The sequence below is a fragment of the Mirounga leonina genome, unplaced genomic scaffold (genome assembly GCF_011800145.1).
Source record: "Mirounga leonina isolate KUSES-001 unplaced genomic scaffold, KU_Mleo_1.0 Mir_179, whole genome shotgun sequence".
Classification (NCBI taxonomy): Eukaryota; Metazoa; Chordata; class Mammalia; order Carnivora; family Phocidae; genus Mirounga; species Mirounga leonina.
In genome coordinates this window covers 5,287,017-5,431,172 of record NW_023270466.1, presented here as the reverse complement: position 1 = coordinate 5,431,172, position 144,156 = coordinate 5,287,017, and the positions used below count along the sequence as shown (strand labels likewise).

At 44.3% G+C, this 144,156-nt stretch overlaps 2 protein-coding genes and 1 pseudogene across 2 annotated transcripts; all 3 read left to right on the top strand.

The window, feature by feature from the left end:
• Positions 1–37,751: 37,751 nt before the first annotated feature.
• Positions 37,752–62,453, top strand: FBP1 (fructose-bisphosphatase 1). Its single transcript, XM_035024440.1, has 7 exons — positions 37,752–38,166; positions 47,373–47,535; positions 49,614–49,706; positions 55,545–55,685; positions 58,995–59,132; positions 60,207–60,326; positions 62,032–62,453. The coding sequence occupies exons 1-7, from the start codon at positions 37,997–37,999 to the stop codon at positions 62,221–62,223; spliced, it is 1,017 nt and encodes a 338-aa protein (XP_034880331.1). The 5' UTR covers positions 37,752–37,996; the 3' UTR covers positions 62,224–62,453.
• Positions 62,454–71,969: 9,516 nt separating this feature from the next.
• FBP2 (fructose-bisphosphatase 2) lies at positions 71,970–102,428 on the top strand. Its single transcript, XM_035024439.1, has 7 exons — positions 71,970–72,249; positions 76,825–76,987; positions 79,044–79,136; positions 90,195–90,335; positions 92,474–92,611; positions 98,788–98,907; positions 102,008–102,428. Exons 1-7 carry the CDS (start codon positions 72,080–72,082, stop codon positions 102,200–102,202), a joined length of 1,020 nt encoding a protein of 339 aa, XP_034880330.1. The 5' UTR covers positions 71,970–72,079; the 3' UTR covers positions 102,203–102,428.
• Positions 102,429–141,039: 38,611 nt separating this feature from the next.
• Positions 141,040–141,949, top strand: LOC118023369 (annotated as a pseudogene).
• Positions 141,950–144,156: the final 2,207 nt, after the last annotated feature.

Sequence of the window (144,156 nt, the reverse complement as noted above, 5' to 3'; positions counted from 1 at the left end):
GGGGGGGGGGGGGGGGGGGGGGGGGGGGGGGGGGGGGGGTAAGGGCAGGGGCTCATGAGAGTTGAGGTTATAGAACTCCAGCCAGTTCAAATATATAGGTCTGCTGAGGCTGATGCCCCGCTTCGGACAGACAAGTTCATGTGGCCACAGCCGCTTGCTGATCCAATATCCACTCTTGGTGAACTAGGGCTTCATTTTTAAGCTATGGATTGTGACCTCATGATATCATTTTAATGGATCTTGAGTAACATTGAAAACATTTTTGTTTTGGAGGTCCCTGGGGGGCTCAGTCAGTTGGGTGTCCAAATCTTGGTTTCGGCTCAGGTCATGATCTCAGGGTCGTGAGATCAAGCCCCAAGTCCAGCTGAGCTTGGAGTCTGCTTGAGATTCTTTCCCCTTCCTTCTCCCTCACCCTCTGCTCCTCCCCCTGCTTGTCCTCTCTCTCTCTAAAATAAATATATAAAATCTTTAAAAAAACAATAATAAAAAATAAAACATGTTTGCTTTGAACTAATTAGACATGCACAAGAAATTGCAAAGATAGTTCAGAGAGGTACCCATCACCCAGCTTCAGCCAGTGGAAGCATCTTCCCTGACGAAAGCACCTTATCAAAACCAGGCAACTGACGCTGACACAATGCATTTAAGTACTACAGACTAGTGACCTGACTCAGATTTCAAATTATTACGTGCATGCCTTTCTGTGTGTGTGTATAATTGAGTCATACGTATATATCTGTATGACCACTACCACCATAATCAAGATACAGAACTCTCCCTCACCACGCAAGTCAGTGTTACCTTTTTATAATCATCTGTCTTCCTCCCAGTCATCCTGTTCATAACCCCTGAAAACCACGACCTATTTTCCATTTGAGCAACATTTTGAAATGAAATAGAATAGAGCAGAATGGAAAATAAGAGAAGAGAAAATATCTGAGTGCATTTTTTTTAAAAGATTTTATTTATTTATTTATTTATTTGAGAGAGAGAGAGAGAGCGAGCGTGTGCATGAGCAGTGGGGAGAGGGAAAAGCAGGCTCCCCGCTGAGGAGGGAGCCAGACGTGGGGCTCAATCCCAGGACCCCGGGATCATGACCTGAGCCAAAGACAAATGCTTACCGCTTACCTGACTGAGCCACCCAGATGTCCCTATCGGAGTGTATTTCAAAGGGGAAGGGAAAACACTGATCTGGGAAACTTTTGTTTCCATTATATATATATCTAATATATTTATATATATAAATATATATTAATATGTTATGTATTATGTGCATGCCTTTATAAATATATATTTCTTACCGAGATATATAGGCAAAAAAATTGAGAAACGCCATGATATTAGACAGCCTGCAACATCAGCAAAACCTTCCTGCCTTCCAGGCGCTGGAAGTCACTGTGTAGAGACCTTTTCCATCAGCCAATAGTTGCTATTGTTCTCCAGGCCTTTAATTAAGGACTGTCTCTTCATATCTGGAAGGAAATTCACCATCTGGACACTAAGTGTTTGGATATCCCTGCTCAGACCTGCAGACCAGGAGACAAAGGGAACAGAAGCAGGTAAAGTGATCACAAGTGGCTCAGGGACTATGACTTCACATCCCCCCTGCCTGGCGTCCCCTGGGGCTTAGAAGCTAACAGAAGCCAGGAGACAAGCCCTCAATCCCACTGACTCTCCAGAGGCTGTTCACAAAAGCAGCTAAGGATGTTCTTGGAACATTTTTTCATTTATGAGCTGTTTAATGATGTGCAGTGCGTACTCAGGCAATTTCAGGAAAACTTAAAAGATTCATCACGATTTTAAATAAAAACATTTGTTTAAAAAAACAAACATTTGTTTAATATTTTAAATAACATATTTCATGTTAGTGACAAGGATATTTTTATAATATTTCACCAAAATATGTATCTGGCTAGAAAGTAAATGGATTGGTGCATAGATGGGACTCCCCATTCGTTATTTTCTTATTCCTTATTTTGAGAACATCCTACCTCGAAGGCAGAGGTCATTGTGAATGGCGAGTATGTGGTGACCTTGCCAAATAGTTTCTCTAAGGAGAGATTTCTCCTTAGGACACCTCTTAGCACCCTGCAGTTGCGGTATTGATGGGCTTGTCCTGCTTGAAAGCTGAATGGTGGAATTTTCTTCTTGGAGGTAGTCCTGAATGCATGGGTGTCTAATCCATTCTTGGGTTGCATATATTCCTGGAAATAATTTCTTCATGTTCTGTTGCAAATTTTGGGCTTGAGTTTTTAAGTATGCCTAACAGCATGCCATCAGTCTATTCCACCAATGAGCGAAGGAAATCACCTACAGTTGAGAAGAGTCCAGCTCTCAGGGACTAAGCTGTTTGCAATAGAGCTTGGTCATCTTCACCAAGTTTGGATAGCCTATTCTCAATGCTAAGGATTTTTCTAGTTTGGGCCTGAAGTGATTGATGCAGGTCTTTCAAGAGACTGAAAATTTTGCTACCAGATGTCCCTTTAACAATCTTCATGAAATCACAGAAACGATCTTTACTGAAATTATCATTCTTCATTTCAAAACCCCATGTGAGCGTTCTTTACTTCGACAGCTGTCATAATTCATTTTGGAAAAGCAATGTCTTGTATTTGTTGTTCGTTTCTCACCACCATGAAAATTGCACCTGTAATCCAAATGCAGGTACGGAAAAAAAAAAAAAGTACAGGCATTTGGATTACAGGTGCAATTTTCTCCATTTTAAATACTGATTCAAGATCAGGAACATGCTATCGACCACCGGCTATTCTCTGGGGATAACAATGAGTGTGGGTTGACATTCAGATGTGGCCTCTTTATTTTATTTTATTATTTTTTTCATCATGGTAAGTGTGATCTTTTCCCCCATCACCTATTTCACCCATCCCCCCGCCCACCTCTCCTCTGATAACCAGCAGTTTTTTCTCTGTAATTAAGAGTCTGTTTCTTGGTTTGTCTCTCTCTTTTTTCCTTTGCTCATTTGTTTTCTTTCTAAAATTCTACATGTGATTATATGGTATTTGTCTTTCTCTGACTGACTTACTTCACTAAGCATCATACTCTCTACCTCCATCCATGTTGTTGCAAATGGCAAGATTTCATTCTTTTTCCTGGCCGAGTAATATTCCATTATGTATATATACCACCTCTTCTTTATCCATTCATCTACCGACGGACACTTAGGCTGCTTCCATATCTTGGCTATTGTGAATAATGCTGCAATTAACACACAGGTGCATGTCCCTTTGAATTGGTGTTTTTGTATTTTGGGGGTAAATACCCAGTAGGGCAATTCTTGGATTGTAAGGTAGTTCTAGTTTTAATTTTTTGAGGAACCTCCATACTGTGTTTCCCAGTGGCTACACCAGTTTGCATTCCCACCAACACTGCATGAAGGTTCCTTTTTCTCTGCATCCTTGCCAGCACTTGTTTCTTGTGTTTTTCATTTTAGCCATTCTGATAGGGTGTGAGGTGATATCCCATTGTGGTTTTGATTTGCATTTCCCTGATGACTAGTGACACTTAGCATCTTTTCATGGGTCTCTTGGCCATCTGGATGTCTTCTGTGGAAAAAGGTTCATGTCTTCTGCCCATTTTTAATTTGGTTATTTGGGTTTTTTGTGTTGAGTTTCATAAATTCTCAGATATGTCATTTGCAAATATCGTCTCCCATTCCATAAGTTGCCTTTCAGTTTTGTTGATTGTTTCCTTCACTGTGCAGAAGCTTTTTATTTTGATGTAGTCCCAATAGTTTATTTTTGCTTTTATTTTCCTTGCCTCAGGAGACATATCTAGAAAAATGTTATGGCCAATGTCAGAGAAATTACTGCTTGTGCTCTCTTCAAGGATTTTTATGATTTCAGGTCTCACTTTAGGTCCTTAATCCATTTTGAGTTTATTTTTGTGTATGTTGAAAGAAAATAGTCCAGTTTCATTCTTTGGCATGTGGCTGTCCAGTTTTCCCAACACCATTTGTTGGTCTTTTCCCCATTGGATATTCATTCCTTCTTTGTTGAAGATTAATTGATCATAGAATTGTGGGTTTGTTTCTGGGTTTTCTATTCTGTTCCATTGACCTGTCTATTTTTATGCCAGAACCATACTCTTTTAATTACTAGTGCTTTGTAATTTAACTTGAAGTCTGGAATTATAATGCCTCCAGTTTTGTTTTTCTTTTTTTTTTTTAGATTTTATTTATTTATTTGAGACAGAGAGAATGAGAGAGAGAGAGAGCATGAGAGGGAGGAGGGTCAGAGGGAGAAGCAGACTCCCTGCCGAGCAGGGAGCCCGATGCGGGACTCGATCCTGGGACTCCAGGATCATGACCTGAGCCGAAGGCAGTCGCTTAACCAACTGAGCCACCCAGGCGCCCCGCAGTTTTGTTTTTCTTTTTCAAGATTGCTTTGGCTATTCAGGGTCTTTTGTGGCTCCATACAAATTTTAGAATTGTTTGTTCTAGGTCTGTGAAAAATGCGGTTGGGTTCTTTATCATGAATGGATGTTGTACTTTGTCAAATGCTTTTTCTGCATCTACTGATACAATCATATGGTTTTTATCCTTTCTCTCTTTGATATGATGTATCACATTGATTGTTTTGTGAATATTAAATCACCCTTGTGTCCTGGGAATAAATCCCACTTGATCATGGTGTATGGTTTTTAAAATGTATTGTTGGATTTGGTTTGCTAATATTTTGTTGAGGATTTTTGCATCTGTGTTCATCAGAGATATTGGCCTGTGGTTCACTTTTTTTGTGGTGTCTTCATCTGGCTTTAGGATCAGGGTGATACTGGCCTCATAGAATGAATTTGAAAGTTTTCCTTCCTCTTTTGTGTTTTTGGAATAGTTTGAGAAGAATAGGTATTAACTCTTCTTTAAATGTTTGGTAGAATTCACCTGTGAAGCCATCCGATCCTGGATTTACGTTTGTTGGGAGTTTTTTGATTACTGATTCAATTTCATGCTGATAATCGGTCTGTTCAAATAATGTATTTCTTCTTGTTTCAGTTTTGGGAAGTTATATGTTCCTAGGAATTTATCCATTTCTCTTTTCTTTACCTAGCAATGCCCCCTCTTGTGGACAAAAGCTCACGCTCCATCAGTATTGATCACATGACTGCTCTTCCAGGTCACATGATGTTGCTCAGGTTATTGAATCAAACACACACACACACACACCATTTTCCTGTAACATGGGTTCTCCTTGGTAATTAGCAGTGACAAAGTCATTAATTCTTCTCCCTCCCACAAGTACAATGGCAGGGACAGTGTTATGATGTCCCCACATTGTTTCCTCCCAGCATTTCCCATGGTGTCACTTCCAGGCCAATGTATTTAAGAGCCGATGTGCCTTTGCCAACTCTTTCCGTGCTGCAATGAACTTGGAAGACCCTTGTTCTATATGGCCCGGGTACAATATAGGAGGGGCTGACCCAGCTGCATCAGACTTTATAAAGGCGTGGTTTCAGGGTTTATTTGTTGCGCTATGTAGGCCAGCCTAACTTGTCTTGTATATAGGCCAAAAGTTGATTCATACTTTGGACATGAGCATTTTTCTCCAGCTATAAAGAAAATACCTGCTCATACACATATGATAGTAATGGCTTTTCCACATTTTATGCCATTGAATTTTATGTGTTGTCCACAGAGATGTTTTATACAGGAATTTTGTGAATAAATTTTTCTGCTTTTTTCTCCTGGCATAACATTTGTGAATTTGGGACTGGTTTTATAAGAATCTTGGCAGCAAAGTAAACTACTTGTTTTTACTAAAAGGAGTGGGAGTTCCAATGATGTCTCTATGGTTTTTGTCTCCTCTTAGGCCTTAGCAACAAAATTGCATACTGGAAAGCATTGTCTTGTAGTCATCCTAGAAAAACTCAGTTGTTCTGCTAGAGAGCTCAGAGTGTTTTATGTGAGAATAAAGCAAAAGTTTGACAAAGCCTCAAGGAAGACAATACGTATTCAACTTGACTTTTATTTTTCTCTTATGTGAAGTAATCACTTGGTTGATCCACAGAGACTTATATTCCATATTCACAAGAGAATCCTACCCACTGCTTATATTGGGAATGCTTTTTCTGTATTATAGTTTATGTTACTGTGTTCATTTTTCTTTCCATGTCTCAGTGAACCATTTTAAAACAATAACTTAATTTTGTAAATTGGGAATAGAACATAACTGTCTTAGCCCAGGTCCTCAAGAAAGTGGAAGCTGAGGCAAGGATTGAGGTGCTGAGATCTTATTTGTGAGGTGAAAACCTAGGGCAGTGGAGGTAAGGAAGAGGGGGCTGTGAGGCAAGAGAAGACGTGATGGCGTCACAGTGACCCATGAAGAGAACCAGCAGACTGTACGGCAGGCATGTGTAGAGGAAGGTGGAATCTATCCACTGCCCACCTCCTTCCTGCCTCCCATATCTCGGTGGTCACTGTACACCCCCAGATGGCCAAATGCCCGTTACTTCTGGGCTGTGGCTTCTAGCTCTTTGGTGGTTTCTGGGTCTCATTTCTGTCCTCTGGTCAGATGAAGATTATACAACCTCTTTATGCGGTTTTGTGAGGCTTAAACAGGATAATGCACTTAAAACCTTAGCAATTGCAGGTATTCAAATAAATGATTGCTAAAGGAAAAGGTGATGGGGACTCTTAAGTGCTCAGCCATTGACCAGAAAATCCTATTCATCTATGAAATGATGAGGAACTTGCGATTAGCTGGTCACAAGGAGACAGGGGACACAGCTGGGTGTGGTGACAGACTTGGAACCTGGTCCAACAGTGATGTGTAGCTATTTTGACTATATCATGAGAATGGAGGGAAAGGATGGGATCCAAAAATATTTCTACAGAATAATAATAAGCAAAAGTTGAATAATTTTGGATGGAAAAGACCCACTCTCTAGTGGCCAAATAATTATTTCAGGAATCCAGAGAATGTTGAAAATCTTTATTCCACCTGTTTCTACCTTTTTTTTTTTTTAATATTATGTAGACCAAGAGCAAGAGTTTGCATCTCCATCTGTTGTCTGACTGGGCAGAGATGTTCCTTTAAATCTGGGAGGTAAGAAAATCAAAGTTCCCAGAGCTGGCTCTTGACATGTGGGGGGCACATGGTATTCACTTATTTTGAATGGTTACAAGTTTCACTACAGAGTGGTAACCCACTGTATTTTAGCCAAGAAACTCACATTTAAGAAACAATATTCCAAGCCCTGATGAAAACAGATCCAGTGTTAACACAGCCAAATTAAACCCTGAAGCCAAGACATTTAAAAATCGGTATTCTCATGTTCCTTGTTACTCCTTTACATGGCATATAACTCAATATCTTAATTCTCTGTTGAGTCCGTTAGGAAGAGAACTTCTCATTCAGCAAATACTCCTTGAGATTTGGGTTGGGGCTATGGACATTAATATGCAAGCACTGCATGAGCTTCTTACAATTTAGTTGCAGATATGTGACAACTAATACAATTGTGAAAAGGATGTTATAAGGCAGTTTGAGAGTCTGGACTAATGAGTGATAAAGATAGCTAAGCACTCCAAATTTAAGAGAGAGAGCTCCCACAGGCTGGACAAATCAATGGAGGTATAGAATAGAGAGATTTGGAAAGGATGGAAGGGGCTTAAGTGGAGAGAAGGGGCTGAAGGGAGCTAATATTCTAGGCTAGAGGGCAGTGAGGAGTAAAGGCGAAGAGGGGTAATGTGCATGCCATGGTCAAGGGGCAGAGTGGGAAATAATAATAGTGTTTATTGGGTACCTACTGTCCACTTGATTGTGCTAAGCCCTTCAACATTATTCTCATTTAATGCTCTCAATAACCCCACATATAGGCATTCTCATCATCATTTAGAGATGATGATGATCATCATCATCATTTAGAGAGGTAGAAACTGCCTTTGAAAAGGCTGAATGACTGTCCAAGGTCAAGGTATTAGCCACAGGCAGAGATTTGAATTCAGGATGAGGGCTCAGGTGAGACTGGGAGAAGCATGCTAGGCCTGTGTGGGGTGATGGGTGAGGCAGAAAGAATACAAGGAGGGGTGAGCATCATTCCTCAGACTCACAATCTAATTGGAAGAAAGACAAGATGGCCAATCAATAGAATGGTGGTATGCAGGATGGACTGGAGCAGGCAATGCAGGCCAGCCATGGGATTAGAAATGCCAGTTCTCAGGCTGTACCCCAGACCTGCTGAATCAGAAACTCCGGGGATGGGGCCCAGCAATCTGTGTTTTAACAGGCCTTCTAGATAATGATGGAACCTGAGAGCCATCTAGCAGTGGAAGTGGGCATGGAGGGGGCCACCTCGTGAAATGTTATGAAGGAAGAATTAGCAGAAGAGCCTTATCAGTACTAAACTTTCCAGTAGCTCAGTCCTTGGCTTACATAGCCTGCACCTTGGTGACTGACTAGCTGTGGAGGAATAGAAGAAATGGAAGACACAATGTTTCCTCAGAGGCTTGGACCTTTTAGACCTGGGTTTGAGTTCTGGCTCTGCCACATCCTTCACCTCTTTGAGTCTCAAGACTCAAATGTGTGTGTAAAATGGAAAATAGCAGTAAGAGCAACCTCACAAAGGTCTTGTGGGAGTGAAATGAGCTTGCGTGAGAGTACCTACTAAACTTCCATCAAAGTGGAAATATAAGCTGTTGATAGTGACAGAGAGAGGGAAGGGAAGCTCTGTTCACCACGTGGTTTTATGAAGTATGAACTATCTGTGTGGATAAAGGAAGTGACAAAAGAATAGCTAACTGTGAATGCTCCTGTGGGGAGTTGAAGACCCCAAGGTCAGGGATAGAAACACAGATTTAGGAATCCTGGCAGAGAGATGAGCAAGTGCAGTGTTGCTCTTTGTCAGAAGGAGGGTTACAAATAGAGAGTTTATATTTATATAAAATACTACAATCCACAAATCTCATGGCACATGGCATCAACAAAGTGCTTTTGGCATGGTCTAGGGGACCCCAGAGATGGAGATGGATGGGGAGACCATGCTCAACACACAAACCTTGGGGATGCACAGTGCTGCTAAGACCACTGAGAGAGCAAATTTAAAAATTAAAATAGGGGATGTCTCAAATAGTTGTAGCAAGTATGGTATTCAGGCTACAAAGTCAAGTCTGCAAGAAATAGAACATAATTAATTAATAATTTTTTGCTTTTGTGCTTTATTTACTATTAGTGCTTAATGTGAGAAACATTTTTGGAAGAATAATTGAAATATGATTCACATACAATAAAATTCACTCTCTTAAAGTGTACAATTCAGAAGTTTTTAATACATTCACAAAGTTGTACAACTATTACCACTATTTAATTCCTGAACATTTTTATCACCCCAAAGAAAAATCTCATACTCATTAGGAGTCACTCCATTTTGTCTAGCACCTGGCAACTATTAATCGTTTTCTGTCTCTATGGATTTGCCTATTCTGGACATTTCATTTAAATAGAATCACACAATATGTGACCTTTAGTGACTGGCTTCTTTCACTTAGCAGAGTTTCCAAGCATTCTCCATATTGTTGCATAATCAGTACTTCATTCCTTTTTATTGCTAAATAGTATTTTATTACATAGATACATCACATTTATTTATCCATTCATCAATTCACAGACATTTGGATTGTTTGTACTCTTAACTAGTTAAAATAATGCTGCAATGAGCATTTGTGTACAAGCTTTTAAGTGGATATATGTTTTCAATTCTTTTGGATATATAGAGTGGAATTACTGGGTCATATGGTAACTCTGTTTAACTTTCTGAGTAGCTGTCATACTGTTTTCCAAAGTGGCTATACCATTTTTCATACCCCCCAGTAATGTATGAAGGTTTGTTTCTCCACGACCTTGCTAACACTTACTATTGTGAGTCTTTTTTTGTTATTATAATTATTGTGATTTGTGTAAAGTGGTATCTCATTGTGGTTTTAAGTTGCCATTTCCCTAGTGACTAATGATGTTGAGTATCTTTTCTTGTACTTATTGGCCATTTGTATGTCTTTGGTGAAATGTTTTTCAAATCCTTTGCCTATTTGTGTGTGACGGGTATTTAACTTGTTACTTTTGAGTTGTAGGAATTTTTTAGATACTCTTGATACCAGGCCCTTATCAAATATATGATTTGAAAATATTTTCTCCTATTCTATGCATTATATTTTTACTTTTTTAAAATAGTGTCCTTTATAGCAAAAGAGCATTAAAATTTTGATGAAGTCGAACTTGTCATTTTTAAAAAACGTGCCTATGTCTTGGTGTAATAGCTCAGGAACCATTGCCTAATTTAAAATCATGAAGATTTACACTTACGTTTTCTAAGAGTTTTATAGTTTAACTCTTGTATTTGGGTCTTGCATCCATTTTGAATTAGTTTTCATATGTGGTGTGAGGTAGTGAGTGGTCCAACTTCATTCTTTTGCATGTGGATATCTGGTTGTCCCAGCAACATTTGTTGAAAAAATTATCCTTTCCTTATTGAATTTAATTGTCATTTGTTGGAAACCAGTTAGACATAGATGCGTGGTTTATTTCTGGATTCTCAATTCTATTATATTGATCTATGTATCTATCCTGTGCCGGTATTATATTGCATTGATTGTTGTAGCTTCATAGTGGAGCTGTGAGTTCCTCCACTTTGTTCTTTTTCAGGCTTGTTTTGGCTATCTTGGATCTCCTGCATTTCTACATAAATTTTAAGATCAACTTTTCACTTTCTGCAAAAAGGGAAGCTGAGGTTTGGATAGGAATTGTGTTGAATCTGTAGAACACTTTGAAAAAAATAGCCATTTTAACAATATCAAGTCTTCTGATCTATGAAAATAGGATGTCTTTCTATTTATTTAGGTCTGCTTTAATTTTTGTAACAATATTTTATAGTTTTCAGTATACAAGTCTTACACTTCTTTTGTTAAATTTATTCCTAAATGTCTTACTCTTTGTGGTACTGCTATAAATGGACTTGTTTTCTTAATTTAATTTTTGGATAGTTCATTACTAGTATTTAGAAATACAATTGATTTTTGTATATTGATCCTGCATCCTGCAAACTTGATGTTCTTGTTTATTAGTTCTACTAGGTTGTGTGTGTGTGTGTTCCTTAGGATTTTCTATATACAAAATCATGTAATCTGTGAATACAGATGGTTTTGTTTCTTCTTTACCAATGGATATGTCTTTTATTTATTTTTCTTGTTTAATTGGCTTGGATTTTCTCTCTCTCTCTCTCTCTCTTTCTTTCTTAATTAGAGAGAGAGAGAGCACACGTGGGCCAGGAGGGGCAGAAAGAGAGAGAGAGAGGGTTCAATCTCACGACCCTGAGATCATGACCTGAGCTGAAATCAAGAGTCAGGCGTCTAACCGACTGAGCCACCCAGGAGCCCCTGGATTTACTTTATTTTTAAATAATAATTTCCTCTTAAGTTTCTATTTTGCCAAGCCATGGAATCATAATTATCAATTTGGATCTGCCCTACATTTTCTGGACTTGTGTCTAATTTCTTAGGCGGCTCATACAGAATCAAGTTATCAATAAGGGAGAGCAGCGGCTGGTCTCAGTGCCATCTTCATTCTTGTTTTCATCGAATGTTTAGCCCTTGATTCATGCAGATCACTGCTATGTTCTTCCTGGTCCAAGCTGCTGGACTTCTCAGATCCCTAGCTCTCTGCATTGCCTTGTTATAGCCCTTGGGTACTCACAAAGCATTCAGTAGCTCCCAAGTTTCTCTGGGTTGCAGGAAACTGTTGAGTCTGTCTTAGATCTGTCTGCCTAAACATAACATCGATTCCCTGCCCTGATAGGCAACAGGAGAACATGTACCCTGGGCTCTTCTGGGCACCGGGAGTGTGAATCGCTTCTGTTTGGAATCCCCAATCAACATAGAGCTTTGGTAATTTGACCCTGCACCCCAGGATTCGGTCACAGGTTAGGACCATCTATGGAACCCATCTCATAATATACTGTCACTACTGAGGGCTTGGGAAGTATGAAAAGTACAAAGAAACAAACAAAACCACAGTCACTCAGGTTTACACAGTAGCATGTTTTCTTCCTGCCTTTTTTCTCTGTATGTCTTAATTTACCAGTTCGTAGCCTGATTTTCTTTTTACTCAAACATCATGGCTTAAGCCTTTTTTATGCCACTAAAATCTAAACAAAACAGTAAAGGCTACACAATATTCTATATATAGATGTGCCATATTTTACACACCTGTATCTAGAATGCTGGGCATTTAGGTTGTTTCTAATTTCTTTGTCATTAGATACAAAGCTGCCATAAACATTCCTTTTTTTTTTTTAAATTTTTTATTTATTTTTTGACAGAGAGAGACACAGCGAGGGAGGGAACACAAGCAGGGGAAGTGGGAGAGGGAGAAGCAGGCTTCCCGCCGAGCAGGGAGCCCGATGCAGGGCTCGATCCCAGGACCCTGGGATCATGACCTGAGCCGAAGGCAGACGCTTAACGACTGAGCCACCCAGGCGCCCATGCCCTAAACAGTCTTTTTTTTTTTTTTTAATTAACATATAATGTATTATTTGTTTCAGGGGTACAGGTCCGCACTTCATCAGTCTCACACAACTCACAGCGCTCACCATAGCACATACGCTCCCCAATGTCCATCACCCAGCCACCCCATCCCTCCCACCCCCCACCTCTCCAGCAACCCTCAGTTTGTTTCCTGACAGTAAGAGTCTCTTATGGTTTGTCTCCCTCTCTGGTTTCATCTTGTTTCATTTTTTCCCTCCCTTCCCCTATAATCCTCGGTCTTGTTTCTCAAATTCCTCATATCAGTGAGATCATATGATACTTGTCTTTCTCTGATTGACTTATTTTGCTCAGCGTAATACCCTCTAGTTCCATCCACGTCGTTGCAGCCACTCTAGAAAACAGTATGGAGGTTCCTCAAAAAGTTGAAAATAGAGCTACCCTACGACCCAGCAATTGCACTAGTGGGTATTTACCCCAAAGATACAAATGTAGGGTCCTGAAGGGGTACGTGCACCCCGATGTTTATAGCAGCAATGTCCACAATAGCCAACCTATGGAAAGAGCCTAGATGTCCATTAACAGATGAATGGATAAAGAAGATGTGGTATATACACACACACACACACACACACACACACACAATGGAATATTATGCAGCCATAAACCTTTTTTTTTTTTTAAGATTTTATTTATTTATTTGACAGAGAGAGAGAGAGACAGGGAGAGAGGGAACGCAAGCAGGAGGAGTGGGGGAGGGAGAAGCAGGCTTACCGTGGAGCAGGGAACCCAATGCGGGGCTCGATCCTGGGACTCCGGGATCATGACCTGAGCAGAAGGCAGACACTTAACCCACTGATCCACCCAAGCGCCCCAGCCATAAATATTCTTAATGTTTGCCTCCTTTTTGATTATTTGCTCAATTTCTTCTTTTTTGTCACTTTTTTCTGTTTTTTTTGCCATAATTTACTATGCCAAGCAGTTCTATAAATTCACAGGGTACCACTTTAGTATAAAAATTGTCAAGCTTTTATAATTCTCTATCTCATACTATTCATTATTCCTCCTTATCCTTCAAGAGTGACTGGCAGACTTTCCATGCTATGAAAATGAGAGAAGCAATTCTGAATAGTGTCTTCCTTCCTTCCTTTTTAAGATTTTATTTATTTATTTATTCGAGAGAGATAGAAAGTGCATGGGGGAGGGGGATGGGCAGAAGGAGAGGAAAAGTATCTCAAGCAGACTCTGTGCTGAGTGCGGAGCTTGACACGGGGCTCTATCTCAAGACCCTGAGATCATGACTTGAGCTGAAATCAAGAGTCAGAAGCTCAACCAACTGAGCCACCCAGACACCCCTAGTGTCTTTCTTTATACCTGAGAGAAGACAGGGACCACGATGAAGCAGGATTGAGGCAATGATGCCAATAATGATGAGGAAACTGGGCACCTGGGTGGCTCAGTTGGTTAAGCGACTGCCTTCGGCTCAGGTCATGATCCCAGGGTCCTGGGATCGAGCCCCGCATCGGGCTCCCTGCTTGGCGGGAAGCCTGCTTCTCCCTCTCCCACTCCCCCTGCTTGTGTTCCCTCTCTCGCTGTCTCTCTCTCTGTCAATTAATAAAATAAAATCTTAAAAAAAAAATAATGATGAGGAAACAACATTCAAAGCTCCTAGTAATATACCAAGTGCTCTTGGCATGCAGTATCTCTTTTATTCCTCCGACCAGGCCTATAGATAGATATTTCTATCCCCATTTTATAGATGAGGAAACTGAGGCCCAAACTCAGAAAGCTAGCTTCAGAAGAAAGGGTGGGCAAGGAAATAAGGATGATATAGGAAGGGGAGAAACTGTGTTGACCAGACCCCTAGGGATATGTGTCTCTGAGCAACACGTTGTATGGTGTTTATGCCAGGATCGGTACTTAATATTTAGTGGGGAAAAAAAATCCCTCAAACACTTATCTTCAGGGTTCTTCACATAATCCTCAATTTATGATTTTCTGTCACAGATATTTGCATTTAACTCAACCCATTTGGGGTGCAGCTGGGTGGGAGTGTGGTGTGGGCAAATGCAGACCTTCTACCCCAAGCGTGGTCTACCAAGTTTGTGATACATGCGGAATCTCAGACCCCTCCTCAGACCCACCGACTCAGGATCTGCGTTTTCACACAGACCCTGGGGCTCTGCATACACATCAAAGTCTGAGGAGCACTGCTCTGAGAGTCTCTTCAGAAGGGATTTTCTCAGGCTGTGCATAAGCCCAATGCAGCACCCCCGGGCATGAAACGGGTCTTCCAGCTCAGTTCTGTTCACAGAAGTGACTCGAGGAATATTGGCTGATGGTAGAGGCTCTCTAGGGGCTCTCGGAAATTCAGATGTGGGATCAGAGAACTTCAGCTCTGTCACCTTTTTTCCCCTGCTCTGTTCCTACTTCTAACTACACCCAACTCCACTGTATGGAGTGGGCTGTGTTGGAAGGCTTCTAGAGGAAACAGAAAACAGCTCAGCTCCAGCTGCCACTATCTGCTTCCAAGAAAGGATGAGAACCGCAAAGACAAACCAATGCTACATTTGGGAAGTAAGGGCAGGAGGATGGTGACAGGAGATGGTCTCTCCTCGTCCTTTTGATCGAAGTGCATTTTTATTTCAAGAACTGACAGGTTTCTTAGAAAGGGTGTAGTCCAACCTCTTTGTTTTGCCCGTGAAGGAACCAAGAGCTTTCACGGCAGTTAAGAGTCGGTGATCCCATTCGGCTCTTCAGCGTCCAGGCCCAGTCCCGCGCCACACCACGTGTGATGCCAGGGTGGTTTTACTCCCATCACTTCCATCTCCTCCTACGGTGCGTTCCTGCACCTCCTTCAGAAGTAAGAAAGCTCCTTTCCAGACTCGCACAGTTGGGTTCTGGATATGCTTTGGGTTACTTTGATTTAGATGTGCTCCCAAGATGTCGGTGGGCGGGAGTTAGCACAAAGCACGTTTCTGCTCTTTCTGCTGGCAAACTGGGGGACGGAGGTGAGACTGTCTGCAGCACCGCCACCCGGAGTCAGGGGGCATGAAAGGACACTCGTTTTTGCCAGTGCGGATGTAGGACGAGGGATGTGGTTCTGTGGGAACAGTTGAGACCACGAGGCTTTCTGATCCCTGACCTGCATGGAAGGTACCCCAGAAGGCAAGCGCTCCTGGGCAGCTTCTCGAGTCCCCAGCTTTCTTTTTTTTTTTTCTTTTATTTTGTTACGTTAATCACCTTACATTACATCATTAGTTTTAGATGAAGTGTTCCATGATTCATTGTTTGTGCATAACACCCACTGCTCCATGCAGAACGTGCCCTCCTCAATACCCACCACCAGGCTAACCCATCCCCCCACCCCCCTCCCCTCTAGAACCCTCATTGATTCCCCAACTTTCTGATGGCAGGGCCGCAAACAGCTCCCGGAGGGCAATCCCTCCAACCTTTCTGATGACTTGGTAAGCACATAACTCACATACTATTAAATCCTTTTGTGCTTTAAGTGTCTAGGCACTTCTATTTTATGCTGCTGACTGATACATTTCACTCTCCTAAGTGCGAGGCATAAATTTACAATTAATCATGTTCAGGAGGAGCTCTGCGAAGAGCCATTTTTTCCTTTTCTCTCCGAATACTAATGCACATTATTTGAAACACAAATACTTTTTGCAACATATTCTTATTTTGGAAGTTATATTATGTCATCACCTGAACTTCCTGGAACTGTGGGATACTGGAATATAACCACTACCATACCTCAAAACTCTAGGCATCAGGACAAATGCCAGAGGTTTCATTCGATTTGAAAATTGGGTGCTTGCTGCAAGAATGAACACAGCTGACTCAACAAGAGTTACTGGGGAAAGGAACATTTTATTTTTTCTTCTTAACATTTGTGTGAGACATTTCTGATGCTGAGTACTTCCTTGCTTTGTCAGGATAGCATGCATTTACTCATATGGAACATTTGGCCCAGGAGGTGGTATGTACTAAAGCCCATATAAAGGTTTGAAGTTAATCATTTAGAGAAAAAGCTTATTTCAAACTTTTTTTTTTCTTTTTAATCTCATTCCTGGTGAAAATTCCTGTCCTCCTCCTGGTCTAATTTATTTTCTTGTGGTACGCATGACTGGCCCCCTTCCCTAGAACTCTACGAATCCAGACATATAGAAAAATTTTATGTGACCAAAATTTTCACCAGATTCCACCAAAATTTTCAAATCTGTCTTAATTCATGGTGTTCTAAGGAAGGGAGCCAGTCATGCATACCCACAAGAAAATAAATTAGGCCAGAGGAGGACAGGAAATTTTCCTTTTTGCTTCTTTCTCTTGACTACCTCAGGGTTCTGTGCCATTCATATTTTCGTGAAGGTTCGTGAGGATCTGACACGAGCTGGATCTCACTCTTGGTGTGAAAAGGACTCACACACAGAGGGATGTCTGGTACAAACTCATTAGTCATCGAGAAAAACCCTCTTCCTCACCTCCACCCCCAAAGTCGCTCTGTGCCTATTCCCGCAACAGCCCTCATTTCCAGCTCTGTGCCAAGAAACACATCAGCCTCTCCCTTGTCTGTTCCAATGATCTATTCCCATTTGCTTGATGTTTCTGACAAAAAAGATGGGAGAGGCAAAGCTCTGCCACCCACAGCCAAGTGCTTCACTCACCTGGGCACTGGAGTCTACACCTGGGCCACTGGGTGCCGAGAGGGGCTGGGTTCAGTTTTGAATGTTGTCCAATATGCCAGCCAAGCAGTTACCTGGACACAAACAAATGCTGGTTTCCCTTCCCTGGGAGCGAACGTCACGGAGGGGTCAGGGGTCCTCGTTGTTCAACAGTTGCGTCATTCCCTTTTTGCCAGAACAGCCAGCTATCTCCCTGTGTGCTGACTTGAGGCCCCCAAAGAGGATGGGGCCTCTGGGAGCTCCACTTACATCTGGACCTCATGCTCCAAATCAAACACAGCCCCCAGGTGGGGGTGGTGCAGAAATAAGCGGATGCAGCTTTCTTTGACCCATCAGACCCGACCTTTCGCATGTAATCTCTAATCTTGTTTTTAATCAATGTTTAACTTCTTGATTAATTTCCATGATTCCTGAGGGTAATTTTTCACAACTCAGATAATGCCTTCTAAGTGCTGGCTGAGCTGTTGGCCCACGCCACACTGTAAACACTTCAGACTGCTATTGTCTCCCTAATACGCTCCCTTATTATGTAGGCTTGCATTGGCAATGAAATTTCATCCTTATTCTTTCCACCATCTGCATAATTGCCGGCGTTTAAGATGCTTGCTTCTCCCTTTCTTTGCCACTGGGAAAAGAATTGTTTGTTCAACCTTCCCTAAATTTGTGTTTTTCTGGCTTCTTATCTCTCATTTCTTGAGCAGTGGTATATCATTAACTCTGAAATTTTGATGTTTTTCACATTCCTGCCTTTTCTTTGGCAATTCACCTGCTTTCTACTTTCTTCCTCCCCATCTGTTTATCCCAGGGAGGGGTACTTCTCGCCCACATCTTTATTCCATTTGTTTTTTAAAAAGGCTCTGTGGTGCCCTGGAAGAAGAAAATGTTATTTGCTGCCATACAGCTGGAATGGTCTCCTTTGTCATTTTGCTCTGGTTCCCTGGGTCACGTCTCCTATCCTCTGTACGTGGCTATTGGACTTGGAGGCGCCGCATAATCCCATAATGGAACCACATTTAACAGCCGGATGGATTCCTCAGAGTACGATTGTTCTAATATGCTCCCATTACCAGCATGTGTCGATATGTGCCCAGACAGCAAAACTACTGGGAGGATATTTGAAAATGGCTGAGAAGACCAGGATGATGTGGATCTTGGCGGATTTTTTCCAATGTTTCTTTTCTCCTCCACAAACAGGCTTCCTTATTTTATTCTATTCTATTTTATTTCATTTATTTTTTTGTTTTGTTTTGTTCTCTCCTTACTATGTTGCCTTTTCTTATAAAAGCAAGTGATTTAGGGGTGCCTGGGTGCCTCAGTCGTTAAGCATCTGCCTTCAGCTCAGGTCATGATCCCAGGGTCCTGGGATGGAGCCCCGTGGCATTGGGCTCCCTGCTCAGCGGGAAGCCTGCTTCTCCCTCTCCCACTCCCCCTGCTTGTTTTTCCTCTCTTGCTGTCTCTTTCTGTCTAATAAATAAATAAAATCTTAAAAAAAAAAGCAAGTGATTTAAACTAGAAGTCCTGTGATACGATTTTTCCAATCACTATATATGCTATTCTTTAAACACAAATTGAAGAATGCTGTGCATACTATTGTATGTTTTATTATTTGTTTTTCATTTAAACTTGTAACTTGAGGGGTGCCTGGGTGGCTCAGTCGGTTAAGCGGCTGCCTTCGGCTCAGGTCATGGTCCTGGGGTCCTGGGATCAAGCCCCACATGGGGCTCCCCGCTGAGTGGGGAGGCTGCTTCTCCTTCTCCCTCTGCCCGTCTACCCCGCTCATGCTCTCTCTCTCTCTCAAGTAAATAAATAAAATCTTAAAAAAAAAAAATAAGCTTGTAACTTGAAAATTATTCCAGTCCTGCTCTTTCTGTTTTTTTTGTTTGTTTGTTTTACAAAAATAGTATCAGGTAGCATATTACTATTTTCACTTAGCAATATACTGCGATCATGCTTCCGTGCTTGTAAGTATCACCTTTAATGTGATTTTTAAGAGATCTAAGTTTCCTTTTTAGGGCACTATCGTAGGTGTCAGTGACTCCCTTGTGTTCTGTAGAGTGCCCTGCAGTTACGAGGTGCTCTATCAACATTTGAGGACTGGACACGAATGGAACTGATGCATTCAGTGGAAAAAGTCAAATGGTAGATTGGAATAGTCGGGGGGCGGGGTGGTGCGGATATAAGGAAACTAGATTCTGAGCATCCAAAGGTACCCCACACCTTTTCAGTTTCCTGTTTTTCTTGTTGTTTAATTTCTTTAGAACAACCAGAATATTTTCAAACCTCTCATCCATGGTGGTGAGTGTTCTTGTCACACCAGAGAAGATGGGAAACGGGTTCTCGGGGTCAGCACTGGCACGTGATTTGGATTTGTATCGCTCTGAGATGATTTATGTATGGACCTGCCTACAAGTCTGCAGGTTGGACTGGATGTTCTTTTGAGGCCTTTGCCAAGCCAATGGTTTTCTAATTCCACGGCAAAATGTTAGAGTGACTAACTCACACTTGCTTTAAGATAAAACTCAAAAGAGAGTAAAGAAGGGAAGTGACCCTGCATGACCCTAAAAGTTTACAATTGGATTTTCTTCTACAAGGGTACAAGAAGACCCCTCTAGTATTATGGTGTTTGAATTGCTCTGAGATAATAATTTTTGAAGTGAGAATCAGATCCTATCACTTCCCAATTATAATGCTCCAGTGCCTTTTTTTGCAAATAGGATAAAATCCAAACCCTTTATTGTGGCTCTGCATTGGTGCCCCCTCACCACCCAGGACTCTGCTCATGCTGGTCTATATCTTACTCATCTTCAATGGCACCAGAGGATTCCCTACTGCAGTTGCTCTCATCTGGTTAGTGTGTCTTAAAATCCCTGGATTGATGTTTGAAAATATGATTCCCACCTGCCTTTCCTTTCTTCTACCTTCTGAAATGGAACTTTTCTGGTGGCAAAGCTCTGGGGCAGGTGTAATATTTTAAAGCTTCCAGGAGATTTGGACCCACACCCACATTCGGGACCTCACAGTAGCCTCACAGGGAAGCCTCTGGGCCTAGATGCTGGCTTGCCACTACATGGCTGGGACCCTTTCCCTTGTCATCCAGGGATGTCATTAAGTAGGCTGACTCTTCAAAATCCAGGCCAAGGAAAAGAAGACACAGAGAGAGAATTTCCCTCTTCCATCTACCTGGGGCCCGCCATCTGACTTCCTGCTTCCAGTCTGAGAGGCAATCCCCACTGCTCTCTGAGAGCCGAGCTCTGTGACTTTCTCTCTACCATTGGCCCTGCCTGCAGAGAACTTCGAGTGATGTTGGTGTCCCCTCACCAGCCCATTCCTGACACAGAAGGTGTGACCCCTACGATCTCCCGAGGAACATGATGTTCTGGGGGCTCTGAGGGCCTCACATCACCACAGCGCTCACTTCTCAGACTTTTGTTCTTTAGTGGAAATTCACTATGTGAAAGTGAACAATTCAGTGACATTTAGTACAATTATACTGTTGTGCGTCCACCACCCCTATCTAGTTCCAAAACATTTCATCGCCCCAAAAGAAACCCCATAACCCTAAGCAGCCACACCCCATCCCCTCTCCCACCGCCCCTGGCAACCACCATCTGATTGCTGTCTCTATGGATTTACCCATTCTTGACATTTGGGCAGAGAATGCAGGAATTGCACTGGCCCGCGTATACACTGCTTTTACTGATCCAGTGGACTTGACCCTGAACCAGGAAGCTGTGGCTGCCAGGGGACGGGGCTGAGGCAGGATCACAGGACCTCCCAGGCAGGACAGGCTGTTGACTGTGCACTTTCTCTTGGAAAGAAGTGTGAGAAGGCATGTCAATCTGATATCCCCGGAACAATAATGACAACAATGTGCAGAAGTCTGCTTTGCTCGGGAGAGATCTGCAGAACCTAAGAGCCTGAGTGGAGAAAAAAATGAAGGATAGGAACACTGGGGAGACAAGTTTTACAGCTTAGGGATTTTCCAAGTGGCTGAACTGGGTGATTCACAAGGCTTGGCTACACCAGAGGTGTCTACACTTTGGTATATAGCAGAATCTCTTGTGTAGTGGCTTAAAGATACACTACAGATTTCCTGGATTCAGCTTCCTTGTGCTGAGTAGAGGGAATGCTGGGAATCTGTCTTTTAAAAATAGGCTCCTCTGGGGCGCCTGGGTGGCTCAGTTGGTTAAGCGACTGCCTTCGGCTCAGGTCATGATCCTGGAGTCCCGGGATCGAGTCCCACATCAGGCTCCCTGCTCGGCGGGGAGTCTGCTTCTCCCTCTCCCACTCCCCACTCTTGTGCTCTTTCTCTCTGTCACTCTCTCTCTCAAATAAATAAATAAAATCTTTAAAAAAAAATAGGCTCCTCTGATGATTCTGATGCTCACCAGAATTTGAGAAAAACTGTCCTATAGGAATTTTCAGTAAGAGGAGAATTAAAACAATAGAAAATCAAGCCTCTTTCCTGGTCAAAAAATTCCTTCTCAAGTGCCTGCCAATTGCCCTGACTCTGGGGCGTGATTATAGCAAATGAGAAATTTCAATGCAGCTTGAAGCTTAATAATGATAATGGTAATGATAATAATTATGATATAATAAAAAGGCAGTCGGGTGTTAGGAATGGAAAAGGACACAGCCATGTAAGAGAAAAAAGGAATCCAAATTCTAATCAGGAATTTTCAAAGAGAGCCTTAGGACTTCTAAGCCAACAGAGAGTAACAGGGACTAGGTTTGCCCTCCCATCTGAAATACCTGCAAAACCTGGATGAAATAACAAAGTGTCAGATATAAGATCATAACAGATCATAACAGTTTTTCTCTCTACATATACTAGCAATGAACTGTTAGAAGTTGAACTTAAAAAAAAAAAAAACCAATGCTACAAAAAACAAACCAATGCTATTTATTATAACATCATAATAAAATACCGAGGACTAAATCTGACAAAAGATGAGCAAGACAGATACACCTGAAAAATACAAAACATTGCTGGCAGGAATTAAGGAATATCTAAATAAATCGAGAACTATGCTGTATTCACGGGTTAAAATGCCAAGTAAAATTCTCGCAGGATTATGTAGAAATTGATAAAATTCATATGGAAATGCAAGAACCTAGAATAGCCCAAACTTTTAAAAAGAAGAACAAAGTCAGAAGAATAATGCTACCTGATTTCAAGACTTATTTTAAAGCTACAATATTCAGGGGCACCTGGCTGGCTCAGTCAGTTAAGCGTCTGCCTTTGGCCAGATCATGATCCTGGAGTCCTGGGATCGAGCCCGGAGTCAGGCTCCCTGCTTAGTGGGGAGTCTGCTTCTCCCTCTCCCTTTCCCTCCCCCATCCCCTCTGCCTGGGGAGTCTGCTTCTCCTTGTCCCTCTGCCCCTCCCCCTCTGCACCTTCCCCTCCCCCCTCTGCATCTCCTCCCTCTGCCCCTCCCCCGTCCTGGGGAGTCTGCTTCTCCCTCTCCCTCTGCCCCTCCCTCCTCCACCCCCTCTGCCCTCCTCTCGGTCACGCTCAAATAAAAAAATAAATAAAATCTTTAAAGCTACAGTATTCAAAACGTATGGTATTGATGTAACAGACAAATAGATCAATGGAACAGAATAGGGAGTCCAGAAATGAGATGCACATATATATGGACAATTGATTTTTGACAAAGTTGCAAAGGCAATTCAGTAGAGGAAGGAAGGTGCTGAACTGCTGGATTTCCCCATGCCTAAAATTCAACTTGGATCTATACCTTGCTTCACATAGAAAAATTCACTTACACTATAATAGGCCTAAAGGCAAACCTAAAACTAAAACATGTAGAAGAAAACATAGGAGAAAATTTTGTGAGCTTAGGCTAGGCAAAGATTTTCTTAGATATGACACTGAAACATAATCCATAAAAAAAACTGGTCAACAGAAGTTCATCAAAATTAGAACCTTCAACTCTTCAAAAGAGATTAAGAGAAAGGACAAACCACACAGTCTGCGAGAAAATATTTGCAGATCATGTATTTGATAAAAAACTTATATGCATAATATATAAAGAACTTTCAAAATTCAGTAAGAACACAACCAACTAAATTTTAAAAATGGGCAGAAGAAAAAAATGGACAAAAGATTTGAACAGACACTTCACAGAGGAAGACTTACTTTGACAAATAAGCAGAAAAGATGCTCAATATCATTGTCATAATGGAAATGCCAGTTAAAATTACAATAAGATACCACTACCCACTTATTGGAATGACTAAAATTAAAATAATTAACCATATCAAGTGCTGGTAAGAATGTAGATAAGCTGGAACTTTCATACACTGCTGATGGGAATGTAAAATGGTACAATAGCTTTGGAAAACAGTTTGGTGGTTTCTGAAAAAGCAAACCATATAGCTACCATATGAGCTAGCCATTCTATTCCTAGGTATTTTCTCAAGACAAAATGAAAACACATGCACATAAAGTTAGTAGCAGCTTTATTTGTAACAACCCCAAACTGGGAACAGCCCACAATTCTCAACATCTGAATAGATAGACAAATTGTGGTACATCCATTCAATGGAATGCCACTGAACAATAAAAAGGGATTAATTATTGATACTAGAAACAACGTAGACAAATGTCAAAATCATTATGCTGTGTGAAAGAATAAGAGTACATATTGTATGATTCTGTTTATATGAAATCCTAGAAAATACAAATTATGGTGACAAAAGCAGACTAGTGATTTCCTGAGTTTGTGTAGGGTCTAGGTGGGAGAGATTATAAAGGGACATGGGGAAATTTAGGGGGGCAATGGATGTGTTGATTGTTTGATTGTGAGGGTAGTTAAACAGGTATATACATATGTCAAAACTTATCAAATTGTGTATTTTAAGTGTTGGCATTTGTTAATTATATCTTAATAAAGCTACTTTTTAAAAGGGACGATCTTGTTGAAGTCACTTCCTGTGACTCTTCAGTAGCGGCTGGGAGAGTAAGTTGAGAGCAGAATCTGGTGGTGAAGCAGCCTTGGGTTCCTTGGCTGGCCACCCACCACCCGGAGCATCTCTTCCAGGGATCCAATGACCTCCAGCACCCGCAGAGGCAAGAAAATGTTCCAAAGTGTGGCTCTGCCAGTATCTGGATTATAATTAAAGCTGCACATAACCCAAAATGAATTAAGTCTCCCCAGCTAATGTGTCACTCCTAATTTAATCTAATTGGTCTCTGAATGAGAGCCTCAGTCTGCCTCAGAGGCAAAATTTTCTAAATGAAGTGAATTTACACGGCTAAGTAATTGCAAACTGGGGGGCTTTATGGTAAGAACAACTGTTATTGTTCTTTGATTACTTGCTCAACTGGATTATTCACTCATTACCATTGGAACCACTGGGACTTTGAAGTGGTACCCTTGCAGCATGTAAATAAAGCATTTTACAAGACAGGCCAGAGGGAGGGTTCCCCAAACCAGGTTGGCATTGGGGAGCTGTTGATGATGTTGATTTTCTGAGTGTTTGGAGAATCTTGAAGCGTATTTCATGAACCAATGAACACCTGTACCACCCATTCAAATAACCTGCAGCTTACTACCCCTGTGTTTGGAGACATCAATGTTTCTTTAGCCCCAGGATCTAGGTGATGAGCTTTGAGGTCGTCCTGTTTCATCAATTTAACTTACTGTTCAACAGTTTGGACCTTACGATACAGCCTGCTGTACCCGGGTAGATTCCTACAGCAGACATGGGGAGAAAAAGAAAAAACAACGATCTGTATTCTAGACTGTTTCTCATCCCCTCTGTGATGTGGACAAGTTGCTGGGCCTCTCTAAGCCACAGACAGGCAGGTTCTGGGAAAAGACCAGTTTTTCAAGAAGAATCCACCTGCTGCTACCATTGCTCAGCTACTTCTTCTCGCACGAATCACTGAACTTCCTTGGGCTTCGGTTTCCTTCTCTTGAGCAGTAACAGCCACTTCACAGAGCTGCTATAAAGATTGAACACGATCAGCTATGTGAAGCATTTCGTACTTGAGAATGCTATTATTTCCTTCATCTGTAATGAAGGAATTCAATCAGGGGATTTGAATGGTCCCTGTGTTAGTTTCCTGCGGCTGCCATCACAAGGTACCATGACCTGAATGACTTAAACCAACAGAAATGCATTCCCTGACATTTCTGGAGACCAAACCTGAAATCAAAGTGTCAGTAGGGCTGTGCTTGCTTTGATGGCTCCAGGGAAGAATTCTTCCTTGAAGGATTCAGCTCCTGGTGGCTCTGGGTGGTCCTCAGTTTGGTGGCTGCATCATTCCAGCTTTTGCCTCTTCACATCACCTTCCCCTTTGTGTGTCTCACATCTCTCTCTGCCTTTCTCTTATAAGGGCACTTGTCCTTGGATTTAGGGCCCACCTGGGTAATCTTGAGTGATCTCATCTCAACATCCTTAAATACATCTGCAGAGAACCTTTTTCCAAATAAGGCCAAATTCAGAGGTTCTGATTGGATATATGTTTTGGAAGGGGCCACCATTCAACTCACTACAGGCTTCTTTAGCGCTATTGTCCTTCTATTTTGTTTTGATGTCAACATTTGGCCAAACTTAAACAAGTTTGAGGGCCACCTGGGTGGCTTAGTCAGTTAAGTGTCTGACTCTTGGTTTTGGCTCAGGTTGTGAGATCGAGCCCCGTGTTGGGCTCTGCACTGGACATGGAGCCTGTTTAAGATTCTCTCACTCCCTCTCCCCCTACTCTCTCCCTCTCTAAAACAACAAAAACAAAGTTTGAGTTGTCTATTGAGTAGTATAAAAGCGATGACCAATTTTGACGTTTTCATATTGTCCTAAAATGTTTCCTCAGTATTTCCGTGTAAAAAATGCCTCCAATAATTTGCTATGTATGGTGGGAATAGGGGCTTTATAGAGAACAAAAATTTATTGATGACAAATATATGCAAACTGGACAAAGAAATTAAAAAAATCAGGTGCCTGGGTGGCTCAGTTGGTTAGGTGACTGCCTTCGGCTCAGGTCATGATCCTGGAGTCCCTGGATCAAGTCCCACATCGGGCTCCCTGCTCAGCGGGGAGTCTGTTTCTCCCTCTGACCCTAACCCCTCTCCTGTGCTCTCTCTCATTCTCTCTCTCTCAAATAAATAAATAAAATCTAAAAAAAAAAAAAAGAAATTAAAAAAATCAAGCAGACTGTGGCGCCATAACAAAAAAAATGTTTGGCCAGCAGGAGTTGGGTTTAATTATTAAGGAAGTAGGAAGAGCAACTGTCACAGCTGAGTCAAGTTTGCTAGAATTGGTGCTTCTTGGTTAATGACGTTTGGATTTTTCCTTCAGCTGGTGGATGTCTACTGGTCTAAAAATCTTCAGTTGAAGATAGAAAGAGGAAGATGTTGGAAAGAATGTTCATAATAGATAATAGCAGCTCACTGTACTTCCTTTGCAGATGGTCATTAAAATTATGCAAGTTCTCTGATCCTCATTGTAGAGATTGAGCCAACTGAGGACATAACCACCAGATTTAAATCAGGGTGAAAAGGACATTAGTTGGGTTAGTCTGTTCTCAGATGATTTGTTTTAAAGTATGGGATTGGATCCATAGCTTGAGTCATAAAGGTGGCTGGATTTTATATTCTCTCCACCCTGTGGTTGAATAAGGTCAGGGCAGACTCTCCCTTCCTCTGGATCCTCCTGGGCATAGATAATGGGAAGTTGCCGGGTTGGTGACCACCCTCATATGTCCTCTCTATACTTCAAATATCCCCTGGGCCACCGCCCATGCTGTCCCAGCCAATGACTCAGTCTCATCAGTACTTGGCTGGGAGAAGAACTTTAACTTCTCAGAGTCTATGTTTTCTGAGGGTTTTAGAGGTGGGCAGCCTGGACCTTGGGGAAGAGAGCTCTGCCTCTGAGGGCTGTGCTTTTGGGACTCGAGCTGGGTGTTTCTAGTTTGCATCTCCAGCTCTATTCTCTATCCTTCTCCAGCTGCTGTAGGCCTTGGGAAGCTGAACTCTAAGATGGCATCAAGGATTCCCTCGCTCCCTGGCTCCCAGTTGTGTTCAGCCAGTACAATGTTGTAGAGAGAGGGAGAAAAGTGAGGTCGGGGCATTTTATTCATGTTCCTTCAGGGCTGGCCACATCTCTCCACCCATGGTCTCCCTGACTGGCAGCCCCTTCCACCCTGCCCTCTATGTGTATGGGTTCTGGTAACCTTCAGGCCCAGGAATAGTAATGAAGTCCTCCCAGCCCTTACTTGCTCTGGAGTATTGCATCCTCTCCGGTGTCTTACTTTCCGCCTGCACAAAGCCTCGTCAAGAGTCCCTTCATGCAATTCTTCTGAAATCATCCTGAGTTGAGTGTGCCATCTGTTTCCCATAGAGATCTTAACCAATGTGGCTCCTTCATTTATAAAAATTAAAAAAATAATATCCATCTCATGACGTCTTCAGGATTAAATGGGATAACACATGAAAAGCACTCCGCATAATAATGAGCACATAGTTTTCTGCTCAGTAAATGACAGCTCAAGACATATTTCAGAGTGGAGCTGGTATGGCACCCTGACTGATGGTATGGAGCATCAATTCAATTCAATTCAGTTCAGTTCTACCAATATTTATTAAGCTCCCACAAGGTGCAAGGCAAAAAGCCAGCCATTTACCAGGTTACAAAGGTGCATTAGTGAATTCATCACAGTCCACTCCTTCAGACAACTCACAATCAGCAGCTTTTCCCCCCACATTCAATCATAATTTGACAAATATTTATTAAGGGTCTATAGTCTTTCTGACCCTATATTAACAATACTTGGAGATCAAACAGTGAGTAAAATAGACACACCCCTGTTCTCAGCAAGAAGACAAGCTACTGGGAGGAGAGAGGCATCAATCATATACCTACATCAGTGGGTATGTTTTACAAACTGATACGAAGTCTCCGAAGGAAGAACACTTGTTTCTGTAATGTGTAAAACCTGGTCTGAACCAGGTCAGAGAACACTTTGCTGAGGACGTGTTATTGATTGATGTAAAAGGGTGAGTAGGATTGAGCCAGGCAAAGAGCAGGTGAAGAAGATTATCCCACTCAGAAGAAACCCCATGTGTGAGGGTCCTGTGGAGGGAGGGGCACAATTTGTCTGAACTGGAAAGAGGAAGGAGTGGCTAGTGATGGAATATGGTAAACAATACTTGAGAGGTGGGAGGGGGTGCCAGATGGCCCGGGCTCTGTAGGCCAGCTCTTTATTTAAAACAGACAAAGAAGCAAAGCCACTGGAATATTTTCAGCATAGGGGCTCCATGATCATTTCAAGGTTTTGGCTGCAACACAGGAAATAGGGTAGGTAGGAGAGTTAAGAGGCTTTTGCCGTAGTCTGGGTGAAAGATGATAGCTTAAGGTGGACTGGCACCTGAGGAGCTGAAGAGAACTGAACCAATCCAGAAGGCATTACAAAGATAAAATGAACAAGAAAGTTGAGTGCAGGGTGAATATAGAGAATGAGGGAAGAGGGTATCAAAGAAGAATCCTAGGTTTCCGTCTGGTTGGTGATGTCATCACCCAAAAGATAAAATATTGGCCAAAGATTTGGTTTGGTGTGAAGGGGGTGGGGAGACCATGAGTCTTGAGTTTGGTATGCCTTTTGAGGCATCTAGGTAGGGAAGTCGAGAAGCAATTGTAGCTGACAACACCAAATGCTGGCAAGATGTGAAACCATAGGAACTCTCATATATCACTAGTGGTAATGCAAAATGTCACAGCCACTCTGGAGGGCAGTTCAGTGGTTTCTCACAAAACGGTCCATACTCTTACCATATAATTTAGCAGTTAGGCTCCTTGGTATTTACTCAAGGGAGTTGAAAATTTACATCCACCCAAAAATCTGCACAAGAACTTTATAGCAGCTTTATTCACAACTGTCAAAACTTGGAAGCAATCAAGATGACCTTCTGTAGGTGAATGGATAAATAAACTGTGCTACTTCCAGACAATGCAATATTATTCAGCACTAAAAAGAAAAGAGCTACCAAGTCATGAAAAGACCTGGAGGAAACTTAGATGAATATTACTAAGTAAAGAAGCCAATCTGAAATGGCTACATACTGTAGACTCCAATTATATGACATTCTGGAAAAGGCAAAACTATGGAGACACTAAAAAAGATCAGTTGTTGTCAGGGATGGGGTTGGGGGGAGGGATGAATAGGCAGAGCACAGAGGATATGTGATATTGTAGTGATGGATATATGTCATTAAACGTTTGTCCAAACCCATGAAATGTTCAACACCAAAAGTGAACCCTAATGTAAACTAAGGACTTTGAGTGATTATGTAGGTTCAGCTTTGGTAACAAATGGTGAGTGATGTTGATAATGGGGTAGGATATGCATGTGTGGGGCATGGGGTATATGGGAAATTTCTATACCTTCCTGTCAATTTTGTTATAATCCTAAAACTGCTCTAAGAAATAGTCTTAACAAAAAAGGAAGAATTGTATATGTGGGTTTGGAACTCTAAGGGGAGATCTAAGATGGAGATTGGATTTATAAGCCATTAGAAAACAGATTGTCATTAAAATCATGAGCTGGTCTTGGGAGACTACTCACTGAGAGGGTCCATGAAGAACTCAAGAGGTAACAGGCATAGCAGGAGAGAGTGTGACAAAGAAACCCAGAGTGTTGCAAGAAAAAGGGAGCGGTCAAATATGTGCTCCTAAGAAGTCAAGAGGAGAACTGAAAATTATCTCTTAAGTTTAGCAACATGGAAGTCATCAGTGACCCTGGTGACCCTTCGAAAGACAAATGGAAGTGAAAGCTAACCTCCAGTAGGGTGAGGAAATGGAGGGAGTTTTTATACTCAATGACCCTTTTTCCATCTCCTCAAGAGGTTTGACTGTGAGGCTGTAGCTGGAGAGGAGTGAGAGGGTTAAAAGAAGGATTTCGGGGGACGCCTGACCGGCTCAGCCAGTAGAGCATGTGACTCTTGATATTGGGGTTGTGAGTTTGAACTCCAGGTTGAGTGTAGAGATTACTAAAGCAGAGAGAGAGAGAGAGAGAAAGAGAGAGAGAGAAGGATTTTGGTTTCCTTTTAAGATGGTGAAGGACTTGAACATTTTTAACTGATAATGGGATGGATTCATTTGAGAGGAGGTAGCTGAATGAGCAAGAAGGACACAGGGGAGGTAGGGCAGTTTGCTGAGAAGGCGAGTGGATGGGTTCCAAAGCTCAGATGCAGGATTGGCTTTAGGAGAAGGGAAGGAGAATTGGTTGGAGCCGATGTAGTCAGATTTCTAGCTGAGGCAGAAGTTGCAGAGCTCCTACCTGTTAATCAGTGAAGGAGGAGATGAGCGGCTGGAAGTTTTAGAATAGGTGAGTGAACTGAGTGGAGAAACGTCGGACAGTGTTGAGAACAAAGCATGGCTTTATGGAATTTGTGGTGAGCCCCATGTATCCAGTTTGTGTGACTTTCTCCATCAGTGTCCAGGGGTGAGAGCAGATGGTTGAGTACATGTAGTGGGAGGTGATGGAAGACAGGAGGGCAAGGCGTTGAGAGAATTGCCAAGAATGACATTGAATTGATGCCTCATGGGATCTATGCTGGAAAAGGGAGGCTGGAACAAAGAAGGCACTGGATTAGGAAAAAGTAAAAGATGACTACCAAAACTGAGCTCACTTGCTCTGTGAACGTTCCACTGTTATCTTGGGGAGAAGTGATTCTGCCTTCCTCCTGATTCCTCAGACAGCCATGGACATATCATCCTTTACCCGATGCAACAGTTGTTTGTATTTATGATGCTCAACAAAACTTCGTTGAACCTACTATGTGCTGTCAAAGACTAAAGCAGAATGTCAGAGCCATTCATCAATATAAGAATCATAATAATAATAATGCTGAGTTTTTTATTTGCCCGGCAATGGAACACACCAGGGAAGAAATTCACTGACACGTTTTCTGGGAGGAGGAACCTCAGGGTTTGTGTTTTAAGAATAAGGAAAGGAAAAACAGGTTTCATGGTGGCTATGCTAATTAAGGACTGACCATATACAGCCTGGAGAGGGTGGTTTAAAGAAACAGTCCCATTGTTCTTTGGTCACAAGAGTCTTCAGTGACTTCCCGGATGGGCCCAGCAACCTGGGTCGCTCTAGTTGGAACCAGTTGAGATGAAGCAGCATTCACGTTTGATATCCCCTCCGCGATCACTGCTCTAAGTGAACACATTTTCCTTTCATGGTGCAATGTGTTGTTCTGTGCCCTGGGGAAGCAAGGGCGGTTCCCGGCCTCCTTGGAACTTAAACCCCAGTGTGGAGGGCAGAAAAGTAATTAGGAAGGTAAAGAGCAGGGTAATAAGGAGATGATGGAGGAGGTGCAGTCAGCAGGAAGGCCTGGTGGAGGCTAGTTGACCCAGCATAAGGGGCTGGGCCTCCAGAGACCTGTCTGGTGGCCAGAAATTACCAAGGACAAGTGAGCTTGGGGAGGTGGGTGGGCTGTTTCGGTGAGGAAGCAGCTGGTGGCCCTGCCTTGAGGCTGGAGAGAGCCAGGCCTCACACAAGACCTGGATTTGGAGATTCTGGAAGCCAGACAGGCTGAGCGTGGACTCTGGAGTCAGCTCGTCTGAGTTAGAACCTTGTTCCCCCGCTTATTAACTGTGAAGTTGGGAGAGCTACTTAACTTCTCCAAACCACAATCTCCTCCTTTGTCAAAGGGCAATCACAGCTGCACTTATTCATAAGGACACGTGGGATCAAATGAGATAATTGGTTTAAAAGCACACTTAGCATGATGCTAGCACGTGTAACAAGCACTCAACAGATATCAGCTGTTATTATTACTCAGGGTCAAAGAATGTAAGAGAAGGAAGGAATCTTGCAAAAACATCCAGTTCTATCTCATTTTTCAAAGAGATTAAGTGACCTTCCTAAGGTGAGCTGGTTTCTAGAAGGGCCGGTCCTGGATCTGGGTGTTCACTTTCTCGGTCTTATCTGATGATAAAGAAACAATATGTTTAGTGCCTGGGTTCAAATCCCCACTCTGCTAAAAGAGATTAAGTGACATTCCTCAGGTGGGCTGGTCCTGGCTTCTGGGTGTTTCCCTTCTTGGTCTCGTCTGACGATTAAGAAGCAACATGTCTAGTGCTTGGGTTCAAATTCCCAGTGTGCTCACTGACTACTCTTTGGCATTAGACACCCCAGTAAAGCTGTCTAAACTTCTGCTATAAATGGGGTTAAACACCTCAGTAGGTTGTGGGCGCCTACTGAGTGGATCAGAACCTATGTACCCAAATCATTATAATACCCCTTACACGTCCAGGCTCTTAGGTAGTCAAAAGGAGCCTCTGGGTGAAAAAGGAGCCTCTGCCCTGAGCCTTTCCTTTTCAAGAAAGGATTAAACTAGATGACAGGATACCTGCAAGAAACCCAGCCAAGGTAGCTTCCTTATGGCAGCTTTCTGACCTTTCATTTGCTAAAATGAGAAGGCATCACAGGGCAGCCAGGTCTCGGATGAGCACCCAGGTGACCCTGAGAGGGTCACATTTCCCTATGCATCCTTTGGTTCAGGGAGTGGCCTTGGAGAGTTTGTTCAATATAGTAGGTGCTAATTCATCACTGCAGAGTGAGATGTGGGAGGAAAGGCACAAGTGCAAGGGGCTGGTTGGGGGCAGCTGGAACACTGGGAGAGGGAGAAGAGGGAGTTTCGGTGGAAATGGGGGGTGTGGTGACATGCGGTGGTGGTCTTAAATACCCGGCTCAAGAGTTGGGTGTGTTTTTCCCGGACACTGGGGAGCCATGAGAGGTTCCGGAGTGAGGGAGTGACAAAATCTGAGTGCCTTCAGGGGAGATGAAGCGTTCAGGGCAGAGATAGAAGATGAGAGGAAGGGGGCTGGCAAGAAGTGGGGAGATGGGAGAGCTGTTTCAGAAGCAGAACCAATGTGACCTGATTGGGTGTGGGGCCCAGGAATGCAGCAGGGCCAAGACTACCCTGAGATGGCGGGTCTGTGTGATGAGACAGGTGGCAATGTCGTGTTGCCCAAATATCGCGCTTGGAGTCCCAGATTGATTCCATGTGGTGTCCGAAGCGTGGGGGCCTCTCGGTAGATCGGTACCCCCATGCACCATAGTATAGTGGATCATAGTTCTGCTTGCACATGGACGCCCTGTGCAGCCCAGCACCTGGTGGAAAAGGAGCCCCTGCCCTGATTCCTTCCTTGCCGAGGTCTCTGCTGCCACTGGCCCTGTAGAGACACCCAGACGGTCACAGGAGCCTCCTACTTGGTATTTCTTGCTCCATTTTCTCTCCACTTTGATCTAGGAAAAGTAGTATCCTGAACATATCATCGTCATAAAACTTTGATGGCCCTCTGTGGGCCTCAGGGGTGCCTCTCAAACTCTCTGGGGTGAAGGACTAGTTTTTAAAAAAAATTTCCAATCCATCATGGGCCATTGTTTTTATAAAATCCCATAAAAATTAATTTCTAGAAAAATGAAATAGAAAAGATGAAAAACACAGGTCCCAAATATCTATTATTAGATTCAACAGGCATAAATTTGTTCTGTCCAATTGCTATAGCTTTTTTCTCCTCTCACTTTCTGTGTTTTTCATGGACGGGTGACTTCGCGGAGCAAAGAGTGGCAATGGCCTACAGGACAATGTGCAGACTCCTTATTCTCCTGTTCAAACCCTCTGTAGTCTCTGCCAACCTACTTTCCAGGCTTGCTGGCTACTGGTCTGTCATTGAAACTCTCCAGGTTGTCAACCTGGTTTGCTCACTGTCCTTCAAACTCATCTTCGGCTTTCTTATGCTATTCATGTTCCCCAGGCACTGTGCTTTTACTCATGATTTCATTGGCTCTGAGTAACAGGTAAGTACTAACATCTGTAACATCTTCTGTACATCAGAGCCGATCCAGTGTTATTGCTCTAACGACAGTCATTGGCGGAGGAAAGGTCATTTATCTGGGCCAGTAAGAGTTCAACACTGGGTTTTTGCTGGGACCAGGGGGCAGAGCTGAGCTGGTGGGTTAATTTCTTATACAAGCGAGCAGACCATTGGGGCATGGGGTGGAGCAGATGGAGTAGAGGAGGAATCATAGAAATAGAACATGGTGTGGGAAGGAGTTCCAAGAAGTCAATGGGTCCAAAGCAGGATATGCCATATGCGGAACTGTTGAAGGAAGTGAAAATATTTAACGGAGAAGGAAAGATTTACGAGGATTATGACAGCATTCTTCATCTTTGACAGGCAATCGAGTAGAGGCTGGATCAAATTCCAGCTGAGTTTCCTCCTTGATCCCCTGTAGTTCATTCCCACGCATTTAGATCAGGTCATATCACGCCAGCTTAAAACCCTCCAGTGGCTTCTAGCCACACTATATATGGAACACAAGTGTCTTGTTAATGATCTGGAGGTCTTTCATTATCTGGTTCTTATTTCCCTTTCTCACCTTATCTCTTATGTATCTTCCCCTCACCCACCGTTCTAGCTGCACTGGCCTTCTTCTTGCTATTCCTTGAATACACCAGCCCATTGCTACCTCAGGGCCTTTGCACCTGCTGCTATCTTTGCCTGTTCTTCTATGAGTTCTTCACTCACCCCATTCTTTTTTTGTTCAGTCTTGAACGAAAGGTCATTTCCTAAGAAATATTCCCTTGACTAGTTCCTACCTCATTGCCCCGTTTTATGCCCTTCATAGCACTTTTTGCTCCTCAAAACGGTTTTGTATCTTTGCTTAGTATGTGATTCTGTCTCGTGACTATCTCTCACAAAGAATGTAAGCCCCACATGGGAAGAGATGTGTCTGTCCTATTCACCACTGTAATCCCGGCATGTGGTATGGTTTTGGCACACAGCAGGTGCTTGATAACTATTCTTTGAGTAAAAGAATGTATGAGCACAGCCCTAAGAAGTAGCTCCAGAGCTAATAGGTGGACAATTTATAGAGCAGATTGTTGAAACTGTGGTTAGCAGGCTCAAAGCCTCACCGACGGAGATGAACGTCACTTAGCAAGGAACCAGCAGGCCATTGGGAATGTGGGGTTTACAGTCAGATAGATCAGGATGTGAGTCTTGGCTCTGCCACCTCCCAGCTGGCCACAGGCCTTCAACAGATCCCTTGACTTTGAAAAGCCTCAGCTCCCTCATCTGCAAGAATAGGAGTACGAGCTGAAGCCAACCTTCAGGGGCTCTGGGATGATTACACTTGGAAAGCCCTCAGGGGGTGCCAGGCACCTAGCAAGTGCTAAATAGGTGTTAGCTCTGCAGTTTGGCTGTTCAGTTTCTATTGCTCCAGAGATGGCAGGTCCCACCTCCTCTACTTGCACGAGGCCACGAGAGCTGGGGATTCACCTAAGGAAGGACCATGCTGCGACAATCTCTTTCTCAGCAACCAGTTGGTGTTTTGTTCCCTGTCACCCTAACTGTCCTGGGGGCCAGGGGGAGCAAGAAGAAGTGCCCTGGGTTCAGGGGGGGAGCGGGGGGTGGTGGAGGCGGTGAGTTACCATCTAGACTGTTACTTCTCCACTTCCTGCCGCTGACACAGAGCTGACCTCCTGGGGTTGGAGCCTGGTGAGGCAACGGTGGTCACCGTTTCTTCCCAGGACTTCTAGCTGTTCCAAAAAGTCCTAATATGGCACACACGACTCCTACCTGCACCAGTGCATGAATCGGGCGTGTTTTGTGATGAGGGAGGAGGAGAAAGCTTGCCTCCGGCTGGCAGCAGCTCTGCAATGGGGGCGGGTAAAGACGGGAGGGAGAAATCCCGCGCGCGGAGGTGCCCACCTTCCTTTGGTCCTCTTCCTCCCTCAGTCTCTGGCTACCATGCAGGTAGACGCAGGGTTTATGCATCTTGGCCCAGAAAAGAGCTAGTCACAGTCAACCAGCGTGATGCAGGGGAACATAATTGCACAATAGATAAATTTAGGCTGAGGCTGTCATCCCCATGTCCCTTCAGCCCCTTTGTGATGGCAAAGGGAAGTGTCTTTCTTCTGTTCACTGTCCATCTAATGAAGGGCACGCAGACATATGGCGTGGACTTACTGCGGGCTGGGCACAGCTCTGAAGCCCTTCACCCGCGTTCTGTATCATCCTGTGAGGGGGCTACGGTCATTAGCCCCCTGTTAGAGACAACGTTCCTCCGTGAGGCTAGTAACTTGTACCCAGGCCACCTGGCTCCGGAGTGCGTACTCCACCACCAGGTCAAGTGGCCTTGTAGGTGGTGGGCTTCCCGTCCGTGGGGGTGACAGCGATCACTGAGGGAGCCAGACAGAGGTCTCCGCCATCTATTCAGTGTGTCGCCTGTGTCTCGCTTGGAACTGAGCACTCTGCCCACCTCATCTGCTGGCATGCTCATGACACCCAGCTGGAACAATTGCCTCACTTTACAGACAAACTGGAATTAGAGAGACTGGGTAACTGGCCGAGGGCTCCGGGCCGGTGAGGCTGGAGCTGGGAATCCAGCAGGCCTGCCTAACCCCACCCCCTAACCTCTTCCGAGCTTACCGGGGCTGCTTTCCAAGGGATTCCACTTCAGGGGGACTGGATGGCACGAGCTCGATTTCAGGGTCCTAGCTCATCTGAGCTCCCCATGCGCGAATTGTCTGACACATAAAGGGCAAACTCTTGAATGGAGCTGTTATGACTGGTTTCTAGGCCACAGTAGCCGTCATTATATTTCGGATGTTATAGTTAAGGAAATATTTCGCTTCGGAGACTTTTTTTCTCAGTGAGGGTTTCCTTCACTAGTTTTAACCCCTGACCCCAACAATCCCTGTCCCCTTTTGCTATTTCATTTTCCTCTACAGCTCTTACGGCTTATCTAACATACCAATCTCTGGTTTGTTTGTTTTTTATTCTCTGTTAAAATGTAAGGTCAAAGAAGGCAGGAGTTTTGTCTGTTCTGTTCGGGCTCTGTCCCCAGGGCAGCACAGGACAGTGCCCGGCATACAGTAGGTGCTCAATAAATGTTGTTCCACGAATCAGTGCATGAACCGGCTTAAGACAACCGTGTTGTGGCTACAAAGAGATCAGGATGTGGTCTACGGAGTCTCTGGCCTCAGTGTGGCATTCAGGGGATACTTCCCTGTGTTTGTGACTGTTTTTTTTTCTGCCAAACGCAGATACTGAAAACTGTGGTCTCCAATAGTTCTGGCATTCTAGGAATCCTGAAGAGAAGAGGCCGGAATGAACGCTCCAGCCAGGGGCCATCGGACCAGTGAGGGACAGGGAATCCACTTCTCCCGGGTTGGTGAGAAGAGCCGGAGGGCAGGGAGCAGGGGGCAGGTGGTGCGGGGGTTTGGGGGCCGCCGGGACGACGGGCGGCGGCTAGAAGCGCGAGCGGGGCGCCCCGGAGCGGGCTGGAGCGCGGGCCTCTGCACCCCCAGCGCCGCCGGGAGCCCTGCCCTAACCTGCCCAACTTCCGTCTGACAACTGGAGGGAGGGGTCAGGGCCGGGGACTGCCGGGGGTCGTGCAGGTGGCCCTGAGTGCCGCTCCGCCAAGCCGGGGGCCGTCGGCAGCCGGCGCCGAGGCGTCGCGGGGCGACAGCGGAGGGACCGGGGGCGGCGAGTGGGGGGCAGAGCCTGCGGCGGGGCTCGGGGACGTCACCGGGGGATCGGCGTGGGCGGAGCCGCGCTCGGAGCGGGGAGGAGGCCCGGGCGCGGAGGTGTTCCCGGGGGCGGGGGGCGGCGACCCGCGCATATAGGCTCGCCCGGGACTCCCCGCGGGGACGGGGCCTTGGCCGGTTAGGCTCCGAACGGTGCGGACGCTCGGCGCCGTCTGTCCGTCCTCCCGCTGCGTCCGTCGCGTCTCCCCGCCCGCACCTGCCTCGTGCACCTGCCGCCCCGCGCACCGCAGCCCGGCCTCAGCATGACGGACCAGGCGGCCTTCGACACGGATATCGTCACCCTGACCCGCTTCGTCATGGAGGAGGGCAGGAAGGCCCGCGGCACGGGCGAGATGACCCAGCTGCTCAACTCGCTCTGCACGGCGGTCAAAGCCATTTCCACGGCCGTGCGCAAGGCCGGCATTGCGCACCTGTGAGTCAGGCCTCCAGGCCATCGGGCCACGCACGTCCTGTCTGTCTGTCCTGTTGGGGATCTGCCTGGGAGTCTGATATGTGGTCCCCTGGCCCTCCTGCTGTCAGCCTGCCTGCCTGTCTGGCAGATGGGAGTGTCTCTCCCTCTCTCTCTCTTTCCCTCGTAGCCCCTCTCTCACAAAGCTTGTCCAACTGCACCCAAGCCCTGGTTCCCCCTCCCTTGAGCTTGGGAGTGCCCCCACGGGGGGACCTGGCTCACAGTTCACACCTGCCTCCATCCAGCAGCCCTCTCCCCTGGGCTGAGCAGCCTGCCTTTGCACCCGCTCTCAGCCTCCTCGTGGTGAAACAGGCTGGCCAGGCTGAGCCCCTGGCCAGCCCACCATACCCAACTTAGCCTCATACAGGAAAGGGCCTGCACGGGTGCTTCCTTTCTCTTTCGCTCCTTTTCCCTTCTTTGCTCCCTCTGGAATTGGGGTCCCAAGTCAGGTTTCTGATTTAGTATCTCCTTGACCCTAAACAAGCCCCGTTAGGAGCAAAGGAAGCCCAGGGCAGGCTGGTAGGAAGCCTGCATGCCCAGAGCTCTCAGGAGCAGCAATGCTTGTGTGCAAAGGGCTGCTGTAGGTCCAGGGTGGGGCCTGAGATTCTGCATTTCTACAAAGTTCTGTGGTAGATGGAGCAGATGCTGAGGTTTGCAGATCACATTGTGTGCAAAGGAATCACGGGACATGAGGATTCAATGGGCACCTTCTTATGAGGCTTTTTGTAAGTAACACAAATTCCCTTTGGTTTATTCTGGTGTGCACATGTATTTTATATTTAGACTGATCCTCACTGTAGCTGAAGCGTCCCTGGGTTTTCAGACTGCCCACACTGCTTCCTAATGTTTCCTGTACTTTGGAACACTATGAAAATGTGCATGATGCTCATAGCTGATCTGAAAAAGTATAACCCGCACAACCTGGATTCCTTTTCTGGGAAGCTCTTTGGCTTCAGACCCATGCTGTGGGTTGGTGGAGCTAACTCTTAAGAAAGGAGTGTTGGGGAAAAAAAAAAGGAGTGTTGATGACATTTATTTTCAGATGTCAAACGGAGATAGGCCTTGCTGGGATTGGGGCGAGTACATTAGGAAGGTGGTGGCTTCTTTACTATTTCTTCTAGAACCCCCCTTAATAATACATTTCTATGGAGCCTTTGCCCTAGGAAATACACTCAGTTAAAATCTCAGTTCAGATTTAATTTACAATGAGTATAGGTGTTCTCATCACCTTCCTTGCCTTTGAGGACTGGGAGCTTTGTTAAAAAGAGCGCTTGGCATTCCTTGTATTACTTAAAAAATGTGTCAGTACCTTTCACACCCCCAAAAAGACTCAGAAACACAAGATCTGCTCTGAGGTATATCTTTCCCACCTTTTAAGTAACCTCAGATATTGGGATCTTGCATAGAGGGACCTGGACAAAGGGTGCTAATTTTGGCTAAATAAAATATGTATATTTTTAGGCTAGATAGTTGTATACCAGGTTTTTAAAAAATACCGCTGCTGTTGTTACTATAAGCTACCTAAAAAGTTGCACTCCTTGGCAAAAGTTCAAACCACTCAAAGGAACACAAAGGAAAAAGTGAAACCCACCTCATATCTCTTCCCTGGGGTACCAACTATTAATAATTTACTGGTCATTTTCCCAGCGACTCCTTTATACTCATACAAGTTTATGTATCGATACGTATTTACATAGGCCTGTATGTAAATAGCAAACAAATGGCAGCACACTTTATATGTTCTTCTGCACTTTGCTTTCATCATTCAATAATATAAAATGAACATCCTTCAATGTGAGGACGGATAAATCCACCTCCTCCTTTGTATCTGTTGCGTAGTGTTCCCTGAGCTACTTACCTCTTCCTCTAGGTTTGGCCATTTCGCAGAACTTTGTTTCAAATAGCGTCGTACGTATGGAGCAGGGGTTGATGGCCTGGTTGTGTGGGTGGCTGACAGGGCATGAGCCAGAATCTGGACACTTCTTTACTCCTGTGGGAAAATAAGAATTTGGCTATCTGAGTATGACATGCAGTCAGTTGGGCAGACAGCAATAAGGCAATATCTCAAGCCAGTCCTCCAATCACATTCATTATTGGCTTTGCTATCCTGGATGAAAAGGCCCATGTGCCTGCAGATGACTTGCTACGGCCGAAGGCTTGACCTAGAAGGGCATGTACCCAGACAAACAAGATGATTACAGATCTGCAAGAACCTCACAGGAACCAGCTTATGGAACTCGGCCATGATGTCTCGCCAGGGACACATTAGGAGTTGAACTTCGAGCCTGGAGCCTCCTCTCTCTCTGTCAACCAACAGTTGCTGTTGTAGCTGGTGTCCTTGTGGTTAATGAGACATCCATAGAATCATAGAGTTTCAAGCTGAAAGACTCAAAATTTGTCACCCAGTCCGGCCCTTCTTTGTAGAGCTGAGGGCCCTGAGGGCAGGGGAGATGAGGTGAGTGGGCCTATTGTCCAGGCTGCGATTCTTTATGCCACGTGTTGGACTTTATTTTTCAGAAGTCAGTTAAAACTCACCCAACTCTAAATCTCACCAATTTTATTTTTGATGTGAATTAAGAATCGTATCTCAAGAAGCCATTGCCTTCTGGAAAACCTGTTCTTGAAACCTTATTTCTGTGCTTCTGGCTCCCCTCTACCCAGTCCCCGGAGAGAAGGGATGCCGATCCATACAAGGAGCAACCAGCGTTTTGTTCTCCCAGGAGAACAGTCACCGGTCTATAAGGGGATCTGATGAATTCATGGTTCAAATTGAAGTGTTTGCTCATGTCTTTGTTTTCACTCCTTTGGCAGAAAGTGGTTCTCCAGTGGCTTCAGGTTTTGCTTTAGCCATGTGGAGTTGACTTTCCTTTGTACGTGTTTCCAAATCACTGCTTGAAGAATTCACTGGTTCTGTTAATTCAACAAAATGTGTTGAACACCCACAATGTACAAAATTCTAGATGAGATTGAGAGATGAGAACAACAGAGCTTATGTTATTAGACAAGTATGGAATTAGTTATAAAACATAATAGAGATCCTGAAAGGTGCTTTCATAGAGGTACCAGAAATACAATGTGGATGGATGCAAAGGATTGTGGGGCATCGAGATGAGCATGGCAATGGGCAACGGTCCTAAGGCCTGATGGCTGGATAGCATTCAGTTGTGCAAAGAAAAGGGGTGGGAAAATATTTCTGGAAAATGTGCTCATTCAGTTTGACTCAAGCATGGAGCACATGTGGAGGGGTGTTTGTGGATGTGAAATTACAAGTGCATTGGGGAGCATCTGATAGCAGGGGTGAATACTTGATATTTTGGGGGGAGTATGCAAAGGGGAGAGTAAAAGTTTTTGAGTAGGTCAGTGGTATGATTAGCGACTAATCTGGGGAGGATATGGCTGGAAGTACAGAACCGGAAGAAAGAAAGCTGAAACATGGCGAGAACCCACTAAGGCTGGGGGGTGAGGAAAGCATTGGAGGGGAGAGCCTGGGGGAAAGAGAGAGCCTGGGGAAGTCTTGAGTGTGGACTGAGTGAGAAGGGCAGCCAAGTTCTCAAAGAGCAGGTTCCAGCAATTGAGAGCAGGGCCACACCATTAAAACACGAAGCAAAACAAAAACCAAAAATAGAATTCCAAAGCAGAAGCTGGTTTTAGAGGTTGGGGATGGATGACAAGATGATCCCGACATTTTGGAAACATTGAACTTGAGGTGTTGGAGTGCTATCCAGTTGGAGGTGTCATCCAGCCTGCAGTTGGATGGGCTTTGTGAAATTAGGGCAGGAAGCCCTTCCTCAAGATGTGGCCCCTGGTTTTTGGCACCTTTGCCCTGAGGCAGAGAGGAAGAGGAGAAGAAAATCGGGACCGGATTTCATAGAACAGGAACACGCACATTTTGGGGAGCAATGGAGCTGGGCTCCGAGTCCTGGCTCTGCCATTTAGCTTCTGTGAGGGTTTTGGCAATTGATGTAATAACTCTGAGCCTCGGTTTCCCCACTGGTAAGATGGAGACCGCTGTTTTTTTCAACCTCAGAGAGCTGTGTGAGGATGAGCTGAGTTCATTAAACAATTGCCAATATTGTCATTATTTTCCTAGGCTGAAGATCATGATTATATATATTTTTGTTAATTGAGATACCTTTCAATTTTGGGCTGGCATGAACACAAGCAGAGGTTGGGGTTTGTGACCTGTGAAAGCTGCTCTGGTTGGCATCTCTTCAAGGAATTTCTGCTCCGACCCTTGGATTTTCTGTCTGGGTGAACGGTTGGTCACTTACCTCGGCATCAGTCAATAACAGGTCATGTTACCTTCAACTTTTGTGATAAGGATTAAATGATAATCTGCCTTCCTTTCTCTTCAGTTGGGTGTTCTGCAAATGAGCTCGTTCACTTGGTTCTTTTGCGTGGTGTCCAGCCTGCGGCCTGCTTCCCGCTGCCTTGTTGACACGGGGGTGGGGGTGGGGTGGGGGGGGAATGCTAAGGAAGCTTTCTTCCTGGGAGTCGCCCTGCCTCCAACCCTGTGTCTTCAGAAATGTTGCTAAAGGTGGCTTTCCCCTGATCATCATAAATCACAAACTTTATGGGTCATCCATTCTAGAAATCATGTGCAAATGGCAGCCATGTTGTTCTCAACGGAGCCCCACAGGCGTCCGCTAAGTAAACTTTGGCTGATGCGGGGGGGGAGGGGGGAAACCAGGACCTCTAGACCAGTTTGTCAGGCAACTTCTGGAAGTCACCCAGTGCAGAACTGTGTCACAGGTAACTGGCAACAAAGGAAAGCGCTTGAAGTTTGCATTTGACCAGAGTCCTACTGGGGAGAGTATTTCATTTGAAATGCCTAGACATTTCACTTCATTTTTATTCAAATTAGTTGGCCTGGCAGTCCAAGCAGTTCAGGGGTGGGAAGCATCCTGTGAGGGTCTGAGCCCTTTTGATTGTTCCTTTTTAAACCCCTAGAGACACAAGAGTTCTCTTTCTGGAGTTTGGGAGCAAAAATCAGTTTGAAGAGCTGCTACTTACAATACCTCTTCTTTCCCTTGTACTGTAAACCTCACCAAAAATTTGGAAAAAAGCTATGTCGCTTTAATTCATATAATAGGGAACTCCTAAATGAATAATCCTTTAATTCATATAAAAGGACAGGTTACATTTGGCCAGTATTTTAAAAGCCCTAGAAATTTGGATTAAATATTAGCATTGTGTTTCAAATTTGCACATGATTTCTAGAAAGGATGAGCCGTACAGTTTGTGATTTACAATGGATTTGAACTCCAGTGAGTTAGAGTCCCAGCCCATGGAGTAAAGCCAGTAATGTTCCCTTTCCCTCTGGGGTAACTTGAATTTAGGAAAAGCTTCCTTGGCAGATCAAGTCACCTGCTCCGTCAAAACGAATGTCTCTGTCCCTGCATGATCAGTGCCCAGCTGCTACGGAGCCCTTCTCAGGGTGGGGTGGAGGAGGGGGTTTAGCCTAGAGGTTTACAACTTGCTTGAGTCAACCCATTTTCTTCACCCTTTGGCTCGTTTCTCTTTCTCCACTGATTGTAAGGCGTAGTTGGCTTCTGGAAGGCTTTTTTGACAGTTGGATGATGGTTTCCCCACATCCCTGCAGCCTCAGTTGCTTTCTGATTTGGGCCCCAGGGAACAGCACATTGGGAACAGATCTAAGGAAGAGTCTGGTGGTGTGTGGGAGGGTGTTTGGTGCCATGCCCTCCTGTTCACAACAGCTGGTACAAAAGTTGCTTCTAAACCAGGCCAGGCTTCCGGCCTCTGCTGGGCAATCCTGGAGTCTGCCTAGAATTCCAGTTTAGGGAACACAGTTGATCTGTTTTGCAAGCCCTAGTTCAAGTGGCCAGGCAGAAGCATGGGCACCTCCCTAGAAGGCAAGGCCCGTATCTGCTACCAGTTCTGTAGGCCCGCAGGTGACTCTGGTCTCCTTGTGGCCATCGGAATACACAGGGAAGGCTCGTCGTCATTTATCCTTTGGGGCCTTTGAGTAATGATGACTGATGAGAATGCAGAAATTTCTTGTTTCAAGCGGGTTTCTGAAAACTTGGGGAGAAAATAACTCCATGCTCTCTTCAGCTAATTAGTTCCTGGAGGATATTTCTGAAGGCTTTTCTCCTCTGTCAGAGTTGGAGGAGTCTTGCCTGCTTCTGCCTTTTTACTGAGCTGTGGAAACCTGTTCCCTCAGGGACACCTTGCAGCTCTTGTGCGGGCCCCTCCTGCGGTGTGTTGGAGAAGCCTGACTGAGCATTCACCTGGCCTGGCTCCTCATCCCTGAGCAAGTAACGCAGGGCAGTGTGACAAACATGAGTCATGGCTAACTTGATGTGACAAGACAAAACGCAGGGAATACCCAGTGATGGGGTATAAACTTGGTTGTAATTACTATGGACATGGTGATCTGGGAACTCACTCTCCTGAACCCTGATTCTACTTTAGGATCACTTTCCTTTGCCTTTAAGACCGTCTTACCACCAGGTCTCACCAGGGGAAACCCTCCCACCAGATGTCCTAAGAAAGTTATAAAGTACCTGAATTTTGAGTTTGAGGGGCCCAGAATATTCTATCTCCATAGTGTTTGTTTAAATCAATTTTTTTTTTTAATGCTTCACAAGCAACTGGGGGATAGTTGGAAAAGGGTCCTGGTTAGAACAGAGGAGGGACCTTCCATGGGGTCAAAAGAGGAGGGGGGGAAGGTAACTACCTGACCTTGAGGGAGCCGGAAAGGGGGAAGTGGCCGGTGATCTGCAATAGTTTGGCAGGGAAGATGGCTATCTCGGTGCCAGGTGTAGCGAGTGTCCCCAGAGTGTTCCTCCCGCAGTGTGTTACATGGTGCACTCGACTCCCATTACAGATCCACCCTGAGAACAGTTCTGGAGGATGATAAATACTGGGACATGCAGGAAAACTCACACAGGCCTCTAGGAAGCCTTTGAGAAAAAAGGACCATGGCCGGACTTCACCCGACTTGCTGGATGAGATACCTGAGCAGGTGGGACATGGTCCCAGGTGTGACATAGGCCTTTCCCACGCCTGTCTCTGGGGCCCTGTCCCTCTGCCCTAGCCACCCCGGCCTCTGTGGAGCTGTCTTCGGAGGCCTACCCCTCTGGGGACTGTGCCAATGGCTTCCCCCGGCTCTCCAGCGTGTGGAATGACTTTGAAAGTCGGTTGCTCCTATATTCATTCCTTCAGACTCAGGTTTTTGCTTTCCTCGGTGAATGCCATTCATTCGTGCGGCAAGTATTTATTGAGGGCCTACTGTGTGCTGGAAGCTGGGACACACTGGAGGAAAACATACCCTCTGTCTTCCTCATCGGAGTGAAGGATAAACCGACCATGCTAACAGGATGGGGGGTGAAGCCTGGGAGTCTCCGAGACTCTTCTGCCCCTCCCGCAGCAGGTGCAGCTCCCTGATGAGGGCTCCCTTGAGAGAGCAAACCAAGGTAATTCACATTTTTTCTCACCTATTAGATGCCAAGGGCTGTGCTAAGCCCTTTGCACGTCTCACCTCATGGAATCCTCTAGCACCACACAAAGTATCCTTGCCTTCAGTGGGCACATGCACCCGAGGAGACAGGACAAGTGACTTGCAGAGGTGAGGTCTGAGCCAGGTTCCTGTCAGGAAGCTCAGGCTCCTTTCCATCAGCCTGTTCACCTGCCTGAATTAGCAGTGCCTTTCAGTGAGGACATCTCAGGCGAGGAAGGAGCGACAGGGCCTGTGGGGCCAGTGAGGGAGATGTATTTGGGTTGGTGGCCCTGCCAAGCCCCTCTCGTTCCACCCAGAATTTGGCTGCCTTCTTTCTCCACCGGCATCGGCCTCAGGATTGAGGTGAGAAAAAGAGTAGGTGGAAGGAGGACGGGGCTACAGCTGCAAGTGTGGCAGACCCTTGGTCTTTTACGCATGAACGAGGAGCGACATGGCGGGAGGGGGAGCAGTGGGCCCCGGGCTGGCGGGACAAGATGCTCTTTCCAGGGGGGGCAAGGGAATGACGTGGAAGCGACACTGGAGGTGGGCTTGCTGTGAAGCCGGAGTTACCTTCTGGAGCCAATCAGGCCAGGCCAGGCGTCTGGGTTGGGACAGTCCCTGGTGTTGGCTGCGTTTTGTTCAGCCAGAGACAAGGGAGTTCTGTCTGTCGACAGAAGATGCATCTGCAGGAGTTGAAGTAAGGGCCGCTGTGACGACTGGTTCCCAGGCGAGTGCTCCTGACCCTGTCAGCCAAGGCCCCTGTCCTGGCCCTTCAGCGGTTGGGCGACGTCTTCCATCTCCTGCCCTCTCTTCTCTGCCTCCTCTCTCTCAAACGGTTCCCCTCCTTTCAGTGTTCCTGTTCGAGCCCCGCTAGTCCAGCCTGCCTCTTCCTCCATTCCCACAAACTAAGCTGCATTTTGCATGAGCCATTCTAATTCTGGGAATTCTGCAGCTACCGACTTATAGGTACTTTGAAAGTAGAGTAGAGACTCCAGACTTTTCACGCCGGCAGCCGGAGGACTCCTGCCAGCGAGGGAGGCCTGGCCCGGGAGGGAGTCGGAGTGAGCTTCTCACCTCTGCTCTGCTTCTCCACTTTGGACAAGCCCGTCGGTGTCTGCAAATGAGCTTCCTTCTCTATAAAATGAGGTGGTGGGGCCAGTCTGTATTGTCCCTTAGGAACTTTTCAGCTATGAAATCATAGCGTCCCTTGGCTTAGCTCACAGGTCAGGCTCCCTCCTACCCAGAAGTTTTCCTTGCTTGCTGTACTTCTCAGCTGATTGATTATGTGCTAACCTGTGTATTCAAGGGTAAAAACTGGTTTTGGGGGGAGGTGAAGAAAAATCAATCTTTTTAATATATGAAGTACAGATACACACTATATTTGTGGTGGTAAAATTTCATGGAGGAGTGTGATTAGGGAAAAAAAGCTAAAAAGTCTTCTTAGAGGCCATTAAAGAAAGGTTGAGAAACATGGATTTACCCACAAAGGTGTGCTGGGTACTTGACATACTGGACAGGTGAATATTTGCTCCTTGTTAGGAGTCAATCTGGGGGGATGACCATTCTTCTTGTTTTGTTTCTCCCAAACCATGTGTCTTCTTTTCTGTCTTCTAAATTCTACTAAACACCTGCTTTCAGTGGGTTTAGAGGTGCACTGGCATATCCTGGTGGTCATGGCTTATATTTTTGTGACTTTTCTTCCTTCTAGCTATGGAATTGCTGGCTCTACCAACGTGACCGGTGATCAAGTGAAGAAGCTGGATGTCCTCTCCAATGACCTGGTTATTAACGTGTTGAAGTCCTCCTTTGCCACCTGCGTTCTTGTGTCAGAAGAAGATAAGCACGCCATTATAGTAGAGCCCGAGAAAAGGGTGGGTCTGCATTTCTACTGTGGGGGGAGGGTGTTCAGTGTAACCATCATCCTAGCTTTATAAATGGCCCCACTTGCTCAGCCAAGCTGGAATCCTAGGAATCATCCCATATTCCTCCCCATCAGTTACCATTTCACAGATTCTGCCTTAATACCATATCTCACATCTATCCTTTACTGTCCATGCTACCACCATAGTTCATGCCATTATTACCCCCCCCATGTACTCAAGTGTTAGAGAGACTCATATGTACTCATACTCATCCCCACCCCTAAATTTTTGTTTTCATGTTCAAGGTTCTTCAAAGTCTGCCTTCTGTTAACTACCTCTTTTTTCTTCATCTCCACCCACCAAATCGCCAACCTTCCCATTCACCTTTCTTGCCAATCTAAACTGCTCTCAGTTTCTATCATTGATTTATGCATTATAATCCATGGGGATCCCATTAATTTGATTGCTCTTTGAAGGCAGAGACGGATTATATTCTTTTCTGTATCCCAGTATCTAGCATAGTACCCAGCAGCTTGTAGGGGCTCAACAATAAATTGTTGTTGAAAAAGTGAATGAAAGAGCTTTTGAAGAAGAACAACAATCATATGATTAAAAAAGAAAATTTTTGAGATGTGATGTGAAGTTCTGTGGGCTTACCAGCTTTCCCTGTTTGAGATGAATTGGGGACCGGAAGGAGTAGCATTAGAAAAAAGCAATTGGAAGATGAATTTAAAGAGGTTGCCTGATACCCAGTTTTGACCTTTATAAGAAGGGTGGGGAGCCACATCTGATTAGCTTGTTTGACATCATTCCTAAAATACCACTTCATGATTCAAAGTTCATGTTTTTCTCTGCTGGGCTTCCCAAGGTAGTTGGCAGTTTTAGGCATGTGGATTGAATTTTGTGTTTAATATCCTCTATCAGTTACCCCAAACTTCCCTGACTATAATGTGCCTCGATAATAGGCATGTTTCTGTTTTCCAGATGACAGTTTCCTCTGCATGGGCCAGGGTGATTTGTTAAGAGCAATAGGTCAGGGAATCAGAGAAACCTCTTAATTTGATGCAGAACATTTAAAAACCACATCTTAAAGTGGCCAATCTGGAGATGAAAAAATCCCCAGTGGTATTCAGGTTAACTCTCTCTTAAAAAAAAGGTCTCTGGGACACCTGGGTGGCTTAGTCAGTTAAGCATCGGACTCCTGATTTCTGCTCAGGTCATCATCTCAGGGTTGTGAGATGGAGCCCCACATCTGGCTCTGTGCTGAGTGTGGAGCCTGCTTAAGATCCTCTCCTCCTTTTGCCCCTCCTGCCCGATCCCACGCATGCGCTCTCTCTAAAAAAAAAAAAAAAAAAAATCTCTGATTTGTAGCACATACCAATTTCTACTGTGTAAATATGCCCCATAGTTTATTTCAAGCTACCAACATGGCATCACTGAAAGCAGAGTTTGGGAAGAGATGTGCACAATTAGGTCTTGGGCACATACAGCAACCAGCTCCAGCACACCACTGAAAATCTGGTTCACAAAATGAAATTTTGGTAGTCCCATTACGACAGAGGGTTATACCCTTTGGGAATCACAGTAGGGTTGTTGTTGGGAACTCTGTGCACTGCAACCACGTGTCAGCTATAAGACGTGCATGAGAAATTTTTTCAAATAGATCTTAATGTTATCTTTGCTTCAGCTAAGGAATTGTTACATTTTTTTTCTTTCCCTTGTGAATAAAGAGAAATTAGTGACTAGCCTCGTTTCTTTTTTCCCCTTGGCTGTCAGGAAACTCAGATCAAAATTATGATTCATCTATATCAGCAGTGTAGGAAACTATGACTTATTTTTCTGTTTCATCATCTTCATCTAGACCTGCTATTCTAAGTTATGTTTTCTCTGCCTAGTGATCCTTTGGGACAGATGTTTTGTTGTTTTCGTTCTGTATGCCACCTCATACCTTCTATGACAGACAAATCAGATTCACATTTCTTGAACTTTCTCCTAGATTCCCTTGTTTTATCCCCTTTGTGTATGCTCTTTGTTTTGTTATAATTTTAAAAGTAAAGTTGTATTCCTTTTTTTTTTCTTTTGCTCAGGGTAAGTATGTGGTCTGTTTTGATCCCCTGGATGGATCTTCCAATATTGACTGCCTTGCGTCCATTGGAACAATTTTTGGCATCTACAAAAAGGTAAAATGTAATATATCGAGCCCCTGGTTTGAAATAAAAAGTTAAGGTTGACATCCAATACTATTTCACTTTTGGTTGAGCGGGCAGAATGTAGGTCATGAAACTCTCTGAGGCTTGAGATATGTTTATATCTCAGGTACTGACTTTTCCAGCCTTAACTGCTTGCTGATGATCCATAAGTGGTTTAAAAGAAAATATAGTAAAACATGGGTGGGAAGAGAAAGATATTTCACTTTTTTAACTATATCTTCCTTACGATGGAAAATGAGAATAAAAATAAGAGACAATATAGATTAGTTATAGTGATCATACTGTGTGAACTGAGAATTATGAGTATAACGAGAGATTATTTATGTCAAAATTGTCCTTTAAATTGTCTGAATCGGGGTCTGCAAACGAAGACTCGCTGGGGCTAAATCCAGCTTGTCTGATTTGTATAGCCTGGGACCAGAAAATACCCCCTTTTCATTTTTATATGGCTGAAAAAAAGTCTAAAGACTAATATTTTATGACCCGTGTCATTCATATAAAATTTAATTTTCACTGTCCATAAATAAAGTTTTAATGGCATATGGTCAACTCATTTGTTCCCATATTGCCCTTGGCTGATTTTGAGCTGCGCCGTCATGGTAAAGCAGTTGTGATAGAGACGGTGATGGTAAAGCCTCAAATGTTTACTGTCTGTCCCTTTGTGAAAAGGTTGCTGTGCACTGGTGCAGCTTGGGACCTGGACTCCTGCCCTGGGTCTTTCTCACCTGTGCGAGCCTCTCCTTCCTTCTTTTTCTTTGTGCATGTGTGCATGTGCGTGTGTGTGCGTGCGCACGTGTGTGTGTTGGAACAACTCAAGTACATAGAGAAGTGAAAAACAGAATGAATACCCATGGGCCCATCGTAAACATGATGAAATCTAAAATACGTCATCTTGGCTTCAGCCCTTCTTGTGTTATTTTAGAAATAAAACCTCACAGATTGTGGTTGAGCCTGAGCCCGTTTCTTCATCTCAGTGGATGAGGCAGCTTAGTTCAGCTGGTCTCTGAGTTTCCTCCCAGCTCTCTTGTTCCAGGAGACAGAGGCCACAGCTTAAGATGCGAGACCACAATTCGTACCTTATTTCTCACAGTGACTTGTTGTCTAGTATTACATGTAGTCTCCTTCCAAACACATGGCCGCCATGGGATGGTTTTCTTTCATCACTAGAATGGATTTTGCTCTTTTGTCTTGGCCGAGAGGCAGATCCACATCGAGATCAGTTTGAGTAATAGAAGGTTTTAATGCTCATAACAAAAAGGCAAAGGCAACAACTCAGCTATTTTCCAGGTCAGACCGTGAAACATACCATTCCTGTTATAGACATGGAGGGAGGTCATTTTCTCTACAAAGTATCAAATCTATAGTAGGAGAGGTTCCCAGCAAAATTCTTCCTGTGAGGGAAGCCTCCTGCTTAATGACATAACTAAAACTACAGGGGTGCTGATGTTTGCCTACCCCAGTCTCCACCTCAGCCCCTCAGGAAAGACTTTTAAGGAAAGAAAAATCCCTAGAAAACTGAGAGCCTGAAAACTAGCTATCACCTAAAAAAAATCAAACCAGCCTGCAGTAGCAGCTTGAGTTATGAATGCTAAAACTCAACAACAAGTCTCCATGCTCTTAAGAAACCTGAAGTGGCTCTCTGAAAAGACTGGGAAAAAAAATGAGTATGACACCCACCTTTATGCCATTGCAGTTTTTAAACATCTTACTGATTGTTTGAAACCATGTGAAGGCTAACGGGGCGTAAACATTGATGTGTCTGATGCTGCAAATGACACATTTCCTGCTTTCTGCATCGATGGTTCTGGGCTAGAAGTCATCTCCTTAGGCCACAGCATTGGTAACTGAACCTGGCAACAGTGATCAGGCCTTTCCCACGTAATGCCTGGAAACAGGTTCCAGAGGTGTCTCAAAGGGGCACATGGTCCAGTGTCCCAGAGAGTTCCTGCCGAGGAGACCCCCAGAAGGGGTAGAATTCTCCTGAGGTTGAGCGACTATCATGGTTAGAATGTTTGTCCACATATTGAATCAACACATCTCCCTATTGCGCATTTGGCCTTTTAGAGCATCCGAAAATAAGGGTTTTTTTGTCTTTTTGTTTTAACGTGTTTGGAAATGGCTTTCCTGCCCTGTCCTCCCTTCCTTTTAAAAAATATTTTTTTAAGCTAAACATCTTTTGTATGAGAAGATTTTAGACCTCTCTAGTGTGGTCACCCTATACTGGACATAATCTAATTTGCAACATCTTTTAAAAATATCCAGTCCCCACAACTAAACACAGAGTTTCTAAAGTGCTCTAGCAGTTTCAGAATCCAGTTCAAGTCCTTTAACTGAGCACAGCGAGACTTACACACTTACTAATTAATAACCATATGGAATGTAGCTTCCGGACATTGACACTTGCAGTTCTATGGGATCTCGGGCAAGGTAACTGTGAGCTCTTGTTTCCTTATCTGTAAAGGGGAGGTACTGAAAATTAGGAATAATGACCTGAAAATATTCCGGGCACATAAAAAGTGCTTGATTAAGTATTAGCTATTAATATTACTTGCTTTGTGTATTAATATCCAGTGGACAGTATCAGAACTCTAACTTAAGGAAGGAATGAAAACAGGGAGGGAGGAAGGAAGGAAAAGAAGGAAGGGAGAAGAAAATTACTGGTTTTCATAACTAGAAAGCCCAATGGATAGATTTGCTTCAGGTGCCGCTGCATTGAGGGCCTCAGACCACGCCATCAGGAGACACTTCCTCTCTCTCTCTACTACGTTCCTCCACTCGGGCGAACGGTGGCCAGCAAGTCCAGGCTCACACGCAGCCCTCCCAGTAAAGTCAAGCAGAAGATGCAAGCCTCTCTCCCAACAATTCCAACAGGAATGTCATCTCACTGGATCTGATTGGCTTGGCTTAGGTCACGTGGCTGTGCTATAGCCAATCACTACGGCCTGAGGCAGGCGATGATTTGGTTGGCCAGGCCCGGGTCATGTGCTCACCGGAGAGTTGAGAGCAAGGGAGGCGGTATCTTTTTTTTTTTTTTTAAGATTTTATTTATTTATTTGACAGAGACATAGCGAGAGCAGGAACACAAGCAGGGGGAGTGGGAGAGGGAGAAGCAGGCTTCCCACTGAGCAGGGAGCCCGATGCGGGGCTCGATCCCAGGACCCTGGGATCACGACCTGAGCCGAAGGCAGTTGCTTAACGACTGAGCCACCCAGGCGCCCCGGGAGGCGCTATCTTAAGGAGATTAACGTGCAGTTACCAGGGAAGGGTGGTGGATGCTGTCCAGGCAAAACCAGCCCATCTTCACTGCCGATTATAAACTCCTTGAGGGCGGGACATCGTCTTAATGTATGTTTTGTAGGCCAGTGGCCTAGCGCGATAGAAGGTGAACAGTATTGGCTGAGTTATGGGGGACTCCGAATGCTCTGTGAGCTCTTGTGACAAGACAAGGGGGATACCCACATCGACCAGATTTTCTCCTCCACCACCTCAAGTCTCCAGAATCCATGGTGTCTTCCTCTATACCCCTTATGAGGTGGTGGGAAATAAAACAAACCAGTACCTCCGACAGGTTGTGGCCCGGGATAGGCAGAGAGAGAGAGGTAGGGTCTAGGAGCTTTCTCATTTTGCCAAGGGCTTTATGGGACTTGGTGGGTCCATGAGCGCCTGCATGAGAATGTGATGGATCCCTGGACCAAAGGCCTTCCCTGCTGGGGTTTGAAGGAAGGAATTCATGCATTAGAAATACCAGGCTAGGAAAGAACTCCTCCTCATCCACGATTCCATGGCATTGTTTTCTCTTTGAGTGTGTGGATCATAGACAATGTTACCATTTCTTATTCTGTGGCAGAGAGTAAGATTATTAGGTGACAACATTTCAGGAAAGGCTGTTTGCTCTTGCACCTTTGGCATGGGCAGGCGTGGATGGTTCTGGGTGAGGTGGATCTCTGAGGGATTTTTCTTAGGGGAGAAGTGATTATTCCAAGCCTTTAGGGGCTCCCAGCCAACTCATTTGTCTACATATTGCCGGTCTGATTTCTCACGGCCCTGGCAGGGTTAAGTAGTTGTGATAGAGGATAGTTAGAGGCCCGAGTCCTCCCCTGTGTCACTGGCTTTGAAGGAAGCTGGTTCTGTTTTTAAGGCTGGGCATTGGTAAAATTTGGAGTTTGGGTAAACAACTCAAATTTTTGATAGTATGTTTAGTCTTGTGTTTAGATGCAATGCACTATTCTGTGAACACAAAGCAAACTAAATCAAATAGCTTGACCTAACCCAACCAACCAACCAACCAACCAACGAGCCACCTATGTGAAAGCCATTTATTAAACACAAGGAGTGGGGATGAGGGGGAAAAGGAGAGAAATGTCCTTATGACTCTGCCTTTTACATAAACTTCAGTGTCCGAGTCAAGTATGGTGCACAATAAAATGCAGATTCTCAGGGCCCCCCCCCCCCCCCGCCCTTAGAAAGTCTGGCTTAGTAAGCCTAGGCTACATCCCCAGGATATGCATTTTTTTTTTTTTTTAAAGATTTTATTTATTTATTTGAGACAGAGAGAATGAGAGACAGAGAGCATGAGAGGGAGGAGGGTCAGAGGGAGAAGCAGGCTCCTCGCCGAGCAGGGAGCCCGATGCGGGACTCGATCCCGGGACTCCAGGATCATGACCTGAGCCGAAGGCAGTCGCTTAACCAACTGAGCCACCCAGGCGCCCAGGATATGCATTTTTAATAAGCGTCCCAGGTGATTCTGATGCATGTGGTCTCTGGACCACACTTTCAAAAAAGTTCCAGGAAAAAAATTACCGGGAATGTTTTTGCTGGGATGACCTCCATTTCCAGCATTGTGATATAGATGCTCATACTTGTTTTTAGCTACTGGAATCTCTGGTTGGGGAAGGAATAAATGAAATTGGCAGAAATTAAATTCCAAGTAGAGTATTCAAGCTGAAAGATTTGTTTGGGGTTGTTTTGAGGACCAAAGAAGCCAATCAGGTATTAATAAAGAAGATCATTATCTTATCATTATCAACCCTTGACTAGGAGCTATGCCCTTAAGGTGTCCCCTTCCTTAGTATCAAACTGTGATCACATGACCCACTGGATTGTGTTTTTAATGGAACAAAATAGGAAAGATTAGAGTGCATGTTATGTTCTGAGTGTAAGCATTTCTTTGTGTAGTTGTGTGTGTGTGTGTGTTGGTACTGGTTTGTGGCGTAAATGTATTTTTTACTGTGGGTGTGGTAAAAAAAATGGAAAGCAGCTGCCCTACCCTGTCCTGACTCTGGAGAGATAGTCCCAAGTCCCCGCCTTTCTGAGAATTGCTTGGATGCGTGAGTGTCCACTGAGGCACGTGCCGCAACTGGCAAGAACTCATAAAATTGATTTCCTCGCCAGACTAGCAGTCCTGCAGCCCAGTCTTAATATGTTTAAACAAAGATGGAGTAGGCAGGTGGAAGACATTGATGCCGTAATACGATTAAATTAGTGGGAGCTGGCAAGAAGGCATGCTCTCTTTTGAAAGTGATAATGGAGAAATGAGGGAATATCAAATTAGTAAAATTGGAGGAGGACCCTGATTGGAAAGAAGGATCCAGATGCAGGAAATCTGCCGTATGGGGACGGAGAGGCTGCCGTGGTAATATAATCAGGATATTACTGATGTGTGGAGGAAGGCCCCGCTGGGAAGATACCCAGTTGCATTAGGAGAGCGCACCTTGATAATGCATCTTGCTAATGACTGAACTGGAAAAAAGAAACACAACACAAAACAAAACAAAAAAACATGTTGTTTTGTTTTCTTTCTTGTCCTAGAGTTCAACTGATGAGCCTTCTGAGAAGGATGCTTTGCAGCCAGGCAGGAACCTGGTAGCTGCTGGCTATGCCCTGTATGGCAGTGCCACCATGTTGGTCCTGGCCATGGTGAATGGTGTCAACTGCTTCATGCTGGACCCGGTGAGAGACCCCGTGGGAGGTTGGGTGCTTGGCTGGTGACTGTTCGCAAGGCTCTGTTACTTGTGTGGGAGGGTGAGAGGGGGTATGTAGAGGTGGGAAATGAGGCCCACAGAGGGCCAGAGATGATGGAGTGGGCAAAGGGGTGGGGGAGATGGAGGAACCACGTGTACATCACGAGAAGATTGCTGAGGTGAGAAATAATATAATAATATGGAATAATAATATTCCAGAGTATAAGGGGGGCTTTGTTCCAAGATTAATTCTGTAGAACAGACATTATTCAACTGACTCAAATGCCCACTGAGTCCAGGCAGGCCATATAAATGAATGAGGTGTGCTGGGGAAGGAAGGCCAAGGGCAATGGTGGGGGCGGGGGTAAGCTGGAGAGGTCTAGCAGTTGTTACTATTTGGGAATAGGGGCTCAGTCTTGCCAAGGCTTCCAGTGTCTCAAGAAACAGTGGACTAAAAAAAATGTAATATTTCTAGATTTGTAAAACATGTGCTAGCCAACTAAAACACATTTATGGACCAGATGGGGCCGGTAGATGGTCTCTTTGCCACCCACTATGTCCATGACTAGCTTGTTTTGCAGAGGTGAACGGGTGTCCCAACTGATGCAGTGGATTGCCTTGTTTCTTCAAACATAGCTACCAGATCCATTTGATGTCGTGCATACGCAGATGAACGCTCTGTGAATGCTTGCAGTTTTGATAAGGCTTTGATAAACTCAAGGAAGAGAAAATAAAGAATGAAATGAAGATAAGTCCTCATTCCACCTTAGAGAGAAAAGCTACTTAGTGGAGAGGAGCCCAAGGTGCCATGAAAAATATTCATTAACAGCTTGAATTTGTGGATGATTTCTTCCACGTGTCTATTAATTGGAGTTATTTATTCAGGTAGATGACAGTTCCAGTGGAGCCGATGAATTGCGGAAAGAAGTCTCTTTCACTATTTGGCCCAACTCAACCTACCGTTGAATATAGAATTCAGTAGGCGGGCACATTCATCATGCACTTGATCCAGTGCCCCAAAGGGAAAAGAATTGGGTTTATAAATACCTTTTAGTTTTAGACATGTCCTCCTATGACAGTAATGAAACTTTATTAATTCAGCGCTTTTTGTGGACACACGGAACACAGGGTACACACAGCTAGCTGGAATTGGGCGGGAGACAGGTATAGCTCCTGGTGAGGCCCCGGGCTTCATGTGCGTGGCAGGTCGTAGCCGTGAGAATGTAGGCTGCCTTGCATGACCGGACTTTGGCTCCTTGGAAGTACCAGCGCTTAATAAATAAACAAAGGTAGGAGAACAACACTAGATTAAGCCTCCAAGTGGGGCGACCTCAGGGGAACATAGTGGCAGAACCGGAGCAAAGTTCACCCTGAGCCCAGTGCACAGTTTCTGGAATCACTGAAGTCTGCATATGTATGGCTTTGCTAGAGATTTACTGCTTCCCCAGACATTCTTCTAGTGACTTCTCTGTTACCTTTGAGTTGATGGACCTGTAGAAAAAATGAAATCTTTTCTTGTCTCCAGGTCATAGACCGGTGTCTCTGGGAGTCAGTTTCTGTGTATGTGATAGGCTTTTGCCACTCCGAGTCCTAATGGCCCCTCAGTGTTTGGAAGAACAGCGCAGGTCCGCTGTCATAGTCCCCTGCTGGGGCCGCCGTCTCATTAACCCGCTGCTCCCCCCCGCTGCCTGCAGGGCGAACCTCAGGACCCCTTCAGCGCTTTCTATTCATTTTGGCTGGCGGTTTCTGCTCAAAAGACGGAGACAGCTATATGTGCGTTTCCAGCAGGCTTGGACCCTCAGAAGGCTCTCAGGCTCTTGTGTGCACGTGCAGGAGACTTTCCCCCTTCACGTCTTGGATTCTCTGGCCAGGTGCCAGGGCAGGGCGTCGGAAAGCATGGCTGCAGGAGCTCTGCAGCATCCGCTGGGCGATGGCTTGCTCTCAGGTCTTCTTCTGTAAAGATACCTAGCTAGTGAGTTAGTTTTCTGATTATAAAAGAACATTTCTACAGAATTGTGGCCAGAATTTTTGGAAATACAAAACAAAAACAAACCATAAAAGAAAAAAAGAATCACTCAGGTGAAACCTTGCAGTGACCACTGTTAATTCTAGTCTTTTTCTCCTTCCCCTCCTCCATCCTCCTTCCTGCTCTCCTAGTCCTCCTTCCGTCCCTCCCTCTCTTCCTTCCTTTCTAGGTCACACTCCCTACCTGCAGGAAGGACTCTCTGCGATGGGGGTAAATGGCTGGGGCACCTCCTTTCTTCTTCGCTCTTGCCTCCAGGGAGCAGCTCCCTCCCGACCAGGGCAGAGCTTCAGTCAGCCTCTTCTCAGGACACGTGGGAGCTCCAAACAGTCCTCAGTCCCGGGCAGCAGGACCTAGGTGACACTTTCTCTCGAGATTCCGGTCTCCTCTAAAGCACCTCAGCCCCAGAGGCATCAACTCAGCACCGGAACTTGGTGGCAGGACCGAGTTCTGAGAAACGTGTTGCAGATCAGCGAGCAAAAGCACCCAGGGTTACAGAGGCTGGGAGTCCAGACTCAGGATTCTCTTCCTTTCTGTGGCAGCACAGAGAAGGGACACGTCATCACGGCAGAAATGGAAAGCCGAGAGCACTCCTGAGCACGCCGGTGTGACTCAGTGCCCACCTCTCCTCATACCCCACCTCCTGGGTGCACCAGCAGAATTTTTTTTTTTTTTTTTTTTGCAAAATTGTATATTGCTTTGGACGCACATTTCCCCTGCCCCCCGGGGGGCACAGCTGTTTATTTTTTGTTATCTTATTTTATTACTATTTTCTCATCCTGATAAGTGTACTCTTTAATCCCCATCCCCCGTTTCCCCACCCTCCTGTCTGGTAACCAGCAGTTCGTTCTCTGTAAAGAGTCTGTTTCTTGGTTTGTCTCTCTCTCTTTTTTCCTTTGCTCATTTGTTTCTTAAATCCCACTTGAGTGGATACACAGTTCTCATTCTCCCTCAGGTTTTGCTGCTGTGTTAGGTATTTCTGCCCTCCCTGTTTTTGTCTGTTTTCTTTCTTGTTTTACTGAAACCATCTGAAAGCCCAGTCAAGAGTTTCGACCCGCTGACATCTGCAGCAACCTCTTCTCTCCTCCTGTTTCCTTTTCGCCCACCGACTCTTCCCCGGCCCTGTTCACAATTCCTGGAGTGGCAAGTCAGGGACAGGGTGTCCCAGGGCTGGGAGAGGCACCTTGTGCCCCCAGCCTCAGGACCCCGGGCGCAGCGCAGCCTGGCCCCGGAGGAAGCGGCTCATCACCTGTCCGTCTCCTTCTCCTTTCCCAGGCCATTGGAGAGTTCATTTTGGTGGATAAAGATGTGAAAATCAAAAAGAAAGGAAAAATCTATAGCCTCAACGAGGGCTATGCCAGGGAGTTCGACCCTGCCGTCACCGAGTATGTCCAGAGGAAGAAGTTCCCCCCGGTAAGTGAGGGGCTCTGTGGGAGGGCCCCGAGTTATGCACAGATCTGTTGGTTCATGATTTACCCTGGAGGCTAAAGGTGGCAGGGATGGCAGGGGCTTGGACTCCAGTGTGCACCGACCCCATGGCGAGGTTCCCACCTCGTACTGGGGACTGGAACTCCTGCCCTCGGATGTCAAAGTCCGAGGGTCCGTTTCAGCCTCTGCCGCTTTCTGCTGGCAGGAGAAGATCAGGACAGTAAAGTCAGCCAGATGAGTGAGTCCATGGCAGTAAAACATTTCGCTTCTGTGGTCCCCGATCTCGGATGGTACAGAACACAGTTCTCGTACCCAGGTGCCTGCCCTGGGGTGGCCAATGGATTTCTGTTCGCCGTCTCAAGATTACGAGTGTCCATCTTGGTACCTTTCTGAAGAGGTTTCAAGTCACTGAATACAAAGAGAAGAAATGGCTGTTTACAGAGCTAGTTTTATGTAGGAATATCCAATTTTGTCATCCTCTTCAGTGCCTTTGAAAGCTGCTATGTGATGAGGAGGAAGCCCAGACCTTGTTAGGATGACATTCAGGGCCTCCTGGCCGGCCCCAGGCTCTCTTTCGAGCTTATCTCTCCTTCCACCTTACCCTGCATTGCCTTCCCACCCGCTGAACCCTGCACACACAGGTGCACTGGCTTCCTCCTCAGACCCCAGGCAGATGGCATCTGCCTCTCTGGGTTGCTGTGCTTTGCTCGGGCAGGTCCCATGCCCCCTTGCCCGGCTCCTTGGCTTGGCAAAGTCCTTCTCAGCCTGCAAGGTCCTGCTGAAAGGTACGATTTTGTGATGCCTGTTCCAACCCTGTAGTCAGAATCAACGACACCCTCTTGGGGGACTTCTGCAGGTAATTTGACCCTATTATGAGAGGTGTAAGAGGCGGTCTCTTTCTGCTCCTGGGACTCAGGATTTTCATCACATTTCCTAGCACAGCTCCAAACATGCACCTTGTAGGTGCTCATTAAATAAATGATCATTGAACCAGATGAGCAGAGAGGACGCAGAACTCTCTTTTCCATGACCCTAATTACTGTTGTCTTAACCTTGCAGGATAACACAGCCCCTTATGGTGCCAGGTACGTGGGCTCCATGGTGGCTGACGTGCACCGCACCCTGGTCTATGGCGGGATCTTTCTGTACCCTGCAAACAAGAAGAGCCCCAATGGAAAGGTAATCAAATCCCCTGAAAAGCTGTTGAGGGGCGCCTGGGTGGCTCAGTCTTTAAGCGTCTGCCTTTGGCTCAGGTCATGATACCAGGGTCCTGGGATCAAGCCCTGCATCAGGCTCCCTGCTCAGAGGGAGTCTGCTTCTCCCTCTGCCACTCCCCCTGCTGTGTTCCCTCTCTCGCTGTCTCTCTCTGTCAAATAAATAAAATCTTTAAAAAACAAAACAAAAAAACGTGGTTGAAAAGCAGTGGATTCCATTTGCAGCCCAGGGGATTTGATACAGGAAGAAAGAGAGATTACAGTAGCTGTTATATTGCTGTTATGCTCTGCAATACGATGCTGAGGATATCTGTGGGATATTCTTTTCTAGATTGGAGGCTGTCTTAGTTAAAGCCAGGTGATACTGGCTCGGAATGGTCTCGTGAGAGCCCTTCCATTGCTAAAGATAAGTAACAGTGTTACGGTCAGGATGGGTGCTTCCAGTGGGTGGCCTGGGCAAAATGAATGCCATTCACAATGTGAAATGAAACAGTTCAGCTTCATTACCAAGGCAGAAAATCAAATATGTATCCAAATAGAGGTTTCCTTTGATTGCTTTCAAAAGGCGTAAAATAGAAATAACTAATGAGCTGACATTGGCTGCTTGGAAAATGATACCTTCCTAGGGAAGGAAAGAATCTCTGGGGAAACCTAGAGCTTTCAGGTGAGCTGTCAACCACCGAATGCACTGGTCTAATGCCCACAGTGTCGCGAGGTTGTCTTTTTTTTTTTTTTTTTTTCAAATGTGAGAGAAGGAATGGGAACAAGAATCCCCTTAAGATAGTTAAAAATGTGTATGTTCCAGATATATTCAGATGTCTCTTTACAGCTGGTGGTGTCCAGTTCATTGAAGGCATTCTCATTTACTTAAAACACCACTCTTGCCATCACCACCTCAGGCATCCCAACCTATGTGATTAGCCTACTCTGTCGCACTTTTCTTTAATGCCTCAAAAAATTGTGTCTTAACACCAATATTGAGGTTCCTCCTTTTTTTTTTTTTTCTGTTTTGCAAATCTGGCCATGACACCTGTATGCAAATACAGCCAGGAAACACCTGCAAGAACCTGTCTGCTCAATAGGCAGACTGCATGAAAATGCAGACAGTAAAAAAGTTAATATTTAAAAGTAAATGCCGAGATGTATAACATACTCAATCCCAACCCCCAAAGCCTTCGGAGAATTGTAAAAGGAATGTGTACAGGGTTGCAAACAATATTATACTGTTTGGAGAAGCTGGTCTGCTTTCCAGATGTCTGCAGCCAGACACTACCATGGACGTTTAATGCTTTTAGAATAGGCAAAGCTCCATCCAAAACACACAGAGTCACTCATTAGGTCCAGTTTCCGTGCTATAAAGAGAAGGGAACCATCAGTTCTGCCAAAATGTCATTCAGTCCTGAGTCCAGGTGGTCTGTCTCACATTCGCATCAGGCACTCTATTGCTGGCTGTGGCCTGATGAATGGTTTAATTTAACCAAATGGTTAAATTAATCACTAGGTCTTAAGAGGCAGCCTTGGGGGTGAGGACTATTACAACCTCACAGAAGGAAAGGGAGAGTATCGGTTACCTTGAAAAGTCCCACCAGCTCTGTACTAGTTTGCTATAGAACGCATCCCCTTTTTTTTTATGTAATAATGAGCGTGCTGCTCGTGGCTCTCTTTTCCAGTTGAGACTGCTATACGAATGTAACCCAATGGCCTACGTCATGGAAAAGGCGGGAGGATTGGCTACCACTGGGAAGGAAGCTGTACTGGACATTGTTCCCACTGACATCCACCAGAGGGCGCCAGTCATCTTGGGGTCGCCTGAAGACGTGAAGGAGTTCTTGGAGATCTACAAGAAGCACGCTGCCAAATGAAGAACTGGCCTTGCCCACACCAAAAAGAAGTGCCATTTATCTGGACCTTTTGTCTCCCACAGTGCTACCCCTTTCTGGCTCCACACATTCCTAGACAGCAGAAATAAAAAGCATGGATATTTTCACCATCAGAAGCTGCGTAGTACCTGGTGCTGCCGTTCTATCTCAGTAATGCCACTGGGCATATTTTGAGTGGGTGGGGGAGAAACAAACATATCCTTTCTAAAAAAGAGTCTTCCTTGCTTTGTGTCAAATAATAGTAGTAGTGGTAATAATAGCAGTGAATGCATATCACAATAGATAACTCATTTAATTTTCACAACCTTATGAATTAGGTAGTCTATACAAATAACCCCTTTCACAGATGACAGAATGGAGCACGGAGAGGGGAAGTCATCTGCCCAAGTTTCTAGCCAGTGAGCGGCCACGCGGGGATATGAACCCAGGTAGTCTGGCCAGGAAACAGAGTTAATGTATCGCGTTTCCTGCGTGTTGTTCGTTCAGGTCTGAGCGCACAGAACTAACCTGGGCAGAGCTGTTTACACCTTCCTGGGTACTGGACTACCCATCTATGACCTGTTGGCCTCACATGTGGGTGTAACCCTCTGAGTCGCAAATGAAGGCTTACTACTCAGTGGTGACTTTTCTATAAAAACCGTAACACTCTGTTGAACAACAAAGCCTAGTCATTCCTAAGGTTTAATTACCATAAGGAAAAAGATTCATTATAAAAGGAAATACAATTTGTTGCCAGCAAGTATATTTCTCACTAGGCTCTCTATATAAGCAGTTTCTCCCTTAGATGACCGTGGACTAGAATCCCAAGATCATAGCAAGTTATCTGTTAAACATCTGTGGACTTTCTTGAGCTCTAGATGTAGGCAAATATGATCATATATAATATGTTATTTGCTATATAGATACATAAATTAATATATTAAATAATCAGATGTTTAACATTTAATATTTTAAATAATTTATTCAAGTATATTTAATGTATTAATATGTTAAAGTATAGATTATATATTTACTTGTGAGCTGCCCTTCACCGGTGAGGATGAAGGGATGGTGCTTGCTGAGCATTGTGTGGAGGCCTGGCAGGAACCCAGGTCTGTTGGTTCTCAGGCTCCACGTGTCATGCTGTCCCTAAAATGGGAGCTCCCTCCTACTCCTAATCAAAACACATAATGTTCTCTTTGCAAAGGAAAACACCCCCTTTAGCCACTCAAATATTTGGCTGCTAGGCATTTTCTAATAGGTTCCTCAGTAATAGCATTCGCAGGATTTGTAGAGGTCCCCATGCCTCCCTGCTGCCACCTACAGGTCTGATTTTGGTTCTTGGACGTTCCATATCCATATTCCTCATGTTCCAAGTTAAAATCATGCCTGGATGTAAGCCCAGATTCTAAATATTTTAAAGTATATCAGTAGAGGAGTTTCTCCACAATGGCATGCTTGCTGTTTTGTGTCTTTCACCAAAAGCTGAGTCCAGTTTGACCTGAAGCACCTGTCTGTCCTGGCTTTGCCACCATGCTATGTCATTGGGCATTTGATGGGACACCCTGTGACCACGAAGGGGGTAGAAACTCCACATGAACATCATTGTTCTCAAAGTTCTCAGAGTATCTGTGGTCCCTGGTCCCCAGGTTTAGAATTGGAAATAATTTCAGGATGACTCTAGTGCCCCCTCTTCCCCCCACCCCAGCCAATGACATGTCCACATCCAAATCCCTGGAGCCTGTGAACATGACCTTATTTAGGAAGAGGATCTTTGCAGATTTAATTAAATTAAGGAATTTGAGATGAGATTATCCTGAATTACCTGGGTGGGTCCAAAATCCAATGATAATGCATTTTTATAAGAGACACACAGAGAATGCAATATGAAGATGGAAGCCGGGACTAGACTGATGTGTCCACAAGTCAAAGAAACCAAAGAATGCCAACAGCCACCAGAAGCTGGAGGAGCCAAGGAAGGATTCATTCCTACAGCTCCAGAGGGAGCACCCAACAAAATGAAATACTTACATATGAATCTAACAGGGACGCCTGGGTGGCTCATTTGGTTAAGCAGCTGCCTTCGGCTCAGGTCATGAGCCCAGGGTCCTGGGATCGAGTTCCGCATCAGGCTCCCAGCTCAGCAGGGAGCCTGTTTCTCCCTCTGCCTGCCACTCTTCCTGCTTGTGCTCTCTCTTTCTCTCTGACAAATAAAATCTTAAAAAAAAAAAAATCTAACAAAATATGTGTAAGACCTACAAAACTCTGATGCATGAAATCAAAGAAGAACTAAATCAATAGACAGCTATTCCATGTTCATGGATAGGAAGACTCAGTATTGTCAAGGTGTCAGTTCTTCCCAACTTGATTTATAGATTCAATGTGATTCCTACCAAAATTCCAGTAAGTTATTTTATGGATATTGACAAACTAATTCTAAAGTTTATATGGACAGGCAAAAGACACAGAATAGCCAATATTGAAGGAGAAGAACATAACTGGAGGACTGATGCTACCCAACTATAAGACTTACTATAAATCTACAGTAATTAAGGGTGCCTAGGTGCCTCAGTCAGTTGGGCAGCCAACTTGATTTCAGCTCAGGTCATGGCCTTGGGGTTGTAGGATCGAGCCCTGCATTGGGCTCCACAGTCAGTGTGGAGTCTGCTTCTCCCTCTCCCTTTGCTCCTATCCCTGCTCATGTTTGCTCTCTCTCTCAAATAAATAAATAAGATATTTTTAAAAATCTAGAGTAATTAAGACAGTGTGGTATCGGGGAAAGAACAGACAAATAGATCAATGGAACAGGATAGAAAGCCCAGAAACAGACCCCCATAAATGTAGTCAACTGGTCTTTGATAAAGGAGCAAAGGGAATATAATGGAGCAAAGATAGTCTCTTGAACAAATGGTGCTGGACCAACCAGACCTCCACACGCACAAAATGGACCTAGACACAGACCTTATACCCCGCACAAAAATTAACTCAAAATGAATCATAGGCCTAAATATAAACCGTAAAACTCCTAGAAGATAATATAGGAGAAAACCTAGATAAGCTTGAGTATGGTAATGACTTTTTAGATACAGCACCAAAGACAGGATCCGTGAAAGAAGTAATTGATAAGCTGGGCTTCATGAAGATGAAAAACTGCTCTGGGAAAGACAGCGTCAAGAGGATGAGAAGACAGGCCACAGTCTGGGAGAAAATATTTGCAAAAGACACATCTGATAAAGGACTGTTATCCAAAATATACAAAGAACTCTTAAAAATTCAACAATAAGAAAACAACTGCTTAAAAAAGGGGCGAAAAACCTTCACAGACACCTCACCAAAGCAGATACTCAGAAAATAAGCATATGAAAAGATGCCCCACATCATATGTCATCAGGGAAATGCAAATGAAAGCAACACCCCTACACACTTTTTAGAATAGCCAAAATCCGGAACACGGACAACACCAAATGCTGATGAGGATGTGAAGAAACAGAAACTCTCATTCATTGCTGGTGGGAATGCCAAGTGGTACAGCCACCTGAAAGACAGTTTGGCAGTTTTTTTTATAAAACTAACCATACTCACTATATGATCCAGCAATCATAGGACTTTATACTTACCCAAAGGAGCTGAAAACTTATATCATACAAAAATCTGCAGAAGTCATTAATAGCAGCTTTATTCATCAATGCCAAAACTTGGAAGCAACCAAGATACATACCCTTCAGTGGGTGAATGGATAAATACACTGTGGTCCATCCAGACAATGGAATATTATTCGGTGCTTAAAAGGAATGAACTATTAAGCCATGAAAGGACATGGAAGAAACTTAGATGCATATTTCTAAGAGAAAGAAGCAGAAATGAAAAGATTACGTGGTGTGTGATTCTAACTACATGACATTCTGGAAAAAGCAAAACAATGGAGATAGTAAAAAGATCAGTGGTTGGCAGAGGTCAGCGGGGGAAGAAAGATGAACGGGAAGAGCAAAGAGGATTTCTGGGGCAGTGAGGATACTCTGTATGATATTATGATGATAGATGTATGTCATTATATGTTTGTCTAAACCCATAAAATATGCAACACCAAGAGTGAGCCCTAAGGCAAACTACGGACTTCTGGTGATTATGATGTGTCAATGTAGGTTCATTCTTTTTTTTTTTTTTTTAAAGATTTATTTCTTTATTTGAGAGAGCGAGAGAGAGAGTACATGAGAGGGGGGAGGGTTAGAGGGAGAAGCAGGCTCCCCGCCGAGCAGGGAGCCCAATGCGGGACTCGATCCAGGGACTCCAGGATCACGACCTGAGCCGAAGGCAGTTGCTCAACCAACTGAGCCACCCAGGTGCCCTGTAGGTTCATTCTTTGTAAAAAATACATCACTGTGGTGAGTGATGTTGGTAACGGGGGTGGGGGGCGGGCGCTGTGCATGTGTGGATGCAGGGAGAAATGGGAAATCTCTGTACCTCCTCTTGATTTTATTGTAAACCTAAACTGCTCTAAAAAAAAAAAATCTTAATTTTTTTTTTTTTTTTAAAACGCATAGCATGATGAGAATAAAAGTAAAAAGCATAGCGGTTACCACAGAATTAAAACAAAGATCTAACATGGGATGGTTCCACTTTAATTTTGTTTTCCACTTGAAGTACTTTCCTATATATTTTTTATGCATTGAAAACCAGACTTGGTATATTATAGGAAAGTAGAAATTGGATTCTTGGTTTCCCATCTTTGTTTTCTGTTATCTTACAAAGTTGAAGCTTAAGCTGATTTCATCGGTGTGTGAAGAAAAGTAAGGTGATCCCCAAGGAATCAGATTCCCCATGTGGAGTAGCTTACAATGGCCTCCGTGTCCCATGCTCAGGTACATAGTAAACCCTGCAGTCCTATGGGGGCAAATGTGTGGATATTTTTAAACATTTTGCCACAATTGCATTTTTTTTTGTTGTTTTTTTGCCTGATGGAATTGTTTCTTTTCTTTTTTTTTTTTTTTAAGATTTTATTTATTTATTTGAGAGAGAGAGTGAGAGAGAGAAAGAGCACAAGAGGGGGGAGCGGGAGAGGGAGAAGCAGACTCCCTGCTGAGCAGGGAGCCCGACGCGGGACTCGATCCCGGGACTCCAGGATCATGACCTGAGTCGAAGGCAGTCACTTAACCAACTGAGCCACCCAGGCGCCCTGGAATTGTTTCTTATAATAAAATCTTTTCTGAGTGACAACTTAAAAAACAACCCCATATGTTGGGATTACATGGGAGAGTGTATGTAAATCCTCTTAGTAGGGTTTTGCTAACAAAGAAGTGTCCCTCAGTTGATACTCTAGAGCCACCTTCTAGATCCTTGTCTTTGTCTTCAGATCCTGATGCAAGAGCAAGATCGCCTCAACTGTCAGAAGGGTCTGCTTGTCCTACTCACTTAGGCTCAGGTCTGTGAGCATCCTCCACCAAGCAGAGCGAGGCCACAGGGAGCTTTGGGGTCTCCGGCGTATCGGTGCCATTGAAGTGAATGTAAGCCGGGTACTGCTCTCCCTTTCGCCTGGCTTCCACCATGGCCACTCTGTTTCTACCCTGTTGTGTGCCCTGAAAGAACTTTGGCATTTGCTGAAAGGTCGTCCGTTGCAATTTTAGACCATTGGGTAACTTGAACTTCTAACATTTAAGTGTAGCTGCAAAGGGGCATGACTGCTGCACCCAGCTGTCAGCCCGGGGCCAGATGGTGGCAGAAATAGCGGACCCTCCCCTGTTGCCTTTATGGATGAGTCACTGAATAAATGGCACTAGTCAATACCGCTCCGTCCTTGTCTCCAAGTTCTCCAGGCTTCTGCTTATTCTTCTCCGGGTAGTTTGCCCCGAAGCACTGGGTGGTTGGTTTCGCTTCCAATCTCTTGTTAACAGATACTTTATAAAACATAATATAACGAATTACAGGAAAGACCAGTGAAGAGAGTTATCATTTAAGCAGAGCTGGGGGAGATGAAACCGTTCTGGAGACAGATGGTGGTGAGGGAGGCACCACACTGCGAATGTATTTGATGCCACCGCACGGTGTGCTTAAAAATGGTCAAAATGGGAAAAAAAACAAAAAAACCAAAAACAAAACCCTGGAAGAATGAAACAAAAAACAATTACATACAAAATGCAGTCCCCGATTATTTAGTATTAGATTGCAATTTCATTTAAATTTAAATTACATTTTATTGCTAGATTTATTGATTTTTTTAAAAAAAGATTTTATTATTTATTTGAGAGAGAGAGAGAGAGAGAGCAGGGGAGAGGAACAGAGGGAGAGGGCGAAGCAGGCTTCCTGCGGAGCAGGGAGCCCGATGCGGGGCTCGATCCCAGGACCCTGAGATCATGACCTGAGCCGAAGGCAGACACTTAACGACTGAGCCACCCAGGCGCCCCTTATTGCTAGATTTAAATCACATTTTTTTTAAAAGATTTTATTTATTTGAGACAGAATGAGAGAGAGAGAGAGAGAGTACGTGAGAGGGGGGAGGGTCAGAGGGAGAAGCAGGCTCCCTGCCGAGCAGGAAGCCTGATGCGGGACTCGATCCAGGGACTCCAGGATCATGACCTGAGCCGGAGGCAGTCGCTTAACCAACTGAGCCACCCAGGAGCCCCTAAATCACATTTTAATATAGACAGAGCAAACATAACATAGGACAATTGCAATAGAAATTTCTAAATACTTTCAATTTTTCTACTAACTTTGTCATGGACTGGTACAGTTTGCAGACTGTCCATGATCCATTCTGTATTTTGTCCTACAGTAAAATGAATTTTTTAAAAAATATAATTATTTGAGTTTAACACACATATAGATTCAAATTGCCGTCACCATCATTAGGATACAGAACAGTCCCATCAGGCAAAAAAACCCTCCCCTGTCCTGACCCCCCCACCCCCCTAGGCCCTGGCAACCATGGAATTGTTCTCTTTATATTTAATTTCGTTTTTTCAAAATATAAATGGGATCATACCATATATAGTCTTTGAGACTGGCTTCTTTCACTTAGTACAATGTCTTTGAGATTCGTCCCAGGGCTGCATGCAACCAATTTGTTCCTTTTTATTGCTGAATATTAGTCCGTTTTATGGATCTTCCCTAGTTTGTTTATTCATTCACTGGAGAGCATTTGGGTTTGCAGTCTCTGATATGATAAATAGAGCTGCTATAAATATTCATGAAAGGGTGTTTGTGAATGGACATAATCATTTCTCTAGGGAAGATGTGAAGGCCCACTGAACTGGCATTGTTTTGCACCATCATGTGGGAAATCCTTTGATGACAATGTTGTACTTCAAAGGAAACCTGGAAACCAAGAACCAGGACACTCTCTTCTCTTGTATTCACTTACTGGCCCAGAACTCCTAACATCCAGCCACGGCTCTTCTGATAATTATGTCAGAAGAATCATTGTTTATCTCCCACTGGAAAGACAAAACTTAGTTATTCGTTAATAGCAACATGACACGGCAAGGTCACGTAGAAGGCTCCCTCTACGGTTCTTACCATCCCCTGCAGCTCTCAGAAAAGAAAGAGGGCTTTCTGGTCTAGATCCTGGTGATATCAAAATGAAAGTGTTCTGACAGAGCACGTGCCCCTCCACAGAGGTATCTTACCGAAGGCTCACACAAACACGTGCACAAAGTTATGGAAGCTTGTTGAAGCATTGTTTCAAGAGCGAACATTCCCAAAATCATCGAACAGTCCGCACATTGGAATGCAATGCATCTCTGTGTACTGACATGGATGTATATTTCCAAGGTGTTTTGCTGTGGCAGCCACATGAGATTGGTTGACCCATGGATACCAGTGCCCAACCTTTGTAGCAAGGGGTCCTCATATCACACAAATCTGGCCAAAGCTATGTAGGAAGAAGTCCACTGGTGTGTGTGTGTGTGTGTTCTGGGGAAATATTTCTTTTCTAATAAAAGGGAACTAATGTGATTGGAGCTCCCTTCTCCCCCTTTGGGTCTTCAATGTGGGCTAGACATTCAGAATGGTGGTTGCCTTTTTTGTGCTGTTGAGAGGTCTTAGCTGGGAGGCAGAAGCCAGCTGACCAAGGATAACAGAAGAGACAGAGGGGCCCCTAATGGAACCTTTGAATAGCCAAATAAATGCCAGCAGCCACCTCCTAGCGAACTCATGAGAAAATACGAGAAAAACAAGCCCCTGCATATCTAAATCATCTGAGTTTTCTCTCACTTGCAGCTAAACACATTCTGATTGAAATAACTGTCAGAAGAAAAAAATCCTATTGCAGAGCCATGTGTATATTCCTCTATTTTGCAAAATGGAATTATATATGTACACATAATAGTTATATATACATCTGGGGCACCTGGTGGCTCAGTTGGTTAAGCGTCTGCCTTCAGCTCAGGTCATGGTCCCAGGGTCCTGGGATCGAGCCCCGCATCGGGCTCCCTGCTCAGCGGGAAGTCTGCTTCCCCTTCTCCCTCTGCCACTCAACCTGTTATGATCTCTCTCTCTGTGAAAATAAATAAAATCTTTAAAAAAAATAGTTATATATACATCTAAAATAGTTACATATACATCTAAAAACTATAACAATAGCTATATATACATCTAAACTATATGTACACATAATAATTAAATATACATCTAAAATATATACATCAAAAATAGTTATATATATCTATAATAGTTGAGAGATACTGAACACCTACTATGTGACAGGCTCATCTTATCACTTTTAATCCTGATAACCACTCTATAAGGTAGATGTTTTACTGCTCTTCCCATTTATAAGAGAGGAAACTGAGGCTTCAGAAACTTTCCCAGGATAACTAGCAGACAACTAGCTTGGGACTCAGTGTTGGGTCTGTGTGCCCCTGCAGAAGGTTCTTGGTCCACCCTATGCAGGCCCCTACCAGCTCAGTTAGTCCTAGAGAGTAGGTTGGGGGCTGGGCTGGTGGTGAGGACTCTCACTTTTCTTTCTTGTTTATTTTTAAAGATTTTATTTATTTATTTGAGAGAGAGAGAGAGAGAGCACAAGCAGGGGGAGGCGCAGAGGGAGAAGCAGACTTCCTGCTGAGCAGGGAGTCCCATGGGGGACTTGATCCCAGGACGCTGGGATCATGACCTGAGCCGAAGGCAGACGCTTAACCGACTGAGCCACCCAGGGGCCCCTCACTTTTCTTTGTATATTTCCTTAGTGTTTCCTTTCAGTAAGCAAGTAGTATTTTTGAATTAGGAATTGATAAAACAACCCTGATGTGAGGCACTGCGCTAGGAATATAATTTTCTTCTTCTAGACTTAGTTATCTATTATGGATACCCACTCAGTCATACATGCTTTTTGGAAATAAGAAGCACCCGTTTCAAACATTTATGAAAGACCCCCTGGCTAAGCGGTCCCAGGATTGACATTATCTTATTACATGACCTATACCCCAGATAAGCTGTCTGCCAGTCTGCCTCCCATAGGCACTGGGGAATTGGGTTCTGCGGTAGATCTATTCGAAGAATCTTGAGTCCTTGAATGAGAGGGTTTTATGGATGGTTCTTTAGTGGCTGGATTTCTCATCTCCCACCAGTTACTAAAGGGTTGCTTCCTAGGATCTTTAAAAGAAAAGGTTCATCAAGAGAAAGTAGGTGTGTGTTTCTGGGCTGCCCGATTCTATTTACAGCTTGCTTATGGTGCTTCGGCAGCCTACCAAATCAGCCTGCCAGAGAGATTTCCTTGAGGGCTTGCCCAGTTATCTTAACCACGTGGGTCAGGGCACTTTTTCCTTAAAGGTCCTGGCAGGGCCGGCAGGAACCAGCTCTGATACCAAGGAGCTACAGCCTGTAGAGATAAACAGGGCGAAAAGAAGGATTTGAAAAGTTACCCGCCACGATGTCGGACAGAAGCCCCTTCGAAACGGACATGCTCACCCTCACTCGCTATGTTATGGAAAAGGGGCGTCAGGCCAAAGGGACCGGGGAGCTCACACAGCTACTGAACTCCATGCTGACGGCCATCAAAGCCATATCCTCGGCTGTGCGCAAGGCTGGCCTGGCCCACCTGTGAGTCCGGGGGGAGCAGGTGTGGGTGCTCAGACACACAGGGATTGAGGCCCAGGTGGGGCATGGGCAAAGCTGCAGGTGCTTGGACCAGCTGCCTGGGTCAAGAGCTATTTGCCTCTGCGCCCTGGAGGGGAGGCGCTTTTAAAAGTTTCTGCTTGATAAAGGGCTTTTGACTTGTTTCAAGAAAGGAACAAAATACTTGGAGACATGGTATGGAGAAAAAAAGATAAAATTTTTCTTTTTCCTTTTCTTAATATATAATTTTTCCAGTGGCCATGTAATATAAGCTCAGGGGCTTGTTGCATTAAAAATATAGGTTGAATTATGGTGACTTGTATCTTGTGGCCCAAGGAAAGAGCAAGGAAGACTTATTTCGCTTCATGCTCTTTAGCAGATACGAGCATTTTCTTGCCATGAACTTTGACAACGTGCTAGGAGCTAGGAATCATTTATAAAATAACTTTCTGCCCTGAAGCTCCAGTCTTACTCTGGAAAGGAGTCTTTTGCTTTAAAAACAATTTTGTGTTTCTTCTCTGTGACTCTTTATCTTCTTTTCTACTTGGTGTGCAGGAAGCGGGGAGGTTCTGGGTTTAGGAGGAGGGAATGCAGAGCGTTCTTCCACTTTGTTCTCTTCTGTACTCTGTCCAAGCACAGAACGAGGCCAAGTTCATGCTACAGCTGCTGACTGTCACAGCTGCTGACCTTAAAAAATAAGTCGCTTATCTTATCAGCAAAAATGAGTTTATTGGGGAATAGCAGAGAATTGCAATCTGGGACAAGCAAGCTATGTCAAAAACCATAGGCTGGTCTAACAAAGGAGAAGAAGGTTATTTTACGGAGGAGGAAATTGAAAATTATTGTTTTGAACAAAAGCAAGAGTTCAGGGCCATAATGATTTCTTACTGGCTGAGTTGCTGGGGTAGGCCATTTCTTGTAGGAGATGCGATGTGCATCTTTCCCTGTGGGGGCCTGTAATTGATGATTTCCTGGAGGATTTTTCTATTGGGGTTTGGAATTGACAACACTTCTGGAATGACATCCAGCGGCACTGTGTGAGGGCTCCCCCTTCTGGCCTCCTGACTCAATTTTAGTGAGGTTTCCCTTTATTAATTTTCACACAGCCTAGTGTCCAGGTTAAGTCTGCGGTAAAAAGAAGCTGGCTTTCTCTGGGGTTCCATTTTCTTAGTAGCAATTCCAGTGGCGGTCTTCTCAAAAGTTGAAGGGACCCATTATTATTATTCCTCCAAAAATGAAATAACAAAAAGAAATATCAAAATCTAATAATTTAAAATATTAATTCTTAACAATTTAGTACTTTTAATACAAAAAATTTGATAGTGTTATGGGGTACCTGGGTGGCTCAGTCGGTTACGCATCTGACTCTTGATCTCAGCTCAGGTCTCGATCTCAGGGTCATGAGTTCAAGCCCTGTGTCGGGCTCCACACTGGGGGTGGAACCTACTTAAAAAAAAAAAAAAAGATGCATTATGATCTCCTTTCTCTGCTTATTATTACCTCATTCAGCAATAATGGCCAAGCTCTACGATTAAGAACTTTCATGAATATGAGGTGCAGCCATTTGCGTCTGTCCTGCTCCTATGAGGTGATGGGTCATACTGAGTGACACTAAACAGTGACTTTGCCTGTCCCTATATGTGTGCCCTGCTATGCTTAGAGTCATTTTCTGGGCCTCTCCGCTGCTTGCTGCCATTTCAGTATTAGCTGCCCCTTTAATGGGTTCCTCCTCTGTGCAGGATGCTTAGGTAGGCAGCGGCTGCCGTGGTAGGGTTGTACTAATCGGCTTCAGAACTCTAACTTTGTGGCTGTTGAGTGTCCAGATGAAGCAGACTCAGGAATTGGATAATAGGGTGTTTACTGAACTTGGCTCTTCCTTCCATGTGATTGTCTACTCTTGTCAGGACCTCAGTTGCCCATTTGTAAACTGGAGGGGATGCTAACAGCCCCTAACTTATAGGGTTGTTGTAAGGCTTAGTGAATCCATAGGATGAAGATTTCAACAGTGCCAGATCCATAAGAAATGCTCAGTAAATGCTCCTTATTACAGTGGTTCCAAGCCCAGATCTGGGGAAATATGCGGGCGGGCTGGTCCATGCTGCTGATTGTCCCCTAGGCGGCAGGTACAGCCCACTGAATCAAGACGTCAGACTCCACCTTTTTCTCAGAGGCCGAGGTCCTCAGGCTGGCAGGAGCCCCACATCCTGCCAATTCAGATGACATCCTTCCCCTGGCTCCTCAGTAAGAAACACCAAAATGGCAGTGTGAGAAGCCCATTGTCTGGAAATTCCTTCTTTCTAACAAAATGCTGAGAATAATAAACAGGACCCTGGAATTGCTTCTCATATTACTAGAAGGTCACTCTCGGTCCTGGAGCAATTCTGCTCATGAAAGTGGGACTTCTACGGGCGCCTGGGTGGCTCAGTCGTTAAGCGTCTGCCTTCGGCTCAGGTCATGATCCCAGGGTCCTGGGATCGAGCCCCACATCGGGCTCCCTGCTCGGCGGGAAGCCTGCTTCTCCCTCTCCCACTCCCCCTGCTGTGTTCCTGCTCTCGCTATCTCTCTCTCTGTCAAATAAATAAATAAAATCTTTAAAAAAAAAAAAAAGAAAATGGGACTTCCACATACTCCTGCCCCTTCCCATCCAGGGGACCTCAAGCCCCTCATTCTTTTGCTTCCTTTTTCTGGGAAGACATTTTTAGGCGCAAACTTAATGAGTGCAAAAGGGATCAGAAATTTTCATGTTTTTTCTTCTTTTTTGTCCGCTCATTGTTGTAGGAAGAAGGGAAAGCTAGAGTGCTTCTTCTGGAAACATCTTCATGGTTTTCTACTGTCAGTGGTACAATATCCCATTTAAAAATTGTCAGTAAAGCTTTTAGATTAGTTAAAATGGTAAAAGATGTTTTCCTGTGGGTTATAAAGCTCTCTTGCATCCATGACCTAACTTGAAGCAGTTGTCAGACAATTAGATCTCATTATGAATGAGCTTCCATTCTTTCTGGAAGGAGGGGTGTTGATGGGGGTTAAGGGTAGAGGGCACCTGGAGGAAGGCTGTCAGTCAAGGAAGAGGGTGGGAAGTGAGTTGTCCCCTGCTTAGGGTAGATCAGTGGTTCTCAACCCTGGCTACCTGTTAGAACCACCTGAGGATTCCTTCAACAAATAAATGGCATTAAATAAGGGAGAAGTAGGGAAATTACTTTCCTGCCTTGCCTTCTTCATAATTCAGTGAACATGTATTGAGCATCTACTACTTCCTTGAGCACTATGGAAACCAGCACAGTAGTAGGCCAGTGTTCTAGCCTTCACTGAGGAGACAATCCAGCAGGAAAGGTATTTGCATGAACAGATCGTGAACTGCTGTGGGAGGGACGACAGGGGATGTGCCGGGTCTGTTGTGGGACCACGGAAGCTTCCAGAAGGGATCAGGAGGGAGAGTAGGGAGAAGCTGATGGTTGGCAGACAGCATTCCTGTGGGGGAAACACAATGAGTGAAGGTGAAAAGGAGAGGAGCAGCTTGCTGGGTGCCGGTGGCCACAGGACCTTTGTAGCTGTTGAGATGAAAAAGGCTTGAGTGGGGTAATAGCCATGCCACTCTTGGGGGAAAGTGTGGGAGTAGAGTGACAAACTCGGGGGTACCTGTAAGGCAAGGGTGTGCCTGGTGGATTCTGGAGGCGAGACTGGCTGAGCGAGGTGAGTGGGACAGAGTTTCCTTGGCTGGGCCTTAAACCCACTGTGGGGAACCTGGGAACTCTGGGTGAGACCAGAGTGATCTGGTTGGCATTTTAGAAGGATCCTGCCCATGAGGGTGGAAGCTGGGAGAACTCCGTGTTCCAAAACATAAAGCTAGATAGAATTTTTCTTACATTGCTTGAAATGGTAGTGAAGAACAAAATTAAATTAGTTAATTGTGACCCCGAGTTTCCTTCTTAAGGAATGCAAAGCTACCACAGAGTGATTTTTCATTCAGCTCACCAGGCCACTATTTGAGGGTAATCAAGAGATACTTGAGATTTCAGTGCTGGAAAGCCATGGGCCTTTACTTGTTGGAGTCAGTAATGATGGCGATGTGTCTTTCCCTTCACCTCCCACTGCTGAATGCAGATTTGTGTTTTATTAAGATTGAATTCTTTTTTTTTTTTTTTAAGATTTTATTTATTTATTTGACAGGGAGAGACACAGCGAGAGAGGGAACACAAGCAGGGGGAGTGGGAGAGGGGGAAGCAGGCTTCCCGCGGAGCAGGGAGCCCAATGCAGGGCTCGATCCCAGGACCCTGGGACCATGACCTGAGCCGAAGGCAGACGCTTAACGACTGAGCCACCCAGGCGCCCCTATTAAGATTGAATTCTGGGTGAATAAGGGAATATGACAATATCCCCGAGATGTAAAGGAAGCAAGGTTGAGAATCCCCGCTGTAAGACATGTTATACGTTGTCTGTATAATTTGGAGACTCTGCAGCCATGAGAGGATTGGCGGGATACAATGGTGGTGTCTTAGCGTCTGGGCTTCTTTGCTGGAGATTGGATTCCCTTAGTGATTTCATTGACTTTCCTCTTCTTAGGTACGGAATTGCGGGAAGCGTGAACGTGACCGGGGATGAGGTGAAGAAACTGGACGTGTTATCCAATTCCCTGGTGATCAACATGCTCCAGTCCTCCTACAGCACCTGCGTCCTGGTTTCGGAGGAGAATAAAGACGCGATTATCACCAACAAGGAGAAGAGGGTGAGTGCGGGATCGGAATGCAATTACCCTCTTCACCAGCAGATGGTACTACTGAGTTGGGAAGAATCTTTGCCTTGCTTTTTCTTTATTTCCGGGATTTTCTTTGTTTCCTTAAGTTCTGTTTTCTGAAAAAAACGAATTGCATACTTTTTTAGCGAGAAGTCTTACGTGTCTAGTGCAAAAAATTTCCATAACAGGGGGGTGATTCATTCAGGAAATAAATCAGTAACTTACTGAAAATGCCTCAGTGCCCGGTGGGGTTCATGGGTTTTCACTTCATGTGCCGGGAGCAAGTGCTGCATTTTTTTTGTGGTTTCGAAATCAAGTCCAATAAGAGGTAGAGTTCCTTGGAAGAGCAGGACCGTACTCTTCCCATCCCCACTTCTATGCCCCGTCTCCCCAATACACAGTTCTCCAAGGGGGCTCTGGTTTCAGCAGAGATTTCTTCGTGCCTGACAAACTGTTAGACTCATACAGAAAAGAAACCATAAAAACCGTGTGCTCTTGGCTTAATACAGTGGTAAACGTGGTCAGTGCAGGGCATGGCCGGGGAGGGTCTGTAGTCATTCTGGTTTCACGAGCAGTTCATTAAAGACAGGGGTTTGCTGGTGGCCAAAAATTCAACCTATGTTCAGCTATGATGCAAAATAAACACTGGGACTGGCCCTTGTTTTATACACTGGGTGTTGGAGACCATTTCTTCATAATTAGCTGAGAGGATGGAAGAGGTAAAGCCAGATTTATTAAGCACCTGCTGTATACCAGGGACTGTGCAAAGCACTTTACTCTCATTGTCTCACACAATTTAAACTACATTACACTGATTATTTTCAACATTTAGTTCCCACTGATATGCCCCCAATCATCTCTCCAATGTAATCCATCATTGTCTTTCCCAGTTGGCCTGTGTTATACAAGTCTTGGTGCTAGTTCTTGAATATTCCATGCCTACTTCCATGACAGCTCCTTGAACATTTTCCAGCATATGCTAGATGCTCAACAGATATCTGTTGAATGCATGCGTGCATGAATAGATGGGCTCAGTTGAATTATCTACAGGGAGAATGGGGAATTTCCAAATTTATGGATTATCCCACTTTTTAGCCCACCCTCACCCCCATTGAGCAAGGAATACAAAAGAAATAAAGGTCAGCTTAAGCTAGGGCATTACTCACCAGAAAGTCAGGGAAAAGTAATTTTAGTGGTGGGAGAAATGACTCCCATCTTACCTGATGTTATATTATCTGCGTTTAATTAGCCTGGAGACTCCTTTCCCTATCACTAAAGCTCTCCCGGAACCTTGCACCTAGGAGGCCTGTAAAAAGTATCTGGTGATATCTTTCTATGCAATGGCAGCTGGAGCAGCCTGTGACAGCAGTGTGGGTGGGCTAGAAATATCCGCTCCCCCCACTCTGTCTTCTGGTCTTCGCATAGGACAGGTGGGTTGGATGCAGCAAAACCTAGGACAGTATTTTTATTCCCCAGACTACTTATGCATACTAGCCCTCTTAATAAGAGAGATCCAGAGGCTCTGGGACATTGTTCTGAGATTTTCCAAAGTCTTTTGGCAAAAATGCTCTAAAAGGAGGAAAGCCTGTCTGCAGAGAGGTTCAGAAAGAATCATGAGTAAATCTATAACTGACCCTACCGTGGATATGGATAGAGCTAGCCTGGGTTCATCTTCAGCTTCTCCACCCCTTCTGGGCCGGGTGCCAATTTCAGACCTGGTTTCCTCTCACACCCTTGGCAGCTCTGAGTCCCCAGTGGGCCCACACAGGAGGGGAGGGCAGAGCCAGAGGAGGTGCGGAGGTAGATGGGACCTGGATCACCCCATGTGGGCATCAACTCATCAGTCTATGGGCAGGTTGGCTCTGAGCTCAGGATTCACAGATGCTGATATACTTTGCTCTCCTTGGTTATTGCATTTTTTGATAAGGATAGCCCTTTGCTCTAAATCACTTCTTGATGTAGTGTTACCTGCCATGTACAGCCATTCACACAGAGTGTGTTGTCTGAAAGGGGGCCAATCAGGTGGTTCTTCTCTCTGTGCATTTAGGGGAAGTATATAGTCTGCTTTGACCCACTGGATGGATCTTCTAACATCGACTGCCTGGCCTCCATTGGAACCATCTTTGCTATCTATAGAAAGGTGAGTAGACAGTCTGATCTTTAATGCCTCTTCCCTCTGGTAGTTTCTGGAAGGTTCGAGTTTGGAGTTCTAGTCTCTGTCCTCCTACTAACCAGACACAGCACTGTAGGCAAACCATAACTCACTCGGTCTCGGGATCCTCACTGGAAGAACTGATGTGTTACTTTTCCGATTGCCTTCTTTATCAGCTGGGTGGGAAGGTAACGTCAGAGGACCGATGGAGCCTGGTTTTGAAGATGTGACACAAATATCAGACGTGGTATTAGGTTCCTGGTGGCATTTGAGGACTCCTCTGTTTCTCAGATCTTACTGTATTCATTTTCTATTGCTGCTGTAACAATTGGCTACATGTTTAGAGGCTTAAAGCAATGCCCACTTATTATCTACCATTGTGTAGGTTGGAAGTCTGACAGGCATGGCTGGGTTCTCTGCTTGGGTCTCACAAGGCCAAAATCTGGGTGTCAGCCAGCCTGGCCTCCTCCTGAGAGGATATGGGGGGGGGGAAATTAGCTCCCAGGCTCACTTAGGTGGTTGGCAGAGTTCAGTTCCATTCTCTTGTGGGTTGGAGGCCCTTGTTTTGTTTGTTTGTTTGTTTTTTGGCTGGCTGATGCTGGGGCCGTTTTCAGCTTCTAGAAGCTTCCTACATTCTGTGGCTTGTGACTCCTATGTCCTTAAAGACAGCAAAGGCAGGCCAAGTCTTGCTCAGACTTCTAATCTCTCTGATATCCCCACTTTGCTTCATCTCCCCTGCCCTTAGCCACAGAAGTTCTCTGATTTCAAGGGCTCATTTGATTAGATTGGGCACATCTGGATAATCCGTGATGATCTCTCTATTTTAAATTGGTAACCCTAATTACATCTGCAAAGTCCCTTGTGACACATAATGCAGCACAGTCACAGATTCTGGGGATTAGGGTCTCTTTGGGGCATTTCACCTACCCCACAAACCCAACAACAGAGGGTTTTGTGGGTTGGTTTGTGACCATCCAGGATCACCTGAGACTTCATGTCAAACCACATAATCCACATTAGATCTCATTTGAGGATCAGTCCTCACTCCAGTCAGGATGGCTGGGCCTCTGCCCTGGGGGCTTTCAGGCAGAAGGGAGACCAAGGGTGCTGGATGGGTTTAAGGATTGCTCAGTTAGGTAATCTGCCCTCCAGGCTGGTTGCAGAGGCCCATACCCATGCCTCTGGCTCAGTACACATTCTGTCCACTAAACCAGTGATCAAACAAGTCCCAGGCATCACTGACTTTCTACACTATGATTTGGCACTAATTCTGTAATGTGCATGTAATTAACTTTGTCTGAGTGTTTTCCTTAGTGCTCTTAGATGATAAACGTTGGGGGGGGGGGGGGCAGGATTGGCTCTGTCCCATTCACCTAATGTGCTGTCCATAGATGTTGATATGCAAGATATTTCTGCCTAGCTGACGGTTGTCCAAAGAAAGAGCCCAGAATTTTATTTTCAGCAGAAAACTAACCTTAGCAGGATATGTGAATTAGTCTAAGCTTCTTTCTGAGGCAAACATCAAGGAGGAGGAGCGGGCTCTGTGACTCCTGTTTTGGAGAACCAAATGGAAGCCAAGCCACCCTGGACGGGAGGGAACCTCTGAGAATTTTGCTTTCCCAGTTGGTGCTTCTCTTTTTTTCCTTGCAAAGAGAGAAAAGGAGACTTCTGCAGAGGGAGCAGGCGAGAATGACCAGACACTTTCTCTGGTATTTGAGAGAGTGAAAGATTAAGATGTTTTGAGGTCAAGCAAAAATGAGCTAGGTGAATAAAGGAGCTTTGCTTCTCCTTTTGAGGTACAGCGTAGAGATAAAAATAAAGGGACAGATGGTGTGATCTTTATGAGATTCTGGAAAAAGACACCCATGCTGAGCGTGAGTCGGGCACGTTCTGCCCAGCTGCAAGCACCGTGCTCCTGGGTTAGTCCTCGTCTCAGCCCAGGAGCCAGGTGCACATTCTGCTGTCGCTTTCTTACTGGTGAACACATTGAAGATCGGAGAAGTGACTTGACTAAAATCAGCAGTCAGGACATGGCCGGTCAGAGGCTCAAATTGGCTCTCCAGCTCCACCAATCGCATTTCTTAATAGCTTCTCACCCGCCTCCAGTTTTATTGAGATATAGTTGACATATGGCACTGGATTAGAATAGGTGAACAACATAATGATTTAAGATATGTATGTACATATGTATATGTGTATGCATATATATACACTGTGAGATGATCACCATAGTAAGTTAACATCTATCACCTCACGTAGTTAAACAAATATATATATTTTTTCCGGTCATGAGAACTTTTACGATCTACTCTCATAGCCACTTTCAAATATACAATCCGTACTCTTAACTATAGTCACCATGCTGTACATTACATCCTTACAACTTATTCATCTAATAACTGGAAGTTTGTACCTTTTGGCCACCTTCACCCATTTGCCCCTCACCCTTCTACCCCTGCCCCTGGCAACTACCAATATGTTGCTAGAAAAAAAACCACAGGAGAATATCATCATGCCTTTGGGATAGGTAAATATTTCTTAAACAAGAGATTGAAAGCAATAACCATGAAAGAAAGGGCTAATGAACTGTAGTTCATTAAAATTAACAACTTTTGCTTATCAGAAGACAAAATTAAGAGAGTGAAAAGGTAACTACAGACTGGAAGAAAAGATTTTCAATACATATTTACAATGAGGGACTCCTATACAGAATAAGAACTTCTACAAATGAATAAAAAAAATACCATCAATCTAATCAAAGGGATGGGCAAAGACTCAAACAGGCACTTCACTAAAGAGATTTTTTTTCCACAACTGGTTAATAATAAGCACAAGAGAGATGCTCAATCATTGGTCCTCAGAGAAATGAACATTAAAACAACGAGACATCATTCACCCCAGGAGAATGGCTAAAATGAAAAGTGTATACCAAGTGTTGATGAAGAAACTGGGAATTGTACGTTGTTAGTGGGAGTAAAAAATAACACAAACACTTTGGAAAGTTGAGATGGCACCTGCTGATGATAAACAGAGAGTCATACATTATGGTCCGACAAATCCACTCCTGGTACGCACCCAAGATAAGTGAGTGCTCGTGTCTGTCCAAAGACATGTGACAAATGATTCATAATAGCTCCTGATTGGAAAACAAAGTCCAAGTGTGTATCAACATTAGAATAGATGAATAAATTGTGGTGTATTCATACAACAGAAAACTACATAGCAATGAAAAAGAACAGAAAACTGCTATGTGCAATAACAGATAAAATTGCAAAGACATAATGTTGTGAAACAAGCTAGATACAAAAGAACACATGCTTTGTGATTTCATTTATATGAAGTTCTAAAACAGGCAAAGGTGATTATCCTTTTGATGTCCACATGATAAAAGGCAGGGTAGACGTTACCTTTGGAGGAGGTGATAGTGATTGAGGAGGGGCACAAGAGTCTGGTAGGTTGTTAGAAATGTTCTGTAATGGGGCGCCTGGGTGGCTCAGTCAGTTGGGTGTCATGATTCCAGAGTCCTGGGATCAGGCCCCGTGTCAGGCTCCCTGCTCCATGGGAAGACTTCTTCTCCCTCTCCCTCTGCCTGCCGCTCCCCCTGCTTGTGCGCTCTCTCGCTTTCTCTCTTGCTCTCTGTCAAATGGATAAATAAAATCTTTTTTTTTTAAAGAAATGTTCTGTAAATTAATCTTGGTAGTTACATAAGTATATATTACATGTATGTAAAAACTCATTGAACTGTACAATTTGGATTTGTGTGCTTTGCTATGAGTAAGTTGTACCTCAATACAAAGAAAAATGGTCTACTTTTCCATGCCTTCTACCACCAAACACAGTGAGCCTTTGCAATTGCCATTAACTTTACTGGTAAGGGGCTATAGGATGCATCCCTTCCTTTACCTATGACAGATTTAGATGTTTTATTGGGGTAGGAAGAAATAAAAAGACTGGAGAAAGATAACACTAAATCGTTTGCAAACTACTCTGAGATTTTCTGAGAAGAGTGTCATAGCAATAGAGATGACTAATGTGAAGTAGATCTTTAAAATCTCAAAATCAGAAAAAAAAAACGATCCTTTCTTTTTTCCATGCACTGAAATAAATTATAGATGGGTTAATGAATTTCATGGAGAAATAAAACATAGAAGAAATAAAACATAGAAGACCATTTGTCTGGCCTTATCTTGATGTAGGAGAAATTCTATCTAGCCATAAAGACAGAGAAGAAAATAATATGGGCTGTAATGAATAATTTTATTTATTTATTTATTTTTAAAGATTTTATTTATTTGAGTGAGAGAGAGAGAGAGAGGGTGCATGAGCAGGAGGGAGGGGCAGATGGAGACGGAGAAGCAAGCTCCCTGCTGAGCAGGGAGCCCTATGTGGGACTCAATCCCAGGCCTCTGGGATCATGACCTGAGCCAAAGGCAGACGCTTAACCTACTGAGCCACCCAGGTGCCTGAATAATTTTAATTACCAAACAATTGCACTGCAAAAGAAAAGGACACTGTAAATAAAATTAAAAGGCAGATGGCACTCAAGGAAAATAGATGTAACACATATAAAGCATTACTATCTCTCATATGTAAAAAGGTATTAAAATAAACAACAAGAAGATAAATACCCTGAGAGAGAAATACACAAAGACATGAAACGGGCAACTTACAAAATAAGAAATAAAATTGGCCAAGAAGGCAATGAAGTTTACATTGTTAACTATAAAAAAATGGAAATTAAAACAAAAGAAATGTAATTTTTTTTAGCCATCAAATTGGCCACGTTGAAAAAATAGTGCTCTTTTATATTCATCAGATTGAATTAAAGCAAATGCTTTCGGGCACCTGGATGGCCAGTCAGTTAAGTGTCCGACTCTTGATTTTGGCTCAGGTCATGATCGCTGAGTGCGGAGCTTGCTAAAGATTCTTTCTCTCCCTCTTCCTCTGCCCCTCCCCCCACCCCACTCCGCTCCCACTTGTGCATGCACATGTGCTCTTTCTCTCTCTCTAAAAAAAAAAAAAAAGCAAATGCTTTTATCACTGATGGTAAAGCTATAAGTTAATGTAATCTTTCTGAGGGGCAACTTTTCAATATGTATCAATAGTCTTTTACCCAATAATTTCATTGTTTGAAATTTCTCTTGGGAGAATAATCAGAGAAACACATATTTGTGCACTAGATTGTTCATCTCAGGGTTGTTTTGGTATTTTAAAAAAATTAGGAGACATCAAAAGAAAAATAAGGGAATACTATAAACACCTGTACACACATAAATCTGACAACTTAGATGAAATGGAACAATTCCTCAAAAAGCACACTCTGTTAAGAGAATGAACACACAAGCTACAGAATGAGAGAAGATATTTGCAAACCAGTCTGACAAAGGACTCCTATCTAGAACATAAAAGCACTCTCAAAACTCAATAGTAAAAAACTCTGAACAATCCAATTAGAACATGAGACATGAAGAGACATGTCACCAAACAGGTGAAAATGAGTCTGTTGGCAAATAAGCGCATAAAAAGATGTTCAACATCACTAGCCATTAGGGAAATGCAAAGTGAGACCATGATGAGACATCACTACACACCCAATAGAACCCCTAAAATACAAAATAGTGACAATACCAAATGCTGGCAAGGATACAGAGAAATCATGTCCCTCATGTGTTGTTAGTGGAAATGTAAAATGATACAGCCACTTGGGAAAAATTTGGCAGTTTCTTCATTTATCCCAGAGAAATGAAGACTTATGTCCACACAAAAACCTGCATGTGATTGGTCGTGACACTTTATTTGTAATAGCCCACAACTGGAAATACCCAAACGTCCTATAATAGGTGAATGGTTGAACAGTGACACATCTATACCATGAGGAACCACTCAGCAATAAAATGGAATAAACTATCCATGCACATAACAACTTCAAGGGGTCTCAAGGGTATCATGCTCAGTGAAAAAAGATAATTTCAAAAGTTCACAAAATGTATGATCCCATTTATGTAACCTTCTCTAAAAGACATACTTGTACAGGGGCGACTGGGTGGCTCAGTCTGTTGAGCATCCGGTTTTTGGTTTTGGCTCAGGTAGTGATTTCATGGGTTGTGGGATCGACTCCCACATCTGGCTCATGCTCAGCAGGGAGTCTGCTTGAAAGATTCTCTCCCTCTGTCCCTCCCCCTCCCCCTTCCCCCATGAACTCTCTCTCTAATAATAAATAAACAAATCTTAAAAAAAAACAACAGGGGCGCCTGGGTGGCTCAGTTGGTTAAGCGACTGCCTTCGGCTCAGGTCATGATCCTGGAGTCCCTGGATTGAGTCCCGCATTGGGCTCCCTACTCAGCGGGGAGCCTGCTTCTCCCTCTGACCCTCCCCCCTCTCATGTGCTCTCTCTCCCTCTCTCATTCTGTCTCAAATAAATAAATAAAGTCTTTAAAAAAAAAACATACTTGTACAGCTGGAGAAAGATCAGTGGTTGCCAAGGGTTAGGGATGGCTGGGTGGGGAAGGAGGATGGATATGACCATAAAGGAGTAGCAAGAGGGAGATTTCTCTGCCTGATGGGATAGCTCTGTGTCCTTATGCGGTGTCTACACATGTGATAAAATGGCACAGAGTGACACACAGACTTAATACTGATGTCAGTTTCCTGGTTTTGATATTGTACTATAGTAAAATATATGCAATGTAACTACTGAGGGAAATTGGGTGAAAGGTACATGGAGTTTCTGTACTATCTATGCAATTTCCTGTGAATCTATCATTATTTTAAAACAAAAGTTAAAAAATTTCAGGAAAAATCTAAATTTTAAGTAAGGGTTCGATTAAATTTGGGAATGCCTATGCAATAGCCTGCCCACCCTGCTCCTGAAAAAGTATATCTGCATGTATATATAGGCACATGTATAAACTTGCGTGTGTATTTGCGTGTGTCTGGATTTCTGGAGCAGACTCTGATTGGGCCAGGTTGTGTCAGGCATCTATCCTAGCCCTCATTAAATTTGTTTGTCTCACAGCAACTCAGAGTACCCACTTTGGATAGGGAGGCAGTTAAGAAAGTCCCTTTTGCACTGGTTAGATACCCCGAGAACGGGGAGGAACCAGGAGGAGCACCTACACTTAAGGGGTCGGAAGAATAGGAGGTGGCAAAAGCAAATAAGAAGGCACAGCTAGAGAGCTAGAAAGAAGGCCATGAAGGGTTCCTGGACCCAATTCCAATGTGGGGGTGAGGGGGGGTCCCCACATAGCACCAAACAATTCTCAGACACTGGCAGGTGTCCAAGAATTCAACTCATTTCTGACACTATCTACCCGGAGATAGCATCAGAATCCAGGGGTGAAGGGCTCAGTCCTACAAGGCAACCCCAGGCTATTATCTGGACTTCCGACCAACCTGCTATAGATTGGAAGTTCCAATTACCCCCCTCCGTGGCAACTCAATTCAGATGCCAGTCCCAAGCCCAGGTTGTTACCTGTACTTCTGACTGACTGACTAGAAATCAGAGGTTCCCAAGATCCCCTCCTCAGGTTTGATTAATTTGCTAGAGCAGCTCACAGAACTCAGAGAAACATGTTGCTAGATCACCAGTTTATTATTAAAGGATATAACTCAAGAAGAGCCAGATGGAAAAGATGCCTAGGGCAGGGTATGGGGAAAGGGCGCAGAGCGTCCCTGCCCTCTCTAGGTATACCACTTTCCCTGAACCTCTGGGTGTTTACCAGTCCAGAAGCTCTTCAAACTCTGTCCTTTTTGGGTTTAAAGGAGGCTTCATTACATAGGCTTACTTGATGAAAACATTGGCCACTGGCAGTAGATTCCATCTCCATCCCTTCTACGCCTCCAGGAGGTCAGGGGGTGGGGCTGAAAGTTCCAACCTAATCACAGGGGTTGGTTCTTCTGGCAACAAGCTACCCTCCTTCTGTGCTGTCCAAAAGTCATCCATCAGCATGACAAAGACACTTTATCACTCTCAACACTAAGGGAAGTCTGAGGGTTTTGGAAGCTGTGAGCCAGGAACTGTGGGCAAAAACTAAGTATATATGAGAAGTGCATTTTGGTCAGCTGAATGCGCAAATAGGTATTTCTTATAAATCACAATATCGGAGGTCAGAAAAGAGGGAGGTGGACAGATGCTCAGGAGAGACCCATATCAAGATGGAGACAGCAGCCAAGTGACCCAACATTGCCCAAAGGTAGGGTAAGGAGGACTGGACAGTGTGCTCCTGAGATGGTAGATGGGGGTCATATCTGGCAGCCTGCAGTAGGGGCAGAAGAAGAAAGATAGCTAGTATGGACAGGCATTCTAGACTCCAGGACCTAGATGAAGATGGAGATAGGGCAGTGGCTAGAGGGAAGTCTTGTGATCTAGAAAGTATTTTTTCTTATTTCTTTAGGCCAGAGACTTCCACCTGTTATTAGAAGCCAGTGAAGCCAGTGGGGAAGGAGTGGTTCGCTTTCAAGCCCCAGCACAGAGCCCAGAGGGCCCCAGAGAGGGTGCTAGGCTGTGTGGGGGCTGCAGGACCACAGCTCAGAGGAAGGACAGCCTCTGGTCAGGGAGAAATCCCCAGGACAGACCTCTGGTTTCATACACAGAAAATGTGGTCCTTCTGGTGGCCGAATGAAGGTGCTTCAGAAGCTTCGATGGTGAAGACTAAAGATTTTAGTAAAAAACCTCCCACTTTTCTGAAGATTCTTAAGAACCCATGCTTTAGAGCTGTGTTTCCCAAACTAGCATGCCTCAGAATCACCTGGAAGCTTTCTGGAGGCCCAGAGTTTCTGATTCTGTAGGCCTGATTGGGGGAGCGGTGAGGGAGACAAGTATTTGTACTTCTAACAAGATCCCAGGGGATGCTGATGCTGCAGTCCACCTTGAGAGTCTGCTACAGGGCCTGGTTCTCAAAATCCTTATGTGGCCAGGAATTAGAAATAAGGCCAATTTATTGAACATGTCCAAGTCAAATAAAAATGTAATTAGTTGCAAAAAAATGCAAAACTGTGAAAATAAGGAAAAATTATTAGAGGGAACGTGACACTTTCAAAGAAGATTGGTTTTACAGTGAAGTCGTTAGGATATTACACACAAAGGGCCGACTGGCCCCATATTCCGTGACAGTGTTGAGAAGGATGCTGGCTTTAGCATTGGGAGATGTGGGTCCATCCCAGCTTTATCACTCACTGGTTTCAAAATGTGTGGGTACCTCTCCTGACCTCCCTCCCTTCACTTTTAAATGAGGGTTAGGGAGACTCTCCATTCTTTCACAAAAGCATGATGATGTGAGAGTACTTTGAAAAAGATAAAGCCTTATATAAATAAAAATTACTATTTTACTCTGAAGAAGTTATTCTACAGGGGAATTAATTAGCATAATTGATATATTTTTAAAGTGAGTATAACATTCTGGCTCAATATTGTTGTTCTGATTCGTATTTACATAATCACCAGTGTGTCTTCATAATTTTAAAGGTATTTCCTTCACCTCCACCGCTTTGCAATTCTCTGGAATTTTCTGCTCAGCAGGGAATCTCTATGCGATATTTCTGGACCGGACTTTTAGCCAAAATCCACTGGCATCTAGAGAGAACAAAGCATCTAATTAAACAGCCAAGGTGGCTGTGCTAGAAAACAGAGAGTGGGGAATCGAATGGCTCAGAAGCAGTGAGGCCAACACTTCGTATTTAACCCTTGCACACCCAGCTCCATGCTCCTTGGGCATAACAGGCGATGGGAAAGTGAGTTGGAGTCTCAACCTGTCACATTCGTCATAGCTACTTGCCGTGGTCTGTGGAGCTGCATCCATCTGGCTCTTCTGCTTTGAAAAGAGTTGTTTGAAGTCTGCCCACTCGCCTCTCCTTCCAAGCTCCTGTCACATCTGCCGTCCACAATGATGTTAGGGTCCAGAGCCAGCCCCAGTGCTTGTCCAGAATTCTCTCCCATCCCTGAAGGCTTTGCTGTGAAATCAGAACCCCAGATGAAGGTCCAGAGCCAGCCCCAGTGCTTGTCCAGAATTCTCTCCCAATTTGCTGTGAAGTCAGAACCCCAGATGAAGGTCCAGAGCCAGCCCCAGTGCTTGTCCAGAATTCTCTCCCAATTTGCTGTGAAGTCAGAACCCCAGATGAAGGTGGGGAAAGAATGGAGCGTGCCTCTTCTCCTCCCCACTCCCCAACTCAGCTCCTCACAGCTGAGCCCAGAAGTTTGCTACTCATTTTTCCAAACTAATCAGATTTTATTCACTTGCCTTTTAGAGCACAAGGAGGTGGGGAAGGAAGGAACCTTCGAGAGGTATTGGGGAAAGTGGGTTTAAAGTGGAATCTCAGCTGCAGCTCTGCCCCTCCAATGAGAACATTCACTGTTCCTTCCTCAGCATCCCCACCTGTCCTGTCTCTGAAGTCCCACTCACACCTGCACTGCTGCCATGGCAAAGGGAAAAGCTTCCTCAAGAAAATGTTCAGAACTGTAGATGTGGGCTCAGGGTGGAGGTGTGGGGGTGGAGGTGGGGGGCAAGCGAGGGCAAGGCCTTCCAGGTGCAGCACGTGGAATGGGGAAGAGCCCCGGGCCAGGCTGCCTGGGCTTGACTCCAGCTCTGAGGCTTCTTGGTGTCAGGTGAGTTATCCAAACATTCAGGCTCTGAGTGGTGCATCCACACAATGGAGATGATAAAGATATTTCCCTCAGAGGACCGTTGAGTACGTACAATGAGATATGGCACAAGATCAAGCTTAATGACCTTGGTGGTTGTAACAGTTAAGGAGCATGGCTTATAATTTTTAAGAGGGGCTGTGGTTTTAGCATCTTGGGGTGGTTCTTGGTAGGATGCAGACAAATGTGTTCGGAAACCAGGGAGAAGTCCAAAGATGGCCTCTGCAATGGCTCAGCTAGAACCATTTGTTACCATGGCAATGCATTCCCTCCAGATGCGTGTGCTTCAGCTCAAAATTCTGAGGACTGCACTTCCTTCGGTGGTCCAAGGAGATCTGAAGCCCAGGCCTCTGGCAAAGGGTTCTGTCCAGAGACAATAACACCCCGTGTTTCTCTTTTCTCTTCCATAGACCTCAGAGGACGAGCCTTCTGAAAAAGATGCTCTGCAGCCAGGCCGAAATATCGTGGCTGCAGGCTATGCCCTCTATGGTAGTGCAACCCTCGTGGCTCTTTCCACTGGGCAAGGTGTGGACCTCTTCATGCTCGACCCAGTAGGTACCTAATGTAGCAGTATCAGTACATAGGACTCCATGCGTCTCTGCACGAATCCCAGTCGGCTGGGGTAATTTTCTGGTCATTCTTAATACTTGCTTTTAGGACAAGAGAGGCTAGTTGGGGAATCAACACCAACATCAAAAAACATTAATGACCTGTGTCCAATGGAGGGCGTTTGAAGTGTTCTGTGGGGTCTGTCGTATCAACCAGGCTCTGCCCTTAAGGAGTTTCTAATCCAAAAATGCATCCAATCTCTTTGGCTTATAGAAATACAATAATTTAAAAAACCCCAATGTTACCGATATCTAGACAGAAACATGGATTTTTTAGAGCAGCACCATCCAATAGAACTTTCTGTGACCATGCATATGTTCTGTAATCTGTGCTGTCCTCATGTGGCTATTGAACACTTGCAATGTGGTTAGTGTGACTAAGAAACTCAGTTTTAAAACTTTATGTCATTTTAATTAACTTAAATTTCCACACGTGACTAGTGGTTACCCTATTGGACAGCATGGGTTTGTGGGACTGCCGCTAAAGTAGATGTTCTTCTCAATTAAGTAAAGGATGTTACCGTATTAGTGGTAAAGCTCAGGACACAGGCTGGAAATGGGCAGGTCTTGAGGCCTAGGATGCAGGAGTCCCAGGAACGGGCTTGCAGCATGGCCAGTCTGGTCTGGACACTACCCCTGATTCTGTGTCTCTCACTCAGGTTTCAAGTGCCAGGGAGGAATATCTAATTTGTCAAGCTAAGTCAAATGCCTGACCTTGGGCTGGAGGAGGCTCAGTCTTCGTAGATTGGCATCCAATGAGAAGAGTTACTTCTTCAAAGGGAGTTAGGCTGCTTTTAGGAAGTCTTACTCCACACTGGCCTGCTCCAAAGCAACAAATGTCCACAGCAAGTTATTAAAGCTCATGAGCCGGAGACTATCAGGAACTTGCCTATAATAAAAAGAAGTTGAGTTTACTGAACAAGGAAGGATGTGCTCTAGAAGAACAGTAGAGTGTCATGCTAGGAGGGAGTTGGGATGGACTTACACTATAGCAAGTGGGCTTTTGCTTGATGATCTCAGGAGGATTCAAGAAAGAGAGGGTCAATTCTGGCTTGGGAGTGGATTCAATTAATGATTGTGTATCAATCATTTTTATCTGGGAGGTGGGAAGATTGAAGTGAAGGTAGAGATTCATTGGTAAAGAAGAAGTCATCACTCAGAGCAGAGGGGAAGGATGCTTAGTTACTTTTGTGGTTGCTGAGTATTCTCATCACCGTCTTGTTTCAGACATGGTCAGCATGGTCTTGCCTCTTTTATATTCTGGGAATATAAATTCCTATGTTTATTAGGAACCTTCTAGTCTAGCTGCCAGCTCTGAGCTATCATCCTGGGGGATTTCACTTTCTTAGTCTTCAAAGTTCATTAAAACTGATTACATTTCCAAGCCTGGTTTTCCTCCTTGTGACTTAAAGAGACATCCAGCCTTTCAAGGTGATACCTGCAGCCAGCTAATCACATCCATAAGCACTCAGATAAATGGGTACCTGAGGGATGTCCTGCAGAGTAACCACGGTGGGGGCAGTGGGCACAATTTTATTAATAATTCTGATGATTTCTTTCATTTTTATCCTTTTCATTTCTTATGCCAAGTGAATACAGTTTCTGATTGAAGGGATTTCCTCATTACCTTGTATAAGAGTCACTGGGATACTGGGAATCTTTCATGGTTTCTAGGACTGAGTCATTAAAATAAACGGACCACACATTTGTAGGGGAACTGCATCCCCTACGTTTATGATGAATCCTGTCCATGAAACTTCTTCCTCTCATTGTCAATGGCCCAAATCTTCCTGGAAACATTAGGAATTAACCAGGAATGAGAACTTGGGGCATTAATACTTTGAGCTTCCCTGTAAATGAGTAACCTGTCAGGCAGTGAAAATTAGCAAGGAAACGTTCCCTCTTTCCTCTGAATTATTCCATCTCTTGCTAGAGCACCGCTGGAGCTGCAGAAGGACATGGCACGGCCGGGCTCCTCGAGCAGGCCCACACCTTCCGATGCTCTCTGATTGTTGGGGACTGTGGTGTTGCCTTCTGTTTCCTGGTGTCTCTCTTCTTCCAGGTGTTTTTCATCTTTCTAGGCTCTCGGTGAATTTGTCCTCGTGGAAAAAGATGTCAAGATAAAACAGAAAGGAAAGATTTACAGTCTCAATGAGGGCTATGCCAAATATTTTGATGCTCCCACCTCAGAATATGTGCAGAGAAAGAAATTTCCTGAGGTGAGTGAAGAAAGCCTAAGGCAGTAGCAGGGAGAATGCTGCCTCAGTGGGTCCCCGTTTGGGTGGCGGCTTTGGGAGCCTGGCTGAAAGAGGTGATGCCACTGTTTATGACTCTGATCAGTATGAGAACGGCAGACTGGGCCTTTCTTCATAAACGAGCAACGTCTTTTACAGCTAAAAGTTACCTACTCAAGATAATACTCCCTAGTTTCGTTTTTCCAGGAGACATTGTTTATGAAGAAGACAGACCACATTTTCAAAATTCAGGGTTCAGGCCAGAACCTGTCAGGTCATTTGCTTGCTGAGCTACCACCTATATAGATTCTGGTCACTTACTTTTATTTGCTTTTAGGTGTAGTAATTATATTTGAAAGTCCCATTCATAAGTCCTGTGTTTGCCCCAAGCCTTAGGATGTTCTTTGTCTCTCAACGGGATTACCAAGTTCTGGACTTTATGTGTCTATGAATGCAGCCCAAAGAATCCATTCAGTATATTCACCATACTAAGAGAGCTTTTAAGACAGGTGTGGGAGCAGAGTCAAAGAATTTCCAGATCAAGAGTGTAAAGTCTGTTCTACATTGGAAGAGGAACGCAAGCTTGTTTACAAGTGGGACCATCTCTCACCAAATTCTGGGGGATGTCACAAGAGAGGCCCTTTATCCTGTGGTGGGAAGGCAGTGGTATGGTATGCCTGCCTGGCTGTCCCTGGAAGTCCTCACGAACGCCAAGGAAAGAGAGCTCATGATTCCATGGGACCAAGAGGCAGTCAGTCAACAGGATCCCAGGACCTGCCTCTGTGGCCCCAAGCTGAAGCTATAGAGAACTTTCTACTTTCTTTCATTTGTTTTTTAAATGAAGTTCTCAAAAATGCAGTTTCCTGTACCTCTCCTTCATAGGGTTGTATTTTGCCATTACGCACAAACCCATCCAATGTCCTGAGGGCAAAAGTAACAGGATGTGAACTGTAAGGTTGATAAAGTCAATATTATTTACATGCTTCCAGTCTTGGAGATGTTTCATAGTGGCTCCCATTCTAAGCTAAAAAGTGCCTCTCCTTGAGCCCCAAAAAGAAGATATTTATGTTACCACTAAAAAACAAAAGTCCTGCACAAAAAATACCATAAATCTCTTTGAAGGGGAGATTTCAAATGAGAAAAAAGGCATCAGCTCATGAGTGACCGACAGCTGGTGAACAGGCTGACCCCCCTTGTAAATCTTACCACAGGCTGGGCTCCCAAATGGAAAACCATGCAAAGAGCATGATTATGCTAGTCAGGGAAGAAACATAAATCCCTTGCCCTCTCAGTAAAACTGGAACTCTTAGAAGATATTTAAGCTCTTTCTCAATTCCATTTTAACTATTTTTCCTCCCAAATAACGCTCTCTGCTCTTTAAAAAAGATGTTTCTTTTGTATCCTTTCTCACAGGCCAGCTTAGGTAGTTTGACTACAGCTAGAAGAAAGACACTAGGTTCTAAGGTAAAGCTACACTTTGCAATTTTACAAAATGGAGTAAATTCCTTAAGAGGGTCTACACAGTTTCATAAGAGATGTCCCGGGAGTAAGAAAGGTCCATTAGGCCAGTGGTTCTGAAGAATTTTTGACTGTGACCATTAATAACAAATGCATTTTCTGTTTAATTCAGAGCACATGTGTGCAAGCATGCACGCACATACTCACACATGCCCCACTGAAACAAAAGTAAACTGCCTTACCAAGATATTTTTTCATTCTTTTCTATTCAATTCTATTCTGTTCTGATCTGATCTCTTCTGTTCCATTCCATTTGTTTAGATTGCATTTCATTTGAAAAAAACATGTTTAGTAATGACCCATTAAATGGATTTTATGACCCATTAATGGATTTCCAACCACACTTGAAAAAGCACTGCACTGGGCAGCTTCTTAGACATTTTACTACATTATAAAATTAATCTACAGATTCAGAATGGAGACAGTGAGACAAAAATAAAATAAAGGGGAATGTATGCATTACATACAGAACAGGGTAACATCACTTGAATAGCCCATAGATGGCTGCCCGTTATTGCACCCAGTATGTTGAACAGGTGGGACTCGTGCAGTGGGATCTAAACAGCAGGTTATTCTGATCTCCTCCTCACTCTGCAACAGCTGTTCAGAGGAGTAGTCCCTCGTAGAAAATAGAAAGTCAGTGTTCACTTATCATGGAAATGCTAGACTATTGAGCCCAACATATTAATCAGTATTTCAATACCGATTCAAAGATGAGACCCTTCTCAACAGCAAAGGCACATATTCCCCAACATAAGGCAAGTCTCCAGAATCCTCCAGTTGTTTTTTAACATGAAATTCTAGATTTAATATGCATCTGCCCCTAGCATAAAAGGAGTTGTTTTGTCTCTAGGAAGTTTTGGTTTTTCTTGCTTGCTTTTTACATAAAATCCCTTACAATTCCATAAATTGAAGACTAAGGATTAGTTGGGTCTGGCCCAGAAAGTTTAGTCTATGTTTAACAGCGGAAACCAGTGTGAATGCTTGATGATTTCCTCAGGCGATGCTTGAGAGTCCAGGGAGGGACTTTCTTCTTGATGTGAAAACAAAGATCATATTGACGGAAGTGCTGGATGGTCTTGGGAGTGTCCAATTCTAACTGATAAGACAATAGAGATGAATAGACAATGAAACCCAAAGCTACTTTCTAGGATTTCCACCTGTAGATACAAAAAGGAATTTTGACTTTGGAAAATGGGGATACCCTCAACAGAGTGGTGGGCATCCTCCTGGCTATGGTGGAGGTTTGCAGTGATCCCTTAGAAAGATTAAAGGGAAAGTAGGGAAAATAATCTGTGCCCCCTTCCCTCAGCATTCTCTGCGAAGAGAGAAAGGCAGAGATGAACGCAGGAGAGGATGGCCTGGTGGGTGTTGGCATGAAGCTGCTGCTTTCTCTTTTAAGTACTTTCAATTACTATTTTTTAATACAGAAAGGCCCAAGGGAGAAAACACTAAATAGTCCATAATGCTTCCAATTGATTGAAACTGTAATTTTTATTCTCATTAACAAAATTTTCAAAAAATGAAACATAGAATTGCTGTATGACCCAGCAATTCCGCTCCTCACACCCCAAATAATTGAAAACAATATATTCAGAAAAACTTGCACACCAATGTTCATAGCAGCATTATTTACAATAACCAAAGGTGGGAACAACTCAAATGTCCATCAACTGATGAGCAGATGAAAAAAGGCGGTCCATCCATACAATGGAACATTATTCAGCTGTGAAAAGGAATGAAGTACTGATGCATACCACAGCATGATGAATCTCAACAACATTTATGCTGAGTGGAAGTAGCCAGATGCAAGGACAAGGTCAATGCATAGAGACAGAAGGCAGATTAATGGTTGCCAAGCACTGGCGGAGGGGAGGACAGAGCCTATTTAATGGGTATCGTGTTTTCTTTTAGGTAATGGAAATGTTCTGTAATTAGATAGAGGTCATGGTTGTACAACATTATAAATGTATTAAATGCCACTGAATTATATACTTTAAAATGGTTAATTTTATCTGATGTGAATTTTACTTCAATTTTAAAAAGTAATCTAAGATTAGAAAATGTAAAACATACAGAAATATACAAAATTAAAGGTGAAAGCCTCCTCTCTCCTTTACCCCCAGCCAGGTTGCTCTTTCCAGGGATGACCACTGCCAAATGTTGATTTTATTCTTTGAGTTGGGATGGTGGGAGGGGATAATGCACATTCATCTCCATATCTACCCCACCACCCTTTAAGAACATCAGGTAGAGCATATTAACTCATCTGATTTTCTTTTTCATGACTTAGAGATTGTTCTACACAAGCACATACAAATTTGTGGCATTGACTGAAAGGGCTGTCCAGCCTTGTGTTGAGAGGACAGATCGAGCTAATTGCTTATGGAGAGCAGCTTTGCTTGTCTCTGATTTTCCATCAGGAGACACAGAGCTGCAATCGAGATCCCAAAAGTGTACGCTCATTACCTTTACAAGTATATCTGTAGGGCACATATCTTGCTGAAGTTGCTGGGTCAAAGGGTATGAGCATTTCACATGCTGATGTTACCAAATATTCTTCCAGAAAAGTTGCATCAGTTTATACTCTCTGGCATCATATGGAAGAGTACTCATTTCCTTGTGTCCCTGCCAGTGCAGATATGGTGAATCTTTTTAAATTTTTGTCCATCTGATGGTCAAAAGGTGAACCTTGTGGCTTGATTTGCACATGTTTAATTATGGTTTATGTTGTTTCCTTGTATTTATTGAGCACCTACTTTTGTCTTAGTAAATTGCCTATTTCTGTTCTTAGCAAATATTTAATTAGTATTATCTTTTTCTTCTTGCCTTGTATAAGCACTTAGTAAATGAAGGAAACTAGCCTTTTGTCTGTTATTCATGTTAGAAATACGTGTAGACTTTCAGCTTTTGATTCCGTAGAGGTGTTTACAATTTTATGTTATCAAATTTATCTTTCTTTATATCTAATGGGTGTTGTGTACCAAATTATAAATTAATGTACTCATGTTTTCTTCTTCTGTGCTGTCCAATACAATAGCTATTAGCCATATGTGGCTATTTAAATTTAAAATACTTGCCAGTAAGTAACATGTAAAATTGTGTTTTCATCTACACCTGTCTCGTTACCAGAGCTCAACAGTCACACGTGGTCAGTGGCTGCTATATGGGATGTTGGTGATAAAAAGTGTTTTCATCACCACAGAGAATTTCATTGGACAGCCTTATTCTAAATTATTTGTGATTTTCTCCTTTTAACTCTCTCCATCTTGAAATAATTTGGCTGTAAAGAATGAAGTAGGGATCCTACACACCTCTTTTCTAAGTAGCTAGCCCAGCGCTGCTCCCTAATAGTCCTCTCCCACGCTGATTGAAAGGTCCTGTTCAGCATAAACGAAATTCTCATCTATCTTTAGGCCCAGGACTGGGCTCTATTCTGATCTACTGGTCAGCGTTTGCATTTCCTCTTTGCATATGTAAATATTGTTAGTTCAATGTGTGCTCTTAGATTTGGTAGAGATACTCTTTTCCTTGTTCTTCATTTTCACAAATGTTCCTGTTTTCTTTGCTAGAAAATTTCAATACCAGTTCTTTCAAGTTTCTTCCCCAAAAAGTCTGTTGATAATTTCTAAGAGTTTTATAGTCTTACCTCTTAATGTGTAGGTCTTCCATCCACTTTGAGTTAATTTGTCATGTGGTATAAGGTAAGTTTTTAGTCTATTTTTAAAATTGGGTTATTCATCTTTTTATCATAAAATTGTAAATTCATTTTTTTATTATGTTATGTTAATCACCGTACATTACATCATTAGTTTTTGATATAGTGTTCCATGATTCATTGTTTGTGCATAACACCCAGCGCTCCATGCAGAACGTGCCCTCTTTAATACCCATCACCAGGCTAACCCATCCCCCCACCCCCCTCCCCTCTAGAACCCTCAGTCTGTTTCTCAGAGTCCATAGTCTGTCATGGTTCGTCTCCCCCTCCGATTCTCCCCCCTTCATTTTTCTCTTCCTGCTACCTTCTTCTTCTTTTTTCTTTTTTCTTAACATATATTGCATTATTTGTTTCAGAGGTACAGATCTGAGATTCAACAGTCTTGCACAATTCACAGCACTCACCGTAGCACATACCCTCCCCAATGTCTATCACCCAGCCACCCCATCCCTCCCACCCCCTGAGTGGTGGGGGGTAAATTCATTTATTTTTATTAACTTATGTATGCTAGTCTCCCCCTTCAGTTGGTGAGTTCCTTGGGGGCAGAGACTGTCTTCCTGTTTTTGGCATCCTCAGGGCCTGGCCTGGTGCCAGGCATAAATAAGATGCTAAAAAAATTATTTATTGAGCTGAATTTACACACAATTTGTGAACAGTACTACTTTTGCATTCCACCTAATATTCAAGGTTTGGAATCACCTACACTGCCTGCTTTTATTTCAATTCAATCCTTTTTTGGGGGGGGGTACGTGAATATCTCTTGCTTGTCTAATCCAAACCTAAATGCTGCTGATGTCTCCTTCTTTCCTTAGAAGCCTTTAATAGTTACTTTGCTTTGCTTTGCAAACCTCCTAAGGCAGGATATGTGGGTAAGGGAGTATGTAATCCAGGTGAACATCTTATATCTTCTCTCTCTGCCTTCTAGGATGGCAGTGCTCCCTATGGGGCCAGGTATGTGGGCTCTATGGTAGCCGATGTGCACCGCACCCTGGTCTATGGAGGGATCTTCCTGTACCCGGCGAACCAGAAAAGTCCTAAGGGCAAGGTAATTCTCATTTGTCCCCTGGCTGTATCACTCAGTAAGCCAGTTGGAGTTCCCTTTCTCTTCATGCCTGCTTTTTGGCTACTGCTCTGTCCTTTTCACATCTGTTTGTGAGTGGGCAGGTGGAAGAGAGAAGAGGTGTATTTCCCGTTAATGAATTTTGAGGCTGTGGTAGAAGCTGAAGTTGTTATTGGCAATTTTCACTGGCCTTGGAATTCCCTGGCCTCATGCCCATCATTCACCATAAGTCAGCTCTGTTCATCTACTGTTTTCTATGGCCTGTGCCTGACTTATAGCTTCAGCATCACCTGATTCTGGATGATAGACCCTTTGAGAATCTAATGAAAGGTATGGATCCACTTCCCAGGAAAAAAAATGCACATAAACATACATATTACATACATTTTTAGGGAGTTCACAGATGACCTGAAGTCTACCCATGAATCCTCTAGAGAGTTCCCAAACTCCAGAATAAGAGCTTCTGGTCAGAACTTATTTAGTACTTCCGGAAAGGTAGCTCCTGGGTGATCTTACTGCAACTTTATGACACAAACCCCAAAATACTTATATGATCAGATGGGAATCTTATGATCCAAATGCATCTATCTTGAATAGACCCTCCCATGGAAACCTGTCTGATTTTTAGCCAATCACAGAAATCGTAGGTAAGTAGACAAATCAAAACAAACATCTACTGTACTCTCAGACACACCAACAACTGGCCACATGTATATTTGCCTCCCAGCATGTGCAGTTTGAATGATTGGAATGCCAGACTCAAAGCCATGATAAGAAATCTAAGAGCACATGAGACCAGAGGGAAGATTTGTGTGTCAGGAATTTCTCTTCATGTGAGTGTTGAGCTTAGGTATATTATAACTTTCGGAAGTAAGAATCACAGCCAAGTCTTCATGATGGGTGCTGGCACCGGGTAGTAAATGAGATCTAGAAAACGAGGGAATGCCTACAAAGAACCACTCTTGCTGCCTACTCAGTTCCAACACAGAAAATGTTAGGCTATTTCTTAATAATTGTTAAAATGATTTACAATGAGTCAGAAAATATGCCCATGTAATTATAGAGACATTTCCATAAGTACATATAATTCCATGTATAGATCTATATATTCATAGCACCATCACCACCAGCCCTATTGAAAGTATCATTGACTCCTGAACTCTGCGTTTTAGCTTTTGTGGTCTCTGTGAGCGCATCAGTGTGTGTTTTGGGGGTGGGGTAGATGTGTACGCCTTTTCTCCTCTGTGTGCTTGTCTCTGTATATCTGTTTAGATTTTAACTGCAGAAAAAAAGTAGATCACATGGACTGCAGGTCAAAGCAACACGAAGACCTGTACATTGTGTTTTGAGATGAATTTACTACAAGGGCAACTTTAGGTGAAAGGCAGCCTTGGCTCAAAGACAAACTTTATGTGAGGTTGTTGTGCTTTTTTCTTTTTCTTTTAAGTATCTGAATCAACATAGTACAAACAAAGGCTACTTAATTACAGTCTGAGACTTTGTCTGACACCCCAAACCCCTCATCTTGAAGCGCCCAGAGCAAGGGAAAGGGGAAGAAAGAGCCAAGTTCTAGAAGCTGACAGGTAGCTGTCCAGGACCGATTGGCCTCCAGTGTCCCTCCTGTGGATGATCAGGCACGAAACTAGCAGATCCAAGTTTGTCCACACCCACTGGGGCTTCTTTGCTCCCTGCCAGGACACCCACTGCTTCAACAGCTGGAGGTCTAGGGTGAGGGCAGTGTATATTGTTTTACCAAAATGGTAGTATGCCCCCTGGAGTCTTAACTTACTCTCTCCCGAATGCCTGGCTCTCTAACCTAGACCAGAGATATTTCGTTTCTCACTGTGAAATAACAATGATTCAAAAATTAGCACAAGATAGGACTGCTTCTCAAAGAGTTTCACATGATCTTCAGAATGGATTTGAAGAAAAGAATGGGAAAAAAGAAGTTGCAGAAAGCTGGCTCAACCACTTTGTAAGCTGATTACAGAAAGGAACTTGTTTTCTCTTAAATACAGATTTTATACCTATTGGGAAGGAAGGGGAAGATAGTATGATACTGAGTTAGAACATGCAGCTAGACTGTCACCCTGAATCTAATGTGATGTGCGTGTGTGTCTGGTGGGGGTTGGGGTGATCAGGAGGGAATCACAGCATAATCACCGAAATAGGCCTTAAAAAGGCATTGGGTCCAGCCCATTTCAATGTAATTCCCAAGCCACTCCCTGGAGGCAGGGCAGACACCTGCTAGTTCCCATAGTGCCTGGTAGAAAAAGCAGGCCTTCCTCAGGAGAGGCTCAGCCCTGGGTCCACGGGCACAACCTGGAAAGCAGGGCACAGGCTGACCTTACCCTCCCCAGCCTGCCCATTTCTGCCTTCCACTGGGAGCCCTTGGGCAAGGGACACAGTAGCCTTGTTGGGACACTTCCCTTGTGTCAGACATTACTGGGAAGGAAGATGCCACAGTGGCCAGCCCAGACAGACTCTGTCCCTGCCCTCAAGGGCAAGCATGTAAGGATATGAAGCAACCCTCAGTGTGACAAACTGAAGAGGGCCGTGCAGGAGGCTACAGCAGTGCGAACAGTGGGCATTAACTCAGTCTTGGGGGCCAAGAGAAAAGGCCGTTTAAACCCCAGCAAACTACCTGGTCAAGCTGACACTTGAGATGTGGGGTTCTGCCACGTGATCTCGAACACTGAGGTTATCCTGAGAGGCCACCTAGTACTCTCCAGGTGACCTTCCGTCTCATCTAAGCTGGACTCCTCGCTAGCCATAAGGCCTCACATACAGAGGCTCCTCACCAGGCCTCAGCTTCAGTTTGCCTCACTGCTGAACCAACAGCAAACAAGTGTCTCGATCTCATCCTCCCAAGGGAGGAGGCAGGCCTCTCATAAACACAAAGGTCACAAGACAGCTAGAGACTGACCAGCGGTGCCCCAAAGACAAGGTGATGAACCCAGTGTATTCATGCTAAGAAGACACAGAAGTTCAGCTCCCGGAATTCCCCAGCGAGGTTTAGGGGGTGTGGCTTCGGGATTTTTGGGCCTCTGCAGAGCTTGTCCACCTGACTGTCTTTCTCCCACAGCTTCGGCTCCTGTATGAGTGCAATCCTGTGGCCTATATCATAGAGCAGGCTGGAGGCCTGGCGACCACGGGCACCCAGCCCGTGCTGGACGTGAAGCCAGAGTCCATTCACCAACGAGTCCCCCTCATTCTGGGGTCCCCGGATGATGTGAAGGAATACCTCACCTGTGTACAGAAAAGCCAGGCAGGCAGGTAGTAGGTTTCACCCTGAATGCTGCCTTTTCTTTGTCTTGTCCCTTCTATTAAGGACCCTAAAGGAACGATCATTGTAAACAGTGGTGATGAGTAACAAAAGGCAAAGCCCCCCTGAATCCCCCAAAGAAGAGCCACAGTGACGTGCTCTGCACAGCTCTAGAAGCCAGAGACGATTCTGTGCTCAGTGGGAAGGGCTCAAAATAAAAACCCACATGGGAAAAGAACAACTTTGATCTGTCTTCTCTTATGAACAGCGGTTAATAGGGTTAGAGTTCCAAGTCTCTCAGCCAGGGAATCTGCAGCTACGGACTTTGGGGCAAAAAGTTTAGAGATCAGTTAAGAATTTGTCTTGGCTGGCTTAAAATTTGAACTTAGTGGAGACTGTTTCCAAGAGAGCAGAGTACTAGGGGGACCCTGAACTTGCTTTGTTTTGAATATAACTAGACTAACCTTGAACTATTTTGAAAAACTAGGAACAGGATCGGAGGAGTATGGAAACAATCTGCACATTTTGAATGAGTGAATTTGGCAGAAGCATGGTTCGCAGCCCTGAATTGGGGGATTGGGAAGCCATGGGACGGGGAAGAGGAGTAAGCCCGGTTTGCGGGGCAAAGTCAGGAAGAGGGAGGAAGTCGGAAAGGTTGCAGCGGTTTGTGACCCCATACTTAGCTGTGGCAAGTGAATCCCTGGGTCGCTCAGGGAAAGATTGCTCTTCTTTCCAGAGGGCATTTGAGGAGCATTATTTGTCCTCGCCAGAGACAAAGGGACAGCCAGGGAGCCACTGAGGGGAGCTCTCCAGCGGGGTCAGAGGGGTGCGCAGAGAGGAGAAAACCTCTTAACTTTTTGCTCTGAGCCACAATAGGCTTGAATCTCTATGCATGGCCAATAGTCCCTTTTCTGGGACTGGCTGTGGGCAGTGCAGAGGCTGGAGTGGATCTCGCATACCATCGCTGCTGCATTTTGCTGTCAGCCACAATAGAAGTAAGCCTCTGTGATGGCTCTTCTAGGGCAAGGGGAGTAGGGGACTGAGTTAAGTGCAGAAGGCTGATAGCCTGGCTCCAGCTTTTCACTCAGTGTTACAATAAACTCTAGCTTCTGCACACGCACTGTGCAAAGGCTTTTCATGGACTGATCGGTGCTGGGCACACCCTGATCCTCCCTGCCTGGGGACAGCAGTGGGTATGCACACCTTACAGGTCCTTTAAAACTTGGAGTTTTGAATCCCAGCCACTGGCCAGAGATAAAATACAGGAGATCTGTGGCTCTGGGCATGCCAATGACCTGGATGCAGACAGGTTAGGGCAGGAGATTGATGAGGGCCCAGGCCACAGGAGATTGCTCGATTTTCTGGGAGGGCTTCCTGAGCAGCAGCTGCTGGGGTTTCTGCCCCCCAGGGACAAAGGGATGAGGTGACACCATATTCTACCTTCTCCACCACGACGGCCTCTTCCTGCCCACCAGCACAGAGTCCAGAGAGAAACACAGAGCCTCGGGTTGAGGCTTGAATCCCCTACAGTAAACCCTACTCCCTGGTAGGAACATCCTTCTGAGGGCAAGTCAACTTGTGAGCCAGCACAGCAGGCCTTTCCCTCAGAAGATAAACACAAACCCCAGCATGTACTGAGTCTACTGATTAAAGAAAACTCCAAAACATCAGCTTCCAGCTTAACTTCACAAAAAAATCAAAGCATACCTACTTAAAGGAACAAACACCCCCCACTACAAACAAGGAGGAACTCTGTAGAGGAAGGACCAGTGGGAAAGAGCAGCCAAAACACAACAGCAGACTGTACAGAGCATACACCAGGATCCCTTCCTGAAGATGTTGTTGTTGTTGATTATTATTGCTGTCTTTTTTTTCCTTTTTTTCCTTTCTTTTTCTTTCTCTTTCTTTCCTCCTTTCCTTTCTGAACAAAATTACTAGAAGAAGTTCACAACAAAAGAAAGAAGCAGAGGTAATACTTTCTGCCATAGATTTAATCGATATGGATATAAGTAAGATGTTGGGGCTAGAACTCAGAATAACAATTATAAAGATACTAGCTGGGGTTGAAAAAAGCATAAAAGACACTAAGGAATCCCTTAGGGTAGAAATAACAGAACTAAAATCTAATCAGGTCAAAATAAAAAGTGTTATTACTGAGATCAGTAAAAAATGGAGGCTCTAACTGCTAAAGTAAATGAGGCAGAAGAGTCAGTGATATAGAAGACAAAATGATGGAAAGTAAGGAAGCTGAGAAAAAGAAAAAAACTACAGGATCATGAGGGGAGGCTTCGAGAAATCAGTGATACCATAAAGTTCAATAATATTCGAATAATAGGGGTCCCAGAAGATGAAGAAAGAGAGAGAGAGGGAGAGAGAGAGAGGAACAGAAGTTTTATTTGAACAAATTACAGCTGGGAACTTCCCTGATCTGGGGAAGGAAACAAGCATTCAAGTCCAGGAGGCCCAGAGAACTGTCCTCAAAATCAATAAAAATAGATCAATACCCTGACATATAATAGTGAAGCTTGCAAATTTCAGAGATAAAGATAAAATCCTGAAAGAACCTTGAGACGAGAGGTTATTAACCTACAAGAGTAGAAACATTAGATTGGCAGAAGACCTATCCACAGAGACATGGCAGGTCAGAAAGGACTGACATGATATATTCAGGGTGCTAAATGAGAAAAACATGCAGCCAAGAATACTTTGTCCAGCAAGGCTGTCATTCAGAATGGAAGGAGAGATAAAGAGCTTCCAGGACAAACAGAAACTAAAGCAATTTGTGATCACTAAACCAGCCCTGCAAGGAATATTTAAGGGAATCTTGTAAGCAAAGAGAGAGCCCCAAAATAACATAGACCAGAAAGGCATAGACACAATATACAGAAACAGTGACTTTACAGGTAATACAGTGGCACTCAATTCACATCTTTCAATAGTTGCCCTGAATGTAAATGAGCTAAATGCCCCAATCAAAAGACACAGGGTATCAGATTGGATAAAAAAGCAGGACCATCAATATGCTGTCTGCAAGAGACTGATTTTAGGTCCAAAGACACCTCCAGATTGAAAGTGAGGGGGTGGAAAACTATCATGCTAATGGACACCAAAAGAAAGCTGGGGTGGCAATCCTTATAGCAGACAAATTAGATTTTAAACCAAAGACTGTAATAAGACACAAGGAAGGACACTATATCATACTTAAAGGGTCTATCAAGAAGATCTAACAATTATAAATATTTATGCCCCTAACATGGGAGCAGCCAATTATATAAACCAATTAATAACAAAATTAAAGAAGCACATTGATAATAATACAATGACAGTAGGGGACTTTAACATCCCCCTCACTGCAATGGACAGACCATCTAAGCCAAGGATCAACAAGGAAACAAGGGCTTTGAATGACACACTGGACCAGATGGACTTCACAGATACATTCAGAGTATTCCATCCTAAAGGAACAGAATACACATTCTTCTCGAGTGCACATGGAACATTCTCCAGAATAGATCACATCCTGGGTCACAAATCAGGTCTCAACAGGTACCAAAAGACTGGGATCATTCCCTGCATATTTTCAGACCACATGCTGTGAAACTGGAACTCAATCACAAGAGGAAATTTGGAAAGAACTCAAATACATGGAGGCTAAAGAACATTCTACTAAAGAAAGAATGGGTCAACCATGAAACTAAAGAAGAATTTTAAAAATTCATGGAAACAGATGAAAATGAAAACACAACTGTTCAAAATCTTTGGGATGCAGCAGAGGCAGTCCTAAGAGGGAAGTACATAGCAATACAAGTCTTTCTCAAGAAACAAGAGAAGTCTCAAATACACAACCTAACCTTACACCTGAAGAAGCTGGAGAAGCAAATAAAGCCTAAGCCAAGCAAGAGAAGAGAAATAATAAAGATCACAGCAGAAATCAATGAAATAGAAACCAAAAGAACAGTAGAACAGATCAATGAAACTAGGAGCTAGTTCTTTGAAAGAATGAATAAGATCGGTAAACTCCTGGCCAGATTTATCAAAAAGAAAAGAGAAAGGACCTAAATAAATAATAACATGAATGAAAGAGGAGAGATCACAACCAACACCAAAGAAATACAAACAATTATAAGAACATATTATGAGCAACTATATGCCAACAAATTAGGCAATCTGGAAGAAATGGATGCATTCCTAGAAACATACAAACTACAAAAACTGAAACAGGAAGAAGTAGAAAACCTAAACAGACCCATTACCACTAAGGAAATTGAAGCAGTAACCAAAAAATCTCCCAAATAACAAGAGCCCAGGGCCAGATGGCTTCCCAGGGGAACTCTACCAAACATTTAAAGAAGAATTAATACCTATTCTTCTGAAGCTGTTTCAAAAATAGAAATGGAAGGAAAACTTCCAAACTTGTTCTATGAGGCCAGCATTACCTTGATCCAAAAACCAGACAAAGACCCCACCAAAAAGGAGAATTATAGACCAATATCCCTGATGAACATGGATGCCAAAATTCTCACCAAGATACTAGCCAATAGGATCCCACAGTACATTTAAAGGATTATTCACCACGACCAAGTGGGATTTATTCCTGGGCTGCAAGCTTGGTTCAACATCTGCAAATCAATGAATGTGATATACTACATTAATAAAAGAAAGGACAAGAACCATATGATCCTCTCAGTTGATGTAGAAAAAGCATTTGAGGAGGAGAGTCCAAGATGGTGGAGGAGTAGGAGACCTTAATTTCGTCTAGTCCCAGGAATTCAGCTAGATAGCTATCAGATCATTCTGACCACCTGCGAACTCAACCAAAGATCTAAGAAAAGAATAGCTGCAGCTCTACAAATAGAAAAGTGACCACTTTCTGCAAGGTAGGAGGTGCGGAGAAGTGAATCAGGAGTGATATATGGGAAGATAGGCTGCGGGTGGAGGGAGCTTCCGTCAGCCGCTACTGGCAAGTGATAGAGCAGCGGAGCACAAAATCAGAACTTAGAAGTCTGCTCTGGTGAGGGACATGGCTCAGGCTGCTAAGCAGGGGTGGAACCCTAGCTGAGACAGTGTGGTCTCAGGACCCTCGGGGTGCTTGAGTGCAGCAGAGTTCCCAGGCATCAGAGTGGGGAAGCTGGCTTTAAAGAGAGTCCAGGAGTGGGTTGTCAGCTCGGGGCTGCCATAAACTGTGAACCGAGGCATAGCTGGGCCACTGCTCTATAAGCTGGGGCCCAACAAGTGGCAGAACTGGCGAGACCCCCCCTCCTCCCCTGGGAGGAGCGGCACGGGAGTGCACCGCAGGGATCTGCAGTGTTTGGAGACTCAAAACAGGGTTGTGTGCTTGAGATAGAAATGCTTGGTCACAGGCTGGGTGAACAAGGAGTGTGGCTGGAGACCAGGGAGACAGGAGTGATTGACTGCTTTTCTCTGAGGGCTCACTGAGGAGTGGGGCCCCTAGGTTTTGGCTCAGGGGCTGGAGATTGGGAGGCTGCCATTTTCATTCTCATCCTCTAAAGCTGCTAGGTATTAGCCAATAGGATCCAACAGTACGTTAGAAGGATTATTCACCACGACCAAGTGGGATTTATTCCTGTGATGCACGGTTGGTTCAACATCTGCAAATCAATCAATGTGATACAATACATTAATAAGGGAAAGGACAGGAACCATATGATATTCTCAATAGATGCAGAAAAAAACATTTGACAAAATACCAGCATTCTTTCTTGATTAAATCTCTTCACAGTGTAGGGATAGAAGGAACATACCTCAATATCATAAAAGCCATATATGAAAAGCTGACACGGAATATCATTCTCAATGGGGAAAAACTGAGAGCTTTTCCCCTAAGGTCAGGAACACGGCAGGGATGTCTACTATCACCACTGTTGTTCAACATAGTACTAGAAGTCCTGGCTTCAGCAATCAGACAACAAAAAGAAATAAAATCCAAAGCAACATCCGAATCAGCAAAGATAAGTCGAACTCTCACTCTTTGCAGATGACATGATACTCTATGTGGAAAACCCAAAAAACTCTACCCCCGAATTTCTAAAACTCATACAGGAATTTAGCAAAGTGGGAGGATATAAAATCAATGCACAGAAATCAGTTGCATTCCTATACACTAACAATGAGACAGAAGAAAGAGAAATTAAGGAGTTGATCCCATTTACAATTGCACCCAAGACCATAAGATACCTAGGAATAAATCTAACCAAAGACGCAAAGGATCTGTACTCAGAAAACTATAGAACACTCATGAAAGAAATTGAGGAAGACAAAAGGAAATGGAAAAACACTCCATGCTCATGGATTGGAAGAACAAATATTGTGAAGATGTCACAATACCTAGAGCAATTCTACACATTCAATGCAATCCCCATCAAAACACCATCCACTTTTTTCACAGAGCTGGAACAAATAATCCTAAAATTTGTATGGAATCAGAAAAGACCCTGAATAGCCAAAGGAATGTTGAAAAAGAAAACCAAAACTGGGGGCATCACAATGCCGGACTTCAAGCTCTATTACAAAGCTGTAATCATCAAGACAATATGGTACTGGCACAAAAACAGACACGTAGATCAATGGAACAGAATGGAGAACCCAGAAATGGAATGGTCAACTAATCTTCGACAAAAGCAAGAATGAATATCCAATAGAAAAAAACAGTCTCTTCAACAAATGGTGTTAGGAAAATTGGACAGCCAAATGCAGAGGTATGAAACTGGACCATTTCCTCACACCATACACAAAAATAGACTCAAAATGGATGAAAGACCTAAATGTGAGACGAATCCATTAAAATCCTAGAGGAGAACACAGGCAGCAACCTCTTTGACCTTGGCAGCAACTTCTTGCTAGACATATCTCCAAAGGCAAGGAAACAAAGGCAACAATGAATTACTGGGACTTCATCAAGATAAAAAGCTTTTGCACAGCAAAGGAAACAGTCAACAAAACCAAAAGGAAACCAACAGAATGGGAGAAGATATTTGCAAATGACATATCAGATAAAGGGCAAGTATCCAAAATCTATAAAGAACTTATCAAACTCAACACCCAAAGAATAAATAATCCAATCAAGAAATGGGCAGAAGACATGCACAGACATTTCTCCAAAGAAGACATCCAAATGGCCAACAGACACATGAAAAAGTGCTTAACACCACTTGGCATCAGGGAAATACAAATCAAAACCCCCATACGATATACCACCTCATACCAGTCAGAATGGCTAAAATTAACAAGTCAGGAAACACCAGATATTGGCAAGGATGCAGAGAAAGGGGAACCCTCCTACACTGTTGGTGGGAATGCAAGCTGGTACAGCCACCCTGGAAAACAGTATGGAGTTTCCTCAGAAAGTTGAAAATAGAGCTACCCTACAACCCAGCAATTGCACTACTGGGTATTTACCCCAAAGATACAAATGCAGTGATCCGGAGGGGCACCTGCACCCCAATGTTTATAGCAGCAATGTCCACAATAACCAAACTATGGAAAGACCCCAGATGTCCATCCACAGATGAATGGATAAAGAAGGTGTGGTATAGGGATGCCTGGATGTCTCAGTTGGTTAAGCATCTGCCTTCGGCTCAGGTCATGATCCCAGTGTCCTGGGATCGAGTTCCGTGTCGGGTTCCCTGCTGGGTGGGGAGCCTGCTTCTCCCTCTCCCTTTGCCACCCCCCACACCCGCTTGTGCCTTCTCTCTCGGTCAAATAAATAAATAAATAAATAAAATCTTTATTAAAAAAAGATGTGGTGTGTATATATATATACAACGGAATTTTACTCAGCCATCAAAAAAATGAAATCTTGCTATTTGCCAGGATGTGGATGGAACTAGAGGGTATTATGCTAAGCGAAATAAGTCAATCAGAGAAAGACAATTCTCATATGATCTCACTGATATGAGGAATTTAAGAAACAAAACAGAGGAGCATAGGGGAAGGAAGGAAAAAAATGAAACATCACGAAATCAGGGAAGGAGACAAACCGTAAGAGACTCTTAATCATAGGAAACAAACTATGAGTGCTGGAGGGGAGAGAGGTAGAGGGATGGGGTAACTGGGTGATGGGCATTAAAGAGGGCACATCATGTGATGAGCCCTGGGTGTTATATACAAAGGATGAACTAATGAACTCTATCTCTGAAACTACTAATACACTATATGTTAATGGTGTTACTTGTATTTATTTATTATTTATTTTTTTAAAATTATTTATTTGAGAGAGAGAGAGTTAGCGTGAGGCCACCCCCCTGCTCTGTATATACAGACTTCTCCCCAGGGATGTGTTTAGGATCCACATGAGAGGGTCTTACAGAGGATGGCTCCCCGCAGGGCATGTCAGGAAATGGGTAGAGGTGATTTTTTTTAAATTTCACAATGAATGGGGGAGGGGAGGCAATGACATGAGCTGCTTGGGGTCCTCATGTCTCCAAGGACAGGATGTCCTACCCACCCCAAAATATGAATTTTACTCTGGTGGTTTCCTCCAGATGACATGAGTTATAATTACCCGTAAGTCCATTGTCTTGGCCTTCTCTGCAGGTCCTGCCTGCTCCTTGTGACAAGCTAGCAGGGCGTTAGCACCTGGCTCAGGGGCACAGGGTAGGGCAAGGCCAGAAGGCAAACATCCAGCTCCTACCTCGTTCCCTCTTGGACAGAAAGCCAGGGAGTTCTGGGTAATTCCCAGCACTCTATTCATAATTACCGCTGCTTGCTTTTTCTGTGCTGGGCACTCTGCTGGTTCTTTCCATTTGGTTTTCTCTGATCTGCTCAAGTCCCTGTGTGGTGCGGGTCCCGGTTTCCACCTTACAGATGAAGCCCAGGTTCCAGGAGGCCCAGTGACTGACCACACAGCTGGTGAGGGGCAGATTCAGGACGTAAACATTGTCCTTCTGATTCCAAAGGTCAAACTTTCCATGACACTGGCAGGCCTTTCTTTTGGGAGCCTGAATAGTTTCTCTTAGGGCCAAGTGTTTTGCAAACTGTAAAGTCCTGGTTGATGGTGGTTTTCCTGTCATTTGAAAGGCTCTATGATGGACAGTACCTTTGTCACTGAGGGTCCTCTCCCTGTGTAACGTGCGGATCCCGGGTCTCTGAGAGAAACGCTATGGCCAGAAGACCCCAAAAGACTCATACTTTAGTCAAAGCTCAGATTTCTTCCAACCAGGACAGTGGTCCCCAAACTTGGCTGCACGCCGGAATCACCAGGAGCGCTTACAACCGCAGTGTCCGGGCCGCGCCCAGACTCAGGGAAGCAGAGCATCCGGAAGGGAGTGGGCGCGTGCAGCCCGCGGGAGATCTTAGAGACCCCGGGGTTCCAGTGTGCGGGGAGGTTTGGGAACCGCTAACCTGAGGCCTTTTCTTACCATGTCAGTAAGGATCCAGGCAGTTTGGCACGAATCCCTGGTTGGGGTGTGGTGTCTGACAAGATCCCTGATTCTCCCCAGAGCAAACTAGAAGCCCTCCCCTGCCCCGTGGAGACATCTGGGGACCCCAAGGGAGAGCGAGATGGGCAGGCTAGGAGGGCCACCCGGGGGAGACCGGGGTGGAGGAGGGGACAGGCTCCTTGGATTGACTGTAGGCTCCGGGGAAGGAGGTGTGGTTATGGACACAGCCGCACTGTCAGCGCCCAGAGGCTCCGCTGTGCCTGGGGGGCCATGTGCTATCTCTTAATCCACAGCTCTGGTCCCCCTGAGCCCCGCGAGAATGGCCGGCCCGGCTCCTTTCCCCGGGACAGATGTCCCCGGGGGCACGTTTCTATCCCTCCGACAGCAGGCCGTGGGTGCGCCTTAGACACCGGCCCGTGGCGCTGTCGTCTCCTGAAAATGCAGGACAGAAGGGCCGAGCCACCGGGCAGGACGCAGGAGCGAGGGGCCCGTATGGATGCGGGCTGCCTCCGGGTGCAGCCGCTCGGGGCCTGGGGGGGTCCCCCCCACACTGCTTGTCCGGCGGCCACACACATCCGCGCTCTGTGGCCAGTGGAGGGCTGTGGCTGGCACACTGCGGGGCTGCAGCAGGAAGGACATGCCCGGAGCAGAGGGGAGCGGGTGTCCAGGGGGAGCGCTGCAGGGGAGGCGGCCTGCTGTCCCCCCCCCCGGGAGGAGCTCAGGGGCAGGGGTGGCCCCTCCACCGGGCCTGCCGCTTGTCACCACTAGGGGTCGGCAGTCAGCAAAATCTGAGTGCACTTGGCTGATGCAACCAAAATGTCCGAACCTATTAGAGAGACTCTGGCATTTTCTTTTAATGTTTGTTAACCTTAATCCTTGCTAGTATCCGAGTAGAAGTGGAAGTTAAGGTGATTCCACTGGAATCACAGGACAAGCCTAAGGAGAACGTATAAACCTCAGTTCCCCAGATGCATCAACCCTCTGCCACTTCCTTCCATTTTCTATGGATTGATCAGCCTTTTTCATACTCACCCATGACCGTAACCCAGACTTTGGGCATAATTATCTCCACACTATCAAGAACTATCATATTCCTTTATTCTTCTTTAAAAAATGTGATTTAGAGCCCCTCAATGCAAAATCTAGTCCTTTCATTCATGGAGCCTCTCCTTCTCCCCATGGCTGAGCGAGGGTCCTGGGGTTTTATAACAATTTGTGTTTTTGCAGCCCTTAGTCATCCCAGGATGTGTGATCTGGCCCCTCCTTGCCCACGGCTGTGCCTGGGGAGCCTCCGGAGCCCACTCTCTCTAGACCAGGCTCGCACAGCATGAGTGAGAGCAGGCGATGGCCCTGAGCCTTTGAGAAACCCCTGCCCCTCTCCCAGGGTCGGGGAGATGCTTCTCCCCTCTTCCTCCCACTCCACGAGGCAATGGACACTTCATCCTTGATGACAGCAACTTCGTAGGAGGAATTCTCTCTCCCTGGGATTAAGAAATCTTTTTTTTTTTCTTTTTTCCTCAAAGTTTGGCTTTCAGGGTCCTTGTGGACTCAGGAATTCTAATTGGGATGTCAAGTCCTGAACAGTTTCTCTTTTTCCTCTTTGCATTCCTGCTGTTGAAATCCTGATTGTCCATGAAACAAGGATGTCCCTGGCCGAGGAGAGGACATGTCCCTGGAAATGGAGCACAAACAGGAAAAGAACACTTACATATTCAGAAAATATCACTCCCTTCGCCTCACACAGGTCTTCAGGTGGCTACAGGGCGCCCTCAGAATCTAAGTACAGTCTGCCCACAGCCCTGCCAACTGTACCCCAACCTGCTCTAGAGGAAATAACTCAGGAGTGGGGGGTCTTCTGCTGGGGGTAGAGGGTGGCGGTTCCTGCAGGGAGAGGAGAGGATCTTCCCAGAAGTCGGTGCACAACCACAGAGCACAGGAGACACTTTCCAGAAATGTTTCCGTGGACACAGTGGCAGCGGGTTGGGGACTGTGCCTGGGGTAATGACGTGGGGCCCAGGGAGGAGTGTGGTCCCTTGGTTGCTATTACCCAGGACGGTAGCATGAAGCCTTAACTGTTGTCCTCTGCAATTCCCTTTAATGATCTTTCCTGATGGCCAGCCTTCAATCTCGGGTCTGGCCCAGCCCTGCCTGCGGCCTTGTCTGGAGTAACGGCTCCTGAGATCAAACGCTGGCTCCCTGCTTACCAGCCGGGGAAGCTGCCAGACTTCTCCAAGCTTCAGTTCCTCCGTCTGGAACATGGGATAAGGGGTGTTATGATGCCCAGAGGCCATCACCCAAAGCAGAGTGTGGATGTACCCCAGTTGTCCACTGGCTTCAAGAGCCCACAGGGAGGTTGGCTGGGATTCTGGTTGCATGTTTTTTCCATTTTGCTTTCATTTCATTTCATTTCATTTTTTAGAAAGTACACTCCCTAGAGTTTTCACAACGATTACTTGTTTTGTTTTTTAACTAAAGAAGTAAGAAAAAGTAACAGAAGAAGCTGCTGGAAGGACAATGCCCAACGTCCCTCTGAGAATCCTTGAGCACAGCCACTACTGTGTGGTTCATTAACACTCTAACGGGAGGAGACAAGCCAGGGCAACGATGTGTTATTGTCCCATCCCTGGGAGCACGGCCTGGGACTGTGTGACACTGTTGTTCATGAGCCAGGTAACTGGTTTGGTTAATTGTTCCCCTTGGTTGCGGAACATTCACACTCTTTACTTTTATAACAAATCCTGGCATTCCCATGAGATTATAGATAGGTCCCGGACATAGAGACTGAAGTTTTAAGGTAGTCATTTAGTCATGTCTTCTGACAATTCCAATTTACCAGGAGCATCTGGAGAGTGAACCCACCGGAAGTCTCCAAAGTTGCTTTTGGCTTGGTTTTCTGAGAACATGCAAGAGAAGAGGGGGAAGAACTCCAGCTTCCCAGATGGATCATGGATTAGCAAAGTTCACCAAGGCCAAGTCTGAACACAGCATTGCATTTTGCCAACATTCTGCCCACAGATGCCCTATTTCAGTGTATCGTGTGCATTTGGGAGCTCAACAAGCAGGGGGAAGCCAGGGGCGAACGCCATGATGATGGAAGCTGGTTTGGTTGAGAGACTCCAAGGTCACCTTAGTCCTTGACTCTCCATCCAACCTGGAGCACAGAACACCCCTGAGGCAACGTGTTGGAATGGCTCCAGCTGAGAGTTGTGGTCTCATTTTCCTAATCCTCTGTCCATCTCTGCTATGACCTCAGGTGCTCGGACCTCCCTAGACCTCAAGGCCTTGTCACATGTTCTATTATTTTTCTGTGTTGTCTGATAATTCTATAATCTTCAGTGATATATCTAAAAGTATGACCCCAACAAGGGTGTTTTGATGGTTTAAAGGCCCTCCAGATCCAAATTCCAGAGCATCATTAAGAATAATAGCAGCAGCTACATGCTAGGGACGGTACACTAACCACTACATAACGTATCCTCTATAATCCTCATGATACCCTCAGAAGTAGGCATTTTTTTCATCAGTCTTAAATATTACCCGGTGCTCATTACAATACATACCCTCCCCAATGTCCATCACTCAGTTATCCCATCTGCCCACCCCCCTCCCCTCCAGCAACCCTGTTTGTTTCCTCTGATTAAGAGTTTCTTATGGTTTGTCTCCCTCTCTGGTTTTGTCTTGTTTCCTTTTTTCCTCTCTTCCCCTATGATCCTCTGCCTTGTTTCTTAAATTCCACATATCAGTGAGATCATATGATAATTGTCTTTCTCTGATTGAGTTATTTCGTTTAGCATAATACCCTCTAGTTCCATCCATGTTGTTGCAAATGCAAGATTTCATCTTTTTGATGACTGCACAATATTCTTATACACACACACACACACAGTATATCTTCTTTATCCATTCATCTGTCAATGGACATCTGGGCTCTTCCCATAGTTTGGTTATTGTGGGCATTGCTGCTATAAACATTGGGGACACGTGCTCCTTCAGATCACTACATTTGTATCTTTGGGGTAAATACCCAGTAGTGGAATTACTGGGTCGTGGGGTAGCTCCATTTTCAATTTTTTAAGGAACCTCCATACTGTTTTCCAGAGTGGCTGCACCAGCTTGCATTCCCAGAAGTAGACATTTTTAATCTCCTTGGACAGAAGAAAAAATGGAGTCTCTGGGAGGTAAAGGGTCTTGCCTAAGGTTATATGGCTGTTAAGAAGCAGAGGAAGATTTGAACCCAGAATTATTTAATTCCACAATCAGTGGCCTGAATTACTACATATTTGTTCATTTGACTATTGTCTGCCTTTGCCTGGCAATCATCATGTCCACCACTCACTTGGCTTATGATGGGTCCTAAATAAGTATTTGTTGAATGAATGAATGCTATCTCCCGTTCACACCCAAAGAATGGGGGCCTAATGGTGGAATGGCAGGTCATTGTTTTGTTTTGTAGTTTATTGAACTATCAGAGTTGCCTGTGGCCCCAGCCAACTCTGTGGCTCCCTGGTGCAGAAGTGTGAATGTCTCATTGCATTCCAGAAACACTTCATGTGGAGCCTTTTATAGGATTCCATTATTCTTTCAAAAATATTTTACATGTGAAATCAATCAGCTTTAGTTGTTCTAAAGCTGGGGAGACTAAATTAAGAAGAAAACATGAACAAACCATATTTCTGTAGGGGAAAATAACTCTCGCCTCAAAGGGGAAATTTCTTGGGCAAAGTATAAGTCTGAAAAATATGGCTAGCGCTATTTTCCCTATAGAAAATTAATGTCAGTTCTCATTTTCAGCAACATAAAGTGACTTTTCTGACACATCTCAACAACCTCTTGTACATCAGCATGTGTCCTCTTTGATTCTTTCTTAAGTTGGGGCAGGTGTCCTGAAGAACGCCCCTCCCACCTGCATTCCTCCCTCCCTCCACCCAACTCTTGTCTTTCTGCTTGTGTCCATCAGGCCCATTTTCCAGGCTGACACTCTGGCCACACTGACCAGATACACACGTCTTTTATTATGCATGTGTATTAATTCTACTTTTACAGAGAGAAAAAAATTCGGCATGAGAAATGTTCCCCTATGTTTACCATATGGGAGAATCCAAGTCCCGTTTTGTTTTAATTGTGGTATATGTTTAATTGAGGTAAAGTGCTCTTATGTTACACGTGGATGAGTCTTGATAAACATACTCACTTGTGTGAACAAAATCAAGCTCAGAAGGTAGAACATCCAATCCAACCAGCACCATCCATTGTGCTAGTCTTGCGGGCAATGCCCACCCACTGCACCTTCTGAGGGGAACACTGTTCTGATTTCTCTCACCACAGGTCACTGGTGCATGTTTGTTCATTCATATCAGTAGGGTCACACTATAGGCACTCTTGTGTGGGTCTTGCTCTTTCACTCAACATACTGTCCGTGAAATTCATCCACGGTGTTGTCCTGTCAGCAGGCCTCTCTCCCCATGGCTGTATAGTACACCAGGGCATGGATATCCGCCCTAATCTGGGCATTCTCCTGTTGATGGCCGTTGGGATTCTTTCCTCCTTTTGGCTATCACAAATAAAGCTGCTATTAACAATCTAGTCCAAGCTGTTCTGTGCACACCTGCTTTCATTTCTCCTGGGGAAATACCTAGGAGTGAATTGCTCAACTATGAGGGAGACCTGTAATTTAATTTTCTAAGAAACAGCCAGTTTTCCAACGTGGACGTATCATTTTTAACTCTCATAAACAATGTAAGATTTTCAGTTTCTCCTCCCCATCTGGTGAGGTGTATCCTCACCATCTGGTCTCGTCAGTCATTTTAATGTTAGCTATCAGTAGGTAGAATGAGGGATCTCAGTGTGGTTTTAGTCTGTATTTCTTTAATGACTAATGATGTTGGGCACCTTTTCATGTGTTTAGTGGCCACTTTTGAGAAGTATCTGTTCAAAAGAGGAAACTTTGTAACCTTTGATTCACAATCCAGAAAATAACCACTTGTTTATTTTAGGACAAGTTTCCATTAACGTGAGATCAGTGTAAAACAATGCTGCAAAGCAGAGTTCTATTAGAAATGGTGGTTGCTAATAATTCTAGCTAAAGATTGGTCAATCTTACCCTTATTTCCAAGGCTTCAATAATCCTCAACGTGGTGCAGAGTTCTTGGCCATGACTGTGCTGTACTGGACACCACACATAGTGCCCTACAAGTCTGTATTTAGAAGCCTGGTCACTAAACTCCTTTCTTGTCAAAAGGACAAGTTTAATGGTTTAAGTGCTTTAAATGTCAGCTCAACGTTCCACCCCTCACTTCTGACACAAACCTGCGTGATCCTGAATAACTAGTAACCAGTGGATCACAACCCAACATCCAAAAACCTAAATATACAGGGTTCCCTGTATAGGAGACGTTCAGCCCTGGCACCTCTGGCAATCTGAAGATGCCCACAGATGCTGTCTCATGATAAGGCTTTTAAATCTTTGCAATAAAGTACATGAAATTACAAGGTGATCAGATATTGAAAACGTTTACCAAAATACAGATATACTGGTAACACGATAATATGTGTGCCTGCAGTGGAAGATCCTCTAAGTGCTGTGATTTGGAAAGAGTGACAAGCATTAAGCAATTTCCTAAGATCTATGGACCAACTGTAGTGTGATATGAAACATCTGATTTCTCATGATGACAAAGTCATGAGTACTGCTAGTATCTTGGTCTGTTAGTGACGAAAATGTTTGAAGGGAATGCAAAGTTTTGGTTAAAGTTTAGAAAAAAATAAAGATATTCTTTTCCCTTTTATAGGTTCATAGCCTCTGCCATGAATGGTGTACCACCCACAATTCAGTGTTCAAGGTCTAACCCTCAGTGTGAATGTGTTTGGATATAGAGCATTTAAGAGGTAATTAATGTTAAATGAGATCATCAGGATGGGGTCCTAATCTAGTAAGATTGGTGGCATTATAAGCAGATATAGAGAACCTGATCTCTGTCTCTCCATATGCACACAAGGAAAGTCCATTTTGAAGACACGACAGGAAGGTGGCCATGTGCGAGACAGGAAGGGATCTCTCACCAGAAACCTAATCAACCATCACATTGATCTTGAACTTCCAGCCTCCAGAACTGCAAGAAGTAAATTTCTGTTCTTTAAGCCACCCAGTCTATGGTATTTTGTTATGGCAGCCCAAGCAGACAAAGACAGGATATAACTCTACCTCCCCTCTTTGCTATAGCTAAACTCAGCTCTCAGCAGACCCCTAGAGGTGAGGTTCAAAGTGGGACCCATGCAGAGGTGCACTACACTCCAAAGGAACTACTTGAGTTTTCTATCTTAAACAAACAGCTCTGGGAAACATGTATGAGAATGGACATTAAGGGTGTGAGACAGCGCAGAGAAGAACATGAACTTGGATTAGGATGAATTGGTTGATATGGTTCCTTAAGAAGAGGTTCTGCATTTAATGCTGCAGCCTGGGGACTCAGAAAGCGTCTCACTTTGCTTGGAAGGAGATATGGCTAAACGTGTTATTATATTCTGATTCAAGACCTGTGTCCCATGGTTTGACAGTATGACTAGAGACTTGGAAGGACCATCACTGGATAAGTGGTTCCAAGGAAATTTGGTGGGAAAGTATGTGAAAAAACCTTTTGGAATGGGTAGAAAGTGTGAAGATATTTGTGTACTGTGTGAATGCTCAACAAAGGGTGAGCTCAGCAGAGGAAGATTTTAGAAATCAAGTGGGTAGGATGATGCATTTTGTGCATAGCAGTCAGCCTCTTTCCACAGCCACCCCTCCCATTGCCTGATGGGTTCATAGACAAAGTGGCCATGGTGGTAGGAATGGAGGTTATGCATGGACTCAGCAACACGGACTTCTATTCACAAGGGTAACTGGCAATGGCCACTGTCGAGTGCCCCATCTGTCAACAGCAAAGATGGACACTGAGTCCTTGACACCATTCTCCAGAGTGATCAGCGAGCTATGTGGTGGCAGGTTGATTTTATTGGACCACTTCCATCTTGGAGGGGGAAGCCTTTTGTTCTTCCTGAAATAGACAGTCTGGATACAGATTTGCCTTCCCTGCATACAATGCTTTTGCCAAAACTACCATCCGTTTACTACAGAATGCTTTGTCCACCATTATGGTATCCTATACAGCATTGCTATGTTCAAGGACTTTCACTTCACAGCCAATGAATTGCAATAATTGTCCCATGCTCATGGAATTCACTGGTCTTATCATGTTCCCTAACATGCAAAACAGCTGGCTTGATAGAATGGTGGAATGGACTTTTGAGGACTCAGGTACAACACCAGCTCGGTGGCAATATCTTGCAGGACTGAGGCAAGTTTCTCTAGGAGGCTGTATGTGAACTGAATCAGCATCCAGTATGGTGCTATTTCTCCAATAACCGGAATTCAAAGGTCCAAGAATTAAGGGATGAGAATGGCACTACTACTACCCCTAGTAATCCACTAATAAAATTTATGCTTCCTGTTCTTACCACCTTATTCTCTTCTGCCCTCGATGTCCTAGTTCCAGAAGGAGAAATGCTTCCACCAGAATATACACAATGATTCCATTGTTGAAGTTAAGACTGCTGCCTAGCCACTTACCTTTGAGTCAACAGGCAAAGAAGGGAGTTACGGTGCTGGTGCTGGCTGTGGTGAATGATCCTCACTACCTAGGAGGAATGGACGGCTACTCCACAATGAAAGTGAGGGAGAGTATGTCTGGAATACAAGAGATACCTTAGGGTGCCCTATGATTAAAGTCAACAGAAAATTATAGCAACCCACTCCAGCAGCAGGCTGGTTATGGCCCAAGACCCTTCAGGGATGAAGCACCAGGTAAAGAATCACGACCAGCTGAAGTGTTTGCTGAGGGCCAAGGGAATATAGAAAGATCCATCTCTAGTATCGGGGAAGGGGATGGAGCTTGTGGAAGAAAGTAGTTATAAATACCAGATACGTAGGACCACATAAGCAGTTCCAGAACTGAGGATTGTCATTATCCTGAGCATTTCCTTCCTATTTTGTCATGAATATGTATGTGTATGTGTGCATAAAATATCTTTGTCTTTTCCCCTATCTTCCTGCTTTACTGTGTAACATAAGATATATTGACTTTGTGTCATAGTATTTAGGAATTGTTGATTTTATGTCATAATATTTTAGTTATGGGGTATCAAGGAGAAGAATAAATATCACTCAAGAACCTTATTTCCTCTTCGGGGAAAGGCCTTAGGGCATTTTTGGTTGTGTCAGCTTAGTTGGATCATGTTAGGCAGAATTCTGACCTTGTTATTGTCTTTAATTAGAAATTATGGTTTGAGGGCGCCTGGGTGGCTCAGTTGGTTGAGCGACTGCCTTCGGCTCAGGTCATGATCCTGGAGTCCCTGGATGGAGTCCCGCATTGGGCTCCCTGCTCGGCGAGGAGCCTGCTTCTCCCTCTAACCCTCCCCCCTCTCATGTACTCTCTCTCTCTCTCATTCTCGCTCTCTCAAATAAATAAATAAATCTTTAAAAAAAAAAAAGAAATTATGGTTTGAGAGGATGTGTATATATCCCAAGTGGACAAGGAGTTGAATTGTGTTGGTTAAATTTATGTGTCAACTTGACTAGGTCAGAAAATACTCGACATATATTCAAACATTCTCAGTGTGTCTGTAAGAGTGAGTTGCAGGGAGATTAACATTTGAACAGGCATACTAGATAAGGCAGCTTATCCTCCCTAATATGGGCAACCCTCATCCAGCCAGTTGAAGGCCTGAATAGATAAAAACAAAACAAAACAATACAAAACAATACAAAACCACTGACTCTCTCCTGAGTAATGGGAACTCCTGCTGCCTGCCTGACTTCTAGTTGGGATATTGGTCTTTTCTTGACCTTGGACTGGAACTGAAACTTGGGCTCATCTTGGGCCTGGAGCCTGCCTGGAATTTGGACCATTGGCTCTCCAGGTCCAACACCTGGTACTTAGGTCTTCCCAGCTGGACTGAACTACACCTTGGGTTCTTTTGTGTCTCCAGCTTGTTGACTTGTTGACTGCAGATCTTGGGACTTCTCAGCCTTCAGATCATGTGAACCAATTCCTTATCATGAATCTCATTCTCTCTACATACATCCTGTTGGTTCTGCTTCTCGGGAGAATCCTGACTAATAAAGGCTGCCTGAAGTCTATCCATGAACCCAAGTGGTCAGTGCACATCAGATTAAGAAGCCCTGCCCTAGAGGCTTTCAGGTTCAAAATTCGTTTATAAGGCATAGGATACGCAGGACAAATCTGGTCTCGAATCTTTAGGACCCAGTGTTATTTGGCTCTGACCTTGTTCACCTGCCCGGCCTTCACCATCTTTCCATTTTTACTCCCTTTCCTCATATTCCAGGAAGCTTTCCTGCCCCAGGGCACACATTTAGGGGTCAGGGCCACATGACCTCACAAATGTTTTGCTCAACAGGGACAGACAGATGCTTACGATGTTACAAACCTGCAGGACAAACCTGTGCTGCCACCATTCCAGCTCCCTGGTGTCTTGATGACCCAGCTGACTGCCCCCCAGGTACTCTCCTTCACTTCAGGCTCCATTTCCAGTATTGGGGAAGGGGATGGAGCCTGTGTGACAGACACCTGGTGATGACACAGTCTTCACGTGACTCTCATTGCTGCCTGCAGATGTGGAGTTCTTGCTGACAATCTGATTCCTGGATACATCACTAGGGGTTTAATAATAAATAACCAATTAGATGTTTGTGTTCAGAAAAAGAAATCATGTGGTTGGGATATCAGGAGGAACAATGTCACTTAATATTTTCTTGGCAGTGTTTAAGAATTGGTCCTCTTTAAACCTGTATATATAATAAAATAGAGATAGGAGAGAAAAAGGGGAGGGCTTGCCTTCTATTTACCTAAACTAGTTTGCACATGGTTACCCATGGGAAAAATCAAAATGTCACATGATTCCATTTTTATGATTACTCACTGCAGATTATTACACTCAATACTAAACTATTTCTTAAAATTAAAGACAAAACAAATACTGTCATAATAAATTGACTTCTACCATAGAGAACTCCCAATAACAGTTTGAATCTATAAGTTCTCAACTAATACATCCAGTGGGGCTAAGATGGGTGTGTGGGAGGGGGGAACTCTCATACACTGAGTGGGTATAAATTGACTTAGCTTTTTTGTAGGGTATTTGAAAATATCTACAGGGGTACCTGGGTGGCTCAGTCCAGTTAAACTTTCGACTCTTGATTTTAGTTCCTGTCGTGATATCATGGGTTGTGGGATCGAGCCCTGTGTAGGGCTCTGTGCTCGGTGGGGAGTCTCTTTGAGGTTCTCTCTCTCCCACCTCTCTTCCCTGCTCCCCCCCACTCACGCTAACTCTCTCTCTCTCTCTTGCTCTCTCTCAACACAAGTAATTTTTTAAAAGAAAATATCTACAAAAGTTTTAATGGCCATACTAATGGGTGTAATAAGTTTCCCAAGAATCTAAAGAAATATCCACACAAATGTACAAGAATGTTTGTACAATACTTTTAATAGGGATAAAAACCAACAATCTGAAGACAACCAACTGTCCTCCAGCAGATACGTCCCTGTGGTAGAATTCCATACAACATTACAAAGAACCACACAGATCTACATGTACTGACATAAAAGGATGAACAAGCTATATTATTGAGTGAAAACAAGTGGCATATAAAATTTTATCTGATATACATTAAAAAAGGAAATCACAGAGTTTAATTTCTTCTTTACTAGGCAATGAATTACATAGGAACAAGCTTGAGACATTGTGGAGAGTATTTTTGTTTTCCTCAGTAATTTCTCTGCTACTCCAGATAAAGTCTTGGTATCCAGAATCACTTCAACTACCTTCTACTTCTACCCTGTCAAGTGGAGAAGAGCAGTCATCCTCAGTTCTCAGGCTAAACAATCCTTCTCCTTGGGCTTTAAAAGAAACCCCAGAAGAGAAATGTTGTCTGTCCCCCCAGCCCTACAGAGACTTGTATCCGTGTGAGAAAATCAGGTTCTGCTCTCAGCCATGCATAAATGCCTTCTTAGGCTGTTCCGGCTGCTATGACAGGATAACATAGATGGGCTCTTGTGCACCACAGAAATTTATTCTCACGGTTCTGGAAGCTGGATTTCCAAGATCAAGGCACCAGCAAATTTCAGCGTCTGACGAGGGCCCATTTCCTGCCTCATAGATGGTCATCTTTTGGCTGTGTCCTTATATGGCAGAAAGGATAAGGAGCTCCCTGGGGTCTCTTTTGTAAGGGCACTAATCCCATCCCTGTGGACACCAAGCACCTCCCAAACACCCCACCTCCTGATCCCACCACGTTGGGGGTTAGGTTTTCAATACATGAATTGGTGGGGGACACGAACCTTCAGTCTACAGCAAACACCCCATGGTTCTCTGCTCTGTGTCCATCCCAATGTCTATCAGCCACCAGCATCTTTCTCTCGGTGTGTCTTTGTGGAGAACTTTCCCAGAGCCAATGCAATGCTTTGTGTGCATTAGCACAGCTTACTGCTCCAAACAAGTTTCTCCTTCCTGTTTCACAGAATAAGAGAACCGGAACCGAGAAAAGCAAGGGAGCCCAAGGTCCTTATGCAGGAAGCTGGCAGTCTGCACTAGAATCTGCACACTCCTCTCGCTTGACCTCTCTCACCTGCCTGGGAAAACAGCCATGGGCTTCAGGTGATCTTGCAGTGATCTCTGAGAGGTCCTGGGTTCTGCCAGCCTGCCTGCTGCACGGGCTAGCCAGCGAGTCAAGTTCGCCGAAAGAAAGTCATCACTTACAGCCGGGACGGATCCCAGTGTCCAGGGAGAAACTTCTACTCTAGAAACCTGGTGCTCATTCTCTTTGGAGGAAGTCATTTCTTCTGCCTACAACATGGTACCCACCGGCACTCAGGGCCCTGAGGGTGCACTGCAGCTCCCAAAGGACCCTGTGCCAAGGGAGGCTTGTCTCTTGGAAATACTATTGTGGGTTGTTTTATTTTAAGATTGCATTCTCCAGAGATATCCATATCAATATCTCCAGTTACATCTTTTTTTGTTCTTAGTCTTTAGCAAATGACACTGTCACACCTTGCGTTGAATAACGGGGTCTATGTCCTCTCTTCTTCCACCTGGTGGGATCTGGTGACTGCCCCAGATACAGTACAGGGGAAGTCACGTGATGTGACTTACAAGACTGGAGCATAAATATGACACACTCTTGCACCTTGCCGTGGGGACACCTGCTCCCGGAACCCAGCTGCCAGGTGGATCTTATTCAGAAATATTCATTCCCTCGACATCCCCTGCAAGAGCAGAGTATACCTCCCTGCTCAGTTGGGGTGGGGTTTGTCTGTGTGACTTGCTTTGTCCAGTGGAATAATATGGAAGGGACAGGGTGCCAGTTCCGAGCCGAGGCCTTAAGAGGCCCTTTGTGTTTCCGCTCACTCTCTTGTATTTCTGCCATCGCCATGTGAGGAGCATGACGTGGCTAGCCCAGCGAGGATGAGAGATGCTCGGCGCAGAGCCGACTGACCCAGCCCAGATCAGAAAAGCTCCTGCCGATGCACAGACCTGTGAGAAACAGTGAGTGCCGGTTGCTTTCAGGCCGAGTTTTGGTGTGTTCTGTTTTCCAGCCGCAGTTAACCCCTGTAGGGCTTTGGGATGTTCTAGTCCTGCTGACAGGACCAGCCCTGGAAAGAGGCTCTGGCCGCATAGACGGAGGAGATCTGAGCTCCCGCTGCGGGCTTCACTTAGCCCTGGGGGGAAAGTTGTGAATACATTTAAGTCGTGAAAGAGACTCGTGTTCGTATAGAATGTGATCTTACCTGTGCCGACATCACCCGGTGAAGCTGCGAGGTTGATGGTTTTATATGAGCAGCCACGAAGAGATAAATAACATGTAAGTGAAGCACCCGACAGTGGAGTCTGAAGACTGGATTTTATTGCAACAGCACCATGGCCGCGGTGCATTTTTCATCAGAAAACTTTGTAAAACCTTGTCATGAAGCCCTTAAAGCTTTCTTGTTGCTCCAAATAAAGCAAAGTGGCTGCTCGTAAAGCAGAGGGTCTATGTTTTATAACAACTGCTAATGCATTCCCAAGCCACCTCAGTGCCCCCGTCACTAAATGCACAGAGCCCAGAACTGCAGAGATACAGAGACAGTCTCTCTGCAGCAGAGACAACCACAACGCACACTGGTTCTGAGGAGCTCCTCAAAGTAGCCGCGAGCGTCATGACCAAGATTTTAAGAAAGAAAGGAGACACTCGCTACACTTCTCGATGGGATGGCACTGCTGACCATCCTGTATTCATCGGCAGACGCATAAATGAGCCATTTTCAGCCCGGGGTCTGGGCGTGAGCCCTGCACAGAACGCAGGCAAGGCCAGCGACCCCTTCGTTTGACGCTGAAATAGCTCCTGACATCGCGCATCAGGTGCATGAAGGGGAGTGCTGGAAACTTCTTATCTTCACCAAGGAAGAAACGCAGACGGCAAATGAGCCCAGGAAAAAATGTTCATCACTACTAGCCATTAGAGAAATGCCAGCCTCAGCCAGGAGGATACATCTTCACACATGTATCAGATTGGGTAAAATAAAATAGTGACATCACCTAATACGGTTGCAGAGACGCTGGACCACTCAGCCTTTGCTGGTCGAATGGAAAGTGGAGCAGCTATTCTGGGATATCGTTTAGCAGTTTCTTTCTCTTCTCAGTTTCACTGAGATATCATTGAGAAATAACACTGTATTAGAGTGCACAACATAATCATTTGATATATGTATAAACTGTAAAATGATCACCACAATAACTCTAATTAACATCCATCCCCTCATGTAGTTACAATTATTTTTCCTTGTGATGGGGACTTTTAAGTGTTATTCTCTCAGCAACTTTCACATGTACATATGGCATTGTTCACCCTGGTCACCATGCTGGACCTTACATCCCCAGAGTTTATTTACCAATAACTGGAAATTTGTCCCCTGTCCCCCTGCCCCTACATTCCCCGATTTTATAAGCAGCTTCTCATAAAAGGAAACATTCAATTACCCTATGACCCAGCAATTGCACTCTTTTTTCCCTTTTCAATCACCCCCTCCTCCTTGAGAGTGTTTCAGGTGTCGCCCACCAAACCTGTCTCCAGGACCGAGCCGAGACCTGCTCCTTCATCTACAATCCACAGAGATTATTTAAAATGAGCACCTGCCACCGCCCATAAGAGCCAGTGGAACCATTCCAAGACTGTCTATGTTATTCGACAGGATCCCTTCCCTTTTCTGAGGATACCACCCTGAGTCTGTAATTGCCAAGAGTGAGTCTAAGAAGTCCGAGAGTGAAGCCAACAGCCAGGAACTAGAGCGGGTCGGGGTGGGACGCGCACAGGGTGTGGTGACACAGCTCAGGAAGGTTTGTCCCACACCTACCAAGCTTTCGATGGAATCCAGCTGAGCTTCAAGATAAACTTCCCTGTTTCACATGCAAAGACCATAAACTGTTTTGAAGCATATTGAGTTAGGTTTCTGTCACTTGAAACTGGAAGAACTATGTCTAATAGAGAAACCAGGACTTGGAAATAGGGTACTTATATAAAAGCCTGTAAAATGGGGCATGGGCTGAGCTGTGAGAAGGTAGATGCTGTGAGGGGGTCTCTCTCCTTACTAAGTAAGCTAAGAAGCTGGAAATGTCTGCTACGAGGAGGTTGACCTGGCACCTCTTAACCCTAGGGATACACACAACGCCTAACAAGGCTGGAATATCAGGAAACATGGCAGAAGAACTTTAGAATGTAGGATTTAGTGGTTACTCCGCGCAGCCTGCACTAATCTCCTGTAAGAAACGCACTTCCTTTGCAGAGAACGTCTCTTCTTTTCGTGCCAGCCCATCTGGTAACAGAGGGTATAAAATAAAGCCTTGTTAAGAGAGACCCTTTCTGTGCACAATAATTGAAGATGTTAAATTCTGCTCATCCTTTTACCTGCAAGGGTGAGAGGCACTAAATTCTCTGCCCCAGGCTAATGTTGGAATTGAAGCTAAAGATGGAAGAGAAGTTAAGATAGCAGGAGGAATCAACAGCTTTTTTCTCTCAGGCTTTCTTTTTTCTTTTTGTGATATTCTTTACCTTTGACCCCCAACCCATTTCTCCCACCCCCAGCCCCTGTGTCTGGCAGTCACCCCTCTGCTTTCTGTAACAATGAGCTTAGTTTTGTTTTTTGTTTGTATGCTCAATTTTTGTTTTTGTTTTGATTCCACATAGAAGAGAGATCATATGGTATTTATCTTTGTCTGACTTATTTCACTTGGGATGATGCCCTCAAGGTCCATCCATGTTGTTGCAAATGGCAAAATGCCATTCTTATTTATAGCTGAATAATATTCTATTGTATATATATGCTACATTTTTATGCATTCATTCACTGATGAACACTTAGGTTGTTTCTGTATCTTGGTTCATTTAAGTAATGTTGCAATAGATATGTGCTACATATATCTTTTTGAGTTTTGTTTCCATTTTCTATGGATAAATACCCAGAAGCGGGATTTCTGGATGTTATGGTAGTTCTATTTTTAATTTGGGGGGGGGTACTCTGTACTATTTTCCATAGTGGCTGCACCAGTTTGCATTCCCACCAACAGTTCACAAGGGCATCCTTCCATTCACATCCTCACCAAGCGGTTTATTTCTTGTCTTTTGATAGTAGCCATCCTAATAGATGTGAGGTCACATCTCATTGTGATTTTTATTTGCCTTTTCTAATGATTAATGATGATGAGCATCTTTTCATGTACTTGTCGGTCATTTGTGTGTCTTCTTGGAAAAATGTCTATTCAGATCTTCTGACCATTTTTTAATCCTTTTTTTTTTTTTTTGCTATTGCATTCTATGACTTCTTTAATATTTTGGATTTTAAACCCTTATCAGATGCATGAGTTGCAAATATTTTCTCCCATTCAGTAGGTTGCCTTTTCATTTTGTTAATGGGTTTCTTTCCTGTGCCAAAGCTTTTAGTTTGGTGGAGCTCTACTTGTTTGTTTTTGCTTTTCTTGCTTTTCCTTTTAGCATCAGATTCAAAGAACCACTGCCAAGACCTATGTCAAGGAGCTCACTACTTCTATGTTCTAGGAGTTTTATGCTTTCAGAACTTACATTTGAATCTTTCACTCATTTTGAGTTAATTTCTGTGTATGGTGTGAGATAGTGGTCCAGTTTCATTCTTTTGCGTGGGGTGGTCCAGTTTTCCCAACACCATTTATTGAAGAGACTGCTCTTCCCCTTTTGTATATTTTCACCCCTTTTGATATAAATGAAGTGACCATATATGCTTGAGTTTAGTTCTGGGCTTTCTATTCTATTCCATCGATCTATGTTTCTGTTTTTTGCCAGTAAAAGGGACATGGGATTTCTCTGTATAATTTCTTACAATTGCATGTGACTCTATAATTATCTCAAAAGAAAAAGTTTAATAGAAAGAAAAAGTTGATCCGTGTATTGAGAAGCTAAGTGGGGCTGCTGTGTGGACCCAAGGCTATTTCTCAGCCACCAGCATCCACTTCCTCTGGTCTTGGTAGGAGCACTATGGTTTCTTTATTATTATTATGTTATGTTAATCACCATACATTACATCATTAGTTTTTGATGTAGTGTTCCATGATTCATTGTTTGCGTATAACACCCAGTGCTCCATTCAATACGTGCCCTCTTTAATACCATCACCGGGCTAACCCATCCCCTCAGTCCCCTCCCCTCTAGAACCCTCAGTTTGTTTTCCAGAGTCCATAGTCTCTCATGGCTCGTCTCTCCGATTTCCCCCCCTTCATTTTTCCCTTCCTGCTATCTTCTCTCTTTTTTTTTTTTTAACATATAATGTATTATTTGTTTCAGAGGTACAGATCTGTGATTCAACAGTCTTGCACAATTCATGCGCTCACCATAGCACATACCCTCCCCAATGTCCATCACCCAGCCACCCCATCCCTCCCAACCCCCACCACTCCAACAACCCTCAGTTTGTTTCCTGAGATTAAGAATTCCTCATATCAGTGAGGTCATATGATACATGTCTTTCTCTGATTGACTAATTTTGCTCAGCATAATACCCTCCAGTTCCATCCACATCATTGCAAATGGCCAGATTTCATTCCTTTTGATGGCTGCATAATATTCCATTGTATATATATACCACATCTTCTTTATCCATTCATCTGTCGATGGATATCTTGGCTGTTTCCATAGTTTGGCTATTGTGGACATTGCTGCTATAAACATCCGGGTGCACGTACCCCTTCGGATCCCTACCTTTGTATCTTGGGTAAATAACTGTGGTGGGTTTTTTTTTTTTTGAAACTTGTTTCTTCCCCATTGCATGCAATCTTGGTGGGGCTATAATTAAGATGCCTTTCTCTCCCTTAGACATGGGATGAAATATCGATAGACACTATCTTCCAGGGTTTTAAATCTGGAAGCAGAACGATGCAAGGATGAAAGAAAAAGTGTGAATTCTTCATTCCGGCAACTGAGCCCTGACAATATTGCCTAATAGTTCCTGCTACTTAGATCCCAGATTTGCCCTGGATTCCAGTTGTTTCAGTCCTGACATCTGTTTCTTCAACAGTGCTATCAACTCTGTCAACGTCCCAATGTCTTTGACAGAATATCCAGAAAATGAGTTTTATTTTAAAGCTGACCACACATTATGGTGTGGGATAAAACACTTGAATCATTGGAGACCCAAGTTGCGATTTGATTGTGTGGCGTTTACACTGGGGATGTTACCACTTTGCTCATTACTGCTGTAAACACCTTTGTATGACTGACTTGTCTTATAACTTTTGAATTTTCATTTAAAAAAAATATGAAGTTTTACTTTTTAAAAATAAAACAACTTCAAAGAAGAAGTGAGGTAAAATGTTAATACATTAACTTTTTATAGAGTCAAAATGTGATTGGGCTCTAAGGACATCCCTGGATGTGCCAGTGGTCCACTGGGAGAATATTGGGTGACCTGGGCTCTTGTAGTTGAGAATATGCACATCTCACGTCAGCTGTCCTTTGCCTGTACCCGACCCAACCTTGGAATGCAGCAAAATGTGACTGATGATCTATAAGGACAAAGGTAAATTATTTTAATAAGGAAAAAACCTTCACATATTAGACACATAAACATGTATACATAGGATTTCCAAAGTAGAAAAGTGCCTTCGAGATCATGGTCATTTGACCTCAGATGGTTAGAACCCAGCCAAGGTCCAGGATGGATGTCACAGCCAGTTTCAAGTTCATCATCCCCACCGAATAGTAAATACCACGTGGCTACTTTGCAGGTGAGGAAGGACCAGACACAATGGATTACCAGGAATGTGTGTCTTGGGTCCACAAGGGATGAGAGTGAACCCCCAGACATGAGTCCAGGCCTCCAAACTAGAGCTGGGGCCTCAGAGGTGGGAGACAAGTGAGGACATCAAAAGGGTCATCTGAGGCCTAATTCACAACTAGGTACCTAGCCTCAGAATTTATTAAAAGAAAACAGATTGCCTACATCTGCAGGCTGAAGAAGCACATGGTTCCATTTGCTCTCTGTGTGTTTAAACACCTCATGTTTCCACCCGGGAAGCATCAGGAGAAGGCAGAAGTATGTTGTTAATAGTAGAGGTCCTGGACAGCGGGTCTAAGCCCATAGGGACCTCCTGCACCTCAGGTCATGTTCCCCTGGCCTGGGCCACGTGTCATGCTGGACCATTCAATGTAACCTTTCCTCCTAGATGCTTCCATTTCCAACTGTTTGACCTAAAGTGGCCAATGTCGTGTCTGGAGTGAAATCGTGTGGGTTTTCTGACAGTCCTCTCAGGTGGCATCACGGGAGATGCGGGGGCTCCCGAGCGGGATCCCTTCTGCCAGCTGGGACCAGGGTTGAAACAATCAGAACCGATGCAGCACCCACTGTGTCCCAGCTGTCACCTCCTGGAGGACACATTCCCAACCACCAGAAGGAGCTGGTGCTGGGAGGGGAGGAGGCAGCTGAGAACAGCAGGGGGAAGAGAGGTCTGACGTGAACCCAGAGGAGCCGGTCAGTGAGACAGGAGAATAGAGGGGTGTCAGAGCAGACACTCGGGGTCAGCACCCCGGAGAAAAGAGAAAGTGCATCTAGAGAAGGTGGGAGTGAGGGAGGGGAGGTGGGGGAGATGAGGCTGGGTGCCCACGTGGGATTTGAGGACACAGGGGCGTCACTGGGGAAGCAGTGGACAGACTGTTCTGGTTATCTCTTACTATACAACACACTCCCGGAGTCCTAGCAGCTTGACAAAACCATCGCTCCCGTTTCCTGCCTGGGCTCAGGGGGATGGTTCTCCCTGGGAGTCTCTCCTGGGAGCTGGAATCATCGGTAGGTTCGGCTGGGCTGAGGTGTTACTGGGTTCACTGGTCTTAGATGCTGGTGTGGTCTGGGTGTTCAGCCCTGGGCTGCTGACCAGAGGGCCCACCTGGGCCTCTCCACGGCTTGGGCTCCCTGTGCCGTGTTGACCAGGCCCTGGCCAGGGTTCCACACCTGAGACAGGTGACCTCTGACTGAGAGGCATTCTCACACGTGTACGTGCACTCCAAACACGCTTTGCTTCCTTCTCTTTTTATTTCACTTGTGATGATTCGCACCTTTTTTGACCCTTTGGTGTCACCTTCCCTCGATGACATCAGATATTCCCTGTTTTTCTCTGTGAAGAAGGAAAGAGCAGAAGGAAGATATGGAGGAGACTCAGGAGACCACACAAGTCTTCGTCGTGGCACCAGACCCCTCCTCGTAGTGGGCTGTTGGCCTTTTGTCACTGAAGTCCTGACCTGTGGGGACAAGTCACCCGCTCCAGGGCTGCCCCCTGGCTTCTGGGCTCCCTCCGACTCCTGGGGCAGGTTTTGTTCTTCTTTGGTGGCTCAAGTGCAGGCAGGTGATCCTGGTCTGCCCTTCCTGGGCCCCCATCTGCCTTGTCCCTGGAAGTCTGGGAGCCTTGGTCACATGATGGTCACCCTGTCCGGGTGTCAGCCTCACTTGCGGGGCGAATAAAGCTTCCGGGGACAGGAGCTTCGTTTCCAGCCAAAGAGCCCTCTTGTGCCTGAGAAGCTCTTTGGTTAGGGAAGCTCCAGAAAACAGTCTCTGGTGGAGTCAACCATTAGCTGGTGGGGCCTGTCCTTCCGCCTCACCTTCCCACCTCTCCAGGGCGGGTGGGACCGTTCCATGAGGTCCTAAAAGAAGTACGCTTGAAATCTTGTATATAGTATTTTGTAATGTTTAGAATTATTCTTTCAGTTTCAATGTCCTTTTATGTATTTTCCATTGCTTCCCTGTGAGGCTTTCCGCCACGTGTGTACAAGGCTCCTCCCTCCGTCTGACCTTGGCTGCAAGGTTTCCCTCTCGGAGAAGCCTGCCCTTGCCTAGAATTAGAATAAACACAACCCCTCCTGGTCCTCCTCTCCCCTTCCCTGCTTTGTTTTCCCATAGCGTTGCCTCCAGCTGACGTACGCACCACTGAATCCACCCCGAGATCAGGGATTTTTTGTTCACCTCTCTCCTCAGCACCCAGACAGGACCTGGCCCAGAGGAGACAATAAAATCTGCTGCCCGCCTGAAATAATAGATGACGTACACAACTTACATGTGAGTACCTTCTTGTAGTGTTAAGAGTCAAGCAGCGGAGATAAAGTAGAGTCCCCTTTTGGTTCTCGATTCCTCCAATCAACATTCCCCTGCCTGAGGGGAGAAACCACGGCCATGAACGCAGGCCAACTGGTAGTCTTGTTCCTTTGCCTTTACCTAAGAACACATATCATTTGTTTTGTGCTTTTTTCCCCCTTCAGTTCACAAAAGTTGCACCACATCATCCGTTTGTAAAATGCCTGTTTCACCCAATAGTATAGCTTGGTCAGCTTTCCCTGTGTGTACTTCAGACTGTGATGGTTGACTTCACGTGTCAGCTTAGGGCGGCTATGGTGCCCAGCTCTTTGGTCAAACATCATTCTGGAGCTTGCTGTGAAGTCCCTGTGTAGAAGTGATTAAAACTGATAACCAGTTGACTTCAGATAAAGATTTCTCTCGATGAAAGGGTGGGCATGTGGGAGGGGGGTGGGAAATTCTCCTCCACCCTCTTAGGATCTCTGGCCTGGCCCAGGAATTAAACTGACATAAGGTAAATTCACAGGAAAAAAGCACACAAGTTTAATTCAGTTTTTATATGCACCTGGGAGCCTTCATGAGAGAAGAAAGACCCAAGGAAGTGACCAGAGCTGGAAGCTCCTATACATTCTAGACAGAGAAATAATAAATTTGTAGAGAAATGACAAGACAAAGGGCAGTAAGTTGTGGGGAAGGACGAGGAGATACCTGTGGGGGCAGGAGGCAGAAGGAAGGGAAGATCAGGGTTATTTGGGAAGTGTGTTTGCACAGATGCGGTTGGGTGTGGACTCCCAGCCCCTGGTGATCAGGATGTTCTCTTGCTGGTTCCTTTCTCAGGGGAGAACCCCTTTCTAGGGGGAAATGTTATGACCTGCTTTCGGAAAGGGGATGTCAGAGAGCCCTTTCTACCTCTGCTGCTTCTCAAAATAACCAGTATGCCAATGTGGCATATTCTGGGGGAGTGTGTCCTGAACCCCTCCAGCCTCACCGATCAGTTAAATGTCTTAGGAGCAAACCTGGGGTTTCTAAGGAAGAAGGCATTCAGCCTCAAAATCATGACATCGTTGTGTGTGTCTGTGTCTCAGTTTGTGTGTCTGTGTGTGGACCCTAGTGGCTGATTCTCCGGAGAACTCAGACTGATACACAGACTCACTTAATAGACCCATCCACCATCTCCCACTTTCCTCCATATTGTTGTCTTGTTTTTTTCTTTTCCTTCTGGAGAAAAAAGGAGGTGATTAGATTACATGACATGAAAGTGAATCCGGAGAGTAAAGAATGTGTTGTCACCAGGTTAGGAGGAAGCAAAAGGCCTTAACATGGAGCCAGTATATTTATTTCCTTCCATATTTTCTACTATGATGTGAAGAATGCCTTTGTGTAAAACTAGGGAAGGTATTTATTTCCTTATTCAAAGAAGACCGGAGTAGGTTTGCCGGAAGTAGGAGGAGACTTTTTTTTTCTTTTTCCAGATACTCACTTTGAGAACCCAGTAGAGTTCCTGATGGCAAAACTCACAAAACTGTGGAGACCCCTCTATGACTAGGACCCCATAAAGTTTTAAATTAGGACCCCTCCCCCTTCCACCACCATGCAAGATGTCTCTTGCATCCATGGTAAATATTTATTCTAAGCCTGGGAAGTTGTCTCATTGCCTTGGAGTCCTTTCATAAAGAGGCTTAGTGGATTGAGTCACTATTAGAATAAATATACTAACGATGATCCCACTCATTAGTAGCAGACGGAGATCTTTCAAATTTGAGAAACATCTATATTTAGAACATTTCTCAGAGAGCTCTCCTTCCTAGCAGCTGCCTTATAGCTATTTATGGGAGGATCAAAATGAAAGGAAAACATGAACAAGTCTAAGAACTAGCCTCAGGGACTCTCTTAACAAAAGAAAAATAATCAGACTTAGAACGAGAATTAAAAACCGCATCTGACATACATCCCCCTTCTTATATTCCCCTTCGTCCCCAACTCACTGTCCCCGACCCTCCAGAAGGCTGTTTGGATCTCTGGGCCCCTGGTCTGAAACCTTTCCCGTCAAAACCCAGCCCCAGCTCCTCAGCCAGTCTCCTTCAATCCTAAAACTCCAACTTTCCCAGAAAAAACCTGAAATGGCCAGCTGTTATTCTAACTATTCTTTCTTTACAAGATTGATAGAGAGTACCTCAGCCTGATCTCCTGGCTGGGGAGATACAGTTTACTCACGTAAATGCTGAATGTCAGTAAATCTAGCAGGAGCCCCCAAGAAGGGCAATGAAGCTCGTTTTGTGGGCCTGATAATTCCTCATCTTCTCAGGGATTTGTCATCAAGCTCCACCATTCTCAGGCATTCCTATGTGCTGTCCTTGATGAGTGTTGCCTGGACCCCCATCGCAAGGAATTCATATCTCCTGGATAGCAACAGACCTCTTAAATTATAAAGTCCCTTTATTTCTGCTCTCAGAGGATCCTGTCCGATTTAGAAGTTTTTACAACCCAACTCACAGAGACCTTCACTGAGGGGAAACTTTCCAGTCCATGAGTATATGGTGGTTACTGGGCAGGCCCAATGGCCCCCCTCACAGGGGAAAGAGAGGCCTGGAGCCTCTGTCTGGCCCTCGGGGGAATCACCAGGACGTGGCTCAAGTGTTCAAGGGTTAATAGGAACAATGGAGGAGGCCTGTTCTTCCCAAGTGAGTTGGTCTAAGTTTGAAATATTGAGGAACGCATTTGTGAAGCATTTTATACAAACTTTTAAAGGTACACTGTTTTCAAGCTGGGAGCCCCAGAACATAGAAATCTTCTAATTTCTGCTTCAGTGGGAAAATTTCTCCCTGATATTAAAAAAACAAATCCACAGTAGTGTGGTCGGTTGGACAGGATAACCTCTGAGTAGTAACAAGGGAGGCAGCCACCTGGTTCTTTGAAAATAGCTTGCAAGAAAGCCAATGAAAAAAAGGAATGAAAAACAACAACTCTTGCTTTACAACCTGAATCTTTGGAAAGGCAAAAGCATTCCTGAGGATGACTTAAAGCTCCCTCAGAGGTCTCCCTGTTATTGCAAAAAAAACCAGGTCATGGGAAGAGAAATGATCCTGCACTTAAGAAAAAGGAAAGTCTAAGAAACAATGCCCCTCAGTCCCATAACTCTGAAAAAATTCATCTTTCTCCTGAGGGACAGTTGCCCCTTCAATGACAGGGTCAGCCAGGACTCTGTCACACCGGGAGCCTACCATGAAACTTCAAACAGAGGCTCAGGAACTGGGTTTCTTGATGGATGTTGGTGCAACTTCCTCTCCTGTCTGCTCAGAGAAGTTACCTCTCCCTGTCCCCCCTGATTCTCTGCAGCCTGTGGAGTCTCAGGGACCCATCTTACTGCCTGAGTCCCCACCCAGCCCAGTATCTTCAGGCCCTCTTCACACTCACCAGGCCTGGCTACTGTCCAGCCAACCTTGTTGGTAAAGATTTGTTATCTACTGTTAATACTACTATAAATTGCAATAAAAAGGCATTTTTGTTTCCTTACCTTCAGGCCAAGCCCCAAGTTTCCTACTTTCTTTACTGGAAGCTCATCCTGATATAAATTCCTCTGAAGAGGATGGATCTTTGAGAGATGCCCCCATCAGTCTTTGGGCTACACACGTGAATGAAGTTGGGCTGTTAGGAAGTGGGGGCCTGTGTGTATTTCTTGGGAGAGGAGCCCACCCTCTCCCTCAGTGGCTCAACACCCTCTCTCCAGAGACTCAGAGCAAGGGATTAACCCTGTAATAGAGTCTCTCTTGAAACACAACATCCTTGTCTTTACCACCCCACCTTGTGACACCTCAATCTTGCCCACAAAGAAAGAAGGCAAATTTGACTCAGAGGGAAACCAAATCCATCAATGTATAGGACCTAAGGACCCTAATCTTTTCATAATTCCTCTGTACCCTGTGGTTCCCAATCCAGCTGATATTCTTCATTGTTCCTGCTGATGCAACCTGGTTTACAGAAATGACCTCTGTGCAGCTTTCTTTTCAATCCCACTGCACCCCGACCCCTGGTTTCTTGTGCATTCACATTTAAAGAGAAACAATTACTGAAATCTATAAAGAATTTATCAAACTCAACATCCAAAAACAATAATTCAGTTGAGAAATGGGCAGAAGACATGAACAGACATTTTTCCAAAGAAGACATCCAGATGGCTAACAGACACACGAAAAGATGCTCAGCATCAGTCATCAGCAGGGAAATACAAATCAAAACGATGATGAGATACCACCTCATACCTGTCAGAATGGCTAAAATTAACAGCACAGGAAACAACAGGTGTTGGTGAGGATGCAGAGAAAGGGGAACCCTCATGCACTGTTGGTGGGAATTCAAACTGGTGTAGCCACTCTGGAAAACAGTATGGAGGTTCCTCAAAAAGTTAAAAATAGAACTACCCTATGACTTAGCAATTGCTCTACTAGGTATTTATCCAAAGGATATTAAAGTACAGATTCGAAGAGTACATGCACCCTGCTGTTTATAGCAGCACTGTCAATAATAGCCAAATTATGGAGAGAGCCCAAATGTCCATTGACTGATGAGTGGATAAAGAAGAGGTGGTATATATACACAATGGAATATTACTCAGCCATCAAAAAGAATGAAATCTTGCCATTTGCAATGATGTGGATGGAACTAGAGGGTATTATGCTAAATGAAATAGGTCAGTCAGAGGAAGATAAGTACCATATGATTTCACGCATATGTGGAATTTAAGAAAGAAAACAGATGAACATACAGGAAGTGGGGGGAGGAGAGAGGGAAACAAGCCATAAGAGATTCTTAACGATAGAGAACAAATTGAGGGTTGATGGAGGGAGGTGGGTGAGGGATGGGCTAGATGGGTGATGGAGATTAAGGAGGACACTTGTGATTATGAGCATTAGGTGTTGTAGGTAAGTGATGAATCATTGACTTCTGCTTCAGAAACTAATATTGCACTGTATGTTAACTTACTAAAATTTAAATTAAAAAATAAAATAAAGGGAGACAATTAACCTGGATTTGCATACCCCAAGGAATATTATGAGTCTTCCTCAATATTTGAGCAAGTCCTTAAAGCCCACCTAGATGCTATAACCTTTACCCAAGGCTCCCTCTGGTACAATGTATAATGAACTTTTAGTCTGTAATTAAACCAAGCAGGGAGCTGTTGTGCACTCCTTCATTCTCTAAAGGCACTAGCTGAATGAGGCCATAAAGCCGATACATCCAAACTTCAAAGAGTGAAAACAACTGTTATCTGTTTAGGATGATGTTACCCATTTAGGAGATGTCTCAGGGCTTTCAAAATCTCACTCCAAATCTTGTGTCAATTTTGTCCATCCCTCTCCCCAAAATGAAAACACAGTTATGTAAATTTTTAGGGGAAGCTGGCTCCTGCCTCTAAAGAGTTCCTAATTTTGCAATTTTTGATCAACCTTTGTATGCTCTTCAATCAGGTATCAATTCAGAGCCTATTTCCTGGATTCCAGATGCATTCACCTCCTTTGAAGCTTTAAAACTGGCTCTGTCCACACCCCCAGCTCTTAGCTTACCTAATTTTGACAAGCCGTTTTGTTTATACTGTCATGAAAGTACTGGAATTGCTGCCTGCATTCTGGGACAGCCCTGTGCCTCTCGGATACAGCAGTAGCATATTTCTCGTGCCCATCAGACCCTCCGACTTCTGGTATGCCCCCATGCTTATTTGTGGTGGCCACAGCTGCCGCCTTGATTGACAAAGCCAGCACTCTGACATTAAGCTCCCCTAGTCCCCTGTGTGTCCCCACACGGTGCCTGCTCTCTTACACGTTCATAAAACACAGCACCTCTCTACATGGCGACAGACCCCTTACAAACAAGCTCTTTTTTTTTTTTTTAAGATTTTATTTATTTATTTGACAGAGAGAGACACAGCGAGAGAGGGAACACAAGCAGGGGGAGTGGGAGAGGGAGAAGCAGGCTTCCCGCAGAGCAGGGAGCCCGATGTGGGGCTCGAACCCAGGACCCCAGGATCATGACCTGAGCTAAAAGCAGACGCTTAATGACTGAACCACCCAGGTGTCCCACAAACAAGCTCTTTTAACTAACCCTCCATCATCTTACTTCCATTGCTAATGGAATTATAATTGCTAACCTATTACAGCTATTCACCCTCCTTCTAAAATCGTCATTCTTCACTGCTCAGCCCATACTAAGAAATCTGATGTTATATCTTTAGAAAATGATATGGCTGACAGACCTGCTAAGAATGCACCCCAAATAGATCTCCTGATCCTTTCTCCACTCAGTTGCTAACCCTACCTTTATCCCCAACTGACAGTATTAATTACCCGGCAAATGCCCCATAGTCTACCAGGGACAGTTGGATACAAAAGGGTGTTAAACAACTATCAGATGGATTATATAGTGGGTCAAATGGACTTCCTAGAGCACCCTTTTTTTTTAACCATTTGGCCTGTACTTATCTCCCTACAAATTGGACACATCTGTAAAGATAATTAAGGAACTAAAAGACAATTGCCGTAGCATCTACAACATTCCTGACCAAATTATTTCCCAGGGCACTACTTGTAAATGTCAGCAAATTCCTAGAAGTAATTAGCATACCCCAAGAAGTCCTCCTAGGCCCACACTACCTTCAGGCACTTCAGATGGATTTTATAGATTTGCCCCTAGCCTTGGGCTATTCTCACTGTTTGGTCATTGTCTGTATGCTTAGTGGATAGGCTGATGCTCTCTGACTAGATGTGCTCATGCCACAACAGTAGTAAAGAAATTAATACCTGAGACCATTCCTCGTTTTGCCATTCCTTTATGGATTGAGTCAGAAAAAAGGAACTCATTGGATAGCAGAGATAAACCACTTGCTTGCAAAAACTCTCGGGTACACGTTAAAACTTCATGCCCTATATCATCCTCAATCATCCGGGCAAATGGAACGTAAAAATCTAGACATAAGAAGGACTGTAGGGAAATACCAAGAAATTAAGCATGAATGGCCAACGACATTGCCTCTGACCCTTATTAAGATCCAGAATACTCCAAGTAGGAGACATGGATCAACCCCTTTTGAAATAGTGTTTGGTCGTCAAAGCCTACTGGCATCCCTAAACCTTCCATTCACGGAGTAAGTGAAAAATGTGATGCTATGACTAACTCTAGACAAGGAATACCTCATCTACCTGAAGCACATCACCAACAGGTAAAAGAGGCATGGCCTCCACCAACTGATGAGGCTTGCCACACATTTCAGCCAGAAGACCAAGTAGACATCAAGGTCTTTGGAAAAAAGCATATGCTGTCACCTCCCTGGGAAGGACCTTATGAGGTGTTGCCATCAGAACAAAAGAGAAACCTGCCTGGATTCTTACAAGCCATGCCAAAATAGATTTTACTTAAGATTTTATTAAAGAATGAGTTTTAATACCAAAAGTATACTGATGCAAAATTAGAACTTAGGTTTTTTCTCTTTTTACAGACAAAAAATTTTCTTAGATTGTTGGTTTGCTTATTACAAAAAATTAAAAACAAAGTTTTTCCTTACATTTAATGTAAAGGCCAATGGCCTAGATATACAAACTTTTAATGCTTTGTCTTCATCAGATTATTCAAGAAACCTGAGTCTTAATATTAAAAGAGCTGAATTTTGTTCACAACTGTGTAACCTTCTGCATTTGCCTTTAAAATGTTTTATTGTTGGCCCTCCTCTCTCCAGGCGTCCCTGTGAGAGGAACATCATCTTTCAACCCTGCAAGCCCATCCCTGATGCTCGGCCATGATGCCCAAGGAAGACAGCACGACCTGGAAGTTCAACTACTTCCTTAAGATCATCCAACTTTTGGATGATGATCCAAATGCTCCACTGTGGAGCCGACAACATGGGTTCCAAGAAGACACAGCAGATCTGCATGTCCCTCCACGGGAAGATTGTGGTGCTGAGGGCAAGAACACCATGACGTTCAAGGCCATCTGAGGGCATCCAGAGAGAACAACCCAGCTCTCGAGAAACTAGTGCCTCATATCTGGGTGAATGTGGGCTTCGTGTTCACCAAGGAGGACCTCACTGAGATCAGGGACATGCTCTTGATCAATAAGGTGCCAGCTGCCGCTGATACTGGTGCCATAGTCCCAGTAAAGTCGCGATGCCAGCCTGGGGGCCTGAGAAGGCCTCCTACTTCCAGACTTTAGACATCACCACTAGAATCTCCAGGGGCACCACTGAAATCCTGAGTGAGGTGCAGCTGATTAAGACCGGAGACAGAGTGGGAGCCAGCGAAGCCACACAGCTGAATAAGCTGAACATCTTCCCCTTGTCCTTCGGGCTGGTCGTCCAGCAGGTGTTGCACTACAGTGGCTTTACAACCCTGAAGGGCTTGACATCACAGAGGCAAATGCATTCTCGCTTCCCGGAGGGCATCTGCAGGGTTGCCCGAGGATGTCTTGCAGATAGGTTACCCGACTGTTGTATCAGTGCCCCATTCTACCATCAACAGATACAAGGAGGTCCTGGCGTTGCCTGTGGAGACTGATCACACCTTCCACTTGCTAAAAAGGTCAAGGCCTTCTTGGCTGATCCACCTGCATTCGTGGCTACCGCTCCCGTGGCTGCCATGGCCACAGCCAAGGTGGAAGCAAAGGAAGATTCAGAAGAGTGGGACGAGGATATGGGATTTGGTCTCTTTGACTAATCACCAAAAAAACAACCGATCCAGCCCACTTTATTTGTGAAACAGGGGAATAAAAACTTACTTTTCTTAAAAAAACCAAAACAACCTTTTATTTTCCCTTCAGTTGAATAGATAAATATCGTTGCTTAATGATCTACGATCATATTTAATCAGATGTTCAAATATTTTGATTTTTTTAACACAAACTTTCCAAAATCTAATTCTAAAATGAAGTATTTGACTACAATGTAACTAAAATATTCCAGAGGATCTGTGCAACATTTTCAAGAGATTTGGCCACTTTATAAAAAAAGGAAGATATTACACTAATAAGGCTTATTTGGCATGTTAAATTACATAGGAAGCAGTGTCAAATAAGTGATATTAAGCACTCTTAGATTATATTTATATAGAAATATGTTATTAAAATGAGTGTTCTAGAAGTTGTATGAAACTCCTAGAAATCTGATATGTCCTGATGTATTACTACCTTGAACTGTTGTGTGTCATAGAAATAACCAATTTCTTTGTAAATTACATTGTAATGATCTCTCATCAGGTCTTTAAGCATGGCCGTTTTTAAGTCTTTTATAATTTACAGGCAGTTACAGGTTTACTCAGATGCTTTTGCAAAGCTTTCTGCAAATGTGCTTCATCTACAGTGAGACTGATGGAAAGAACTCTTGAATATAGGTTTCTGATAAATTTAAGACCATAAAACTGAACTGGGTAAGAATTTCTGGAGCTACTGGGAGATTTGGATTCAAGCAAAACAAGAATTAATCATTTGGAACTCAATGAATGGAGGATGATTATAATTTTTATAAAATTTTTGTTTGAGACACTGTTGATTTATTAAATGCCTTTTTCCAGTATTAAAGAAGCTATTTTCTTTTAAGCTATAACTTACAACAATTGGATAAAATATACCTTTGTGAAAAAACTGGAACATTTATCTTTTCCTCCCTACCTGGTCTGTCCAGAATTTTAAAACTTTCAGGGAGTATACTTATATTTTCATGATGATATGTTTATTTGCATAAATTTAATAAGAATCTGCTCTCCTTGTAACAGGACACAATTGGAAACACTGGTTATATTACCAAGGCTTTGACTGAAATGTCATATTTGAGAGGGGACATGCACAGACTCAGATAGGACTAGACTGCTCTAAGGAACTCAGGCAGACTTTATGGAGCCAATAAAGCCCCTTGGAAAAACAGTCCAAAACTTATATCTGAGTCTATAAGCAAGGCAGGCAGCTTTTATACACTGTAGACAAAGAGACAGAAATTCATGATGAATTAACAGGATAAAGAAAACCGATGTTTGGGAGCTTTAATTAGTAAGGAATCTTAGGAAACTTTTCTCTTAAGCTATGACTTACAGCAATTTGATAATCAGGCCAAGTGAAAAAAACAAAAACAGCAACAACAACTCGATTTCGCAAATAAATTAGTCTTAATTTGGCTGTCCTTGGTAAAAATGGGGGTGATTATAGAGAGAAAAATTATGTTTCAATAACACACCCTTGTGGATATTAGATTCTAACAGAGTTCACTATAAACGGGACTAGATCCTAATTTCTTCTAGTTTCCTCCAAAGCCTGGCTACAATTCTCCAAACTGATGTTTTCCACTTTTTCCCACCCTTTTTTTTTTTTTTAAAGATTTTATTTATTTGAGACAGAGAGAATGAGAGACAGACAGCATGAGAGGGAGGAGGGTCAGAGGGAGAAGCAGACTCCCTGCCGAGCAGGGAGCCCGATGCGGGACTCGATCCCGGGACTCCAGGATCATGACCTGAGCCAAAGGCAGTCGCTTAACCAACTGAGCCACCCAGGCGCCCTTTTCCCCACCCTTTTGACTTGGAATCATTGGATCACTAAATGTACCCTTTTTCCTGAAGCCCTGCAAATTGCATACGAACAACTTGATGGACACTTCAGAGAAATCACCACAACAGCTCATGTATAGACAGTCTTCGTGCCTGTTTCTCTCTGGGCCACTCAAAAAATCACCAGAGAGGGGCGCCTGGGTGGCTCAGATGGTTAAGCTCAGGTCATGATCTCCAGGTCCTGGGACCGAGTCCCATGTCCGTCTCCCAGCTCAGTGGGGAGTCAGCTTCTCCGTCTCCCTCTGCTTCTGTCTCTCCCCCTGCTTGTGCTCTCTCTGTCTCTCAAATAAATAAATAAATAAATAAATAAATAAATAAATAAATAAATAAAT

What these genes read in the sequence shown, in the direction of transcription:
- FBP1 (XM_035024440.1), top strand. Translation starts at nt 37,997, where the DNA reads ATGACGGACCAGGCGGCCTTCGACACGGATATCGTCACCCTGACCCGC. An exon ending in TAGTAGAGCCCGAGAAAAGG is followed by an intron (nt 47,536 to 49,613) that starts GTGGGTCTGCAT and finishes TCTTTTGCTCAG; the next exon opens with GGTAAGTATGTGGTCTGTTT. An exon ending in TTTTTGGCATCTACAAAAAG is followed by an intron (nt 49,707 to 55,544) that starts GTAAAATGTAAT and finishes TTCTTGTCCTAG; the next exon opens with AGTTCAACTGATGAGCCTTC.
- FBP2 (XM_035024439.1), top strand. Translation starts at nt 72,080, where the DNA reads ATGTCGGACAGAAGCCCCTTCGAAACGGACATGCTCACCCTCACTCGC. An exon ending in AAGGCTGGCCTGGCCCACCT is followed by an intron (nt 72,250 to 76,824) that starts GTGAGTCCGGGG and finishes TCCTCTTCTTAG; the next exon opens with GTACGGAATTGCGGGAAGCG. An exon ending in TCTTTGCTATCTATAGAAAG is followed by an intron (nt 79,137 to 90,194) that starts GTGAGTAGACAG and finishes TCTCTTCCATAG; the next exon opens with ACCTCAGAGGACGAGCCTTC.